Source organism: Mobula birostris, chromosome 14, assembly GCF_030028105.1.
Source record: "Mobula birostris isolate sMobBir1 chromosome 14, sMobBir1.hap1, whole genome shotgun sequence".
Classification (NCBI taxonomy): Eukaryota; Metazoa; Chordata; class Chondrichthyes; order Myliobatiformes; family Myliobatidae; genus Mobula; species Mobula birostris.
The window spans coordinates 60342826-60470954 of NC_092383.1; the positions used below are offsets into that span (position 1 = coordinate 60342826).

Here is a 128129-nt window from a genome sequence, read left to right on the forward strand (position 1 = left end):
ATAGTGTATCACGGATTTGCCTCACTTCTGTAGACTGTGTCTATACAGATGCAAAAAACCCATTGAAGATTTCTCCCATCTCTTTTGGCTCCATGCATAGACAGCCATTCTGATATTCCAGAGAATCAATTTTGTTAATTGATGTTCTCTTCCTCAGTATACCTACAGAAGCCCTTAGGATTCTCCATCACCTTATCTGCTAGAGAAATCTCATGCCTTTTTTAGCCCTCCTGATTTCTTTCTTTAATGTTCTCTTGCATTTCTTATACTCCTCAAGTACCTCATTTGTTCTTATCTGCCATACACCTCCTTTTTTTTTATCTTAACCAGGACCTCAATATCTCTTGAAAATCAAGGTTTCCTAAATCTGTTAGCCTTGCTTTTATTCCAGAAGGTACACACAAGCTTTGTACTCTCAAAATTTTACTTTTGAAGGTCTCCTACTGTCATAAGGTGGTGGCTGCGAACGGACCCAAGTGCAAGACACAGACACTGAAGTACTAGGAACAGGACTAGGATACAGGGCGATGGCAAGGACATGGACAGGAAAACCAGGAACCTGGAACAGGACTGAACAAGAGAGCTAGGAGCCTGGGCTTGGACTCCAAGCCAGAGACTGGACAAGGACCCAATACCTGGGTCTTGCCTCTGGCTCAGACCCCAGAACTAGGCAAGGACGAGGCTTGGCAAGCAGGCAGAATGAGGCTGGAGTCTTCAAGCTTGAGGTTAGAGGCGAGGCTTGGCAGGAGGCAGGAGGCTGGAGTCTTCAGGCTTGAGGCTAGAGGCGAGGCTTGGCAGGAGGCAGGAGGCTAGAGGCTAGAGACTTGGCTTGGCAAGAGGCTAGAGGCTAGAGACTCGGCTTGGCTTGGCAAGAGGCTAGTAGCTAGAGACTCGGCTTGGCTTGGCAAGAGGCTAGAAGCTAGAGACTCGGCTTGGCTTGGCAAGAGGCTAGAGGCTAGAGACTCGGCTTGGCTTGGCAAGAGGCTAGAAGCTAGAGACTCGGCTTGGCTTGGCAAGAGGCTAGAGGCTAGAGACTCGGCTTGGCTTGGCAAGAGGCTAGAAGCTAGAGACTCGGCTTGGCTTGGCAAGAGGCTAGAGGCTAGAGACTCGGCTTGGCTTGGCAAGAGGCTAGAGGCTAGAGACTCGGCTTGGCTTGGCAAGAGGCTAGAAGCTAGAGACTCGGCTTGGCTTGGCAAGAGGCTAGAGGCTAGAGACTCGGCTTGGCTTGGCAAGAGGCTAGAAGCTAGAGACTCGGCTTGGCTTGGCAAGAGGCTAGAAGCTAGAGACTCGGCTTGGCTTGGCAAGAGGCTAGAAGCTAGAGACTCGGCTTGGCTTGGCAAGAGGCTAGAGGCTAGAGACTCGGCTTGGCTTGGCAAGAGGCTAGAGGCTAGAGACTCGGCTTGGCTTGGCAAGAGGCTAGAGGCTAGAGACTCGGCTTGGCTTGGCAAGAGGCTAGAAGCTAGAGACTCGGCTTGGCTTGGCAAGAGGCTAGAAGCTAGAGACTCGGCTTGGCTTGGCAAGAGGCTAGAGGCTAGAGACTCGGCTTGGCTTGGCAAGAGGCTAGAGGCTAGAGACTCGGCTTGGCTTGGCAAGAGGCTAGAGGCTAGAGACTCGGCTTGGCTTGGCAAGAGGCTAGAGGCTAGAGACTCGGCTTGGCTTGGCAAGAGGCTAGAAGCTGGAGACTCGGCTTGGCTTGGCAAGAGGCTAGAAGCTGGAGACTCGGCTTGGCTTGGCAAGAGGCTAGAAGCTGGAGACTCGGCTTGGCTTGGCAAGAGGCTAGAAGCTGGAGACTCGGCTTGGCTTGGCAAGAGGCTAGAAGCTGGAGACTCGGCTTGGCTTGGCAAGAGGCTAGAAGCTGGAGACTCGGCTTGGCTTGGCAAGAGGCTAGAAGCTGGAGACTCGGCTTGGCTTGGCAAGAGGCTAGAAGCTGGAGACTCGGCTTGGCTTGGCAAGAGGCTAGAAGCTAGAGACTCGGCTTGGCTTGGCAAGAGGCTAGAAGCTAGAGACTCGGCTTGGCTTGGCAAGAGGCTAGAAGCTAGAGACTCGGCTTGGCTTGGCAAGAGGCTAGAAGCTAGAGACTCGGCTTGGCTTGGCAAGAGGCTAGAAGCTAGAGACTCGGCTTGGCTTGGCAAGAGGCTAGAAGCTAGAGACTCGGCTTGGCTTGGCAAGAGGCTAGAAGCTAGAGACTCGGCTTGGCTTGGCAAGAGGCTAGAAGCTAGAGACAGCTTGGCTTGGCAAGAGGCTAGAAGCTAGAGACAGCTTGGCTTGGCAAGAGGCTAAAGGCTAGAGGCTGGAGTCTTCAGGCTTGAGGCTATAGGCGAGGCTTGGCAGGAGGCTGAAGTCTTCAGGCTTGAGGCTAGAGGCGAGGCTTGGCAGAAGGCAGGATTTACTCCGAGCCAGAGACCGGAAAAGGACCCAGTACCTGGGTCTTGCCTCTGGCTTGGACCCCAGAACCAGGCAAGGACGAGGCTTGGCAGGCAGGCAGGACGAGACTGGAGTCTTCAGGCTTGAGGCCAGGCAAGAGACGAGGCAAAGCGAGGCTGGATGCTGGAGACTTGAGGCGAGGCTGGAGGCTGGAGGCTGGAGACTTGAGGCGAGGCTGGAGGCTGGAGGCAGGAGGCAGGAGACTTGAGGCAAGGTTGGAGGCTGGAGGCAGGAGGCAGGAGACTTGAGGCGAGGCTGGAGGCAGGAGCCAGGATACTTGAGGTGAGGCTTGGCAGGCTCCTCTTGGGCAGGGCGCAGTTCACCTGGGCAGGGTGCGATCACCACCTGACAGAGGTAAGGGACAGGAAGGGACACAACCAACCCCAGGTAACGGCAAGATGGCCAGGCTTACCTGGGCAGAGGCAAGGGACAGGAAGAGAGCTAGGTACAGGGTGGCTCCAGGACAAGACTGCAGGCGGGACAAGGCAAGAGTTACCAGCAAGCCAAGGCAAGGCTTCTGACAAAGCGAGGCAAGTCGAGAACTTCAGGCGAGGCGAGAGTTACCGGCAAGACAAGGCAAGGCAAGGCAAGGCAAGGCAAGGCAAGGCTAGGCAAGGCAAGGCTAGGCAAGGCAAGGCTAGGCAAGGCAAGGCAAGGCAAGGCAAGGCAAGGCAAGGCAAGGCAAGGCAAGGGTTCAGGCAAGGAAAAAGAAGGCGGAGTACGGACAAGAGCAATCCAGCAGCCACGCCTGGGTCTCTGAAGGTATTTATGCAGCCAGCCCTAACGAGCATCAGCTGCCTCAATTAGCTCAACAAGAACAGAAACAGGGTAGATAAGAAAACCTGGAGCAAAGCTCAATGGACCGGACCGTGAACCGGAATACGGACTTCAAGGACCAGACCATGACACCTACACCTTTGCTAGGAAACAGCCTATCTCAATCCACACTTGTCGGATCCTTTCTGATGCCATCAAAAATGGTCTTTCTACAATTTAGAATCTCAACACGAGGACCAGGCCTATCATTTTCCATAATTACCTTGAAATTAATGGCATTATGATTATTAGATGTGAAGTGTGCTCCTACACAAACTTCTGTCATCAGCCCTGTCTCATTCCCTAATAGGAGATAAAGTATTACCCACCCTCTTGTTGGGATTTCTATGTACTGATTACAGAAACTTCTCTGAACACATTTGACAAACTCTATCCCATCTAGTCCTTTTACAGTATGGGAATCCCAGTCAACAAGTGGAAAGTTAAAATCACCCACTGACACAACATTATGTTTCTTGTAACAGTCAGCGATCTGTCTATAAATTTGTTTCTCTAAATCCAGCAGACATTTGGGTAGTTTAAAATATAGCCCCACTAATATGGTCATAACTTCCTATTCCTCAATTACAGTCATAAAGCCTCAGTAGATGACTTCTCCAGTTTGTCCTGACTGAGCACTGCTGTGACATTTTCCTTGACTAGTAAAGCTACGCCTCCCCTTTTAATCCCTCCTGCTCTGTCATGTCTAAAACAGCTGAACCTCGGAATATTGAGCTGCCATTTCTGCCCCTCCTGCAACCAAGTCTCAGTAATGGCTGCAATATCATAATTCTATGTGTTGATCCATGCCCTGAGCTCATCTGCCTTTGCTGCAATACTTCTTGTATTGAAATCTGCTCAACTCAGTACATTAGCCCCACCATGCTCAACCTTTTTCATCCTGACTTTGTCTGAGATCTTAACAACATCTATCTCCACAACCACTCTACTATCTGGTCTGGCACTTTGGTTCCCACCCCACTGCAACTCTAGTTTAATCCCCACCCCGCCTCCCCCTGCCCTGTCCTCATGCAGTACTAGCAAAGCTTCCCACTACGATATTGGTCTCCCTCCAGTTTAGGTGCAAACCATCGCTTCTGTACAGGTCCTACATTCTGTGGAAGAGAGCCCAATGATCTAAAAATCTGAAGCCCACCCTCCTACATGAACGCCTTAGCCACATGTTAAATTGTATGATCTTCCTATGTCTGGCCTCACTAGAACATGGCACAGGTAGCATTCCTGAGAACACAACCCTGGAGGTCCTGTCCTTTAACTTAGCACCTAACTCACTGAACGCACTTTACAAAACCTCAACATTCTTCCTACCTATGTATTAGTACTGACAGGAGCCATGACCTCTGGCTGCTCACCCTCCCATTTGAGAATGCTGAAGACTTGATCAGAGATGTCCCAGACCTGGGCAACCGGGATGTAACATAGCATCTGGGAATCTCATTCTTGTCTACAGAACTTCCTTTCTGTTCTCCTGACTAATGAACTTCCATCACCACAGCTTGCCTCTTCTCCCCCCCACAACCCGCCCCCCCCCCCACCGCCGTTCTGAGGAACAGAGCCAGACTTAGTGCCAGATGCCTGACCGCTATGACTTTTCTCTCCTAGTCCATTCCTCCAACAGTCCCCAGAGTAACATACCTGTTGTTGAGGGGGAGGTCACGAGGGTAGTCTGCTCTAGTTGTTTAACCCCTCCTTCCCACCTGACTGTCATTCAGTTTTCTGTGTCCTGCACCTTGAGTGTAGTTACCTCTCAGTTTGTCTTGTCACCCCCTCATCATCCTGAATGATCCAGAGTTCATCCAGTTCCAGCTCCAACTCCTTAACATGGTCTGCTGGAAGTTGCAGCTGGATGCACTTCTTGCAGGTGAAGTCACCAAGGACACTGGAGGCCTCTGTGCCTTCCTACATCCTGCAAAACGAGCATTCAACTATCCTGACCGGCATCCCTACTGGTTAAGCTGCTATTATAAAGAAGGAAATTGGAAAAAAAAACAACTAGCTACAGTTTTTCACTTTCTCTCACTCAAGCCTGTCCTCGCTGAAGCCGCAAAGAGCTAAAACCTCAAAATTCCCAGTCTAGCACTGTCCGTTCCAACAAAGCTCCACCTGTTCCTCTACCTGCCCCTGCCTTATTTTAATTTGCACTTGCTAATGACTCCTGATCTCTGGCTGGTTGCTGTTCAAACGTCAAAACTCCCGCAAACCACTGCTTTTTAATGCTCTCTAGCTGAACTGAGTAAGCCACCTCTTTCAATAGGTACATTTAATGTCAGAGGAATGTAGACAATATACATCCTGAAATTCCTTTTCTTCACAAACATCCACAAAAACAGAGGAGTATCCCAAAGAATGAATAACGGTTAAATGTTAGAACGCTTAGCTCTTCCCCAACACAAAAGCAGCAAGGCAATGCCCCACCTCCCCCACCAGCAAAAAAAGCATCAGTGCCCCCCCCCACCAAGCACTCAAGCGTGCAGCAAAGCATCAGTAAAGACACAGGTTTGCAGTACCCCAAAGACTACTCGTTCACCCGGTATTTGACATACCACAGGCTCTCTCTCTCTCCCTAATAAGGGAAAAGGAGGTGTCCCCATTTCACAGTGAGAGGGGAGACATAACAAAACAAATTGCTGATTTATGGTATGAAAATTCTGTTGCATTGCCTTGACTGAGCTCTGCGCCTCTGGGCGCACAGCCAGCAACAAGTGCACTGCTTCCGATCTTTTTTGTTCTCCCACGACGCACCATTTGGCGGCGCCCGCCTCCAGAGCCATGAAAATGCAGCACCCTGAAGGCGCTCTAGTCTTCTAGGCTGCGTCCTTGGCATATTGAAAAGTGGCCGGTTCTGAGGCCCTGACAGCAGGTCCCATTCCCGCAAAGGACCAAAATCAGAGAGTAACTCCAGGTCAGGATCTTCAACGGAACCTTGAAAGGGCAAAGAAGAGGTATCAAAGATAGAAATAAAGCTGTTTCCAAAGATGCAAGATGTCGCCATGTAGTGCCATATCACTCAGCTCTGCCCTTCTCTCACTCTTGATCTCTGATTCACCATTGTTCAAACGCCATGTCTGCACGCTTTTATGCATTGACTGGCTGCCACTTGATAGGCTGATAAATAATTGCATTATTGAGCAGGTGTATATGTGTACATAATAAAGTGGCCACTGAGTGTTTAAAATGTAACTGACATTTAATTTCAACATAGTTATTTGCATGCCGGTTTGGATGGCTGTGGAAGGAAAATCGTGTTTTTGTAATCAGGAGTAAACAGTCTGTATACACTCTAATACTGCTGCATCTTTAACTCATAATTTCCATTTTGTGTAAGAATAGGTGTATTTAAGTGAGTTAAATTTTAAGAGACTCTTGTGAGTTTCTTCATAACCTTTAATGCAGGTGGATTTTCAAAACTAAACAAAGAAAACTTCATACTTCCTGCAGCCCATTATCATGAAAACAAAATTGTTTTCAATCATTTGTGACTTCCTTTATAAAACCTAACATTGTGGACTCAACTTAGCTCGGTGTCAGTTATTTTAATATATTGACAATTAACCCACTATTTTAATACAAAAGAAAGGATAGAGTTTTTACGGAGTTGAGGTCTTTGCAGTAGATGACATAGTTCAGTATGCTTAGTAATAAATAATAATGTTAGTGCTTCCATTTTTCTATGCCATTTCAAAATTATTTTAAGTATGATAATTTAAAAACAGGACAATAACAAGTGATCTAAATAGTTAACATCATCTAATAATTCATATTATTCAGTCAGCCTTTGTGGGTATTGGGTTTAGTTTAACACATTGGCAAATTCAGATTTTATAGGGTGCAGCTAATAGGTAAATTACAGTATGCAACACAACCAATAATAAAGCACGTGATTCCACAGCAGGGGAGTACTAACTAGTGAAGGTGAAGGTGCACTTCATTAACTGGGTAAATACTATGTAGCTGTTGAGAAACAGTGAAGAAGGTTTATTTACTCATTGTTTGTACATTTCTTAAACTATATGGAACAATATAAAAACCAGCGCTGGAGATTCTTTTGACACGAAATTAACAAACCTGAGGGTGTAAAATGTCACTTAGTAGGAAAAATTGGAGTGCTCTCTCCAGGTAGGTGTCTTTTAATATTTAACACTTTGACTACTTCCGTATTAGTGCTTACATTTACACTTGCACTTTATAGGACAACTTTTATGATAAGTAAAAAATGAAAAAAAACAAGTCTAGCAGCATGTAGTTTGATACATTGTAAAGGAAATGAAACCTGAATACTTTATATTAAGTCTCAACTGCCTTTTAAAATGCACCGATTGGTGGAATATCAGGCAGGTACGGTAAGAATGTAGAAACAATATTCACCAAGTAATCTAATGTCAAAATAAGCTTGAAGAGCTCACCTATATGATCTCTTTAGTACTTGAACCTATGAATTACTATCCACCTGAGTATTCTACAATAGCTACTCTGTATATGATGAGCACAAACACACCAATTCATCCACGGAATTATTTTTCATGGAATAATGGTGATCATCTGTAAAGTCTGTTTATTTAGTGGTGCTCATACTCAAGTAAATGTGAATTTAAAAACATACAGATTGTAAGTCCTGTATATAATTCTGCATTTCAGCTTGCAAGTATCTTTATTAGGTCATTGAATTGGTAGATCAGCTTTATAAATTTATTTTGTATATTTCCTTTGTAACAAATCAGAGGCCGATAAAGTTACTGTGAAATTTGGTCAGTAGGTGAGTGTAGACAACACAATTCTTCGTGGCAAATAGGATTGGCATTGTGTATGATTGATATGGCAAAAGGTATCTTGTTTCCAGGAAATGGGAGTTTTTCTTCCTCAATCAATGAAGTTGACTCCAGCAAGATCTATATGGAATCTCATTCAAGACTAATAGTCATTTTTTGGTTTTGTATTATACATGTTGCTTGCTTATCTTTATACATCCAAGTTCTGAGAGAAGGCATTGATGCAGATCTGTAGTGTGTTTAGAGTCGTACAACACAAAACAGGCCTTTTAAACCATCATGTCTGTGCTGATCATCAATCACCTATTCATAGTATTCCCTTTTACTAGTACTTTGTCTGTAGACTTCTATGCCTTGGTAAGACAAACACTCATCCAGTTTATAAATGTAGTCAGAATACCTGGCTCCACCACCTTTTCAGGCAGTGTATTCCAGATTGGAACCAGCTTCTGAGTGCAAGAAATGAGAGTGTATCTATTTAAAAATATTAAAATATGTTGAGTATACTGGGGCTTCTATGTGGCCGATATAAGGGAATCCAAATGTATATAAGAAGCTATGTGAATGGGGTCATGGAATGATGGGCTGAACTACTCAAGGTAGACAAATTTAGTTCAGATGTATCAAGGATCAGTTTTATTTGCCATGTACGTTTACAAGTATTAGGAATTTGCTGTGGTGTGTTGGCACAGCATGCAACAACAACAACATTCTACAACTATAAATAATAAAGAATTGTATAAAAAATGTTCAAGGTTAATCTAAGCTCTAAAGTCAGAGGTTATAGGTAAAGTTATGGAGATGGAATAATCTTTTTGTAATGAATCTCTCATTTAAAATCTAATCTCACCAGCAGGCATAGTGCCTATGGACTAGTTTTGCTAACTTGCAGTCACTAATAATAAACCAAATAGCTGATTACTAAAGCTAACAAAACTGAACTTAATTGATTTAACTATGTTAAATCAGGTAGAATCGATAATTGGCTTCATTTTTGTCCATTCATATTGCTGTTCAAAAAACCTATTAGAGTTAATAGAATTTTAACATAATAAAGGTAAATAAAGTAACAAATCCAAATCAAAGTAATAAAGTACATGGCAAATCATTCAAAATTATGTCAACATGATAGTCAATGGACATGAAAGACACTGCATGTCTATATTTAAGAGCTAGCCATGTATACACCAAGAGTTTACCATGTAAGCAGTCACCTCTTCTGGAAGAGGGCCAGAGGAGAGTGATACCATCCCTGTAGAATGCAAACAGAAAGTTAAAATAAAATAAGGCTGTTGTAGTATTGTTATCTGATGATTATTTGCAAAATGGGTGAAGAAGTTAACAGCCAAAAATCTTGCAGCCAAACTTAAGTTTTTAACTTGATATTATGACAAAGTACTATATTAAGTATACTGGAAGATGTATGTGCAGGTATAGCTGTGATTGTACTCTGCAATAACATGTGACTTCAGTGAGCAAAATGTTCGTTGACAACAGCTTTCATGGATTTTTTTTTTTAACTTTAAGAATTGACCAGGTAATTGCTGATATGATAACATGAGCCCTTTGAACAGGTACAGACAACCTCACCCTACACTATGACATGTTACCAAGTCAGAATGAAAAATAATGAGCATAAGGAGGTGGATAATTTTGTAACTTCTGAAAGATTGCTTTTGAGTTCAAATCTAAACTTATTTCTCCACAAATCAGAATGAAGCATCCTTATACAAAAATATCAAGTAGTTGTAGTTTGAGAAGAAACATTTTGGATCCTAAAGATCCAGGTAAATATAATCTTACAGCAGTTATGTAAATAGATGTTTGAAAATGTAATTTCCAGTTCCATTAGTAACATGAAGGATTTGATATATATTTCTCAATGGAAACGATGTTTTGAAAACACAGTCCTGTCACTGTGAAGTGAATGATTTGCATAATCTAAGAAGAAGCAGGTTTTGGATGTATAATCCCCAGAAAGCCAAGAGAAACCAATATTGAAAAAAAACATTAAATTTAATCTCTTAAATGCAGCAGTATTAGGCCAATTTTAAATTGGATTGAGCAGTTGAGCATCTTTATTTAACAAAAAACAACATATTCAAAGGCTAAAAGCAATTGAGTTACAAAATTCAGCTGTGTAACATGTGTGATTTGGGGCACTAGGAGTGCCAATCAATTCCAAGTACACCCATTGCATTTGGGAGTCTTGGGTCAGATGTGTTGATGTAGTCATTAGCAAATGCACAGCTAAACGAGGTCAGAATTGTGCAGAGGAGGAATGAATCATTAATTAGCATGCAGTGTTTCTCTTAAACTTGCATGACTGAATGCATGTTTGGCCACAGAAAGGACTCCCTGTTGGTGTAGTTTGAAAAATTAATCATGTACACAGTAGATGCTGGTTGATTGCTTCTGACTGCTACATAATTTTGTAAATAAATGCCAGAGTTCTTTAATATCATTCAAGTCGACAGAGAATGATATAAGAGGTGGTGAGTGGGTTTGGCCCCACCAAGGTTTCTAGACCAACCCGTTAGTTCTGGATATGATGTTCTAGAAAGGGTTCTCTTTGAGAATCAGATTAAGCAAAAATATGCAAGTAAGAGCAAGGTGCTAGAAGAGAGGAAGGGAAGAGTGAATGAAGGACTCTCAGCTGAAGGACATAGAGTATCTTTCAAAGAGTAATTCTACTTATGCTGAAGAGCATTTGGTGAGGTATCTGTATCTTAGCAAGGATATGCATGTTGAAAACAGCCGGATGTTCCAAATATATGTACAAACTAGGAGCAGGACAAGAATTGCCTTGTCATTAGCTGGGTCTTGGTATGATAGACCAATACTTGCAGCATCTTGCAGGTTTATACAGGGGGTCATTTATGATCAGTTCAACTAACTACGTCTCATGCTCGCCTGCCAGAGTGAAAACTTATTTTTGTAAGTATTGTGGGTGGGAAATAGAGTAAAATGTCATAGACTAGTAGCATGTTGTCTTGCAGTTAATTTAAGTCAAGGTTATGATTACCCTCTCTGGAAGGGCTGGAAGGGATCTCTGTCTCTCAGTTTCCAGGTCATGCAACATGCAAATCAGTCCCTGATAAGTTGGCAGCAAACATGGAAGTCCATTCTGTAGCAGGTCAACTGCCATTTGTACTTGAGAAGTATGACACACCAAAGAATTATTCCTGGTTGACAAAGTCAATGGGCTGATGAAATAGCCCATGTAAGCGTGGGCAGTATGTTTACAATAAAAACATGCTTTTATTGTATTATTAAAACTTCTAAATCACTGTTCTTCTGCCTGAGCTGCTCAGGTGAAGCCCTGTAGCACTCAATGAATGTTACAGTCAGGCTGTCCATCTATTAATGTAAATATATAAGACAACTCCAGTTTCTCATTCATGAATGGTTCCACACTCTGCCTGATTTTGTTTGCAAAACATAGGTTGGTCCAAATCAAAAATAAAAACATCACCAAATATACAATCCAATGATACTCAAAGGAATAGGTGTGCTGTATTCCATAGAAATGATCCCTATGGGGTTGTTTTAATAGTTTGCCTTCCATTTGCTTTTGTTTCTTTTGGTGCTCCTTCACCCTCTTTTACCCCTTTGGCTTCAACAGAGTTGGTGGATGAGTTCTGACTTTCAGAGGAAGTCTGCACAAGAGTTAGAGCATTTTGGGGCATAGCCCTGCATCACACTGCACCACCTTAAGGAGAGCATCAGGGAGTAAATCTGTGATTATTAGGCATGAGATCATATTCAGCAGAGAACATTGATAGGGGAACAATGGTGTTCTTGTGTAATAAATGCCTGAAGCTAGAGATACATTGGTGTTTGAGCTAAATGGATCTTTTGCCATCTCCCCTTCTACATTTATTATTTGCTGATGCAGCTTGCCATGGGAGTCCAATGATTTTTCTCACAAAAGTTTGGCTGGCCTTCTGAATTGTATTCTTTATGCCATTGACTTTCTGTCAATCCCCCTATCAGAGTACATTGTTAAGAATTAGTTCAATGATCAGTAAAAACTGATGCTATACTGTTTTCTTTTTATCTCTGGAGAATTGTTATATGACCATGAAAAAGATACGGTTACTCAGATCTCATCAGGAATGCACAACTTTCAGTTTTAGGTGTAGTACTGATGAGAAGACAAATAGCTCAATAAGGGTATGAAATATATGGTGCTAAATTAGGAGGATAGATTTTATAATATCTTCTCATATTCTCCTGATTCTAGAATAGTGAGGAGCGATGCAATGAATTGATAGAAAGGATTGGCTGGTGACAGTTTCAAGGGAAATGGAATGTAATTCTTGAACAGACTTCAGCCATGGCCATTAATATGTGCAGACTAATGTCTGCAAAAACAAGCAATAAGCCAATTGGACAGATGAAATACTTTTGATGCCATTAGCACAAACTTGTTGATCATGATATCTCTACATTCCTCCTTAAAATGTACTGTAGAATTACTTTTTTTAATACACAGTGGATTCCGATTAATTGAGGCAGTCACTTGTTCCGGACAACTCTTTATTTAAAAATAAATTGAGATAATAGCCAGGATTTCCTTCATGTATTTGGGACACTGCTGCTTAATTGGGGCAGGACACTTGTTAAACAGGTTCTAACTCATGTCAGTCACTTGCATTGTGTGGCTGTTAGACGCTTTTCCATGCTTAATGCAAACAGTTTTTAAACAGCTTTAGTTGTGTGTGTTTGCGTTCAAAAACAGTGATTTTTCTCACTGATAGTTGGTGAGAAATAAACAATCAGAGAAGTCAAAACTCTTGCTCGCTGCGGTTTCAAGCATTCAGGCTTGGAGATTGAAGGAATTGAAGGTACCTATTGAAATCATCTTGAAGGTTAAAAAGAAAATGAAGATTTGGTGGTTGCACTCATCAATACCATTGTATGACATCAGTCCATTATCTGCACTGATTTTGTTCATTGCGTACATTGGATGCATTCCTCTGTCGATAAATATTAGGAACTAATTCACAGTTTTATAGTATTAGTTTATTCTCTAATTTATTTGAATACATAATTGGTTATTCTGTTTGTTTACTTTACACCTTTTTACTTATTTTCATGAATCTTTGGCTAATTAGGGTAGCAGCTTAATTGGGCCAAAAGTGTACCATTCCTATGTATCCAAATTAACATGAATCCACTGTATATGACCATAGGAACCAGCATATAGGGCAATCATGCACCTTTTCAGCTGAAAGCTGATGAAAGAAACTTTGACAGGTGGGAGCATGTCAAAGTTCCATAATTTGACTTAACCCTCGGCCAGGGATATAGTTGAGCTAAACTAACACTTAGGTTGTTGTGACTTTCTCTCCTTGACATAAAATTCTTTAAAACCATGTTGGTCCTGAATTATTCTACAGAGCTGTTTTGAAAGTTATGACCTTTCAATCATTTATACACACTTATATATACATTAATCTCATGAGTAATTAGATTCCATTTTTCTTTTCTTTCTTCTCCTGATAGAATGCAACTATTCTGCAAAAAACTTACTTTACAGCATGACAGCTGTGCAGGCGTTCATTCCCTCCATTGTCAGCGTAGTGTGTTCCACCCACAAAATGCACTGCTGCAATTTACATTGGCTACTTTGACAGCACCTGCCAAACCCATGACCCTTATCTTGTCTTGTCTTGTCCATACCGCACCAACAGCCGCCGCTGGGTTATAAGCGTGCAGGAGCAATGTGTGCTTAAGTGTCTTGCTCAAGGACTCAACACGCTGCCTTAGCTGAGGCTCGAACTCGTGACCTTCAGATCACTCGTTCAACGCCTTAACCACTTGGCCACGCTTATTACCTATGAAGTCAGTATAGCAAAGAAGGGCACTCGGAAAGCCACCAGTGCAAGTTTCCCTGAAGGTCACACACCTCCAAGAAATACACAGGAACTAAGCCTTGAAACACAGGAACGCTGTGCAAATACATTTCCCAGAGGTATAACACTGATTTAAGCAAGAAGTTCCCCAGCACTATCTCATGTTCAGTTTAGATGAGATATGAGATGCTGGTGTTGCCAACAGTGTCTTGTCCCATGCATTCACTAGTGAATAGATCAGCCAATAGAAATTGACAGTCTATTTTCTAATTCAATTTCTGTCTTAGTTTTTATTTTGTTCTTCACTGTTATTTTCTACTTACTGTCATGAAACTTTAAAGATTTTTGCTGCTATTGAGTTCCAAATGTTCTCCACTCTTTAGTTTACCTAGAAACTGTTGGCATGCTATGTACACATACAGGCACACACAAGTCAATGTGTGGCAATGCAGAAACAGAATTTTTCTTACATTTCTGAAGGAGCTGAGGCCTCTATTTTCACTTTGTCAAGGATCAATAGTTAGAAATTTGGTCAAGATAGTGCCAGCGTACAGCACTCCCTCAGTTGATATCTGCCAGGTAGTTCACGAACATTTCTTCTTTACTTCTTTTACTTCTATTTTTCATCTTCAGTGTCTTTCTGGTGCTGTTAGAGCCTGCAGTTTACAGATTGGAGATCATTTGAGTGATCCATTACTTTGCTGTCTCCGAGAAAATTCCAGGAAGAGGGCATGTACTCAGATGACCTCAATACAAAGAAGCTTTGAGCCAGGGTGTGAGCCAAATGTTTAACTCCATTTCACTAGTTAAAGTTTCCATTAATCACCGATTAAAGTGTTAAGAAAGATTGAGACATTGAAGCAAATGTGGAAACCGAGCGAGGATTTAGCGCCGACTGCCTTCCATTTCATTGCTGCTGGAGAAGGAATCAATGATTGACCTATCAATGTGTGGCTTGCTGTGGTCAGGAGGTTAGGTCTCTCTGCCTCATGTGGTGTCCCTCTCTTTTGATGAATGTCGGTGATATCGTAGGATAGTACCATGGTTCTGTGTTTATGGATTGGACTATTGCGTCTATGGACTGTGGACTTCTTCAGATTTATGATTTTTATATTCTGTGTTTTTTATCGCCTATTCCTTTTCAGTTTTGTTGTGCGAGGGAAGATGTTTAGGGTTTGAAGTTTTGTTTGTTTTTTTGTGCAGGGAAGGGTTTGTTTTTGGGGCTGGTCGATGTTCTTGTTCCATTTTGTGTGGGAGGAGAGGGGTTTGGGGTTGATGATCGGGATGCCATTCTTTTTTGTGTAGGGGAGGGGTGTGTTTGTTGTTTCTACTTGAATGACTGTCATGCTGTTTGTTTTGTGGCTATCTGGAGAAGACAAATTTCAGAGTTGTATATCCTTTGATAACAAATGAACCTTTGAACCTTTGAATTTCTGGAAGATGTATGAAACAACATTGTGCCTTTCTTGAAAAGATTTGTTGGATATTATCAGTGTTGTAAGATACCATATTTCTACTTTTCTAACAAATTTGTGGCTGATGGTAATCATTTTTACCAGTATGGTTCATGATCTATAGATATCTGCACTGCTTGACATGACAGCAGGTCTTTCCTGCAGGAACAAAACATCTTAGTAGCTTCTCAATAGTGTTTTAAATGTTGAGAACAACTCAGTGATAAAATATGAATGGTAGGAGGGGATCTGATAAAGAGATTGATTCGCATTAAATTCAAGGTTTTGCTCGGTGGCATCATAGCCGCTGAGCCGAAGGACCGTGTTCAAATTCCTGATGCCTGCTCAGAAGGGGATTGGTAATGGAACCAAAGGATCCAAGCACCAACTACTGGTGACCAAGTAGTCACGCAAGTCTCCGAGATGAGGCAAGCCAACCTATCCACAGCCTGGTTACCAGAAAGCACATGACTCAATGCCCCACACATGGATCCTGGAATGCCTGACTCTGTACAAGATCAACAAGACACCCAGGACCTTCATTGATAACTCAATGACCCATTGAAGGACAATGCTACAAGTTAACCCAAAGCCAATAGCACAAGTGTGCATCAGATGTGGAATATCCCAGGGTGATGCACTATCCCCACTGCTGTTCTGCATAGGCTTGAAGCCCCTCAGCCCAATCATCTCAAAGAGTGGATATGGATACAGGTTCAAGAGTGGAGTGACCATCAGCCGCCTCCTATACATGGATGACATCAAGCTGCACGCCAGAAATGAAACAGACTTTGACTCACTAATCCACCTGACAAGGGTGTACATACAGGATGTCATTTGGACTGGAAAAGTGCAGCCCGATGGTAGTGAAAAGAGGCAAACTCATCAAGACTGAAAGAATCAAGTTACCTGAAGGCCACATACCAGATGTACAGGACAGCTACAAATACCTGGGGGTCTTACTGGCACATGGAAGCCACGATGTGGACACAAGGAAGTCTGCATTATCCAAGTACCTCCAAAGAGTCAGACAGGTTCTAAAAAGCCAGCTGAATGGGAAGAACAAGATCAGAGTCATCAACACATTCGACCTACCAGAGATCAGATACCCATCCGCAATACTGGGCTGGCCGGGGAACGAACTGGAAGCTGCTGACATCAAGACCTGGAAACTGCTAACAATACATGGATGATTCATGTTGAGTGACTGTACAACCTTTGGAACAAAGGGGGACGGGGACTTGGAAGTGTCAAGGCCACAGTACTGGAAGAAATGTGAAACATCCAGGAGTTGTCAGGAAGATGGGCCCTAAGGATGACTACTAGGAGAATACCACAGACAGCAGGCAAGGGGTAAAGTTGTGCCAGAAGATCAGATGCCATGGCATGACAAGCCACTGCAGGAGATTTACCATCACCAGATATCAGAGGAGGCTGACATAAGAAAGTCCTACCAATGGCTGGAAATGGCAAGGCTGGGGTACGGCACAGAGTTGCTGCTCATAGCTGCACAAGAACAGGTGCTGAACATAAGAAACAGGGGACTATCACACCAGACAAGACCGAAGATGCAGATTGTGCAAGGAATCCGCTGAAACCATCCAGCACGTAGAGGCAGGGTGCGAGATGGAGGCAGGGACAGCATACACTGAACAGCACTACCAAGTTGCAGGAATTGTGTACAGGAACATTTGTACGGAGTATGGATTGGACACTCCCAAGTCCAATTTGGAAACACCCGAGGAGGTAGTGGAGAACGACAGAGCTAAGATCCTGTGGGACTTCCAACTACAGACTGATAGGCAGGTACTGGCCAACCAAAACAGACATAATAATACTAGACAAAGAACAGAAGAAAGCAATAGTAATAGATGTGGCAATCCCAAATGACAGAAACATCAGGAAGAAAGAATATGAGAAGCGGGAGAGATTGGAGAACAGATAGAAAGGATGTGGAAGGATAAAGCCAGTGTAATCCCCATGGTGATAGGAACACTTGGAGCTGTGACAGCTGGACTGGGAGAGTGGCTCCAGCAAATCCTGGGGACAACTTTTGAGACCTCAGTCCAGAAGAGTGCACGACTAGGAATAGCAAGGATAATGCACCAAATCCTCAAGCTCCCAGGCTTCTGGTAGATGATCCAAGATTGAGGGAAAAATACATGTACACACTTCCCATAAGGGCTGAGAAAAAATATATATATACAGTGTGTGTATATATACATATATATATATATATATATATATATATACACACACAATACTGTGCAAGAGACTTAGGCACATATGTATATAGCTATGCTAACACACACAAAATGATGGAGGAACTCAGCAGGACAGGCAGCATCTATGGAAGGGTCTCCGCCCCAAGCCTCAAATATACTCTTCTCCATAGATGCTGCCTGGCCTGCTGTGTTCTTCCAGCATTTTGTTTGTGTTGCTTGGATTTCCAGCATCTGCTGGTTTTCTTTTGTTTGTATATAGCTATGGTGCCTAGACTTTGACACAGTACTTGAGTAAATTTATTACACTGTACTGCTGCCAAAAAAAAAACAAATTTTGTGATGTACGTATGTGAGTGATCCTGATATGGGTCTCCATTGTGGACTGAGAGTGGGAAGGGGTCAGGAAGGGGAGAATCATGGTTGGGAAAAGGGGAGGGAGCCGGAAGCACCAAGAAAGACATTTTGTAATGATCAGTAAATCAGTTGTTTGGAATCAAATGACCTTGCTTTGTGTCCCAGAGCTGGGTGTGACTACACCTGCTCCAACCCTCTACCCCTGGCACTCCTTCTCTGCCACCTGTCCCACACCCCTCCTGCGGAGCTCCACTCTGGCAATTCTGCCAGATTTACAAAATTGCTCTCCACTCCACATTGACAAATACGTACTTTGCAAAATTCTTAAGCACTCTAGCTATACATAAGTGCCTAAGAATTTTTGCACAGCACTGTATATATAATAGCTAGTGTTACAACAGTTGAGGCTAGCCCAATTTTGGAGCCTCCTAACCTTGTGTGGTGTGTGGCCAAGTGGTTAGGTTATTAGGATCACGATCTGAAGGTCGTGGGTTCGAGTCTTGGCCAAGGCAGCATGTTGTGTCTTTGAGCAAGGCACTTAACCACACACCCAGTCCACCCAGCTGAAAATGGGTACCGGCAAAATGCTGGGGGTTAACCTCGCGATAGACTGGCGTCCTATACGGGGGGGCGGGGGGTGTCTCGTACTCTCAGTCGCTTCACGCCACAGAAACCGGCATAAGCACCAGCCTGATGGGCCACAAGGCTCGAGACAGACTTTAACTTTAACCTTGTGAGAGCATCCATGGAAAGCTCTAGGGCAAATTAAATCAAATCTCTTGTTTTTTAGAAAAAATTTAAATACCAACTGCAGTGAGATTTTGTAACCTACATACCTTTTGTTCCCTGAAAATTCATGAAAGTTGTATGACCTGTTTTGTTTTTAAGCTTTCCCTATTCAATCTCGATGTTGTGATCATTTGAAAAAATAGATAGCATTTTGATGCATTTGCAGATAATATTATTTCATTTTTTCAGTGATTTTTGACTGAAACAAACAAAATCTTAAAATATGTATTGGGTAATAAAGACAACATAAAATTTCATGAAAAGGAAACTGAATGAAGTCAATATTGCTGAAATAAAAGTTTAGCTTCTATTACTAGGCTGCAGGGTGACAGTTCTTGTCGCTGTTGAAAAATATAAAAGTATCTCAATCATCATTCTGTTCATCTTATTGAATGCCCTGGCGTAGATTTTCTAGACTTTCTCCGCTCACCAAATATAGTCATCTTCTATTATGAATATTTCACCTATTGGTGTCAGGAGCTAATGTACCATATTTCCATTGTTGTTCTGATACAAATATATATAAAGGTTGAGGGGGGACTTGATAGAGGTACTTAAAATTATGAGGGGGATAGATAGAGTTGGCGTGGATCGGCTTTTTCCATTGAGAGTGGGGGAGATTCAAACAAGAGGACGTGAGTTGAGAGTTAAAGGTCAAAAGTTTAGGGGTAACATGAGGGGGAACTTCTTTACTCAGAAAGTGGTAGCTGTGTGGAACGAGCTTCCAGCAGAAGTGGTTGAGGCAGGTTTGATGTTGTCATTTAAAGTTAAATAGGACAGCTATATGGACAGGAAAGGAATGGAGGGTTATGGGCTGAGTGCGGGTCGGTGGGACTAGGTGAGAGTAAGAGTTCGGCACGGACTAGAAGGGCCGAGATGGCCTGTTTCCGTGCTGTAATTGTTATATGGTTATATGGTTATGTCAAATAGGCTTTCTGACATTTTTCAGTTGTTTGCTTAGTCTTGCAGAAGAACTAAGGCATATTAGATTTCAAGGAAAAGCGAATGAAGCTCAGATGCATTTTCATTTTAAAACTGATTGAGGTGCAGCGAATAAGGGGATTGAATCATTGGAAAAATTTAGCATAGTTTTATAGAGAAAAAAATACATCAGGTTCATTTGTGCAGAGATAACTTTGATATGTAAAAGATTGAACTTTGTGGAACTATTGATCCCCTTTTCGTATAACCATTTGACACAAAAGGAAACTATTTGACCAATTATTGACTGACCGTTGGGCAAGCCAGTCAGCCCTAATCCTACATTCAATCCCAAACTTGCTGCAGATTTATTTCCGCAAGCACGAGGAAATCTGCAGATGCTGGAAATTCAAGCAATACACATAAAAAATGCTGGTGAACGCAGCAGGCCAGGCACGATCTATAAGAAGAGGTACAGTCAATGTTTCGGGCTGAGGCCCTTCGTCATACCTCTTCCTATAGGTGCTGCCTGGCCTGCTGCATTCACCAGCATTTTTTATGTGTGTTGCAGATTTATTTCCCACAGATAGACATTCAATGGCCACTTTGTTAAGTACAGGAGTGGAACCTGTTCTAGACCTGCTGCTGTCGACCATCCACTGCAAGATTCAACGAGTTGTGCATTCAGAGATGATCTTCTGGATGCCACTGTTGTAAAGCATGGTTACTTAAGTTACTGTTGTCTTCCTGTCAGCTTAAACCAGTCTGGCTATTCTCCTCTGACCTCAGTCATTAATGAGGGGTTTTCCCCTGCAGAACTGCCGCTCACTGGATAATTTTTGGGGGTTTTTTTTGCAAATTCTGGTGATTGTTACATGTGAAAATCCCAGGTGACCAGGTGAGAGACTCAAACCACTCTGTCTGGCAGCAACAATAATTTTACAGCAAAAGCCACTTAGATCATGTTTCTTCCCCTTTCTGGTGTTTGGTCTGAACTACAACAGAATCTCTTGACCATGTCTGCATGCTTTTATGCATTGAGTTTCTACCACATGATTGGCTGATTAGGTCTTTGTATAAACAAGCAGGTGTACAGGGTTACCTAATAAAGTCACTACAGAGTGTATATCCTTTTACAATAATCGGTTGTTTCAGCCAGCAGCTGATTCCAATTCATTAACACTCACTCCAAAGCAGATTTCTTCTTCATATCCCATGTACCCAATGCACCAGAGTTAAATTTGTACCACCAGCTAATGGGAACAGCTTTTCTTTGTCTACCGTCTCCAAATCTGTCATTTTGAAGCGTGTCTTCACATGTTTAAAAACAGAGAGCCTCATGAATTTATTATGTCTCAGTTTCTTGTTGAGCTCTTCTCACAATCTTACTTTTTTTCATTTTTCACTGTTTGAAATGTAAACTGATTATCTTCCATTCAAAACACATACTCAATTTTCATTCTATAAATTTCAATAAAATCAGTATAAAGTGAATTCAATAACAGTCAAACAATTTACTTTGCCAGAATACTGTCCAAACAGAGAAAATGAAAATGTACACTTTTTTACTGAATGAGTTAGCAAAGGATCCTCTGAGATCCTCCACACTTATAAGAACTCGAGCCAAACTAATAGGGCAAAATTGCCGTCTTGAGCGTGTTTCTCATTTATAAATTGTGGTGAATAAATAACCATTTCGGATTTGAAAAAAAGTTGTCTTTAAATTGTCAATTTTACTGCCTTCACTCTTTCCGCAACAAGTATGATTTCCCAGTGGCCAACCATTTTATTTCAAATTCCCAATCCCATTCCGACATGTCTGTCCATGGCTGTCCCTACTGCCACAATGAGGCCACTCTCAAATTCGAGGAGCAGCATCTCATATTTCATCTAATCTGATGGTATGAACAACCATTCTTTAACTTTCAGTAATTTCTCCCTTATTTCTTTTTCCATTTTCCATTGTGGCCCCACTCTTACCTCTTCTCCTTCTCCTAACCTGCCTATCACCTCCCTCAGCTGCCTCCCTTCTTTCCTTTTCTCCCATGATCCTTTCTCCTCTACTATCAGATTGCTCCTTCTTCTGCCCATTACCTTTTCACCTATTGCCTCACAGCTTCTCACTTCACCCCTTCCCCCAACCACCTACCTTCCCCCTCACCTGGCTTCAGCTATCGCCTTCCAGCTTGTACTCCTTCCCCTCCTCCCAGCTTCTTATTTTGGCTTCTTACCCCTTTCCTTTCCAGTCACGATGAATGATTTCAGTCCAAAACAGCAACTCTTTATTCCTTTCCATAGATGCTGCCTGAGCTGCTGAGTTCCTCCTACGTCTTGTGTGTGTATTACTCTGGATTGCCAACATCTGCTGAATTTCTTGTGTTTAATATTATTAAGTTCTTTAATGGTAGTGGGAGAATGTTATGAATTAATTGGTATTCATGGAGCTTACTAAATCTGCATTTCAGTAACACAATTGATGATTGGAAGTTTTTGTGGAACCACACATAGGTCTATTGTGACAACCATGAGAGTAGATAGACATCTCCAGCCTGTTACTGATTCACAAGCAATGAAAAGTTACACATTACTGAATGTGGAGATTAACAGCATGACTTAATTACATCTAATGCTAAGAATGTAAAGCTGGTAACAACCTTCAACAGATGCACTACCTATAAATATATTTTCATTGATCTTCCTCTCTCCAGTTGTTTAGGAATTTTTGGGGGTATTTCTCGAAGGGGAGAACCCCTTCAATCATAGCATATTCTTCTTGCTTTATGCCCGACTGGAATTAGTAACAATAATGGAAAAATTAACCTTTATTCATCTTGGACATTACCATTGGATTGTCTGAAGTTTATAATTAGTGAGCCACTCTTTACTTGGGTGGCTTTTCTGAGACCCAGAACTTTTTTCAACCTTTCCCATCATGATAACCTTTTGCTACATGAATAATTCTTGTACCTAGTTCTTCACATTATAAGTTAATCAAGTATGAGGTCCATGATCCCTGTATAAATGAATTTCAGAAATGTCATTGGATTAATATGGTACAAAATTAAGGCTCCATGATGGCTTGCATGTAATAGGAGCATCCACAAGGACGGTAGACTACTCGGGTGCATAAATACGATGGTGACATGTAATAAGAATGACTTAACCTGAATGAATTCCTGTTGATTTATAAGCAAATCTAACTTCTCCAGCTGCATGAATTCCTTCCACTGTTGACTCATTCTACCTTTGATAATTATCTATAATCTAAACCATCCATACAGGCACCAGCTCATTACAGTTCAGACCTTACACTTCAAAACATCAGGTGTGACAAAGAACAATACAGCCATTGCCTGCTGATATTACTTAACCTGCAAAGCAGCTCACGATTTACAAGATACTGATATTCTGTAGCATTTAAAACGACTATCTTCCCAATTGATCTTAAAATGTATCAATTTGCATTTTAAACAAGTGAAATCTAGCTCAGTACATTAGAAGTAACATGCCACATGTCTACCAGAGGATACTGTATTTGCATAGTTGTTCTGGGATCTCTCTGCAACTACAGTGCGGGTATGTCAGGCAAGATTTAACCAATAAAGGACGGCATCTACTTCAAGTTAACTCGATCAACATCAAAGAGCACTTCTTACGTCATAGTCTGTATATAATGCCGAGAACATGCAGTTCCAGCATTTTTAACAGGGATGTAAAGTGAGACAAAGAGGACGAGTTACACGCCAACCCTGCATTATGGGGAGGTTACATTCCTAGAAAATGCTCCATATCACAATTTTCTGCAAGATGAAGCTCCATCACCTGTGCATGCATCAAAAAACTCCAGCTGATAAAAGACCTTATGCTTATTTACTTTTTTCACATAAATTAAGTAAGAATGAATTTTATCCAATACCTCAAATCTTTGGGTAGTTATTTGAGAATAGGGGCAAATTCCCATTTCCCAAACATCCACAAGCCAGTGCTCGTCTCTATTTTTACTTGTGTTTTCACTAATCATGAAATAATCTTCTTTCCTGAAAGAATTTGGTAGCAAGAGAAATAAAAGGTCACAGTGAAAGAGGACGCTTAACTTATTAAAACAATGCATATCAACCATTTCAGACCACTCACAACATGGAGAATACCTATTGTGTTTGCCATTTTTACCAAATTTTTAAAACTCAATTTTTCTGCTTTTCTGTATGCTTTCTGATTTCATGTATGAAACCATTCTTTGTCAGGGAACTTTACTGATTCATATTTAGAAAGATAGATAGGGACTTTATTTTATCTTTCAAATTTCTGTATGCTCTGAAATTATACAGATTGGAGGGTAGGAAGAGTATCTGTTTATGGTACAAGGGAGAAAGAAAGCAAATATCCTCAAATAACTAGAATTGAAAATTTTTGAAACCATAATGAAGGAAATGATAGCAGGGCACTTAAAAATCATTTGGATTGAGCAGGTTCAGCTTGGATTTATAAAGAATTTCACCATCAGTTGGAATATTTTGAGGTTGTAGTTAGGAGGACAGATGTGGGAGAAATAACAATTAACAAGAAATATTAAAAATATCAAATTAACTGGATTCCACTGCACTTGAATGTGAACGACTTGTAAATTTGCAGCAAGCACAACTTCACAAGAAAATGAAAAGGATATTTTGATGGAAATATTTGCTTCCCCGTAGGAAAATGCCCCCAGTTCAACTTCTGAAACCATAATGAAATATCACATGTCACAGCAGCAGTCAAATAGAACACATACACTAGTTCAACAACAAATATATAAAAGGAAAAAAATGCTGAACAAGTACATTCTTATGTAACCCTCCTGAGCAATTTATTTCCATAGCAACATTCTCTGGCAATACCGTTTGTTATGGTAGGTTTAGTTCCTAGGTTTTAATTGTGACAAGATTAACCTCACAATCAAAATTTACATCTCGAACCTGATTGAGCAGTAGTTTCCTCAAGTCACAATGTTACACTTGTGAAGTTGTGCTTGCTGCAAATGTACAAGTACGTTCAAATACAGTGGATTCCAGTTAATTGGGCCATTGGTTAACCGGGGCAGCCACTTATTTGGAACAGCTCTTAAAGAGCAAAAACAGGTTAAGAAAATAGCTGAGATTCGCTTTGTTTATTTGGGACAATATTGCACTTAATTGGAGCAGTAGACTGTTGCCGAACATTTTCTAACCAGCATCAGTCGCATGCACATCATCTGGCCATTAGCTTTGAGTGAACAGTTTTTAAATTGCATCAGTTGCATGTGTTTATGTTCAAAAGCAGTGATTTTGTCAGCGATAGTTGGTGAGAAAGAAAAGGGTAAGGCAATTCAGAACCATTTTGCTCACTGCACTTTCAATTATTCAGGCTTGAGGATGGCAGAAACAGCCGGGAGTGTATTCAAATGATTGTTCTACTTCAATAAGCTAGGAACTATGAATTGAAGGTATCTGTCGACAATCATCTTGAATGCTACAATGTCAATGAAGACTTGGAGGATGTAATTGTCATTAACAGTCCATTATTCGTACTAGGTGTCTGCATTGATTTTGTTCATTGAGTACACTGGATTTATTCCTTTGTCGATAACTATTGGGAACTAATACACAGTTTTGTAGTATTGTGGTACTACTGGTAGTGTTCTAGTTTGTTCTGTATTTTATTTAAATACATAAATGGTTATTCAGTTTGCTTATTTTATACCTTTTTAGCTATTTTCATGAAAGTTCAGTGAGTTGGGGCAGCCAATTAACTGGGCCAAAATGTACTGGTCCCGATGTGTCCCAAATTAACTGAGTTAAAGTGCTACAAGGAAGAGTTAGACTTGTGTCCTTGCAAAGAGTTCAAACCACTTGTCAGAATCAGATTTAATATCACCGGCATATGTTGTGAAATTTGTTAACTTTGCAGCTGCAGTAAAATGCAATACATGATAAATATTTTAAAAAACTGAATTACAGTAAGTTTATTATATGTGTATAATAAAAGATTCAGTTATATTAAGCAATGCAAAAACAGAAATTTAAAATAAAAGTAGTGAGGTAGTGTTCATACATTTAATGTCACCACTACCACCCCCCCACCCCCCACAAAATACCAGACAGTGATGCAGCCAGCCAGACTGCTCTCCACAGTACATTTGTGGAAGTTTTCAAGTGTTTTAGTTGACAACCAAATTTCCTCAAACTCCTAATGAAATATAGCCACTGTCTTGCCTTCCTTATAGCTGCATCAAAATGTTGTCATCACATTAGTTCCTCCGAGATATTGACACCCAGGAACTTGAAATTGCTCACTCTCTCCAGTTCTGATCCCTCTATAAGGATTGGTTTGTGTTCCCTCACCTTACCCTTCCTGAAGTCCACAATCAGCTCTTCGGTTTTGCTGATGTTGAATGCTAGGTTGTTGCTACAACACCACTCAACTAACTAGTCTATCTCTCTCCTGTACGCCCTTTCGTCAGCATCAGAAATTTTACCAACAATGGTTGTATCATCAGCAAACTTACAGATGGTCTTTGAATTATGCCTAGCCACACAGTCATGGCGTTAGAGAGAGTAGAGCAGTGGGCTAAGCACACGTCCCTGAGGTGCACCAGTGTTTATTGTCAGTGAGGTGGAGTTGTTATTTCCAATCTGCACAGATTTGGTATTCTGGTTAGGAAACCAAGGATCCAGTTGTAGAAGGATGTACAGAGGCCCAAGTTCTGCAGCTTTTTGATCAGGACTACAGGAATGATGGTGTTAAATGCTGAGCTATTGTCAATAAACAGCATCCTAGCATAGGTATTTGCACTGTCCAGGTGATCCAAGGCTGCGTGGAGAGCCATTGAGATCATGCCTGCTGTAGACTTATTGTGGCGATAGGCAAATTGCAGTGGGCCCAGGTCCTTCCTGAGACAGGTGTTGTTTCTAGCCATGACCAAACTCTCAACACATGCAAGCCACTTCTGACACTTCTCGTTCAAATTCTACCTCTGGAAATTAAAGCGGTAGTCTTAAATTGATGAAAACAGACAAGATCAATCTTTTGCAATGCGTAATTTGAAACAAACCTGATGCTGTAGAGCAAGGGGGAACATTTATAAATAAGGAAGATAGGGGGAGCTTAAATGTTGTAAATTATACTTAAGTTTGTTCAAATTGAATGAAGTTGTACATCCATAAAAGATTAGACATGATTTTGATGTTTTATCTTTTCCACTATCAAACTGCATTTTACCATTTGGTAAAGTTTCTTGTGTTAATTACTAATTTTAATATTGAGCTACAGACTCTTTTGACAGATAAACACTTGCTGGTGTTCCCTCTGTGGGTTTCTACAGTCCCATGAAAATCAACAATCTACAAAGTAAAACAAATGAATTTATTAATTGAATGTTGGCAATTTTTCTGGCCTATATGGAAGGGATCACTGTACTCCTAAGATATCCCCCAACAGAATCTCTAGGTTAACATTCTGTAGTATTAGTTGTAGAATGTTGATCAAAGATAGGAGCTTTAGATCATGTTTTTTCTTCCTTGACTAGAAATGGTAACAACACTTGTATTGTCTTCACTAGCAATGGGATTAAACCGGCTTTCAGTGACTCATAGCCACACCTTGTGCTGCATTTGCCAAATCTGGATGTTTTGGAACTGTTCTATGTTACATACTTTAAAATGGCAGCACAAGAACATGCTTATATTGCACTCCTAATGTGGTTTAAAAAAAAACAAGTGTTTCACAGGAACCATTTTGAACAGAATTTCCAGAGCTAAATAAGCACAAGTGACAGAGAAAAGTGATTAGTGAGAGGAAACATCATAAAGGAGGAAAGAGAAGCGGAGAGATTTACATGGAGGTTTACTGCATGGGGTCTTAGGCAGATGATGCGAGCACCATCAATAGTGAATGGATTGAAATCAAGGTAACTGAGAGAATAAAACTGGTGATGAGAAAGCATAGAGGACCGAGATAGTTCAGTTGGTTGAGTTGAGTCGTAGCAACAACTTTGCACTCAACATCAGTTAAACCAAAGAATTGATTTTTGACTTCAGAAAGGGTAAGATGAGGGCATACACACCAGTCCTCTTTGAGAGATCAGTCGTGGAAAGAGTGAGTAATTTCAAGTTCCTGAGTGTCAACATCTCTGAGGATCTATGCTGGGGTGACAAAGAAGGCGCGGGAGTGGCTATGTTCCATTAGGAGTTTGAGAAAATTTTGCATGTCATAAAAGGCACTTGCAAATTCCTACAGATATATCATGGAGAGCATTTGAACTGGCTGCATCATTGTCTGGTAAGGGGGGGAGCACTGCACAGGATCGAAATATGCTGCAGTAATTTGCAAACTCAGTCATCTCCATCATGGGCACTAGCCTCTCCAGCATCTAGGACATCTTTAAGTAGAGATGCTTCAAAAAGGTGGCATCTATCATTAAGGATCCCCATCACCCAGAACGTGCCCTCTTCTCATTGCTACCATTAGGGAAAAGGTACAGGAGCCTGAAGGCACACACTCAATGATTCAGAAATAGCTTCTTCTCCTCTGCCATCAGTTTTCTGAATGGATAGTGAACTCATGAACACTACCTCACAATTTTCTTTATCTCTCTTGGCACTGTTTATTTAATTTAACTAAATTTATATATGCATGTAGAGAGATAGAAAGAGAGAGAGAGAGAGAGAGAGAAAGAGAGAGAGAGCGCGTTAGACACACACACACACACACACACACACACACACACACACACACACATATGTATATATAGATGGATATGTATGATATACTTACTATAATTTACTGTTTTTATTATCTATTATGATGTACTGCTGCTGCATAACAACATTAAACCTGATTCTGATTCTGAAACCTTGAAGACTGTAGAGTTAGAAAGATAAACAAAGTAAGGGTTTGTGATCCTCTACTGCGAGTGTTTCCACAATGATGCATATTTGTTGTGATGAATAAAGAGCTATATACTAAGGTTACAATGGGTCTCTAGTAACCTCATTCACAATATCAGTCATAGAATTGGTTTGGATTTGCAGTCAGTGAAGTTATCAGGAAGACGCAGGAAATATGAAATGAAAAGAGAAAATACTAAAACACGAGGCAGGGCAGGTAGCATCTGCATGGCTGGATCCTGACTGCCTTGCCGGGCATTTCAGTATTTTCAGTTTTTGTTTCTGTTAATTGAAAGGAGTTGACTTCAATTTCATGAATCAAACTATTCTAAACATGCATTCTAAAAAGTGCTGTGAGGAATTAAATAAAGAAAGCTGCTGGTATTGTGATTCAGCATTAGTGAGTTGTCAACAGTTTTGAAAAAATTCAAAAAAGGATTTTTATAAAGGAAATATGTGTGTGCGTGATAGTTTATTTTTCCGCTCCTAGTGGAATGTGGGGGACCACTTCTCAAAGATGTTTCATGCCCTGATATAGAATGATGACTATTCTGACTAGTTTACAAATTTCATAATGCTCAACTGATTTTAAAGTGCCTCCTCACTCCAAAGGCTTAATTAGATAAAATGGTTATTGCATGTTTTCTAGTCTGGCAAGGCAAAGATCAATGGAGGATGATGAAGAATTTGAGAAAGCTCGTCGGCGCCGAACTCGAGTGACCAATTCATCACCAGATAATGAAGCTGTTCTTGAAGAGCAATATACATCCGAAAACAGGTACAAATATTTGTTCTCTAAAAGAATAGTCTCCAATAGACTGGGGAGTAATCTATTGTCAGAAAGGTGGTATTTAACAAATAACTACTCCAGCATTTAATAAAATAGACACAATCAAAAGTCACTTTCCAACACAGTTCAACAGATTTCAATAGGTACATTTAATGTCAGAGAAATGTATACAATATACATTCTGAAATTCTTTTTCTTCGCAAACATCCACGAAAACAGAGCAGCGTCCTAAAGAATGAATGACAGTTAAATGTCAGAACCCCAAAGCCCCTGCAGCTCCCCCCCGCGCATAAGCAGTAGCAAAGCAATGACGTCCCCACCAGCAAAAAAACATCTGCACCTTCCACCAAGCACTCAAGCGTGCAGCAAAACATCAATACAAACACAGACTTGCAGTACCCCAAAGACTACTTGTTCACCCGGTAATTTGACATACCACAGGCTCTCTCTCTCTCTCTCTCTCCCTAATAGGGAAAAATGGGTGTATCCATTTCACAGCGAAACGGGAGACATAAGAAAACAACTCTCTGATTTATGGTGTTATTCCCTCTTGAGAGTCCAAAAACAATTGTCTTGTTCTTGGTTCTGAATATTCTTAGCAGTTACACATTCATAGCCCACCATCTAGAGATACCCGAGACTACACCACACAGGGAGAAGAAATTGCTTATTATCTCAGTTCTAAATTGCCCACTGGTACTATTCAAAATTCTTAGAAAGGAAAATAATATATTCCCTAGCAACCAATCTCACAACCTCATGTTCCAGTAGAAATGCACTTCATTATGAACACTGAGAAGTTCTAGCTCATTCTACTTCACCAGACGAAAGTTAACACCAATGACCACATTCAAAGCCAGTAATCAGACTTGCCGTAGGGTAGCACAGTTGGTTTAATGGAATGGTGTGGAGGAATGTGAGAGAAGAGCAGGAAAGGGGGAAGGGGTTTTTGAAAATAAGATGCAAAAGCAAGAAAGGTAAAGGAGAAACCAAATCAAGTTATAATATTACTGGGAAAAAAGTAAAAGTTCTTGTTAGTAAAATTTTCAGGGGGAATGAAGGCATAATAAAAAAAATTGAACAAAGATGCTATTGCAGAAATGAAACAGAAGGAAGACATTGCTTAACTAATAACTAGAAGGCAGAACTATTGGTTGGAAGCCATAAGTTCAAATCCTATTGTAATAAATAGAGAATTTTAGTTCAGGTGATTATGCAAATCTGGAATAAAAAGCTGATACTGATATTTTTCATAAGAATCCAATTGGCTCATATTAACTTTCAAAGAAGGAATCAGCAATCCAACACCCTGTTTGGCCTTTACGTGATTGTAGTTGTTGACTCATAATTGTTCTCCAACATAGCTTGATGGACCTGTCAGTTAAGGGACAATTAGGAAGGGCAATAAACTTTGGCCCAGCAGCAAGGCTATCATAATGACAAATAATATACAGAACAATTCAATTAATATTGGATTTATAGGAAGTGCACATTCTGTCAGCAATATCTCCTCACAGATTTTCTTTATTTGACCAGCAGATTAGAAATAAATGTGCACACACAGCTTACATTAGGATTGATTGCAATGCCATGGAGGAGAGATTTATTCAGGATGCCAGGGGTTAAAAAGCTCTATGACTGAAACATACTCTGCCTGGAAATTGGTGCCAATTTAAGTGAGTTAATAAGACAGTGTGTAACAAGCCAATGAAAGTTTTGACCGAAGGACTGACACACCAATATTTGGCTGTGGTTGAGGTCCAAGATTCTGTGCTGTATTGAAATGTTCTTGTACTTTGGAAAGCTTTTCCTATATGTGCTTCATGATAACAAAGTCTTCAGCAGCATCATCATCATGTGCTGTGTCATATGACATGGGCAATCATGGTCTTTATGTCCATGATTGCTCTTGGCAAATTTTTCCACAGAATTGGTTTGCCATTGCCTTCATCTGGACAGTGACTTTACCATACAGGTGGTCCCTAGCCATTATCGATATTCTCAGAGACAGTCGGCCTGGCATCAGCAGTTGTATAACCAGGAAGTGTGACATGCCCCAGCTACTCATTCATCCATCCACCATCTGCTTTCATGGCTTCACATGACCCCAGTTGGGGGAGGGGGACGGAGCAGGTGCTACACATTACCCAAGGGTGACCTGCAGTCTAGCAGAGGGAAGGAGCACCTTACACCTCCTTTGATAAAGGTGTATCTCCAATCCTCCACCCAAGATGACAAAGTATATGAATGTAATCAAACCAGTGGCACTTGGGAAGGGAAGGGAAATTTGTCACAGGAATCAGAGGACTGTGAATGGAGAGGGATGGGAGTATCCTATTAGAAGATCTACTAGGGGCTGTGCTTAGAGGGGTCATTTGGCATTTGGTGGGGAGTGGGTGCAGGGCATTTCAGGCTGGGGACTGGTAGTTGGCATTGAACAAGGGAAAGCTGGTTGGAAGTAATGGATTAGAGTTTGGTAGGAGTGCATTTCAGACTCAAGGGTGATCCCTCATGATAGTTAACCTCATGATGAAAAAGAACTACCTGAAGGTTTCCCAGTACCAGTTAAAATCTTGGGGTCTGCTATCAACTGTACGAGCTTAGCTATTACCAAGTATTACATTATCCAAGGGATTAGGGGTTTGACACTTTTATGAGTTCCTAAAGAAATGACAGCGGCTGTAACTGTAATATAATAACAGCAAAGCCACACTTAATGGATGTGATGATTGATTGGCATTGGTTTCTTGATTTTATCCTTAATCAACTTGGAAAACTCCTCGTGCAGGCATTCGAGAAAAATTCTTTTACATTAGAACCCCAAGTACAGCACCCCATAGAGCAGGGCTTCTCAACCTGGGGTCCATGGACCCCTCAATTAATGGTAGGGTTCCATGGCATAAAATTGACTTGGAACCCCTGCTATAAAGGGACACAGCCATAAATTGATGGATAGGTACCCAGCCCAATCCTCCTCAATTAAGTCATGGTTTGTGATCTCCCTGATCTCTGGCCGACCTTTTGTGATATTTTCGTGCCTTGTTCAATCTTTCAATCCAGAAAAAAAATATACTCTGATGGCACCAATTCAGTTAGGTTGAGTTAGTACCCAAGTGAATCCAATATCCTTGTGGGCAAGTTCGCTAGAGTTGCTCAGGTGGGTTTAAACTAATTTGTCAGGAGGATGGGAACTGGAGTGATAGTGCTGAAGATGAGGTAGTTGGTTTACATGCATAGGCAGTGTGGTGAGACTCCTAGCAAGGAGAGGCTGATGATAGAGCAAAATTACAGTCAACAGGATGAGTTGTGATGTAAAAGGTGGACAATATTGAAAAGAGTGAATACAGGACTGAAAGTGTTATATTTGAATGTGCACAGTATACAGAATAAGGTCAATGAACTTGTAGCACAGTTACAGATTGGCATGTATGATGTTGTAGGTATCACTAAATCATGGATGAAAGAAAATTAAAGATGGGAGCTTAATGACCAAGAATACACATTGTATTGAAAGGACAGGCAGGAAGGCAGAGGGAGTGGTGTTGCTCTGTTGGTAAAGAATGAAATCAAATCATTAGAAAGAGATGATATAGTGTCAGACAGTGTTGAATCATTGTGGATAGACCAGTGGTGTGCCTCAGGGATCTGTTCTGGGACCCTTACTCATCGTGATTTTTATAAATGACCTGAATGAGGAAGTGGAGGGATGGGTTAGTAAATTTGCTGATGACACAAAGGTTGAGGGTGTTGTGGATAGTGTGGAGGGCTGTCAGAGGTTACAGCGGGACATTGATAGGTTGCAAAACTGGGCTGAGAAGTGGCAGATGGAGTTCAACCCAGATAAGAGTGAGGTGGTTCATTTTGGTAGGTCAAATATGATGGCAGAATATAGAATTAATGGTAAGACTCTTGGCAGTGTGGAGGAGCAGAGGGATCTTGGGGTCTGAGTCCATAGGATACTCAAAGCTGCTGCACAGCTTGACTCTGTGGTTAAAAAGGCATACGGTGCATTGGCCTTCATCAATCGTGGGATTGAGTTTAAGAGTCGAGAGGTAATGTTGCAGCTATATAGGACCCTGGTCAGACCCCACTTGGAGTACTATGCTCAGTTCTGGTCGCTTCACTGCAGGAAGGATGTGGAAACCGTAGAAACGGTGGAGAGGAGATCTACAAGGATGTTGCCTGAATTGGGGAGCATGTCTTATGAGAATAGGTTGAGTGAACTCATCCTTTTCTCCTTGGAGCAGCAGAGGATGAGAGGTGACCTGATAGAGGTGTATAAGATGATGAGGGGCATTGATCGTGTGGATAGTCAGACTCTTTTTCCCAGGGCTGAAATGGCTAGCACGAGAGGGCACAGTTTTAAACTGCTTAGAAGTAGGTACAGCGGAGATGCCAGTGATAAGCTTTTTACGTAGAGAGTGGTGAGAGCATGGAACAGGCTGCTGGCAACGGTGGTGGAAGTGGAAACGATAGGGTCTTTTAAGAGACTCCTGGATAGATACATGGAGCTTAGAAAAATAGAGGGCTATGAGTAACCCTAGATATTTTCTAAGGTAAAGACATGTTCAGCACAGCTTTGTGGGCCAAAGGGCCTGTATTGTGCTGTGGGTTTCCTATGTTTCTATGTTTCTAACAAACTGTATGGGTAAAAATACCCCGTTGGGAGTTATAAACAGACCATCTAACTGTAGTAAGGATGTGGTCTACATGTTACAATGGGAGATAAAAAATGCATGATAAATGCGTGCCAAAAGGGCATAATCATGGGGGTTTCAATATGCAGATAGATTGGGAAAATCAGGTTGGGGCTGGATTCCAAGAAGGAGATTTTCTAGAATGCCTACCAAATGGCTTTTTAGACCAGCTGATGGCTGAGCCCACTAGGGGTATCAGCTATTCTGGACTGGGTGTTGTGCAATGAACTGGAATTGATCAGAGAGCTTAAGGTAAAAGAAGCCTTAGAGGAACGTGATCATAATACAGTTGAATTCACCCTGAAATTTGAGCAGAAAAGGCTAAAGTCTGATGTATCAATATTACAGTGGAGTAAAGAGAATTACAGAGGCATGAGAGAGGAGTTGGCCAGAATTGATTGGAAAAGGTCACTGATGGCAGAGCAGCAATGGCTGGAATTTCTGGAAGCAATTCGGAAGACACAGGATATATACATCCCAAAGAGGAAGAAGTATTCTAAAGGCAATATGACACAAATGTGGCTAACAAGAGAAGTCAAAGCCAACATAAAAGCCAAAAAGAGGGCATATAATTGAGCAAAAAATAGTGGGAAGTTAGAGGATTTTGAAGTTTTTAAAAACTGACAGAAGACAACTAAAACACTCATTAAGAAGGTAATGATGGAATACGAAAGTAAACTAGCCAATAATATTAAAGAGGATACCAGAAGTTTCTTCTGATACATAAGGTGTAAAAGAGAGTTGAGAGAGGATCTCAGAATGCTGGAAAACAATGCTGGAATGGTAGTAATGGTGGACAAGGAAATGGATGAACTGAATATGCATTTTGCATCAGTCTTCACGGAGGAAGACATTAGCAGAATGTTGGAAGTTTCTGGTGTCAGGGGTCATGAGGTATGTGAAGTTACCATTAATAGAGAGATGTTTCTTGGGAAACTGAAAGGTCTGAAGGTAGATAAGTCGCATGGACTAGATGGTGTACACCTCAGGGTTCTGGAAAAGGTGCCTGAAGAGATTGTGGAGGCATCAATAATGATCCTTCAAGAATCACTAGATTTTGGAATGGTTCTGGAAGAACGGAAAATTTGAAAATGTCACTCCACTCTTCAAAAGGGAGAAAGGCAGAAGAAAGGAAATTATAGACCAGTAAGTCTGATCTCAGTGGTTGGGAAGATTTTGGAATTGATTGCTAAGGATGTGGTTTTGGGGTACTTGGAGGCACATGATAAATTAGATCATCGTCAGCATGGTTTATTCAAGGGAAAAGCTTGCCTGAAAAATCTGTTAGAATTATTTGAAGAAATAACAAGCAGAATAGACAAAGGAGAATCTGTTGATGTTGTGTACTTGGATTTTCAGATGTTCATTTACAAGGTGCGACACATGAGGCTGATTAACATGATATGGATAAAGCAGTGACTGATTGGCAGGAGGCAAAAAGTGGGTATAAAGGGAGACTTTTCTGGTTGGCTGCTGGTGACTAGTAGTGTTCCACCTGAGTCTGTATTGAGACCAATCCTTTTTATGTTATATGTTAATTATTTGGATGATAGAATTGATGGCTTTGTCATAACTGATATGAAGATAGGTGGATGGGCTGGAGTGTTTGAGGAATTAGAGAGGCTACAGAAGGACTGAGACAAATTTGGAGAATGGGCAAGGAAATGACAGATGGAATACTGTGTCGTGAAGGGTATGGTCATCGACTTTGGTAGAAGAAATGAAAGGGTTGACTATTTTCTAAATAGGGAGGAAATACAAAATTCTGAGGCATAAAGGGATTTGGGAGTCCCTGTTCAGGGTTCCCTAAAGGTTAATTTGCCGGTTGAGTATATGGTGGGAAAGGCAAATGCGATGTTAGCATTCATTTCAAGAGGTTTAGAGTTCAAAAGCAACGACGTAATGTTGAGTCATTATAAAGCACTAGTGAGGCCTCACTTGGAGTGTTGTGAGCAGTTTAGGCCCCTTGCCTCAGAAAGGATGTGCTGAAACTGGAGAGGATTCAAAGGAGATTCACATAAATGATTCCAGGATTTGGCTTGGGGCTGTATTCACTGGAGTTCAGAAGAATGAGGGGTGACCTCATTGAAGCCAATTGAATGGTAAAAGGCTTTCATAGAGTGGTTGTGGAGAGGATGTTTCCTATGATGGAAGTGTCTAAGACTGCAGGACACAGCCTCAGAATAGAGAGGCGTCCTTTTCACAACGGAGACGAGGAAGAATTTCTTTAGCCAGAGGGTGGCGAATCTATGGTATCTGTTGCCACAGGCAGCTGTGGGTGCCAAATCTTTTTGTATATTTAAGACATAGGTTGATAGGTTCTTGATTGGTCAGGGCATGAAGGGATACAGAAAGAAAGCAAGAGATTGGGGGCTAAGAGGAAAATTGAATCAGCCATGATGAAATGACAGAGCAGACTCAATGTGCCAAATGGTCTAATTCCTGGCCCTGTATCTTATGGTCTGATAGTCTTATAGTCTTACGGCTATTGTTAGACTGTATTATCTGTCTAATGTTCTTTGCACCTGGGTGTTTCTTTCCTATCCTTGCATTCCAGCTAATATTGTGTCTTCATGTTCTCCCCATAGAAAATGGCCAGGTCTTGACTAGTCTTGGTATCTCTAGATGCACAGAGTACTTTTCGAGCTATGATGAAGATCCACTTTTGAACTGTATAGTTGCAGAATACTGCCTCGTTTCCTTTTATTTCTTTTTTCCCCTGTCTTTTCTCCCCTTGGCCACAGAACCTTGACTCTGGAAATTAGACTCCCTCGTTAATCTTTTCCTGTACTGAATAGCTCAGCCTATTTACCAACCAACCCACACCTGTAACTTTTAGCATATTAATGATGCTACACCAAAATCTCTATAGAACCCAGCCAGGCCTTTTTAACTAACAATGAAGCGAATATTAGAAGCATTGTGAAGGCCTGTTTCTGCATGTGTGACCATCCACCCGTGTATAATCTAAAATTCAGGATATAATGCCTGCTGGCATCAGTGTGATTATCCTGACTCCTTCATGCATTGGTAGGTAGACAAATGAAAAGCCTGAAGGAAAATGGTTGACTTTTTAGAACTTAGCGTCCACAATGTTTTATCTTGACTCTTTGTCTGAGATTGAATCATATCACTCAAAAATGTGGCTTTAGACAGTCTTCTTTCTAGGCAGAGTTGCTTTCTTTGGAAAAGAAAAACTAGAATGTGAGTATTGAGTTTTTGAAAGTTAGTGAGTGGTTTTACTAAGGACAAAGATAAGAGAAATGTATTCATACTTTTGAAAGCAAAAACCAGAAATCATTGCAGAAAGATGGTGAAATGTTCAGCTTTGTGTAATACAACCAATTGTAAGGTGTTGATTGGCAACGAAAAATGGTACGAATGGAATCTTTCTGGAGCCAAAACCATTTAAGACCAAATGGTCTGATATTAATTCAAAAACCAAAATCCTATGCAAGTCTGAAATAAAAATAGAAAATACTGGAAATACTCAAGAGGTTAGCTAGTATCTGTAGGGCGAAAGATTTTTAATGCCTATTTCCCAAGAATACTTCATCAGGATCTGTCTCAGATAAACATGGTTTAACACTGTGCTTAAGGTGGAATATGCCAAAAGATGGTTGAATCTGAATAAGTAGTTAAGGCTCTTACTGAAACATTTTATTTTGTACCCTGAGTAGTAACATATGGGGCTTTTGAGCACCTTTCCAGGTTTGGACGTAGTTTCTAGATGTTGGGTAAACTCAGATTTTAAAGAATATTAAAGAATCCTTTTAAATATAATTTTTTGCTGGATGTTAACTTTTTCTATGCTTCCACTTCCAAAGCCAATCTAATATACTGTAGCACAAAAAAAGAAGTGTAAATTTAACAAAACCTCCAGAAATGACTACCTTAATCTTTGTAATAAAATTACACATGCAGGAAATGACTTGAATCTTTAATGGGTTCTGTGTTTTGCTGTACCTACAGCTTGTTAATTAGTTTCACAGTGGAGTTGTTAGAATGGCCTCCCACTGACTGAAGGCCAAAGCAGAGACACTAAAATACACCGTTCCTCCTTTGACGCAAGGTAAACATAAAAATCTGGCTCATCTCCAAATTTATACTTAGCTGCTAAAAGGATGATGTGAACTTTGGATTAGGCTGGGATTATCATACCCAATCACATAAAGCCTGGGCATTTACCCCTCCCTATTGGAAAAATGTATTTACCAAGGTTGCAGCTATTCTGTGGAACTGATGTGACAGCACCTGACACAGTCAACAGTTTGCACTTCACAGGTTTGATTGATAACCATGTGCCTCAAATCCTACCCTCTGAACTTTGCATTCATAAAGCAATAATCTGTGGTGCCAGCTGCTGAATTTTTCAAATATTCTGGGGGTACTTAATGAGGAATTTGCTCTTTGAAATGCGTTTTCAAACCCCTACTTTGTGTTATAACCTGCCAAATGTTCCCTGACGTAGAACCAACACTCTAGATCTGCAGGTCCCAGGCGCTAATCATTGCAAAATAATGGGAATACAACTATACCTTTATTAATTTTATATATCACTGCTAGGTTTCTCATCAATGTCAGAGGTTTCTGATTCTTTATTAAGATGCACATTTGTTCACTATTCTGGGGTTTAAAGATATTCCCTCTAGCTTGTGCATCAGCTCAGTAAATGCAGTTTTTAATGATTACTATAGATGGCATTTTGCAGAACAAGTTAAACAATGAACAATTGTAGAACAAAGTTATTACAAGGTACTGTGGGACAGGAAATAACTTTATTCTTGACTATATGAATTCCTTAAAGAATTATGGTCAAGTTGGGGATTGATTCACATAGTATGTTACAGCACATCATAAATATCTTTAAGCCAATAGAATTGTTTTAAACCATTTGCTTCTATCCATAATTAAGCTCTCAGCTAAATGAACAAGAAGTAACGACTACACATGTAGAAGATGAACCCGCTGAATTTGCTGAACTGCTAAAGAAGAGAGAAGAGGATAAAAGGCGCTACCAGCGTGAGACATTGCAAATTTTAAAATTAGCCAAGTTCGGCTCTGAATCAGAAATTGAAGGAGAAAGCAAGAGTGAGCAAGAGAATGAAAACAAGAAGCAAGAAATGAAGGAGGTGCCCACCAAAACACTGGAGAAACAAACAGAGGACCATTACAGTAGGAGACCTAGTGCAAGTAGTATGAAGGTGAGTGTCATGCTAACAATAAAAAATCAAAAGTTGTGTGAGGGTTGCTATTTGCTTAATATCACATCTAGTTATTTTGCAATAAGTTGGATAGCATGTTGCTATGGGATTGTATTGTTATATCATGCAATTAAAATGTTGTGTTCTGCTAAGTTTGACATATGTCTACAAGAGTGAGTTGGAATGCAGCAAAGAAGCAAAAGCCCTTAAGGACTTGAAGCTGAAAATGAACATCAAATAAAGGCAATTAGTTCTGAAATTGGGAAACACCCTTTTTACTCAAAAACCAGTGGAAAATTCTGAGCACTCTTTTGTAAAAGGCTATAGGTGCTGGCTGAATAAATACTTTGAACAAATAATATTTTACAAAGTAATCATTTTTAAAGTAATGATTTTTCACTTTTGTAACATGCATTCTGCATTGCTTCATCTTGTTCTACCTCAATGCACTGGGTGTTAATCCTATTTATATGGACAGTGTTCATGCAAGCTTTTCACTGTACCTCCATACATCTGACAATAATCCAATTCCAGTTCCAATTTTGGAAGACATGTATCAGGGGCTAGGTCTGGCAAAGGTTTGCATTAATCACAAACTGACTGATTAGTGTAACTGGATCAAGAAGTTGAGTTTTCAAAGTTCAAAAATTCAAAGTTCAAAGTACATATATTATCAAAGTATATATGCAGTATACAATCCTGAGATTTGTCTTCCCCACAGACAACCATGAAACAAAGAAAATCATGGAACCCATTCAAAGAATGAACTCTCTCCCATGCGCAAAAAAAACAAATTGCACAAATGGCAACCAAAAAACTGAGCAATATATACAAAACATAAAACACAACATTGAAAGATTCCAGGCATTTTCAAATTTGTTATCTGCAGGCCACCCCGATGCAAAATCACCCAAAATAGCAGCAAAAAAAGGAGCGACCAGAAAGCAGAAACACATCATAACGACAACTACAAAATCCAATTGACAAACCTCGTTGATTAAACCTTGCCTCAGACATAGGACTCTGGCAGCATCCCTCCGACAGCATCGGGAGAGAAAGATCATTCTTATTCAGGGACACTCCTGCAGGAGCAGCAAGCAAGAGGGAAAGAGGGACTGTCACATGCAGACACCTTCCCCTGGCGGTAGTGAGTGAGAAGCTGGTAGACAGTGCTGAACATTCACTTGCCTCCTGCACTCACCTTGATGATTCCAATCAACTTTGGCGCTTTAATTGGTGAGAACAGCGAGAAGTGGAGTCGATCATAGGCTCGTGCCCTGTCTCCAGGCTTCTTGGCCTCGAGGCAGTTTTCTTCATTTGAAACACCATCAGAGACAGCAAAGCGCCACATCACTCAATCAGTCTGAAAAGCACACCACCATAATGTAGATCACGGGCTCCAACAGTAGTAGAAGCACATTTGAAAGAGAAAGATGACATAAAAGAAGTGAAAGAAGTAGTTTCATGAAAAGTGTGGAGGGCGTTGCCCTTGGTCAGGTTGTTTCCAGGCCCAATATTTTTCTGGAGATTTTTCTACTGTTAATCATATGGAGCTAGGTTAGTCTTATTCATTGAATGAAAAATAATGGAATTTTCTGGAATAATGGAATTTTATCTGGAATAAAGTTATCTATATAATGAATAAACAGGAAGTTACACGGGTTTATTGGATTCTTGCTTGCCAGACCTTAGCATTATCAGGGACATCTGGGAAGTCTTACAGGCTCATGTATCTGAACTTCCAAAGGGAATAGGGGAAGGTTCTTTCCCCTTGAAAGGGTAAACACTCAGTGGACATGCTATTAGATACACCTGTACATCTGCACATTAATGCAAATATCTAATCAGCCAATCACGTTGCAGCAACTCAATGCAACAAAGCATGCTGACATGGTCAAGACGTTCAGTGGTTCAGACCAAACGTCAGAACGAGAAAGAAATTTGATCTAAGTGACTTTCTCCGTTGAATGATTGTTGGTGCAAGATTGGGTTGTTTGAGTATCTCAGAAACTGCCAGTCCCCAGTGATTTTCATGCACAACAATGATAGGAAAAATTGAAAAAACATCTGGGCAGGGGCAGTTCTGTGGCCTTCTTGATGAGAATGGCTAGACTGGTTCAAGTGACAGGAAGGTAACAGTATCTCAAATAACTACACATTACCTTAGTGAAGTGCAGAAGAGCACCTCTGAATGCACAACACGTGAAACCTTGAAGTGAATAGACTACAGCAGCAGAAATCCATGAATATACACTTCAGCAAAATCAACCTCGTTATCCAGTTCCACAATCAGTCAGTTTGTGATCAATCCAATCCTTTTCCATATACACAGACCATGAATGCCTCCTGTACCTAAGAAAGTGGCCACTAAGTGCATGCATTTCCACATCTGGGGCTAAAAATTAGATGCAGGGCTGTTAGGAATGTATAGTATATCATGGTAATAGCTATGAAGATGGGAAAGTTCAAAGTTCAAAGCAAATTTATTGTCAAAGCACATATATGTCACCATATACAACCCTGAGATTCATTTTCTTGTGAGCATACTCAGTAAATCCACAACAGTATAATAACTGTAACAGAATCAATGAAAGACGGCACCAGCTTGGGTGTTCACCCAATGTGCAAAAGACAACAACTGTGCAACCAAAAAAAGAAAGAAAGAATAATAATAAATAAATAAGCAACAAATATCGAGAACATGAGATGAAGAGTCCTTGAAAGTGAATCCATAAGTTGTGGGAGCATTTCAATAATGGGGCAAGTGAAGTTGCCACATTGGTTCAAGAACATGATGGTTGAGGGGTATTAACTGTTCCTGATCCTGGTGATGTGAGTCCTGAGGCTACTGTACCTTCTTCCCTATGACAGCAGCAAGAAGAGATCATGACCTGGGTGGTGGGGTTCCGTGATGATGGATGCTGCTTTCCTGCAACAGTGTTTCATGTAGATGTGCTCAGTACTGTGGAAGGCTTTACCCATGATGGACTGGGACATTTCCGCTACTTTCTGTAGGATTTTCCATTCAAGGGCATTGGTGTTTCCATACCAGGCTGTGATGCAGCCAGTTAATATACTCTCTCCAAAACAGCATACAAACTTTATAAGTCAGACTGAGGAATGATGATGATTGTTGCAGAAGAATGTTGTAACAATGCAGATTTCCAGCGACTGTTGCTAGAACTTCATTCCCTTTACTTTGCATAAGCAATGTGAACTAATAAACTCAAAGTGGCCAAATCTGCGGATGATCAAAAGTGGTGATTTAGTAGAAACAGCACAGAAGAGGGGAAGAACAAAAGCATCTTTGCACTTGTTTAAAAGTAACATTTCCATCGCTTGCAGGGCCTAGGTTATTAATTGCAAGTCCTGATGAAGGGTCTCAGGCTAAAGTGTCAACTGTTCATTTCCCTCCATAGATTCTGCCTGACCTGCTAATTTTCTACAGCATTTTGGGTGTGCTTTTCTATTAATTGCAAGAGAGTGATTCATAGAGTGAAATTGACTTTACAGCCCATAAAAAAAAGGCCATTTATTCCAGTTTGTCTGTGCTGGCAAGTTCATTCCTAATGAGTCTCCTCCCATCACTTTATTTGATGTAAGCTCAATGTTCTCTATCCTTTGAACTAATGCAAACATCTAGTTTATCCATAAATGTATCATTGTTATTTAATCATCCTAAGATGTTTCACATGTTAGATGAAAGAAGTAATTGTACAAGAATTGATTCAGAGGAGATTTACAAGCATGTTGGAAGGAATAGAGAATTAAATTTATTAGGTCATGGTGTCCAGGCGAGTGGGAGATTTAGAAGAGATGTTTAAAATTAATGGAGACTTGGAGAGGGTAATGAAAAAGGAGATATTTCCCTAAACAGAGACATCATTATTAAGGCTGAGGTTTCAGGGTAATTGGAGGCACAAGATAAAATAGGCTGCAGTTAGCATGGTTTCCTGAAGGGGATATCTTGCCTGACAAATCTGTTCAAATTCTTTGAGGAAGTAACAGACATGCAGTTCAAAGGAAAATCAGTGCATGTTGTCTACTTGGATTTTCAGAAGGCCTTTGTCAAGGAGCAGCACATAAGGCAGCTAAACAAGATAAAAGTCCATGGTATTACAGGAAATATACTAGCATGGATAGAAAATTGGCTGACTGACAGGAGGCAAAGAGTGGGAATAAAGGGGGCTTTTCTGGTTGGCTGCCCAGAAATTGGATTGGGCATTCCCAAGTATGTTTAGCAATGTTACAGGAACATGCAAAAATGTGGAATAAAAGGACAAAATGATATCTGGAAAAGAATAAATATGTTTTCCATCTGAAATTTGCAATGAAACAAGGCTTGAATATTTCCTGTTGGCATTTGAACAGGAATCTCATCATTTAACTGTGTGCCATTTCATAAAAAATATATGTCCAACTTCAAGTCCTCTATTCTACCATGAGCTCTTGGCATTTTGTATACCCTACTTTCCAATTTAACATGTTATGGATTGGATAAACTTGGGTTGTATTCTATGGAGTGGCAGAAGGTGAGCAGAGACCAGATAGAATTTAAGAGATTATGGGAGGCAGAGTGGAGAGCCAGTATCTTTTTCCCACAGTTGATCTGTCTAATACTAGAGGCTATGCATTTAAAGTGAGGCAATATAGTATGTTCAAAGGAGATGAGCTGGGTAAGCTTTTCAAGTAGAGATTGGTGGATGCCTAGAAAGTAATGCAGGCAAGTAAGTTAGACATGTTTAAGAGGTTCTTAGGCACATGAATGTGCAGTGGATAGAGAGATATGGAGTTGAAGGGCCTGTTCTAATATTATCCTTTGCCTTCTTTGTTAACCATGGATTGTGCTTCTTTCTAATGGAATCTCTCTTTTTGAGTAGGATAAACTGTTGGTGAGCACTATAAACCCACTAGCAACTTGAATATCTGCCACTATTCATTTATCAACCTGTCTCAAGGATTGTTTATCCAGTGCACCTTAGACAATGCCTCTCTATTCCATTATAATTCAATTTCTTCACATTAAAGATACTGATCATGAACATGACATTCATCCTCAAATTGCCTCTATCATATTGTGTTAACCACCCCTAGGTCTAGAGGATTATTAATCAGATCCTTCATTAATCTTGTTGCATTAGACCAATGGTCCCCAACCACCAGGCCACAAAGCATGTGCTACTGGGCTGCGAGGAAACAATATGATTTGGCGATATGAAATAATATGAGTCAGCTGCACCTTTCCTCATTCCCTGTCACGCACTGTTGAACTTGAACACCTCCCCCACCATTGGCCAGTCCACAAGAATATTGTCAATATTAAACCAGTTCGCGGTGCAAAAAAGGTTGGGGACCCCTGTATTAGACTAAATAAATTACCTGGGTTGTTAAATGGAATATATTATGGACATTGATGTCAAATGCCAATAATGCAGGCTTCTAATATCCAAGATATCACCTGTTGTCTCTGAAATCAAAGTGAAAGAAATCATCCTTTCACTAGTGCTGTGTGTAGGTGATCCAATATCAAGCAGCATTTGAGAACGATCGTTCCGGCAACTTGGCAAAATTTGCAGCAAGGGAGCTCAGTGTCACTGTGACTTTGATTTCCATACAGAAAGCAACCTAGCCATGACAGCGCCAACAATTCATGTATCTCAGTGTTGATAGGCTTGGGAGACTGGGAAACCTGAAACTGCAAATAAAATGTTTATCAAAGTGATCCAGTGAAGTATCTCTGAAGACTTACTTTATTAATGGGCACGTCATTGCCTTTTGACCAAGATACCTATCCCACCTTGATTGGCTTTAAATGGTGAGCTACCATTGATAGACCTGTTACAAGGATGCCTCAGCAGTGAAACTGGGGAATTAGTTGTTAAGCACTGTGGATTTTATAATAGACTGGGGTGTCCTTCAGTCTATTCCAACGTATATGACCTTTCAATATTTGCACTGTATCCCTGAGAAATCATGAGAAGCGACATATGAGCAAGGTGTGTTCCAAGTTAAGGCAGACTATTCCACAATATCTCTGTTCTGAGCTCCTATTTATGGAATGAAGTTGGTGATATGCAGATAGTAGTGACATTGGTGCATGTCTGATGCCAAGAAATTTTAAATGTGCTTGCATGGTTTTCCACATGAAGTGCCCAGTCCAGTTTCTCAGTAGGCATAATTTTCACACAGACAAGATCCCAAGTACAAGCTGGATCACAAGGCACTGATCTTTTTTTTCTGCTCGATACAAGTCAATTTCTATATGCTCACTTGAAGTGTTATGAGTTGCACATTAAATTGAGAATCATTGAATTGTACAGTACAGAGAAGGGCAGTTTTGGCCCATGTCATCCCTGCTAACTCTACTGTCTCTCTACACTAATCCAATTTGCCTTCATTAGGCCTGTGTCTCTCTCTGCCTTTCCTATCTAAGCACCTGTCCAAATGCATTTTAAATGTTGTACCCTATCTGCCTCAGGTGGCTGCTCATTCCAGGCAGCTACCACACTCCGTACTGTATAGGGAAAATCTTATCCTTTAAGTTTCTCCTTCCTTAACTGAAACCTATACCTTCCAGCTCAAGACTCCCCTGCCCTGAGGAGCAATTCTGAATACAGATCCTGTTCATGCGTCTTATAATTAAATAAACCCCTTTATGATCACTAGAGTATGAATCAGAATCAGGATTATTACCACCGGCATGTGACGTGAAATTTGTTATCTTAGCAGCAGCAGTTCAATGCAATACATAATCTAGCAGAGACAGAAAAAAACAAAATAATAATAATAAAATAAAACATAATAATAAATAAACAAGTAAATCAATTACGTATATTGAATAGATCATTTAAAAATGTGCAAAAACAGAAATACTGTATGTAGTGTTCTCGTGCAGTGTGTTGAAACTCTGACTAAACACCAAGTTAAACCAGAACCAATGAAGACAGAGTAGTAGTAAGGTTAACCATTTACTGTTCACTCTTCCACATTGACATCATATGGTGAAAACTGTTGATAAAAATATACAAACATATACAGCATCTGTTTCATTCTGGAGACCACGCACGCTCTCTTCTTTTAGCGAGTGTCTCCAGCCGCCCTAAGTAACGGGCGGGGGGGTTCCGTCAAACCACCGCCAGGCTTGAGCCAACCCCGCGTTTGAAGTTGAAAAGCCAGCACGCGCGCCGCCCAACCGCCGCTTCCTTAACAGAAACCGTGTTAATATTTTTACTTCAAATACATTCTTATGAACTTACGGCGTTGCTTCTATAATGTTTCTTTGTGGGTAGAAACGGAACTCTTCACGATCATGCTGCACGCATGGCACCTGCCTCTACACCTTCCTGAACCGGAGGTTACACATAAGACGTGGCGAAACCGGAGGTGATGTCATCTCATGCCGCGATATACCGTAGACAATGAATTTACCTTTGTTAAACTGTAACATAATTATCAACCTTTAACTTTAACTAGAAAATAGTTACAAACAAATCACTTAAAGCGTAGACCTAACAAAGTCAAATAAATGTCTTAAGGGCAACACACTGTATATTAAAAAATTGAGGTAGTGTCCAAAGCTTCAAAGTCCATTCAGGAATCGGATGGCAGAGGTGAAGAAGCTGTTCCTGAATCGCTGAGTGTGTGCCTTCAGGTTTCTGTATTTCCTATCCGATGGTAACAGTGAGAAAAGGGCATGCCCTGGGTGCTGGAGGTTATCAGATTATCCAAAATCTCCTCAACAGAAGATTTGAGTTGCTACTGTACAGTGATCTTTTAGCAAATTGTCCTCACGGTGCTTCGCTGGGCTGCTTATAGGACAGCATCTGGTAGTAACTTCTGCCTTCGTCATATGTTTAAACCAAAAATCACATGAATCTAAATGCTTAATCCTCAGATTAATCAGGAACTTGAGTACCTCTTTGAAGTCTGCAGCGTTAACATTTCTGGTTTATTAGCCTATTCATTTCTTATTACAGTATGTAGATGAGTCACTTGAGGCCCTTCTGCATTTCTGGAGTTTCTCACTTAACGGATTCCAGTATCAAAGCATGAAAGCCCTGCGGAAGCTATGTGAAAATTGAAAACTGGAACATTTCCTGATGCACATTGTATTAAACATGACAGAACTGTTCGGAATTAATCTGCTGGTGAATAGTGATAGAGTCATAATTGCTCCAGTTGTACGAAATACTGGTAAGGCCACACCTACAGATAGCTTTGGTCTTCTGGTGTAAAAAGCGAGGTACTTGCGTTGGATGCAGTTCAGAGAAGGTTTGCTCAGAAGTTCCCTGGGATGAAAGCTTGAGCTATGAGGAAGAAGTGAGAGGACTGAGCTTCTCTATCAGAGTTCAGAAGAGTGGGATGCAATCTGATTGAAACCAATATGATCCTGGGGATATTCACAGGATAGGTGCTTAGAGGATGCTCGTCCCTTGAGGAATATCTAGAAGTAGAGGGCAGAGTTTGAGAATATGAGGTATTTGTTTAGAATTCCTAAGGTTTAGTTATTGAATATATTTGAGACTGAAGCAGCCAGTTTATCTGGGTATGTTGGGGAGTGAAAGGTAAACCGGAAAACACAGGATAGTGGAGAATGAGATTCACCATGAACTTCTCGAATGGTGGGTTAGGCTCAAATGACCTGGTAGCATTTTACTGTTCCTATTCTAAGTGTTCTTATGAAAGAGTAGGAAATAGGACTAATTGGAAATCTTTATTACAGAACTGGTACAAGCACAATGGAGTTGCATGGCTTTTATGCTATCCCTGGTTACTCACTGACAGAGTTAAACTCAAAATCATCAACTAACTTCAGAATAACTATTTGTAGACATTTCAATCAATCCATTCTTATAATACAGAGATAAAACTACTACTTTATTGACTCGCAGGGGAAATAAAATGATTACCAGACAAATGAGATACCTATTGTATCTCAATCACACTGCATATATTTCCACTGAGATTTTGTAACATGCGTGATAATGTAGTCCCACAATTCTTCTCTGAACTTTAGAGCAGGGTTTCCCAACTTGGGGTCCATGGACCACTTGGTTCATGGTCGGGGTCCATGGCATAAAAATGGTTCGGAGCCCCTGCTCTAGAGGAATATTCTTGTTAGCTATGTGTGCAACATTTCTCCTTTTAATCATCCTGCAGAAATTATTTCAGTTACCTGGAAATCCAGTTGGGGTTTGGTTCCTGCCACTGTCTGGAGGAGTTTGTACGTTCTCCCCGTGACTGCATGGGTTTCCTCTGGGTGCTCCAGTTTCCTCCCATATTCCAAAGACCTTTGGGTTAGGAGGTTAATTGGTCCCGTGTGTAGTTGGTCCCATGTGTAATTGGTCACGTGTGTAATTGGTCCCGTGTGTAATTGGTCACATGTGTAATTGGTGACATGTGTAATTGGTCATGTGTGTAATTGGGCAATTAGGCTGGAAGGGCCTGTTACCATGCTGTATCAATAAAGTTTTTCAAAATGTTGCTTCTACCACTTCTTCAGGCTGCACATTATAAACATCTGCCAATTAAAAATTTCCCTTGTGAATCTCCTTTAAATGTCGCCCTTTCACTTAAAAGCTGTCTCCTTTGGTATTTGACATTTTTACACTGGAAAAAGACTATCTACCAGATCCATGCCTTTCATAATTTTATACGTTTCTGCTAGACCAACTTTCAACCGCCAATGCTCCAAGGAAAACAATCCATGTTTGCTAATCTTTGTTTTTATTTATTACTGAGGCTACGTCTTGGTGACCATCTTCTGCACCCTCTTCGATTCCTCCACATCCTTACTGTAATTCAGCAACCAGAACTGCACATGGTACTCCAAATATGGCCAAACCAATTTACAGTTACAGCTGCAATGTAACTTTCAGGCTTTTGTATTCAATATGCCACTAACAAAGGCAAATGTGCTGCATGCATATCACAACCGTGTCTAGTAGTGATGGCACTTTCAAAGAGCAGATGGCTTGTACTACAATGTCCCCCTGTATGCCAATGCTCCCAAGGGTCCAGCACATACTGTATATTTTCCTCTGACATTTGACCTCAAACATGCAACACCCTTCGCTTGTCTGGAATTAAGCTCAATCTGCCATTTTTCTGCAGATGCAAATTAGCTTAATATCATATACACAAGGGTGCAATGAAAATTAGCCTGTGTGAATCTAACAGAAAGAAAGTGTATATTGTAATGAAAAATACAGCAATAAATATACGAAGGGTGATTGATAAGTTTGTGGCCTAAGGTAGAAGGAGCTGTATGATGTATGGCGGTAGTGTAACTGTAGTTTGCAGCTGTCCCCATTTGTTCATGTTTATTGCAGCTATAAATCATCTTAAGTAAAGTACATCTGTATGCAATGATGAATGATCACTTCCTTTACCAGTTAAACTGGATATTTAAATTGACCATGAAATCAAAGGCTGTGTCACCATACCACAGAGAATGCTGTGTAATATGGCTATGAATCTGCATATCACAATAATATCTTTGAGGCCATGCAACTACATCTCTGTTAATTGTATTTAAGGTTCCAGTCCAAAGGTATAAGTTCAGAATACCTTACATCTTCAATTACCTGAAGTGTAATCTCAAAGATGGTAACTACATCTCTGTTAATTGTATTTAAGGTTCCAGTCCAAAGGTGTAAGTTCAGAATACCTTACATCTTCAATTACCTGAAGTGTAATCTCAAAGATGATTCCTGTATATTTAATAATAATAATAACTTATTTATGGAGAACTTTTCATACAGGCGATGTAGTTCTAAGTGTTTTACAATGGGATAAAGTGCAAACATAAATATAAAATAAAAAATGAAGATAAACATGAAAATAAAAAGAAAAGATATTAGTTAAAACCAAAGTTAAATAAATAGGTTTTGAGCTGGCATTTAAAAGTGTCAACTGAGTCTGCATCCCTTATAGTTTTAGGTACTGAGTTCCATAGTTTCAGAGCATATTTCAAAAAAGCTGACCTGCCAATTACCTTCTGATTGTTTAAATTTCAGTGACAAGTGGAAGAAGATCTGAGAGCTTGAGCAGGATTATAAAACAAAATCAATTTTGTGATGTATTCTAGACCCAGACTTTGAAGTGCAATTCCAAACAATACAGGAAGACAGTGTAGAGTAGTTAAGATGGGGATGATATGTTCCCTCATCCTGATTTTTGTTAGAAGTCTAGCAGCAGTGTTCTGAATGCATTGGAATGTGTCAATAAATTGCTTTGGAAGGCCTGTAAAAAGTGCATAGCAGTATTAAGACCATAAGACATAGGAGCAGAATTAGGCCATTCAGGCCATCAAGTCTGCTCCGCCATTCCATCATGGCTGATCTCAGATCCCACCCAAATCCATACACCTGCCTTATCACCATATCCTTTGACGCCATGACCGACCAGGAAATGATCAACTTCTGCCTTAAGTGTACGCAAGGACTTGGCCTCCACAGCAGTCTGTGGCAGAGCATTCCACAGATTTACTACTCTCTGGCTAAAACAATTCCTTCATACCTCTGTTCTAAAGGGTCGCTCCTCAATTTTGAGGCTGTGCCCTCTAGTTCTGGATACGCCCAACATAGGAAACATCCTCTTCACATCCACCCTATCTAGTCCTTTTAACATTCGGTAGGTTTCAATGAGAACCCCCTGCATTCTTCTAATCTAATCTATTCGACATAAAACAGCAAATTGGTTTTTCGGCAGCGTTTCATGACAGAAATGACATACCTTTCAAATATTTCTTAAGTTTAGAAATACTGTTCTGGTCATTTTCTTTAAGTGGTATATAAAATTTGAATATGTGTCAAGGATAACACCCAAGTTTGTTACTTCTGATTTTCACGTTTATCAAGAAGTTTATCTCTTTTGTCTTTGGGACCAACCAAAAGTATTTCAATTTTATCTTCATTTATTTTCAGGACATTATTGCTCATCCACTTGTTTATTGCAGCCAAACCAGAAATGAGAGAAGACAGGGTGTTATCATCATAAGGCTCACCCGAGTTATACAATGGCATGTTATCTGCATAACTGTGGAAACCCCAGTTTGCACTGTGTTACGGTGTCTCCTAAGGGATGCATGCATAAGAAGAGTAAAGGTTAACAAAATAGCTGATAATTCATTAAAGCAATAGCTTTTAACAACAATTCAACAGTTAAAGCCTACTGTTATGGTGACACTAAGGTCAAGTACAGCAAGCAGAGGGAGTTACAGAGGCCCAGGATTTTGAGCTTGTTGGTTAGTACTGAGGGTATGAAGGTGTTGAATATGGAGCTGTAGTCAATAAACAGCAACCTAGCATATTGCAGGTATTGCTGCTGCCCAGCTGATCTTAGGACAGGTGAATAGCCAGCAAGGTAGTATCTACTGTCGACCTATTGTGATAGACAAATTGCAGCGTGCCCAGGTTCTTGCTTGGGCAGGAGTTGATCCTAACCAACTTCTCAAAGCACTTCATCACAGTACGTGTGAGTGCCACTGAGTGGGAGTCATTGAGACAGACCACCCTGCTCTTCTCAGGTACAAGTATGATTATCGCCCTGGGAACCTCTGAACGTGGCAGTGAAAGCTTGAAAGTGTCCTTGAACACTCCAGCCAATTGGTTGGCAGAGCTTTTCAGAGCTACACCATCAGGGCCTGACGCCTTGCGAGGGTTCATCCCCTTGAAAGATGTTCTGACGCAGCCTCTGTGACAGGGATCACAGGGTCACCAGATGCTGCAGGGATTCATACAAGTGTAGTTTTATTCTCTCTTTCAAAGCACGCATAAAAGGCATTGAGCTGATCCGGGAGTAAAACTTCATAACCATTCTTTTTGTAGGTTTTGCTTTGTAGGAAGTAATTCCTACAAACCCTGTCAGAGCTGATGTGTATCTGATTCCAACTATAATCTCAATCGGAGTTGTTTTCTCTTCAATATAGCCTTCTGACTTGTATACTTCTGGATCAATGATCTTGAATGCCACAGATCTATTCCTCGGCAGATTATGAATCTCCTGATTCATCCACAACTTTCATCTGAGTATGTCGGTAATAAACTGGAAGGCACACAGTCATCAGAATAGGTCTTGATGAAGGGTGACGATGGTGGCATATTCATTCCGATTCGAAGACGAATCCCTGAATATCGTCCAATCCACTGACTCAAAGTGGTCCTGTGATCGCTCCTTTGTCTTCCTTGATCATACCCTCTTGGTCCTCACTACAGATGCTGCAATGTTTAGTCTCTGCCTCTGCCTATACGCTGGGAAATATGGCTTGCAGCTTAAGCAGGAAACGTGAAAGTGAAAACCAGCTAACTATGATACAAAAATTTCAGTTGTTTGTACAAGAGTTCTTTTGGGATTGACACAGCAGTTCGAGCTGCTGCCTGGACGCTACTGGGAACTGGGTTCAGTGCTTACCTCAGTGGATGTCTGTGTGAAGCTTACACTTTCTCCCTCGGACTGTATGGGTTTCAGCCAGGTGCTCTGGTTTATTCCCACAGCAAAAAGGCATTTTTGTATGTTAAATGTCTACTGTAAATCATCCTGTAATGTAGGTATGTAGCAAAATAATCAAAAGTGAAGTTAATAGGCATGTGAGAGAGAATACTTTCCATTGAAGGAAATAAGAGAATATGACTGATGGGAGTGCATTTTAAATACTTGTAAGGAACAAATGGTCTCATCTGTGTTGTAATAAGTAAGTGGCAGAAGGAAAATAAGTTAGATACTTCAAATAATTACAAAGTAAACTTGTTTAAAATTGTGGGACTGGGTTGTGATGTCAAAGCCTGAATGAAATAAAATAAATCATTATAACTCTGAAATACTCGTAATGAGGCAAAAACTTTTCCTGTGAAAACAGGTGTAATGTCCCTGCTATCTTTAATTAGTTTTAGCTCTATGATGCACGAGGGTGTTTGTTTTAATTAGCGACAAATTGGAATTTTGAACAAAACATCATTAATAGTCCGATTGGGTTTTCATAATTTAATAAATCAGGAGAAATATGTCAGCATGCATTTTAATTAAAAATAATTAAGTGTCAGGGTTCTGTGAAAGAGCACACTGCTCCATTCGTTCTGAAGTGAGATACAAAAACAAGCTTGAAGATCTAATCTTAACATAAGGAGCCTGGTTACTGATAATGGAAACACAAAGAGGAAGTCATTGGTGCTGCACTTTTAGCAACCTATATTGAAAAGTGGAAGGAGAGACACACAACTAGTTTACCTGTCCACTCAACCTATTGGACGAAGAATATTTAAGCTTAACAAGAATCTCAGCCTCTTGCACAAAACTATGTTTGCACTGTACAAAATAAAATACAATACCTAAGACTTGTTAAATGAGGTATAACTATTTTTAAGAGTAGACCAGGTAATTGTTATTTCTGAACAACCTCTTTAGTCTTGATAAAGTTACCTAATGCATATTAATTTTATAGAGTCCTCATTCAATAATATTTATAATAATAAATTATCGTTTCTGTGACATTTCATCTTTCACTAGAAATCTGGGTGTATTTTCCAATAATGTTAATCCAAATGCCCATCATCCAACCATAGGCAACATTCACGGATGCTGCAGATGATGCCAACGTAAAAGTTAGGTCATAAAGGGAATTGGTGGGAAAGGAAGAAGTGGGAAATTGGCTGGCCATTGACAACAATTTATTGTGGACAATTTTCCAGCTGGGTTTATTGTCTGTGCACAAGTAAATGGATACAAGGGATGTTATAAAAACTTACTTGAGCAGCTTCAGAGACACATGGCATCATATAGGCAGCACTCAGAAGAAAAACAAATCACTTGTGCATAATTTTTCTGAGAACAGGAAAACGCAATAAAAACAGAAAGCTAATTTTATTGCAGAGGGATCAGAGTGGTCACAGTGTTGCTTATCTGTAGTGGAGGTTAGGCTTTTACCAGTTGGTTTGAGAAACTACTGTTTGAAGGGAAGTAGCTGTTCTTGAACCTGGTGCTGTGGGACTTCAGGCTCTTGTACCTCCAGCCTAATGGTGACTATGAAAATATGGCATCGCCTGCATTGGCTGATCACCATGTTCTTCATGGGCACAGGTGTATTTGATGACTTCTTGTAGCAGATTTGTCTATGTTGTGTTACGTACCCCGTAACTGGGTTGCCAAACCAGCAGAAATGGATCACTCAGTTGGAGTCTGGATTACTAGAACTAAGAAAGTTTTATTAAAGAAACAAGCAACACAGTAATCGAAAGGATAATAAATGCAACAGTTCAGCAATGATAAACAAACATGTGCACAGAATTAAGATAACAGCATCAATCAAGCTCTATCGTTGTCTAGGGGTAAATGACCAATTTCAAAGTGACACAAAAGTCCAGTTCGATTTAATAGTTCAGTTCGCAGTAATCGTTGCCATGGCGATGGACAACGTGGGTGGGGAGAGAGAGAGAGAGAGAGAACGGGAACGACTGATCATTCAAAACGGCTTCCACTCACAGACCGGCGATATTGCTCACAAGCAGCTTTCGGTCGGGTCCTTTGTGATGTCACCTGAGGTCACCGACTGTGACCCCTCCTCCAGATGCGGTCGATCTTCTGCAGTGAACCCGGCACCCAAGTGAGGGTGGACACACACTGGGTTCCCGCTGATCGTACCTTTCCACCCTGTACGTTTATGGCCCGGTACTTCCCACCGACTTGTGAGAGGCGCACCGCTTCCAGGGTCTCGTTACCTCGGGTGTCTTGTGTGTGTCCTGCCTTAGCGAGCCTGTCCCTTTTTATCCCCCTGCTGGGGTATCGCCTGTCCATCACTTCAAACAGTTCAGGGTTCAAAGAGGGGGCCGCTCCAGACAGCTCTCTCTCCCGTCCCTTCATTACACATCTCCAGATGCTGTTTCATTGTGTTCCTTATCTCTCTCTTCTTTCTTTTTAAATCTTTTTATTGAATAAGTATACAAAAAGGTAAGCCATGTAGGCACTAATACACTGTTAGAATATAATAAAATTACAGAAGATATTAATACAAAAAAATTATACAAACAATGTAATTTAAACATAACATACCAAGGTAACATAATAGTATACTAATTTTTATATATATATCAATAGAGAAAAGGAAAAAAAACCCCCAAAAAAACCCACCGTGCAACTAACTAAAAGCAAAGCAAAGCAGTGGGCTAACTTGAAACCAAACAGAGTTAAAAAAACTTAAAATCACGTCCTCAATCCCGACCTCCATTAAAAACAGTAAAAAAAAACAAGAAGGGTATATATTACATTAAATGAAAATATTGAATAAAAGATCTCCAGGTCTGTTCAAATTTAAATGAGGAGTCATAAAGATTGCTTCTAATTTTCTCCAAATTCAAGCATAATATCGTCTGAGAAAACTGAAAAAAGGTAGTTGGAGCATTAAGCTCTTTCCAATGTTGTAAAATACATCTTTTCGCCATTAAAGTGAGAAATGCAATTATTCTACGGGCTGAAGGAGAAAGATTACTAGAAATTTTAGGTAGTCCAAAGATAGCAGTAATAGGGTGAGGAGAGATATCTATATTCAATACCTTGGAGATAATATTAAAAATGTCTCTCCAAAAAGTTTCCAGAGTAGGGCAAGACCAAAACATATGAGTTAAAGAGGCTATCTGCCCCGGACATCTATCACAAAAAGGATTAATATGAGAATAAAAGCGAGCTAATTTATCTTTGGACATATGTGCTCTATGAACAACTTTAAATTGAATTAGGGAATGTTTAGCACAGATAGAGGAAGTATTGACTAATTGTAAAATCTACCCCCAGTCATCCACGGAAATGATAAACCCCAATCCCTGTTCCCAATCTACCCTAATCTTATCAAATGGAGCTTTCCTAAGTTTCATAATAATATTATAAATCATAACCGATGCACCTTTCTGACATGGATTAAGGTTAATTATAGTATCTAAAATGTATGTAGGAGGAAGCATTGGAAAGGAAGAAAGTATAGTACTTAGGAAATTTCTAACTTGTAGATATCTAAAAAAATGTATTCTTGATAAATTTTATTTATTAGATAATTGTTCAAAAGACATAAGGGAACCATCTAAAAATAAATCCAAAAACCGTGAAATACCCTTAGTCTTCCAAATTTGAAAAGCACGATCCGTAAAAGAGGGAGGAAAAAATATGCTACCTAAAATAGGAATCGCTAACCCAAATTGATTAAGATCAAAAAATTTTCTGAATTGAAACCAAATACGTAAGGTATATTTAACTATCGGGTTAGACACCTGTTTAAGGCATTTCAAATCAAAAGGAAGAGAGGAACCTAAAATAGAGCCAAGTGTATAGCCCTGAACAGATTGTAATTCCAATGCTACCCATTTAGGAATGGATAGTATATCCTGGTCAAGTAACCAAAATTTCATATGTCGAATATTAATTGCCCAATAATAAAATCTAAAGTTAGGTAATGCTAAGCCTCCATCTCTCTTAGCTTTCTGTAAATGTATTTCACCCAGTCTCGGGTTTTTATTTTGCCAAATAAATGAAGAAATTTTGGAGTCAACTTTATCAAAAAAAGATTTTGGAACAAAGATTGGTAATACCTGAAATATATATAAAAATTTTGGCAAAAAAAACATCTTAACTGCATTAATACGACCAATCAAAGTTAAATATAAAGGAAACCATTTAGATGAAAGTTGAATAATATGGTCAATTAATGGTAAAAAGTTAATCTTAAATAAATCTTTGTATTTACAAGTAATTTTAATCCCAGGATATGAAAAATAATTATTAATCAATTTAAATGGATAGTTATGATATAAGGGAAGTTGTTTATTAATCGGGAAAAGTTCACTCTTACTAAGATTTAATTTATAACCTGAAAAAAGACCAAATTGTGCTAATAGCTCTAAAACAGCCGGGATGGATTTTTGGGGATTAGAAATATATAAAAGTAAGTCATCAGCATAGAGTGATATTTTATGGGACTTTAAGCCCCGAGTTATCCCAGTAATATTTGGAGATTCTCGAATGGCAATTGCAAGAGGTTCTAATGAAATATCAAATAATAAAGGACTAAGAGGACAACCTTGTCGAGTACCTCGAAAAAGAGGGAAAAAAGGTGAACTTAAAGAGTTAGTACGGACCGAGGCCACAGGAGAATGATATAACAGTTTAATCCAGGATATAAATTTCGAGCTAAAATTAAACATTTCAAGCACCTTAAATAAATAAGGCCATTCTACTCTATCAAAAGCTTTCTCAGCATCTAAAGAGATAACACACTCAGGAACATTTTGTGAGGGAGTATAAACAATATTTAACAGTGTGCGAATATTATAAAAAGAGCAACGACCTTTAATAAAACCCGTTTGGTCTTCCGAAATAATAGAAGGAAGTACTTTTTCTAATCTATTTGCTAATAACTTAGAAAAAACTTTAGAATCAACATTTAATAAAGATATTGGTCTATAAGATGCACATTGAGCAGGATCTTTATCCTTCTTTAATATTAGAGAGATTGACACTCTATTGAAAGATTCAGGAAATTTACCAAGTTTTAATGAAGCCTCAAAAACCCTACAGAACCAAGGGATTAATGAAGGTGCGAAACATTTATAAAATTCTACGGTAAACCCATCAGGGCCAGGAGCTTTCCCCAAATTCATAGAGAAAATAACATTCTTAATCTCATCAGTGGTAATGGGAGTATCTAACATAGAAGGCATATCCTGTGAAATCTCAGGGAAGTCTAGATTATCTAAAAAATCATTCATATATTTAGAATCTCGAGGAGACTCTGATTGATATAAGGAAGAATAAAAATCACAGAAGGTTTGATTAATCCCCACATGATCAAGTATCAGTTGGTCATTTTGGTTATAAATCTGATTAATTTGAGATTTAGCATAATTAGACTTCAATTGATTACCCAACAGTTTGCTAACTTTGTCACTGTGTACATAAAATTCACTTCTTGTTTTCTTTAATTGGTTTACAATCGAGGACAAAAGTAATAAACTGTGTTCCATTTGAAGTTCAGTTCTTTGTTTATATAACTCCTCAGAAGGAGCTATAACATATTTCTTATCAATTTCCTTAATCTTGTCCACAATTACCAACTCCTCCTGCTTCAGCTTCTTTCTCAAAGCAGCAGAATACGAGATAATCTGACCACGAATATAAGCTTTAAAAGTATCCCAAAGAATGTTCACAGAAATATCCTCTGTATAGTTAATTGTAAAAAAAAGATCAATCTGTTCATTCATAAAGTTAACAAAGTCCGAGTCCTGAAGCAACAGCGAATTAAAACGCCATTGTCTATTATTTTGTATATTGGCCAGAATTTTAATAGAAAGCTTAAGTGGAGCATGATCCGAAATGGTTGTAGAGTCATAATCACATTTAATCACTGAAGGAATAAGACGAGAATCAATAAAGGAATAATCAATTCTTGAATAGGAATGGTGAACATGTGAAAAAAAAGAAAAATCTTTTTCCTGAGGATGCAAAAAACGCCAAATGTCCGTCGACCCAGAATCAGAAAGGAATGAATTAATCAAAGTTGCAGATTTATTAGGTAAGGTCCGTAGAGGAGCCAAACGGTCCAAAGCTGGAGACAAACAGGTATTAAGATCTCTGCCCCAGATCAATGAAAACTCATTCAAATTCGGGAACTGATTGAATAATGATTTATAAAATTCCGGACAGTCCATATTAGGAGCATAAACATTAACCAAAACTACCTTTTTATTAAATAGTAGACCACTAACCAATAGAAATCTACCATTCGGATCAGAAATAATATCATGTTGTATAAAAGTAACTGAGGAGTCTATAAAAATAGAGACACCTCAAATCTTAGCATTGGAGTTCGAATGAAACTGTTAATCCTTCCAGAATTTAAAAAAAACGTAGTCTGTCCCCCCTCCGCACATGGGTCTCTTGTAAAAATAAAATTTGTGCTTTAAGTCTCCGGAATACTTTAAAAACTTCTTTCCTTTTAATAGGATGATTAAGACCATTAGTATTCCAGGAGACAAAATTAATAATAGACTCCATAAACCCTAAAGTCAACCTGCAACAAGGAGGATTGACGATAGGCTCGACCCACGAACCCGGAAAGGGAACAGAACATACAAGAGATACCAGGAAAAAGAACGCAACCAATACTTCAATAATGTACAAGAAGAAAGAAACTAAAACATGAAGCCCCTCCCACCACCCCCACCCCATGGCCCCAAAGGCTAAATCTAACGCAGACCAGCCCGAAAGAAGCAAGCACTAAAACTACCCCCATGACTTCCGGTATATGCTCCCTAAAAAAAGTGTAAATATAAAAAAGATCAGCTAATTATAAAACAGTAAAAGAATAAAAAAAAGATAACTCAATTAAAACAAACACATAATATAACAGATTAAAAGCCAGAAAATATAAAAAAAACGCAACAAACCCCAGACCCATGAGTAAACAAAACAAAAAAAATGAGATTATTAACATAAACTAGTTATGAAAACCTACAAAACAAAATAGATTTAAAAACTACAAAATTTAAGGCCACAAAGGAAATACGTAAAATGACGGTGAGGAAATAACCACCCAGAATCCCCTGGGAAAAAGAAAGAAATGATGCAGTTAAAAAGAAAGTTTAGCAACCATATTAAATAATCAAAAATAAACTCTTCTGCCCATATAGGGCAAAAAAAATTAAGACTGACAAATTCACAACCTCCGATCAACGGAGATCGTTAAAAATTACAATTAAGATGTGAAGGTGAAAATTGATCCAGATAACTCTGGGCATCCGATGGAGATTCAAAAAAACGGAGGGCTCCATTCAACGTACGAATCCTTAGACGTGCAGGGTAAAGCAGCGCTGGTTTTAAATCCATCTTGTAGAGTTCCGACATCACAGATCTGTAACGAACCCGTTGATCCCGGATTGGTTTAGTGAAATCCTCCACGAATCGGAACTTAAGATCCAGAAAATCAATGTAACCTTTAGATCGAACAAAACAAAACAGTTTCTCCTTGTCTTGAAAGTAATGAAAACGTAAAATGACATGTCGAGGTTTATCTGACTTAGGCGAGTATGATGGAACTCTGTGAACACGATCCAATAACGGTGGTTGGTCAGGAAATACAGTAGGAAATGCATCTTTTAAAAGTTGAGAAAAATACTTCCTAGGGTTATCAGATTCAACAGCTTCATGCACCCCAATCATTCGGAGATTCTGCCGTTGCATTCTGGATTCTAAGTCAGAGTTTTTAAAGGTCAGAAAGTCGAGTTTCTTCTTCATTACATTAATTGTTTCTTCGATTTTCTCCATCTTGAGCTCACTTTGTTGCGTGGATTTTTGAAGGTCAGATATAGCCGACTGATGTTCCGTCATAGATATTTGTCTCTTCTCGATTGAATCGGCAGTTTTCTGGAAACTAGTTGAAATTTTCTCACGAATTAAGTCCGATATAGCTTTCAAAGTCACCGGTGGTTCAGTCGGAGGGAAATCGGTACCTTTCGGTCTACCCGGAGGTTTGCCGTCCTTCCCGTTTTTTCCATTCTTAGACATAGCAGACCTTAAAAACATCCGATTATCAAAGAGCCCAATTTGTTTCAAAGTATTGTAAAAGTTGATGCCTTAATGGTTAATTAAAATATAGCTGATCATAAGAAGAAAAACTCAGAGGTAATGGAGCGAGTCAAGAATGCGACTTCACTCCATGAGTGCTACCGGAAGTCCCCCATCTCTCTCTTGAAGACAGGTGGCAGACCAACTGCTGATCACACAGGACAGCTAACATCTTATCTATGTGTATTTTTGTCACAGTTGTTGTAGGATTCAGCGGTCCCCAACCACCGGGCCACAAAGCATGTGCTACCGGGCCGCGAGGAGACGATATGAGTCAGCTGCACCTTTCCTCATTCCCTGGTTTGTCCCATACGGGACCGCCCTTGTCCCGTATTTCCCCCGCTAAGGTAGAGCAATCCTATGAAACCCTTCATGCCAAAATGGCATAAAGCGAAGAAGCAATTACTATTAATTTATGTGGGAAAAATTTTTGAGCATCTCCAGACCCAAAAAATAACCTACCAAATCATACCATATAACACATAAAACCTAAAATAACACTAACATGTGGTAAAAGCAGGAATGATATGATAAATACACAGCCTATATAAAGTAGAAATAATGTATGTACAGTGTAGTTGGGAAGATTAAGCCAAAACCGATATGTGGAAAAAAATCGGCACGTACCGATTTTACACGCAAGCGCACGTCACATATGCGCATGTCACACATGCGCACACAGGTGCCCACACAAGGCTTCATGGTCATGGTAGTCTTTCTCGGGGTAAACACAAGTGTCCTGTATTTGACGGCTACTTTTGTCCCTTATTTGGGAGTGAGGAAGTTGGCAACCCTGACTGTAAAAGACATGTTGAAGTGAGTTTAACCCTACTGGAGCACCCCCCCCCCCCCCCCCCCCCCCCCCGGTTGACCAGTCGGCAAGATTGGCCATTGTCAATATTAAACAGGTCCGTGGTGCAAAAATGATTGGGGACCCCTGTTGTAGATTGTTGCATTGCTGCAAGCTAAATAATCTAGACCAATATTCTCATGTAAAAGCATGTAAGTAAGTCTCTTAATTAGACTTAAACTAGCCTCAGAATTACAGAATTTGATCTGTTGACTCCATAAGCACCAGTCTTTCTCTATAGGCCTGCCAATTGCCTTCAACCACAGGTCAAACTTTGCAACAGTTTCCATGGACTTCCCAGAGGTTGTGAGGATGGGTAGTGACAAATGCTTGTAATCTGTCAATCTCTGGAAAACAAGTAAAATGTTTTTGCCATCAGCCCTTTATCCGACTTCTTCAGAATTCCTACTATCTCATTTCAAAAACATGGCACAGATTTCCCTCTCTCTCCCTGAACTCTCGTCCATGGCTTGTATCCTTCCTTTTCTCTTCTCGTGTCCTTTTTCCTTCCTCTTAGAGTGGTGTTTAAAGGACAGCATTTGACACCTTTGGCAGCCAGGAAACTGAGGGTGTGACAGCAGCTGTTGATGGATTTTATTGATGGGGCTTGTTCTGCTGCGAACAGAATTGTTTCTATGGGAGAATCATTGGGAGAAGAATTTGCATTCATTTTAGAAATCAGGAGCCAGCTGCTTCTGAATGGAAGAATTTGACTAAATGTCTCCAGCAGAAATACTGTCCCAAATTCTTTTATTCCTGGTCCAGCTCAAATCATGGTCTTTCTGTTCAAGTCAGGAAACTAGAACATAAGAACATTAAAAAAAATAGGAACAGAAGTAGGCCATTTGGTCCATTGAGCCTGCTCCACCCTCCAATAAGATCATGGCTGGTCTGACTGTGGACTCAGATCTACCTACCAGCTTTTTTATCCCCCATAACCCTTCATTCCATGGCAATGCAAAAACATGGTTAAATGGCATCTCAGTGATTTGGTACAGTACAGCCAATTGTACATTTAAATATGGAGTTGATAGCATCCCTTTCACAAACCCACCCACTCCTATCCTCTCCAACTTCTCACTGATATCTTCAGCTTCACTATTCCTCCTCTCCCTCACCATCACCAATCTTCACTGCACCTCCTTGTTATGATGGACTCTCCTCAACCACAATCCATCTACGGCCTCCAATCTCTGGTTGATTTTTACACAGACCATTGGCAAATCATCACCTTGGCAGACCACCAGCTATAAAACTAAATTGTTTTAAGATTGAGATCCTGTGTTACCAGGTTCTTTGGTTGATTCCAACCTCTCTCACTACACCCCTGTTAAAATTGAGACTGAAGACTTTAATGAATTTTACTTCTATATTGGTTTAGCTGCCCAACATGCAGGCAGAAGACCTACAGTTTCTTTGAGCTTTCCAAGGGATGAGAAGATGGGGAGTGCAAAATATTTGGAACCTTCCAGCTCTAGAAAGCAAGTAGTGTGAAGTAGCGTTTTGTGATTTTGTGATTTGAAGCCAGTATAAAAATAGTCCTATGGAAGAATAATGTTCTTATCAATTTAAAAACTACATCCAATGAAATTGTTTGGAAAATAAATAAAACCAGACAGAGTTGTGTGCAGGAGCAGTATATTTACTGTGCCACACCATGTTAAATCATTATTATCTGTTAATCAAGTTGCTGGACTTTGGCACCTGAAAATTCTATATTCATGTATATTTTGCCACACCAGTTACCACCTTCCTCATACTTTAACACAATGCATTCTCCTGTGGAAAGAATTTTTGCATTCCGATGAATGATCCATTCTTCTCAACGATTTAACTTCCTCGGGAGATGTATAACTATAGTCAATCAAAGAAAACATTTATCACTCGTCCATCATAAAAAATTCTCTTACACCGTCTGACGTTGCATCATTTCCCATTGAACATCCAAGGACTGAAATTTGCTGACTGATCCAATTCAACCATCAGCTTTTTACCCCTCCATACACCTTGGACTTTGGCGTGTGAGGGGTTAATGGCTGATGTCAACTCCAGTGCTGCATTCACTGCTAACCCTGATGGTGGAACACTAACTTGCTGAATAGAAGAGTCTAGAGGCACTTTGCATCTGGCTCCCAACTTTGCATCAGGGAGGAGAGGCATTTGAATGGGATATCAAGCTGGGAAAAAAGGCATTTGAGTCTTTTAGTTTAGTGTTTTGAAATTTTTTTGTTAAGGGTTGAATATGCCCTAATTTTATTAAAACATTTTTCAAATTATTTAAATCAACTAGAATATTTCATAAAGATCTTTGCCCCTATGTGGCATTGTGAAGTAATTAAGAGGCATTTGACAATGTGTGAACTGTCAGATGCTCTCAGGGCATCCTATCAGCACTCACTTCTTTGTCTTCGGAATGCCTGTAAAGTGTAGAGGGAGGATCAGTTTATATAATCCTCCCTTCTGGGACCATTGATGGGCAGTGGGCTAAGAAGGACAAATATTGCTGATAACTTAGTGTCACTTTGAACTGTAATATTAAAAAATTATGGAAAATACAAAGGAATAAAGGGATGTTCGTATTAGGAAAATGCCCTTTATGGAAGAAATCTGCCACCTTCATCCAGATTGGCCTGTACATGACTCAAAAGTCAACAGCATCTTATGTGTTTGAAGTGCCGAAATGGCTTAGCAGCTCATTCAGTTAAAATCAGAGATTGTGTCATTGGGGAGGATGTACTGTAAATTGGAATAGATAGGTGACAGATTTGGGATAAATAGTTCATTTTTGGGTTGGTAATCTGAAACAAATTGGGAGCAGGTTCGAGGAGATAATGAGCCTCCTCCTAGTGGTTTTTTATGTTCAGCTGCACCATAAATACTCTGTCAAAAAGAAAGAAGAGAATGGGTGAACCACCTGGCATTGTCCTCAGCAGCAATTTGCTCATGGTGTGGTCACTCTCAGCCAAGTCAGTCTTTTAGTGTGACTGCTGTACAAATTGATATAAGTGTCCCATAGATCAATACCTAAGTAGATCACTCTGACAGAATTTCTCAACTCTACCATCAGGAAAAATAAGCACAGTAGGTGCATGAGACTTACAGCAATAGCACCTATGAGTTCCCCTCCCAGTCTTATGATAATTCTCCTGATTTAAAACTACAGCAAACTTCCTTCATCACCAAGTCTAAATCCAGAATACTCCTCTTCCCAAAAGCACTGTGGGCGTATCGCCATTAGAAGGTGTATAGTGGTACAAGAAAGCAGCTTACCATCTCCTTCAATTAAGGATGTGCTGGCTTTGTCAATGATACCTAGATTCTGAATAATGAATAGCTAAAAGTACTCAGGTCTTAGAAATACTTTGAAAAATAATTTAATAGGTGCCATTGTCATAGATATTCACTGTCCAGGGCCAGGGGGTCTTTTTGCCAAGATCAGTCTTCTAACACAGCAGATGACACTTCTAGAGATCAAAGAGATGATTTTGAGCATGTTAAACTTCAAACCAATATTCTTTGTTCAGCTTCTTTCAAACACAAGCCATTCTTCATTTCTTAATGCAATTGGCAAGCAATCAGCAGTCTGACTTTTAAAGGACAAGTTTCCAAACAAATAACATTGTCAATAGAGCACAGACTGCTGGCCCAGAGCACAGGGCTGACTGCACAGGAGATGCACTGTGAGGTTATGCTAACTGGCCTGCATTGAATCAGACAACACAGGCTAAGTTATTTAGTTCAAGGAGATCTGCAGACTAAATCGATAGTATCATTTTGCACATCAAATAGATCATCTATCAATGTTGGAAGATTTGTTCAAAAATCAAATTACGAAGTAAATTTATTATCAAAGTACGTACAATATTGCATCATGATATACAACCCTGAGATTCATTTTCTTGCAGGCAATCACAGTAAATACAAGAAACACAACAAAACCAATGAAAGACCACAGTCAAAATGTGCAAAAACAAAATAAAACAAACTGTGCAAATACAAAAAGAAAGAGAAAAAATAATAAGAAGAAGAACTAAATAAGTAATGAATATCAAGAACATGAAATGACGAGACCTTGAAAGTGAGTGCATGGGTTGTGGAAAGAGTTCAGTGATGGGGTGAGTGAAGCTGAGTTATCCCTTTTGGTTCAAGAGCCATATGGTTGAGGGATTAAGACTGTTTCTGAACCTGGAGGTGTAGGTCCTGAGGTTCCCATAGGCAGCAGTGAGAAGAGATCATGTTCTGGATGATGGGGTTCGTGATGATGGATGTAGATTTCCTGTGACAGAGCTCAAAGGTGGGGAGTGCTATACCTGTGATGGACTAGGCCATATCCATTACTTTTTTAGGCCTTTATATACAAGGACATTGTCATTGCCATAACAGGCCATGATGCAACTAGTCAATATACTCTCCACCTGACTTTGATAGAAGTTTCAGAGATATAGATCAGGGGTGGGCAACCCTAAGCACAAATGATTTTCTAGCATGTGTTATTGACTAATTTAAGGCCAAACATAACTAGATGTATTTAATTAGATAATTCCCATATTTCGAGTTTCTTATGGCATTTATCTGGCCCACCGTCCGCTCATTAATATGTGATCCGGCCCGCAGAAGCAAAACGGTTGCCGACCCCTGATATAGATGATTGCCAAATCTTCGCAAATTTCTAGGAAAGTAGGGTGCTGCTGTGCTTTCTTCATAATGGCACTGTCTTGGTGGATCCAGGACAGATCCACTGAAATGATAACACTGAGGATTTTAAAGTTGCTGGTCGTCTTCCACTCTGATCCCCCATGAGCAATGGCTCATGGACCTCTAGTTTCCTCTTCTTGAAGTCAATAATCATCTCCTTGATCTTGCTGACTTTCAGTGCAAAGTTGTTGTGGATCCACTGAGCCAAATTTTCAATCTCCCTCCTGTATGCTGATTCATCACCCCCCTTGATTCAGCCAATAGCAGAAGTGTTGTCGGTACTCTTAAATATGGCATTGGAGCTACACTTAGCCCGGCAGTCATAACTATAAAACAAGTAGGGCAGGGGGCTAAGCATACAGTCTTATGCTGAGGGAGATTGTGGAGGAAATGCTTTTTCCATTCCGAACTGACTGAGGTCTGCAAATGAGGAAATCGAAAATCCAGTTCAGTGAGTCAATATCCACAGCATTAACCGTGGATATATGGGATCTCTCTTGCCAGAAGCTTTTAGCTGTGTGGAAAGGTATTTTAAAAATCTCACATGTATGTGAAGTCACCCATGTGGCATAAAAACAGTATAAATGTGAGCGAGCAGTCGGCTTCTTAGGAATGGTCAAGGAGCAATCAGAAGACTGACAGGAAGTCTGGGTGACTGGAATCCATTCCTCTGCCTTTAATTTCTGCGATGGACGCTCGTTCATCTGCAACTCCTTGGTACTGTATGTCTTTTTAGTTTATAGGACTTGTACCGCTGTTTTGGAAATCCTTTGTATTTTAAAAATAGTTTGTAATTTGGAAATGTTTTGTAAGATAGAAAACCTCTGTGAGTTTTAAATATATTTTAAGAATCATATCTAAATTTAAATGTGCATCACTAAAAATAATTGAACTGTGTTTAAACTACGTTGTTAACTGAAGTATCTGCTCCATGGTGGGGATGGGGAGGAGGGACCTGCCACTCAAATAGTAGGTATTAGCAGCTAAACTCACCATGGAGGACATAGCCTTTAAAGAGTTAGTGGCTACAGTATAACCTCCCTTTCGTGAGGGTAGCCATAGCTATCTGTATTGGATGGGGCTTAAGATCTTCATGTGAGTTTAGAGCATTGCAGTCAGCAAACCTAATACCAGTACACCATCTTTTATGAAAATCCATCTTGGTCCACAATACTTCAGGCTGTAGTGCTGTTCTCATTTCAATTGATGTCTTATTAGTGTGTCAAGTTGGAGCCTATTTATCGATAAATAGCAAATAGCATAATAACACACTCAAAACGCTGGAGGGACTCAGCAAGTCAGAGAGGATCTCTGGAGAGGAATAAGGACCTGATGTAGGATATTGGCCCGAAAAGTTGACCATCTATTCATTTCCATAGATGCCGCCTGACCTGCTGAGTTCCTCCAGCACTTTGTGCATGTTACTCTGGATTCCCAGCACCTGCAGACTCTCTTGTTTTTATTATTTTAGAATAGTTATGGAAATGTCTTTTTAATAATACAAGTCCACCCAATGTCACACTTTATGCATATAGAACACTGTCAAAGTGATCAGTGAACGTGCCATTATTTTTACTGATCGCTAAATGCGTGTTCTCTTCCCACTGTTCACACTGATGTTGAATTGCTTATCAACAAGAAACTGTGAGTTCTCAATCCCTGTTATTAGTCAGCATCTTTAGTTTGTAGATTGTAAGGCGTGACAAAGGTGAGCAAGATTCCTACATGAAGTAGGGACCCAGTGAATTTGGGCATTTCCTGGGCCACCGTGATGGAGTCCTTATCAGCTAGTCAGAAATTGAGAGCAATATCATTGAAAACTTTACCAGTGTTTATTTGTCAACTTTACTTAATGGGCATTGAGATATAATGGATTCCTGTAGCAACAGCTTTTATCAGATGATTAAAAATATTCAGTATTCTCTTTAGTCAGTCAATATATTTCTTACTTCTGAGCAGGAAAAGGAGACCAACAATGGAGCAGCCAGCATGCAGAATAATTCTAATATAGACAATACTGGCCATCAATCACCTCTCAGTCCTTTGCATACTACACGGGCCTTTATCAGGTAAGAATGCCTTTTCAATATAAATTATGCAGTGCTTTTTTTTCCCTCCTAATTTTATACTGCAGGCCTCCTATCATTTGCATCTGAATGGAAAAAATAAGATCCTTTGACTTCAATGAGAAAACTCTCATCCATTTCTTTAAAGATCAAAATATCCAAAATGACTTATTTTAATGTAATTCATCATATTAAATAAAAAATGATTCATGCCTATAAACCTCCCCTGAACAGTTTACAGGTACATCATATAAAGCATAAAAGTCAGTTTCATCAGTGTTGTCTGGAAATGTAATTGCTTGATGCTTTATTTTTTTTAAAAAATGAAGGTTTTTTTTTAATTCTCCAAGACTAAAGCAGAATTATAAACACTTCTGGTTTGTTTTGGGCACTTCCTGTTGTGACCCACGAGTCAATTTCTTCTGCAAAGGCGCACTGGATGATGCCATTCCTCATGCATTCCTTCTTTGAAACAGAACATGGAATGTGTGCGAGATGGAGGGTGTGAGAGAGTAGCAGCCAAATGGGGGAAGTTGTAGTCGTGTTCATCAATGGGTCCTCCCAGGATGACGTCACCTGACTGATGCAATGTAGGTTGGGATATCTGAAAGCAAATAAAATACATACTTGAATCCTTAGAGAAGAGCCCTATAAAATCACAAACCACATTGCAACACTCCAATGTCCTTCAGACAGATTCCCACATTCCCACCCAATAACAACCCACATTCCAAACTCCTTACTGCTGATACTCCAGACCTTCTCCATTTCTCTCTCTGCTCTCCCCCTTTGTACAACATTGACAGTATAATTCTTGACATTCACTCCTACCCACTGCATTGTGGTTGAGACTCTGTATATGCCTGCTATTCCCTGCAATACCAGTGCCCCAGTACCCCTGATCCCTCTGTTGTGATAGATGGAGACCAATGCTAGATCTAGATGGCCCTTATTCAGTACTAGCAGACATTCAGAGGAACCCTGGTGGAGGGACCTTCCTGAACTAGATAGCACAAGTAGCTTAGCTGTTAGTGCACCACTTTACACTGCCAGTGATGTCTGACAGAGGTTCATTTCCTGCTGCTGCCTGCATGGCATTTGTACATTCTCCCAATGACCATATGGGTATCCTCCCACGTGACAACGATGTACGGTTAGCGTCAATGAGTTGTGGGCATGTTACTGTTAGCGCTGGAAGCACAGCCCAGCACAATCTTTACTGATTCGATTTCATTTGACACAAGCGAAGTATTTCACTGTATGTTTTGAAATACATGTGATAAATAAAAGTTAATCTTTTTTGAACAATCCTTTGAAAACAAATATAACAGTTGGAGATTAAATCTAATTTCAAAGTTTGCAGTTGATGAGTTCACTCCAATAATGGGTCATAGACAAATGATTTCTTAGAATTACATATTTACAATGCAAGCATATCTTAATTCTTAAGACAACTCTGAACACTTAACCGCAATTTTTGGGAGAGGATGGTACATATAATCTATAAGTTTTGAGTACAAAGTCCCCAGGAAGCTAACTATCCTCCTTTATCACAATGTTATACGGTATTGTTTTTTGGATACACAAACACCCTTACTGTAAATATAATTACGACAATGTTTGATTGTGCAAAGTGACAAGGAGTAGCCAGTGTGGAACCTCCCTTGCTCTCACTTTGGGGTTTTTGATTTGAGACAACCTAACCTACAGTTTGTATGTTTGGCGAGTGCATATGAGAATGTTTTAGGGGTCGTGTCAGTTTACAAATCATCCGTACTATCCTTCCCTTTCCCCTACATATATGGGCCAATAGTCTGCACCCTTCACAAAAAACAATGATTATTCATGCTGACGTGGTAATTTCAAAGACCATTACTACCTATAGCTTGCCATTGAAAGCAGTTGAAGGCTGCCTCTTGTTCCCTGATTATGGCTGCTATCCTCTAATGACCCCCCTATCTAATGCAATCAAAGCTGCACCATCTCTAATTCATGTCCATTCCCATCCACCATAACCTCGTAACATAAATGGACTGTCCCATTTCCTCACCGCAGACCAGTGCCAGAGAATGCCAAATCTACTCCCCATCTCCAAAACCCCACCACATGACCAGCACCAGATGGTCCGCCGAACGCTTCGCCACATCCACGTACCACTGGCAATCTCTCCTGTCCTTGCCCTATGGTTTATTTCTCCTCCACCCACACTCCCTTCTCCATCCCTGTCAGCACACAAGTCATACCTGCATCACACCCATATTTCTTCTCTGCAATCACATCTACCCCAATGGAGCAAGGAGGTGCTTTGACACCTAAGCATGCCAAAGATGAATGGCAGAAAATCCCCAGTCATTACATGAAATTACCAACGACAGGTTAAATGGTGGGATTGGGTGGGACATACATGTGTGAACAGCCTGTGTATTACACACGGCCTGAGGTAGTCATTACAACATAGTCTTCACACCCTTCTAGGCAATCAGAATATGGGTCAGTACAGACCAAGCACAGGCCCTTTGACCCACAGTGTGAATATCAAACACAATTATGTAACAACGATCAATAGATTAGCATTCCACAGGAGTCCACATTGTTGGATTGATGTACAATGTTGAATAGTCGCTAGGGTTTTCCACCTGATGGTGTTTATCTTTAAAACTGCCTTAAGGAGTTTTGTCTCAACCAGTGGAACTGTGCACGGTGGCTTGACCCTTTACCAATGGACAGCACTTTCTACGCACAGTGTCACTGGTATAAAACAGCTGTATCTCATGTTCTTCACCTTACCACTACTTTAGTAGTAGAGGACTGTAATTCTGTACTTTATCTCCTTAAATTCTTACCTCACCCTGCTGTCTATAAAATGTATGGTAATGCTGTACAACACAAAGCTTTGGTTTAAATTATATATTTATTTATTTAGCGAGCACGATAACAAGATTTTAGCAAAAAAATTCAGAATTGGTTTCATTGTACATCATTTAAAAATTGTTAAGGCATCACATTCCTCACTGTTGCTCTGTCAAAACCATTAACCTGTAGTTTATCCAGCACAAAGCTGTAAGTCACTCATTTTTGGGGCCCAAGTTGGACATTGCATTTTGATTTAATACCAAACTGAGCATCAACAAAAAAAGAATTACTTAACTGGCACAGCTTTCTTTTTTTTTTAAATTGCTGTTGTGGGTTTAAGTGAAATTAAATCTGGTGTTACATGCAGTTCCCAACTTGTGAGATTCCATCCATGTTTTCATTAACTGAGTGCACAACCAAAGTAATTGATAACAACCGTTTGGTCTTATTTCTTTATATGAAAATCTGCATACCATTTTCCTTTTTTACAGCAGTTTCCCATGCAATCACATGAGATGCAACACCTGTCCTTTTACATCTTCCCTTCCCATGATTCAGAGATTCGAGCAAAAGTATTTGTTCTGTGTACTCCCTCCGCCCTTGACTCATTCTTGTTACCTGTTTTGCAGATTCTTAATCCCTTCACGGCAACTCTTCTAGCTGAGGGTGTACTCTGCTCAGTCGTCATAACATGTCCTCCTTTACAGAGGAGAAACCAAATGCAGATAGGGTGATTGCTTTGTGGACCATCAGTATTCAGTCCGCAGGAATAGCCTTGGGGTTGAGGATGCCTGTCACTGTAATTACCATCTCACTCCCACGCTGCCTGATCCCTTTCACCGTTACAATGAGGCACACTGGAAACTGCAGAAGTGACAATTTCATCTCACTCTCATGATGAAGGTTACATCTATGGTCTCCTTTACTGTTACAATGAGACACAATGGAAACAAAGCTTTTCTGTGTGTGCACATCGCAGCCTGAAGGATTGAATAACTAATTCATGAACTGTAGAAGACTCTTCCTTTATGTTGCCTTGGAACCTCTGCTTGCCATCATTTTAGCTCATTATTTCTCTTTTTTTTTCTTTTGTTTGTTTTGTCCAGCCTCAGGCTATGTCTTAACATTAGCAAAGACAGCCTTTCACAAAGATCCTACGCCCTGTCCGCCAGAGAAAGCAGGATCTCCCAGTGGCCACACATTTTAATTCCATGTCCCATTCCCATTCTGATATGTCTATCCACAGCCTCCTCTACTGTCAAGATGAAGTCACACTCAGGTTGGAGGAACAACACCTTATATTCTGTCTGGGTCACCTCCAACCTGATGGCATGAACATTGATCTCTCTAACTTCCGTTAATGGCCTTCCTCCCCTTCTTAACCCATCCCTTATTTATTTTTATTCCTCTGGGCTCCACTACCCCTTTCTTTCTCCCTAGGCCTCCCATCCCATGATCTTCTCCCTTCTCCAGCTCTGTATCCCTTTTGCCAATCAATTTTCCAGCTCTTAGCTTCATCCCTCACCCTCCTGTCTTCTCTTATCATTTCGGATCTCCCCCTCCCCCTCCCATTTTCAAATCTCTTACTATCTCTTCTTTCAGTTAGTCCTGACGAAGGGTCTTGACCCGAAACGTCGACTGTACTTCTTCCTATAGATGTTGCCTGGCCTGCTGCATTCCACCAGCATTTTGTGTGTGTTGCTTGAATTTCCGGCATCTGCAGATTTTCTCGTGTTTCACAAAGACGTCTATTCTGATTTTAACCACCTCTCATTTCTTATCAATTACATTCTTTTTGTTCTATCACTTCCCCTCTCCACCTTCTAACTCATTTCTCTCTTTCCCCCCTGTCCTTGTGAAGGCCCAAGACCAGAAACATTAACTGTTCCTCTTTCCACAAATGCTCTGATCTGCAGAGAGTATTTGCTGTCCATGAAAAAGTCCATGGAAATGGAATGATTACGTGCAGAAAATATATTGTATTGACAGGTCTGGAAGAATGAATCATGACTGTCCTGTGGAAACCATTAGCCCACTGTCCTGACAGTAGATCAAATACTTCAAAAGAAGCACAGTATTCTATTTTCCCACTTGACTTACGCATTCGGAAAATATCTTAAATATTTTAATTCAGTATTTAATTCAAGATGTAAACTTTCCATTATTCAAGACATTTACAAAGACAGGTGTTTAAAAAGAGCTCAAAGGATCACTGGGGACCCGAGTCACCCCAACCACAATCTACTCCAGCTGCTACCATCTGGGAAATGGTACCGCAGCATAAAAGCCAGGACCAACAGGCTCCGGGACAGTTTCTTTCACCAGGCCATTAGACTGATTAATTCACACTGATACAATTGTATATCTATGCCATATTGACTGTCCTGTTGTACATACTATTTATTACAAATTACTATAAAAGGCACATTGCACATTTAGACAGCGACGTAACATAAATATTTTTATTCCTCATGTATGTGAAGAACGCAAGTAATAAAGTGTATTCAATCCAATTTAATTTAGGCTTCCTTTCCCCATTCACTATCAATGTGGAACTCCATCTTGTGGTCACTTTAAGAATGGCTGAAGCTTCTCCCTGTCTGTGATGGACAAGGTGTCGGAGTGGATTTTCCTGGGGAAAAGCATAGCAATAGCCAGTGCTATGAAGCGTTACTCTCTGCTAATCTTGCTTTGTAATTAAAATGTTTTCTTCAATTGCCCACACACAGTTTAGGAAAGGCCAAAGGAGAAAAAAGCCCAACAAAGCTGAAAAAGCAGCCCAGCCTGGAAAGTGATGCATGCCCTCGGGTAGAGTGTAACAGTACAAAGGCTGAAAGTGATTGCCACAAATCTCAGACAAAGTCAACAAACATTAAAGGAAAAGAAGGAGAAGGACATGCGAAATTGCAGGAAGATGCATTCAATCAAGAAACCAAGAGTAATGCAAGGCCACAGGTATGACAACAAAGTAGTACCCTTCTGCACAATCACGAACAAAGAGATTCTGCAGATGCTGCATCAGAGAAGCACACACAAAATGTTGGAGGTCAGGTGGCATCTATGGAAATGAATAAAAAGTCCACATCAATGGGGTGTTGAATACTGACCTTGGGATTTGTGTTTTGTCAGTGACCACAAGTTTCCCTCTGTATCCCCAAAACATCAGGGTTTTATAGGTTATAGGCTGCTGTAAATTGCCTGTAATGTCCAGGTGAGTAGCAGAATCTGGAGGGAGCTGAAGGGAGCTTGGTGAAAATAAACTAAAGGTTCATCAGAGTGAAAGTAGGAGACTTTTTAGAGGTATATAAAATCACAAGTGTCATAGATATGGTGAATGAACTCAGTCTTATACACAAAGATTGGGTATCAAGAAATGGATCCAGAAGTCTAAGGTGAGGGGAAAGATTAAAGGGGTGGTTGGGGGCAACTTTTTTTAATCTACAAGAAGGGTGGTAGCTATATGTGGAATCAGCCCCCAAAGGAAGTAGTGGAGGCAGGTACAGGAACAACTTTTAGAGGACATTTGGTCAGGTGCATAGGTTGGAAAGGTTTCGAAGTTTATGGGTCAAATCCTGGCAAATGGGACCATTTTGGATAGAGCATGGTCCATTCGGGCCAAAGGACCTTTTCCCATGCTCTTTGACTCTAAAGGCAGGCTCTTTGAATTTTTGACTTTTCAATGTCCAGACGTGATCTATTTCTTCATTTAGACATGTGCCCAAGGCTCCACTCCCATCAGAAACAGAACTAATTTTATTTTGTCAATTCTTAAATACAAATTCTACTAACTAAGAACTGTACTGAATGGCAGTGGACTTTGTGTAGAGACAGGGGAGCAGAGTGGCACATTTCAGGCCAACATGTTAGCATAATGGTTAATGGAATTGCATTCCAGCCCACCAGCGATCATTAATTGGGGTTCAGTTCTTGCCGTTGTCTGTAAAGAGTTTGTATGTTCTGCTGAAGACTTTGTATGTTTCCTTTGGGTTCTCCACTTTCCTTTCATACAAACAAACAACAAAGGTTCATTTATTATCAGAATATACAACTCTGAAATTCTTCTTCTCCAGATAGCCACAAAACCAAGAAATAAAAGAACAGTAGCATAATCTTCAAACCTCAAATCACTCCTCCTTGCACAAAAAAATGAACAAAAATGGAACAGGCATATCAACCCCCAAATCCCCCCCCCGTCCCCACACAAAAAATGAGAGAGATTGAGCAAAAAAGACAGAATATAAAAAACTATGAGACTGAAAAAATAGTCCACAGTCCAAGCCCAGATTGAAAACACAGAAAACCTGGGTAACATTCTCCAGGCACAGCAGCAGCCCTTTCCCTCTCTGGTAGCAGAGCGATCCTCCAGTGATCAAAAGGCAGTCTCCCCTCTCCTGCAGCAGAGCCATCACCACTTGCGATCAAAAAGCAGGCAGCCAGCGCTCACTTTTGGCATTCATCTCTCTTTTTTCAATCTCCCTCGTCACTTTAATCAGCAAACAATAGAAGGTTTAATTGGCGAAATGGAGTCAAACATCAGCTCGTGTCCCATCCCGCAGCCTTATCACCACTAGTTTCACGCATGCTCTGCACCTGGAATCCTCTTGGCCTGCAAATTACAGGTTCCAATAGTTCCACAATCACGTTCAAGACGAAATACAAATGTAAAAAAAAATAAAAGATGTTGACCGAAGATGTCAACTGAAGGAGCGTTGTACACAGCCACCATCTTGACCAACATATTCCAAAGATGTGCAGTACTGTGCAAAAGTCATAGGTTCATGTAAAAAAAATCTGTAAAGCAAAGATGCTTTCAAAAATAAAGAAATAAAACATTTCTAAATATCAAATTATTTACTATAAAGAGCATTAAACAATAAAAATCAAAATCAAATCAACTTGTTGTGACTACCCTTTGTCTTTTAAGCTGCTTCAATTATCTTAAGTACATTGTCAAGCAGTCTTATAAGAAAACCTCCTGGTAGGTTTTACCAAGCATCTTGGAGAACTTGCCACAGTTCTTCTCCAGTCTTTGTCATGGTTCCGTTTGGCTGTTCCCCTTTAATGCTCCTTTCTCCCTGATTATGCCCTAATTTCAGTCATTAGATTTCCATTTGCTGCTAGTTTAATTAATTACAGTACACCTGGTTTTCATCGGAGACTGTGAATTAAGTACGATGGTGTCACTATCACAGGTTGCCAGTTTGTTGGTCTATTCTCGTGTGATACTTCATTCTCTTGTCCAATTAGAACTGTTAGTTCTAAGTTTAGTTCCAAGTTCAGCACTAGTTTCAAGATAGTCCCTGTAAATCCCAAACAACAGGAATTCTGCAGATGCTGGAAATTCAAGCAACACACATCAAAGTTGCTGGTGAATGCAGCAGGACAGGCAGCATCTCTAGGAAGAGGTGTAGTCGACGTTCCAGGCCGAGACCCTTTGTCAGGACTAACGTCGACTGCACCTCTTCCTAGAGATGCTGCCTGGCCTGCTGCGTTCACCAGCAACTTTGATGTGTGTTCTCTGTAAATCCCGTCTCCTTGTCAAGATTCCTCCAGTTTGCTGTTCTACGTTCACGTCTACGCCAGCATTCCCAACTCAGTCGATGTGCCGGTGTCCTGAACTTGGGTTCTCCTCAGTCTTTGGCTGTCTAGCATGCCTCTGTCCCTCCAGGTAATCCCAGAAAGCCTCGATGGAGTGGCACATTAGCATCACACTTAGCACAATGGTTTACAGTACAGATGACTGGGGTTCAATTTCCTCCGCTACCTGTTCTCCCCATGACCGCATGGGTTTTCTTCTGTTGCTACAGTTTTCTTCCACAATCCAAAGACTTACAAGGTTAATTGGTCATTGTAAATTGTCAGTGATTAGGCTAGGATTAAACCAGGAATTGTTGGGCAACAAGGGTCAAAGGTCTGGAAAGGCCTATTCTGCAGTGCAACTCAATAAATAAAAAAAAAATAACAAATGATATTGAGATCAGGGCTCTGTGGAGGTCATAGCATTCAGAACCATATAACAAATCCAGGGTACCCAAGGCTTTTGCACAGTGCTGTATGGTTAGGGCTAGTGAGTTGTGGGCCTGCTATACTGGTGCCTGAAGAGTAGTGATACTTGCAGGCTGTCATTGATGGATGCAAAAAAACAATACATTTCACAGACACAAGAAATTCTGCAGATGCTGGTAAAACAAAGCAACGCACAGAAAATGCTGGAGGAACTCAGCAGGCCAGGCAGCATCTGTGGAAAAGAGAAAACAGTCAATGATTCTGGTTGACTGTTTAGTCTTTTCCATAGATGCTGCCTGGCCTGTTGAGTTCCTCTACCATTTGTGTGTGTGTGTGTGTTGAGATGCGTTTCACTCTACATGTGACAAATATCAACTCTTTCCACTCTCTTTCTCTTCTATCCAAGTCAACAATTTATTGGAAGGCGACTATTGACACAGAGCACGGAGCTAGTTCAGCCTCTTCTGGTTCTTGCTAAATTGAATTACATTATTTTCACTTGGGACGTGCCTAGCTGCAATAGGATGATTTATTGAATAAATAGGAAAGAACATGATAATTTAAATAGTTGTTAAATATCATTTCAGGATGAGAAATCGAGAGTACAACAGGAGAAAAAGGAAAATATCCCTGATTGTTCCAGCACAAACAGCAGCCCTTTCCGTCGTTTCTCTCCGAGAGCTGCATCATTCAGAGTGAGTGTGATTTACACTGATGCTTTTATAGTGATATGATCAGCTAGGATTTCATGCTACTGATTACAGCTTTGTTAAAGTCCTGCTTCCCTGATTCCATAATCTCAAAAAATTTCTTACATGAGTGGAATAAATCTATCATCATAGTTATTTAATCTGCCATAAATAAACGTAAGAAGATCAAGGACCTATTGTAAAAGGTTTATGTTTTTGAAGTATATCAACAAAGCAAAGCAATTAAAATTTAAGGCATTGTACACATTTGGTCAATAAATCTAATATTAGGAAATAAGGCGCATTACAGTAGTCACTGTAATGCTAAGCGTTGGAAAATATGTATTAAATGTTTGTTCTTTTTATGATTTAACAGTAAGAGATAATTTAGTGTAGTTCGGAGTTCAAAGTAAAGTTTACTATCAGAGTACACACATGTCACCACATACAACCCTGAGACTTTTTTTCTGTGGATATACTGAGCAAATCTATAGAATGGTAACAGTAAACAGAATCAATGAACAACAAACTGTGCCAATGCAAATGTAAATACTTAGCAACAGATAACGAGAGCATGAAATAATAAGATAAAGAGTCCTTAAAGTGAGATCTTTAGTTGTGGGAACACCAGAAATAGAATAATCATATAACCATATAACAACTACAGCACGGAAACAGGCCATCTCGGCCCTTCTAGTCCGTGCCGAACTCTTATTCTCACCTAGTCCCACCGACCTGCACCCAGCCCATAACCTTCCATTCCTTTCCTGTCCATGTATCTATCCAATGTAACTTTAAATGACAACATCGAACCTGCCTCAACCACTTCTGCTGGAAGCTCGTTCCACACAGCTACCACTCTCTGAGTAAAGAAGTTCCCCCTCATGTTACCCCTAAACTTTTGTCCTTTAACTCTCAACTCATGTCCTCTTGTTTGAATCTCCCCCACTCTCAATGGAAAAAGCCTATCCACGTCAACTCTATCAATCCCCCTCATAATTTTAAACACCTCTATCAAGTCCCCCCTCAACCTTCTACGCTCCAAAGAATAAAGACCTAACTTGTTCAACCTTTCTCTGTAATTTAGGAGATGAAACCCAGGCAACATTTTAGTAAACCTCCTCTGTACTCTCAATTTTATTGACATCTTCCCTATAATTCGGCGACCAGAACTGTACACAATACTCCAAATTTGGCCATACCAATGCCTTATATAATTTCAACATTACATCCCAACTCCCATACTCAATGCTCTGATTAATAAAGGCCAGGTTACCAAAAGCTTTCTTCACCACCCTATCCACATGAGATTCTACCTTCAAGGAACTATGCACCATTATTCCTAGATCCCTCTGTTCTACAGCATTCTTCAATGCCCTACCATTTACCATGTATGTCCTATTTTGATTAGTCCTACCAAAATGTAGCACCTCACATTTTTCAGCATTAAACTCCATCTGCCATCTTTCAGCCCACTCTTCTAACTGTCCTAAATCTCTCCGCAAGCTTTGAAAACCTACTTCATTATCCACAGCACCACCTATCTTAGTATCATCTGCATATTTACTAATCCAATTTACCACCCCATCATCCAGATCATTAATATATATGACAAACAACATTGGACCCCATCCTGTATTCCTGGGGATTTATGACTAATTTTGACAAGAAATGCAGAGAATCAATTTCTTTAATGAATTCAAAGTGTTACAGAGCGTTACAGAAAAAAATATTACATAGGTTCTTAAAAGCAAGAGGTATGCATTGTCAGTTCTTGCTTCCAATTTCCTTCATGTAGTCATCTGTTCTTTCTCTGTCTATTGGCCATGGTGTATCTCCCATCTTCAGATGAGCTGATGATGTCTTGTAGCCCTTCTTTTATCCTCAGGAGAGTAGCTCTTCGCCATTGAGTGTCATGGATTGTCTTGGATGAAAGTGATTAGCTTATGGGCATCTTTTGCTCATCCATATGCTACTGATGACTCAGTGAGGAGACTTCTTTGAGGTGATTTCTGCATCTGATCTTAAAAGTGCATCAGAATTAACACTTGCTTTGTCATGACTTACTTGTGACACGTCTGCAGTTTCCCAAATGTTTACTTTGACCTTCTTCCCTCGTATCTTGCACAGGCATCACCAATTAAAACAGGTATCATCAGTCTCAAGCTTATCATATATTGATAACATTTCCTATCATGCTTTGTGATTTGCAGCTTACCAAAATGACTAAAAGTGATACCAAATTCAGATTTAAATACATTGTTTATTAATCTAACACATTTGATTCTGTCATACTGCTGGTCAAAATGAGAGGAGAAGAGAATGGGGGAAAATCATATAGAAAGTGTATAATTGATGCATTGATTTTTTTTTTAGGTAACAAATCCCGAGGTGAAAAGCCAATCATTGCAAAGAAGGTTAGTAATTTAGATATTTTTATTTGTATTCTGTCATGGAATGGGAACTCCGCCACAAAACGTGCATTTAATGCCAATCACTAACTGCTTCCGTGAAGTTGCAGGTCAGTAGCCTTCTTGGACAAGAGAGTCCCTATGGTAACTGTATGCTCATGGTGTCCTTGAATAAGGAATTCCAGGATTTTGTTTCAACAACTTATTTTCAATTCAATTCAGTGGTGTTTGATGTGGAGGGATTCTGCTGGCAGTAGTCTTCTTAGGTGCTTGGTTGCTCTTGTCTTGCCATAAGATAGAAATAAAGGATTCGGGTGACACTTAGGATGAAGCTGTAAAATTTAATTTGGAGATACAGGAAGGAAACAGGTCCTTTACGGCTCAATGAGCCTGCTCTGACCATTTGCACCTACATGACCAATTAACCTACTAACCCGTACGTTTTTGGAAAGTGGGAGGAAACCAGAGCACCGGTTGGAAACCTACCCAGTCAAGAGGAGAATGTTAAGTTCCTTACTGACAGTGGCAGGAATTGACCTTGGGTTGCTGACTCTGTGATGGCATTATGCTAGCCATTCACTACTGTGCTGCCCTAAATATCTCCTGAAGGACACAGACCGATACTGGTGGAGGGCTTGACTGTTCACTGAGGTAGACTGTTTGCCAATCAAGTAGCAAAAAGGGCTGCAGGAACTTAATAGGTCAGGCAGCAACTATGGAGGGAAATGTTTCAGGTAGAGATCCTTCATCTGGAATAGTGATCTGTTAACAAAGTATTTTGTCATAAGCACAAGAGATTCTGCAGATGCTGGGAATCCAAAATAACACATAAAACATGCTGGAGGAACTCAGCAGGTCAGGCAGCATCTATAGAAAGGAATAAAGAGTCGATCTTTCAGGCAGAGACCCATTTGCCAGAACTCATAAATCTGATGAAGTATTTCATCAGATGGGGTAATAAAGCAGATTTCTTTATCTTGGACTGGGTTGACTGTTGGAGCTTAGTGTGTACTTCACGACAAAACTCCTCCAGGCAAGTTCAGGGTTGCGATCAGAATTTGACATACCTTGTAAATGACAGAAAGGCTTTAATGAGTAAGTAGATGAGTCACTTATCACAAAATACCCAACTACTGACCTCCTTTATTAGTCTGATGTTTCACATTACAGGGCTTGGTGATATTATTAGATGATACTACTATTAAAGGCCAATGTTTTTCTTTCTTCAACATTGATGCTACCCTCACCCGTAACTCGACCATTTCCCAGATATCCACACTCACCCATTCCCCTGCAGCTTTAATGGGGATGGAGTTCCTCTACCAACCCATCAGTCTCCACTTCCAACACATCAATCTCTGCAACTTCTGTCATCCTCAACAGGATTCTACCACCAAACATATCTTTCCCTTCCATCCCACTCTCCACTTATTCAGGGATCCCTCGCTCTGTGATTCCCTTGTCAATTCGACCCTCCCTGCTAATGTCCCTCCTGCCACATATCCCTACAAATGAGAGAAATGCTACATGTGCCCACTCACCTCTTTCCTCACCTCGATCCTCCATTCCACTCTCCCCACTAAACTCTTTCCTGGCACACACCCCAGCAAGTAAGAGAAATGCTACAACTGCCCATTCCCGCGCCTCCATTCATGGCCCCAAACAGTCCTTTCAATGTTCAAAGAGAATTTATTATCAAAGTATACATATGTCACCTTCTACAACCCTGCGATCCCTTTTCTTGCAGGCAATAAAAAGGCCACACCCATCAGGACGGAAAAACAACCAATGTGGAAAGAAACAACAAACTGTACAATTACAAAAAGAAAGAGAGAAAAATAAATAATAATGATAAATGAATTAGCAATAAGTGTTGAGAACACAGGATGAAAACTTCTTGAAAGTGCACCCAGTTCAGTGGGAAAAGTACAGTGATAGGGTGTGTGAAATTATCAGGTTCAAGAGCCTGATGGTTGAAGAGTAATACCTGTTCCTGAAACTGGTGGTGTGAGTCCTGAGGCTTCTGTAGCTTCTTCCTGATGGCCGCTGTGGTAAAACTGCATGTCCTGGGTGTGGTGGTGGTCCCTGGCGATGGATGCTGCTTTCCTGTGACAACGCTCCATGTAGATGTGCTCAATGGTAGGGACGGCTTTACCTGTGATGTACTGGGTTGTATCCACTACTTTTTATAGGATTTTCCATTCAAAAGGCATTGGTGTTTCCATACCAGACCATGGTGCAATCAGTCAATATACTCTCCACCACACATCAATAGAAGTTTGTCACCATTTTAGATGACATGCTGAATCCACACAAACTTCTAAGAAATTAGAGGCACTGCCATGCTTTCTTTATAATGGCACTTATTGTTGTACCCAGAACAGAAACTCGCAAGAGATAACAAAGAATTTAAAGTTGCTGATCCTCTCCACCTCTGATTTCCCCAATGAGGACTGGCTCATGGACCTACGGTTTCCTCCTTCTGAAGTCAATAATCAGCTCTTTGGTCCTGCTGACACTCAGTGAGAAGTTGTTGTGGCACCACTCAGCCAGGTTTTCAATCTTCATCTTATACGCGAATTTATCATTACATTTGATTCAACCAATGACAGTGGTGTCATCAGCAAAGTTAAATGTGGCATTGGAGCTGATGTTAGCCACATAGTCAGAAGTGTAAAGCGAGTAGAGAAGGGACTAAGCACTCACCCTTATGGTGCTCCTGTGCTAATGGAGATTGTGGAGGATGTTGTTGCCAATCTGAAATGATTGGAATCTGCAAGTGAGGAAATTAAAGATCCAGTTGCACAGGGAGGTATTGAGGGCAAGGACCTGAAGCTTATTTAGTTTTGAGGGGATGATAGTATTGAATGTTGAGCTGTAGTCAATGGAGATCATTGCTATCTATGCATATTCGAGCGTCCAGATGTTCCAAGATTGATTGAAGAGCCAATGAAATGGCATCTGCAGTTGACCCGCTGTGATGGTAGACAATTTGGAGTGGATGTAAGTCACTTCTCAGGCAGGAGTTCATTAGTGTCATCACCAACTTGTCAAAGCACTGCATCCCAGTGAATGTAAGTGCTTCTGGATGATAGTCATTGAGGAAGTTCTTCTTAGGCACCGGTATAATTTAAGCCTGCTTGAAGCAGGCTGATAAAGTAAAAGGTTAAAGATATCAGGTGAGGCCACAATTCACCTGTGAATCTATTGGGGTTGTCTATTGTATCCAGTGCTCCCGATGCGGCCTCTTCTACATTGGTCGACCCGATATAAACTGGGGTCACTTTGTTGAGAACCTCCATTCCATCTGCCAGAAGTGGAATTTCCCAACAACCAATCATTTTAATTCCTATCCCAATTCCCATTCCAATATGTTGGGCCATATGACCATAAGACATTGGAGCAGAATTAGGCTATTTGAACCATCAAGTCTGCTCTCCTATTCCAACATGGCTGATTTTTTTATCCCTCTCAATCACACTCTTCTATAGACCATAAGGCAGTCCATGGCCTCCTCTTCTGCCATGATGAGACCACTCTTACGTGGTCGAGCAACATTTCATATTCTGTCTAGGTAGCCTCCAACCTGATAGTATGAACATTGATTCATCTTTCTGGTATTTTTTCCCCACTCCCCCTTACCTTTTCTTCTATTCTCCACTGTGGCCTCTGACCTCTGCTGCCTATCATTTTCCCCAGTGCCCCTTATCCTTCCCTTTCTTCCATGGCCCACTCTCTTCTCCCATTAGATTCCTTCTTCTCTGGCCCTTGACCTTTTCCACCCACCTGGCTTCACCTATTACCTTCCATCTTCTCCTTCCCCTCCCCCCCCACCTTTTTATTCTCACATCTGTCCCCTTCCTTTCCAGTCCTGATGAAGCGTCTCAGCCTGAAATGTCCACTGTTTATTCATTTCCATAGATGCTATCTGACCTACTGAGTTTCTCCAGCATTTTGTGTATGTTGCTCTGGATTTCCAGCATCTGCAGAATCTTGTGTGTTTAAAACTTAAAGTACACTTGTTGGTGATTACATCTTATGCCTTTGCTGCATTCAAGTGTATCTTGCTGGTGGTGTTTGACATGGAAGAGTAACGATTCTGAGGGAGCTGCTGAAAGAAGTTGGATGCCAGCCCATCTGTATTCGTAGATTCACTCCAATGCAATTGACTCTCAAATGGTCCTCTTTATTGATCCCACAATTGTGCTGATCCATGGTAGTAATGTAATGCAAGAATACATTCAGAAAGAACATTTGGCATTGGTTCTCTATTTGGTCATGGTACAGACTGTCAACTGGCTCTGCATAAGTTCCTTATGAAAGTCAAAGAACTAACTAAAAGGGAAGGTATATCAGAACAGAAGCATGCAACATTAAAGAAAGATCATATGCACAGATTCGTGCCTTTCAGACTCCTGAATCATCATTCTTGGTTACTTCCTGAATAAATGCCAGGTTAGTTTCAACTAAGATGTATGTTCTGTGGTAGACAATCAAGAGCATGTCTCTGTGGTATTCTCACCATGTGTTCCACACTCCAAGATGTCTCATGGCATCAGGTCGTACCACGTGGGAATTATATTAATGAATTATAATTGGCTCTTTATGCTTACTAATGAATGGGTGTTAATTTAGTGACTGATCTCTCTGAACAGTGCCAGTTTAAGGATTCCAGCCCGATCTTCACCAGGAAAAATTGATGGCATACTTGAGAAGTATGCAAAGGCAATTGAGGTGAGCAATTGAGCAATCTGTGTAGTCGGATAAATTGCATAACATGTGTGAGAATATGGTACCTGCTGCTGGCATTGTTTTGTGGAACATCGAAGACCAACTTTTGTTTTTCACTACATGTCATTTTCCTTTGGGTTCACAGAAATACTGCCTCACGAGCAGAATGTGTCCAACAGTGTGTAGTGAATACCAGGAAGGCAGTTCTGTGATTTTGTTTACTCTTAATATAATCACAAGCCTCCACCAGTGAGCCCCTCCCTGCGTTGGTCTTCCAGCCCAGCTAGACTCAATCCACTCCTGACTTGGACCATTTGGCTCAAACCACGTCCCCCGCTATTAATTTGTGTAATAGTCCATTCTTCTCCAATTCCTGTTAGCAGACCCTTAGCAAACCCCTCAATTAATCTCCAGACCAACCTCTACACTTCCAAGGACAGGGCCTGAAGTTGTCCCAATAATCTTAAACCTACAAGCACCTTTCTGATCTGCAACCCTCCCCTCTTAAATTGGGCCACAGATTTTTCCTACCAGGAAGTCTTCAGATAAAATGCTATCATCATATACCAACAGTTCAGTATGTGTAAAAGTTGATACTAGATTTCTAGTCAGGAATGTTCCATGTTGCATTTAAAATATAAGGCATGTTAATGGATTTCATTTAATATTTCATACAGAGAAGTGACAGCGTCAAATCAAAGTCATCCCCTTCAGATTACCTGTCCTGGCCACTGGAAGGTGTTGCAAGCAAGCGCTGTGTGTTTGAAAAAGAAGACACGCAAAATAGCAGTTCTCGATTTCTAATGACCAGAAAGGTACAGTGCGAATTTTGTGAGTTAAGGTTTACATGGAATGACTCATGTTTACACACTATGTACAGTAGGAATGGCTATTGTAGCACTGAAAATGCAATGAATTGACACAGAATTACTAATTACCTCGAAGTAGATACAATTGCATATTAAATATGCTTGAATATAAGCATCCTATTTCTCTTTCACACTAGGAAACAGCATAGGGCGAAGCAGACTATGAGAGGGAAAGAAAAGTTAGCAAGCAATATTTTGGACTTCCAGCCATGTTTCTTTTTAGGATTCTTCCACTAAGCTTTGTTGTAACCCTGCAACTGCTCAGAAATAGTCTACCTCCTACAGTCACCATCAGTAAAATTATCAAGTAATAGTACGAACTTTCAGTCTCAAAAGTGAACTGGGCTAATTTATGGAATTGATTCTATTTCCCTTTGAGGTTTTGACCCTTTTAGTCTGTGTGTAATATTTATGAACTGGTGCTTGAAATGTTTTTAACATAATTAAACATCCAAAACTACTCAATAGAAAATGGCACTTTCCTCAATAGAAAAAGTGTTATGAGCAAACTGAAGATATTAGAACTGAGTAAAGATTTAGTCAGAATTTGTCTTCAGGATTTTAAAGATTGAGCATTAACATGAAAAAGCCATTCATTCACTCAGACCTACACTGATACTCATTTTGATTGTAGTTTATCGATATCTTGTCTGTTTTTCCTATCTTTTCCTAATGAAACTTGATAGCTTCTAAAATATCTAACATTTATCCACCTCAGTTTTCAAGGCTTTTTTTGTGCCATTGTTCAGTGCATGTCAAGGGAGGAGGCTACAAAGGTTTATCAGCTTTTACGTCAATATAGTGCTTCCAAGATGCACAACACTACATTTAAGATTATATTCCCTTGCCCTTGAGCTTTTCATCAAAAAGTAGTTGCTTCTCCATGTCTAACCCCTTAAAATGTTAACATTTTAATTACCTCAATCAGGACATCTAGCACCCTCTACTGAAGAAAATACAGGCCAAGTCAAAGAACCCTTTGCTAGAATCTAACCATTCACTTGCTGACAGCATTCTGATGAGTGTATGTTGAAGTCCAATACCACATGTCCGTCTTTTGGTAATAGTGTCCAAATGGAGTACAGAGTTATTCCAGATGGGATTTGATTAAGGCTGGATATAATTGAAGCTTATTCCTCTCTCTCCCCCAGTATGATCCCAATTCTTACCTTCTCTTATAGTTCTGTTTCTTATGCCTGAATTCTGTCTGTCATATCTCCTTTATTAGTCAATGTCCCTTTTCAATCCTTTGTTCCAATCCAGACCATTTGTTTCTCTACACGCAGCGCCAGTCAGACATGTTGCAGGGCTAGAAGAGGAATTCAGAGGTTATGGAAGTATTGAACATCAGAAATTACTGTGAAATCACAGCACTGAAACTTGCCATTCAGTCAAACAAATTGATGACATATAATGCTTTCTGGAATTTTATTTTATCCAACCTAGTAATACTATTCACTTCAATTATATGTACTTATTTAGAATGTGAAACATTCATTTAAATTTATGTATCATTGCATTTGTGGAATAAGCGACCCAGATGGAGCAGTAAAACCTTAATAAAGTCTGCATAATAAAAAGGGAATAGGTTAACATAGTCTGTGAATAAGTTGATATATTTATGGTTGTTTTTGCAGATCACACACCTGCCTGCCTCATGCTTCTTGCAAGTTACTTAACACGTATTATTGTTTTGGGAAATATGACTGCCTTAATTGGCTTTCCACTTGATTGGGCTGCCACTTGATAACAAGCCATTTGGGGGAGAGTTGTAAAGTTTGTTTAGGTAACAAGCTGTATTGTAGTTGGCAGGTCACATGTGTGGGGTGAAATCAGGTCCAGATGTAAAATGCATTTGGGGCATTTGCTCATAGCATTGACTACTTATGCTCAATTTTAAAAAAAACCCAAAATGATTGTAGCTCATGGGATAGCTGGCGTAATAAGCTTTCATGTAGGAAACAGAGATGTTGAGGGCACCTTCACAAGCATACCAAGAGGACCTGACATTTCAGCCTATTACATGGAGTGTGAAGGTGACAGCATTGATTTACAATTGGATTTTGGTTTGATGCTGTCAAAGAAATCGAAGACTTGCAATTCTCTCTTATTGTTTGTGTGCAATTGGGAAATCCACGACCACGAAACTGGCAATTACACACTCTTGAGGAGTTCTCACAGTTTGAGTTGTAAGCCAGGGACTTCCAATGGTATTTAAGAAGTCTCCTACATTGGGGGTGACCTACACTTTCAATGATTTTTGTAAGGTCTATTTCTACATACATGACAAAAAGGAACTTTGCAGGTAAGGCCATTTGGTACTGCAAACATAAAAGAGTACAGGACCTGAGCAGACCCTTCTGCCCTCCATGTCAGCACCATTTATGATTCTAGTCCAAATAAACCCATCTGCCCTCTCATGACCTGTATCCCTCTATTCCCTGCATTTCATGTTTCCGTATAAATACCTCTTAAATATTGCTTTGTTTCTGCTTTTATCACTTACCCTGGCAGAATGTTCTAGACACTCTATGTGGGGAAAAAAAACAAACTTGTCTTGCACATTTCTGTAGTGCCAGTACACCGATGGGCTTGATGATGCACGGAGAGATTGTTTAGCTTGTGGAATCTTACATAGAGCATTCAAAAAGGGCTCCAAACTGAAGCACAACTCACATTTAAAAGAGCAGTTGAAATCACTGTATCAGTGGAAACGGCAGCCATAGAAGCAATTGAGTTGCAGTCAGGAATTAATGTGAGCATGAACAAAATTTCAACATCTAAGCAGAAACCTGCTTGGTTGAACAAATTGTGTTACCATTGTGACAGGGGCTCACATACAGCAGGCCAATGCAAACTTAAAGGTGAAACTTGCAGAAAATGCAATAAAGTTGGACATATACTAAGAGCATGTTTGCCAGACATAAATTACTGCATAGGGAAGAGGAAAAAGATAGAAGTCAAGTTGCAGTTTCAATAAGAACATTAATCTGCATGCTGAGGATGAAAAATCTGATAATGATAAGATATATTTTGTGAAAACTAACAGGAGACAAGCAATATGGCTTACACCAGAAGTGAAAATCTAATTAATTAAAAAGGAATTTGACACTGACTTGGTTGTTTTAGTCATTCCACAAAATAAGTGTGAACGTCATTTCAAAGATGCCTGCAGAGATCCAACTAAGAAGTTAAACTGGAGAAAGGATAACTCTTGTGAGAATGACATTCTTAATAGTGAAATGACCAACAAGCCACATTGAGCTTGCATGTGTCAAAATCAGGAGGACCAGCATTGTGGAGCAATGATTGGCTGAGACAATTATAAATTCATTGGAAGTCCATCTACCAATTACATGCCATATCTCCTGCAAAAGAGTACACTGAAACCAAATTAAGAAAGGTACAAGATAGTGCCTCAGTGATGTTCAAGAATGGCACTGGAAAACTCAAACATATCAAAGGTAGTGTTAATTGAAAGTGTTACACCCAAGTTGGGTGGATCCCATGGGCAACATAAGTGGACCCAGTCGCCAAGAAAGATGGGTCCGTCAGCATCTGTGGTGACTTTAAGGTCACCATAAACCCAGTGAAAGTAGATCAATATCTTCTGCCCAGGACAAAGGATATCTTTGTAAACCATTCTGGGGAGACTTAGTTGAAGCTTACAGATGGAGTTGAAAGAAGAGTAAAAGTGTTTCTCACCATAAATACTCACAAAGGGCTTTATCGCTATAATACGCTTATTGTTGGAATAGCATCTACACCTGCACTCTGGGAAAAAGCTATGGACCGGGTGCTGCAAGGCTGCCTGGGCACTCACTGTTACCTAGATGACATGATTGTTGCCAGCAAGGCTGACAAGGAACATCTCCAAAATCTCAATATAGTGTTAAAAATATTAGAAGGCTATATGGCCAGAGAATGACGCACCATGTGTGAATTCTTTAAACCAAGTATCACTTGCTTGGTCACACCATTGACGCACAAGGTTGACACAAGTGTGCTGAGAAAGTCAAGCAGTTGTGGATGCCCCGAGACCAAAGGATGTGTCACAGTTGTGGTCTTTTTTTAGGATTTGTCAATTACTATAGCAGGTTCCTGCCAAACCTGGCTACTGTGCTCCACCCCTTGAACTCATCACTACAGATCAGGAAGAAATGGCAATGGAAGTGGTTTTCCAAAAGGCAAATGAAATGGTGATATCAGACACTGTACTCACACAGTATAATCCATACAGTCCAGTGAATCTTGCCTATGACAGCTCACCTTATGTTATTGGTGTAGACATGTCATATTAGATCAAGAAATGAAAAGGTTACCATCCAGAAATGAAAGGGTTACCGTACGAGGAATGTCTGGCAGCTCTTGGATTGTATTCCCTTGAGTTCAGGAAAATGAAGGGGGATCACATAGAAACATTCCGAATGTTAAAAGGCTTGAACAGATTAGATATGGCAAAGTTATTTCCCATGGTAGGGGATTCTAGGACAAGAGGGCATGACTTCAGGATTAGAGGATGTCCTTTTGGAACTGAGAGGTGGAAAAATTACATTAGTCAGAGGGTGATAAATTTGCAGAATTTGTTGCCACGAGTGGCTGTGGAGGCCAAGTCGCTGTGTGTATTTAAGGCAGAGATAGATAGGTTGTTGATTAGCCAGGGCATCAAAGGGTTTGGGGTGAAAGCAGGGGAGTGGGGATGACAGAAAGAATTGGATCAGCCCATGATTGAATAGCAGAGCAGACTCGATGGGCCAAATGGAGGGAGTACAAAGAAGGTTCACCAGATTGATTCCTGGGATGGCAGGACTTTCATAGGAAGAAAGACTGGATGAACTGGGCTTGTACTCGTTGGAATTTAGAAGATTGAGGGGGGATTTGATTGAAACGTATAAAATCCTAAAGGGATTGGACAGGCTAAATGCAGGAAGATTGATCCCGATGTTGGGGAAGTCCAGAACGAGGGGTCACAGTTTGAGGATAAAGGGGAAGCCTTTTAGGACCGAGATTAGGAAAAACTTCTTCACACAGAGAGTGGTGAATCTATGGAATTCTCTGCCACAGGAAACAGTTGAGGCCAGTTCATTGGCTATATTTAAGAGGGAGTTAGATATGGCCCTTGTGGCTAAAGGGATCAGGGGGTATGGAGGGAAGGCTGGGGCGGGGTTCTGAGTTGGATGATCAGCCATGATCATAATAAATGGCGGTGCAGGCTCGAAGGGCCGAATGGCCTACTCCTGCACCTATTTTCTATGTTTCTGTTTCTATGTTTCTGCTCCTATATCTTATGGTCTTATGTTATGAATGGTAGAAGTGGCATTGCATCACGTTCCCTTACTGCTGCCGAGAAAAATTACACACAGATTGACAGAGAGACCATGATTCTTGTTTGGAGTATAAAACATTTCAATCAGTATTTGTATGTGAGAGAGTTTACCCTCATTATTGAATAGCAGCCACTGATGTCCATTTTCAATCCACAGAAGGGTGTTATACCAACAGCAGTGGCACAAATGCACAGATGGGCTCTGTTTCTTAGAGGATACAATTTTATGATTGTATTCAAGAGGATAACTTCAAGAGGGTAACTAAGCACAGAAATGCTAATGGATTGTTCTGTTTAGCCCTGGAAAAAGAAATGCCTGAAACATTCACAAAAGATAACACTCATTTTGACATATTCTCCCAAATTCAAATTGAAAGTTTCCCTATTACAGCAGAAATAAGAGCATAAGACATAGGAGCAGAATTAGTTCTTTTGACCCATCGAGTCCGCTGCACCATTTCATCATGGCTGATCCACTTCGCTCTCAAGTCCATTCTCCTGCTTTCTCTCTGTAACCTTTCACACCCTAGCTAATCAAGAACCTTTGAACCTCTGCCTTAAGCGCACCCAGTGACCAGGCCTCCACAGACAACTGTGGCAACAAAATTTTGCAGATTCACCAGCCTCTGACTAAAGAAATTTCTTCTCATCTCCACTCTAAATCAATGTCCCTCTATTCTGTGCCCTCCAATCCTAGACTCACCCATTACAGGAAACCTTCTTTCCACATCCTCTCTATCTAGACCTTTCAACATTTGACAGGTTTCAATGAGACTTCCCCTCAGTTTTCTATAAGTTCCAATGAATAAAGACCCAGAGCCATCAATTGCTTCTCATACCATAAACCTTTCATTCCTGGAATCATTCTCGTGAGCCTCCTCTGAACCTGCTCCAACGTCAGTGCATTCTTTCTTAAATAAGGGGCCCAGAACTGCTCACAATACTCCATCTGAGGCCTCACTAATGTTGTATAAAGCCTCAGCATTACCACCTTGCTTTTATATTCTAGACATTTCAAAATGAATGCAAATATTGCATTTACCTTCCTTACCACCGACTCAGTCTGCAAATTAACCTTTAAGGAATCCTACACATGAACTCCCAAGTCCCTTTGCAGCTCAGAATCTTGAATTTTCTCCCCATTTAGAAAAGAGTCTATGCTTTTATTTCTTCTACCAAAGTGCATGACTTATACACCTCCTTATACCGTGTACCATCTGAAACTTTTTTTCCGACCCTCCCAATCTCTCTTAGTCCCTCTCTGCTTCCTCAACACGACCTGCCCCTCCACTATCTTGGTATCATCTACAAACCTGGCCATAAAACCATTAATTTCTTTATCCAAATCAGTGATATACTGTGTAAAAGAAGAGGTCCAAACACTGATCTCTGTGGAACACCACTAGTCACTAGTCACTAGCAGTCACTAATTTTGTGTGACATTCCAAATGTAGCACTGAGATGTGGAAGAGATCAGCAGCAGCCTGAATGAACTTAGTTTCAAAACTGAGATAACTATAAGCTTGAGTTCAGCATATAATACTACAGTCTAGCCACATGAAAGATTTTCTTTGAGATTGTAGGGAGTCACAGAAAGAAGTGAGGAGAAAGACAGCAGATTGAGTGATGGCCCTCAACATAACATGGTTCAATGGGAATAGATTTAGCACAATCTGGTTGTTCTTGAGTGAATTGAAGCTATTGTTTTTCAGCCTGGTTAGGCTAATCTCACTGTGATTAATTTTTGCAAATTCTACTAATATTTGCCTTCACTCTTAGAGAATTATGACGGAAAAACAAAGCCAGGTGTCAAATTCCCTGACAGGCAGTAGCTACTCAAATATAGGAAGTGTATCACCCTAGCTTTTTAACCACAGAGCCTTATTTACTTTTGGATCTATATCAAGGAATTTTGAGGTTAGTGCTGATACTCACATGAGTGAGAGTGAGTGACATCACCACCTTAAGTGATCTTAGATCAGCTTAACTGTTCTGAGGACAGCAACGGCAAGACATTGACAACGAACGAATAAGCAGAAGTGTAGAGTGGATCTGACAGAGTTTATAACTTTATTGCTGCGTGGGTGCTATGGTAATTGGGGGCACTGTTTCAGTAGATCAACTGGAGAAACAAGCTGTATTCAAAACTATACAGAGAAAGTAAAGCAGCTGCAATTTGTATGTGAAATTTCAGTAAATTTCTTGGTGGTGCTACGCTGGGACTATAGCACCAGCTAGCACCACCTTAGCGCCGCTGTTGGATAGGACTGCGGAAGAGGAGAACAGAAATAAATCAAAAATAGTATACAACAGAGATAATAGAAAAGATAGGCAGGAGATGAGGCATAACCATAGCCAGTGGGATGCGTTACATGGCAATAGACGTGTGGTGCATTTAAAACAGAAAGCAGGAAATACTGGACTGAAAGTGTTATATTTCAATGCACGCAGCATAAGAAATAAAATGGACGACCTTGAATTTCAGCTACAGATTAGCAAGTATGACATTGTCGCCATCTCTGAAACTTGGCTAAAGGATGGCTGCCATTGGGAGCTGAATGTCCAAGGATATACGGTGTATTGGAAAGATAAGTTAGTCAGCAGAGGGGGTGGTGTGGCCATGTGTATAAGAAATAATATTAAATCATTAGAAGGAATGACATAGAATCAGAAGGTGTAGAGTCTCTATGGGTTGAGTTAAGAAATGGCAAGGGTAAAAGGAACCTAATGGCAGTTGTATACAGGCCTCCAAGCAGCAGCTGGGATGTGGATTACAAATTATAGCAGGAGATAGAAAAGGCATGTCAGAAGGGCAATGTCATGATAATCGTTGGGGATTTTAACATGGAAGTGGATTGGGAAAACCAGGCCAGTACTGGACCTCAAGAGAGAGAATTTGTCTCATAGAAACATTCCGAATGTTAAACGTCCTGAACGGATTAGATATGGTAAAGTTACTTCCCATGGTTGGGTGGGTCTAGGACAAGAGTGCAGGACTTCAGGATTGAAGAACGTTCATTTGGAACAGAAATGCGGAGAAATTACTTTAGTCAGAGGGTGATAAATCTGTGGAATTTGTTGCCATGAGTGGCTGTGGAGGCCAAATCATTGGGTGCACTTAAGGCAGTGATAGATAGGTTATTGATTAGCCATGGCATTAAAGGGTATGGGGAGAAAGCAGAGGAGTGGAGATGACTGGAAGAATTGGATCAGCCCACGACTGAATGGTGGAGCAGACTCAATGGGCCAAATGGCACATTTCTGCTCCTGTATCTTATGGTCTAGGATTCCCTCAAGGTTAACTTGCAAGCTGAGTCGAGGGTAAGGGAGGCAAATACAACGTTAGCATTCACTTTGAGAGGACTAGAATATAAAAGCAAGGATATAATGTGGAGTCCTTAGAAGGTATTGGTCAGACCGCACTTGGAGTAATGTGAGTAATTTTCCGTCCCTTATCTAAGAAAGAATGTGCTGGCATTGGAGACTGTCAAGAGGAGGTTCATGCAAATGATCCCAGAAATGAAAGGTTAAAGTATGAGGAGTGTTTGATGGCTCTGGACCTGTACTTGCTGGAGTTCAGTAGATTGAGGGGGGATCTACTTGAAATCTGTTGAATATTGAAAGGCCTAGATTGTGTGGTTGTCGAGAGCATGTTTCCTGTAGTGAGGGAGTCTAGGACCAGAGAACACTACCTCAAGATAGAAGGACATCCCTTTAGAACAGAGATGAGGAGGAATTTTTTTTTAGCAAGAGGGTAGTGAAGCTGTGAAATTCATTGCCACAGATGTTTGTGAAGGTCGAGTCACTGGGTGTGCTTACCATGGAAGATGATAGCTTCCTGGATAGTCAGGAGGTCAAAGGTTTTAGGGAAAATGCAGGAGAATGGGGCTTAGAGGGATAATAAATTGGCCATGATGGAATGGTGGAGCAGACTTGATAGGCTGAGTGGCCTAATTCTGCTCCTATGTCTATGATCTATGTGGTTGTAGTTTTGCTCCCCATTGGGTCAGGACAAGTGACTTTCTCCACAACATTATGGGCAACAATGAATTTCCTTTGACTGGGTGTCCTTTAAAACAGAAAGTATTCTATTTCTCGAATGTTTGCTAATGCCCAGGATAATCTTTTCCCCATGAGTTTTTTTTTAAAGAATATTTAGAATGGCACAAGAATAGTGCCTCTGTCTGTGTGGAGAGTCCCCCTCCTCCCTGTGACTACACCGCTTCTTCAGAATGCTCTGATTTCTCTACCTGTGCTCACTGGTAGGTTATAGCCACCCACCCTCACCAGGTGTAGGTGAATATAGGGTAGTTTATAGGGTGCAAGACTTATGCAAGAGAATCCAGGGTAGTTTATGGGGTGGTGTGGCAAATGGGATTATTGTAGATAGTTTATATGGACCTGGTGGCCTGAAGGTCCTGTTCCCATATTGTGATAAGGAATGAAAGAGTTAAACATATGCAATATATGATTACTGGAAGCTTCACTGCTGACATAACGCAAGGGAAACTGTGTTCAAGCAGTCCTGAATTGTTCATCTTTACTGTGGTGGAGATTTTGATCCAGCAACAATGATAAACTAAACTAAATAGATATTATGACACCTCTGCATATTTTTTCTCACACAGCATTCAGCAAACGCACAAAAATTACTGCTTACTCCTTGAAATAAAGCATATCACAGCATGTTGTACTTTACGTTGCACAACCTGTCATAGATCTATATCAATGGAATAGGATTTCATACAAATCAAAGAGCATAAAGATTAACTGAAGTACAGTTTCAGAAATGGAATGATAGTTAAAGCCATTTGGCGTGATGACCCATAAGAAAGTTCTTCCTTCCCTCACTACCGAACCAAATTAACAGCTCCATATAGCACCATTTTATTTCATTACATTCCAAAAACTATTTCGATTGGGACCACAATATGGAAGTTTATTTACAAGTCTAGTTTTCCAGTAATTCTATGTTGGTGACTGAATTGTTCCATGTTGACTTCCATTTCTTGCAAGAAGGCAGTGAACATTATTTGTATTCAACTTTCTTATACAATTACATACGCTACAGACAGCTGCAACTCCTGCATTTTGATGGCGTTATACTTTAAGATTCATTATGAATGGGATGGTGAAGTTTATATAGCTGATTTACATTTATTTATCTCACGTACATTGAAACAGACAGTGAAATACATTGTTTGCATTAACAGCCAGCACACTAATGATGTTCTAGGGGCAACTCACAAGTGTTACCACACTTTCTGGAGCCAATGAAGCATGCCCATAATGTTCCACAGAACAACAACAAATAACATCAACAATAACAGCAAAACAAGCAAGCCCTTTTCCCATCCCTCCCACACATACGCAGAGCTGGGCCTCAAACCCGAGGACAGTCTGCCTCCAGGCCTCCAGTTCTCATCCCCGGATTCTCAGACTCGCAGACGTCAGGCCTCCAAATTTGGACTTCACCCCAGGACTTTGACCTTTTCCCCTCGATTTCTAGACTGACCAGACCACTGACACCGGTGACCTAGATCCTCATGGCTCTTTTGGGCCACGGTGTCATCCATGCAGAACACAACACACCATGATCCGCGTCCGGCCTGGGAAGAGAAAGACGTAGCCCTGGACCGAGATGGTGGGACGTGTGCTGAAAAGAGAAATAGGCATTGAGTTTTTCAAGTGCCAAATTTGCTTCAGTGAGAAAAAAGCTAATTAGAATCTGAAGCTATGAAACAAAACATCTGCCTGTAACCACAAATTTTCACATGCTAAATCTCCTGGAAAAGTTTAAAAGGCAGCTTAATACATAAGGAAAGATTTAAAAAAATAAAACTGCAGATGAGGGATATGTAAAACAAATGCTGGAAACACTCAGCAGGTCAGGCCAATATTGATGAGAGAAAGAGTCAGTGTTTCAGGTCAGGGACATATTGGCAAAACTGAAAATGAAATGAAATCAGCGTGTGAGGCTTGCAACCCCACAGATTGACAAACTTCTGCTGCCTTCTGTTCAGCTGTAGTGGAAGGTCTTGGACCTTGAAAAGATAAGTCTGCTTCACTATCCACAGATGCAGTAGAACATCAAATATGAATTCTACTGAGGCTTTATAAGGCATTGGTTGGACTACACTTGGAATATTGTGATTGTTTTTGGGCCCCTTATCTAAGAAAGGATTGGAGAGGGTCCAGAGGAGGTTCACGAGAATTATCCCAGGTATTAAAGGGTTAATGTATAAGGAACATTTGATGGTTCTGGGCCTGTACTTGCTGTAACTCAGAAGAATTGTGGCGGAGGGGGGGTGCGGTTCTCATTGAAATCTATTGAATAATGAAAGGTCTAGAAGAAGTGAATGTGGCAGGATGTTCCCTATAGTGGAGGACCCCTAGAATCAGAGGGCACAGAATAGAAAAACATCCTCCTAGAAAAGAGATGAGAATGAATTTCTTTAGCCAGAGATCGGTGAATATGTGGAATTCATTGCTACGGATAGCTGTGGAGGCCATGTCATTGAAGTGTCACTTAAAGTGGAGGTTGATAGTTTGTTGCTTAGTAAGGGCATTGAAGGTTGCAGGGAGAAGGCAAGAGAACAAGATTGAGAGGGATAATATCCAACCATGATGGAACTGTGGAGAAGATTCAATGGGCTGAATGACCTAATTTTGTTCCTATAACTTATGGTTTTAATTCATTGATAATGATTAATTTTGTTCTCCCAATAATAATAAAGGGAAGTCTTTGTGCACTGGTACCACAAGATAAAAAAGGTATTATTTTTGTTTTTAGGATATTCGACCGGGTGATGTAGCTAGTAAACGGAGCCTCTGGGAGAACAAAGCTGATTCTGTGGAAAAGGTAATGAAATTGAAATTCCATTGAAGTACCACATGTATCTATGTTTCAGATATCCATTGTTGTTGAAATAATAGTGAACACTTCTCCAGTAGATAATTACACCTTGATATTTAAAACCTCAGTCAATATTCTTTGGCCTGCAGTCATTGACAAGGTAAATTGGTTTCACAAATTTATTCCCAGAAAATGTATTTCATAATATCCATTGTATGTTATAATCCAAATGAAGGATTATTAATGAGAAGCATGATAAAAAGCAACTTGGGAAATACAGGAGCAAGTTTAATTGTGTGTAATTAAGATACAGGGAAAATAGAATAAATGCTTTGCATGTGCAAATACGAGGAAATCTGCAGATGCTGGAAGTTCAAACAACACACAGAAAATGCTGGTGGAACGCAACAGGCCAGGCAGCATCTATAGGAAGAAGTACAGTCGACGTTTCAGGCCGAAACCCTTCCTCAGGAATCGTCAACTGCACTTCTTCTATAGATGTTGCCTGGCCTGCTGCGTTCCACCAGCACTTTTTGTGAAATGCTTTGCATGCTTTGTTTATGAAAGTTTGTGGAAGTGAAATGTGTAGAACAGAATATATAAGAGAAAAGCGTAAAAAAGGAATTATTCTAAAAAAAATCCGGAAAATGTACAGAATGATATAAAGAAATAAATAAGGGAGAGAATATAACTGGGTGCCACATCAATGTTCTTTCCTATTCTTTTATAATATGCAGAATTTCTAACTGGCGTTGGATAATTGATGTTCTAAAACTTTCATTCATGCAATATATTTATAGTGAAGTTAAACTTGATTATAATAATGAAATAAACTTAAAAATCATTTAAATTGCATCATCATTGATTATTGCAATATTGTCAGAGATTTTAGTGGTGGTATTTGGAATAAGCCATGATTGCCTGAAAAGATGACAGTATTATGCAGATATTTTGTAAATAGATTTTCTGAAAAATGTTTGATGAGAAAGGCTCATTTAAGGCTTGTTGGAGAAGTACGCATAGCACAGCAGAAGGGATAGAAAACAAGTTTGTCCAATAAGATCATGGCTAAAACACATGGAAACTATATAGACTCCTGGACAGGTATATGGAGCTCAGAAAAATAGAGGACTATGGGTAACCCTGGGTAATTTCTCAAGTAAGGACATGTTTGGCACAGCTTTGTGGGCCAAAGGGCCTGTATTCTGCTGTAGGTTTTCTATGTTTCTATCTTTCTATCTGCAGAATCTCTTATGTTTATAACTAGTCAATGTTTCAGGTCAGGTACCAGGACCCTAGTAAAGAGTCATTGACCCAAGCTTTTGATTAATTTTCTCTTTACATGAACACTTCTGGATCAGGAGAGATCTTCTATTATTTGGTTTTGTTAAAGAAATTCTTTGCCAATGTCACCTACCTTGGTGGTGGAGCTATATTATTGAATGTGCTATATTCTGCATCTGAACTTTCACATGCAGATCACAGTCATTCCATATGGATTGTGTGAATGTCCATCTACAGATTTTAGATACTACAAATTGAGTTAATGTACAGTAATGGTAGGTCATCTAATTGAGCTTCCCAAGTACTGTATATTGAAATTATTTTCTCATTGTGTCTGGATTCTAGTGGAAAATGACATTCAGATTGTATACTGTATATATTCTCTGATATTAAATTGAACTATTGAACACTGAATGGGACTCTGGCCCCAGCTCCTGAACTACGATTCCTGGAGCTCTTGTTAATCTGATATTGTCTATTCAGGTAGAGTGGCTTTGTCAAGCACTCTACCTGAGCGGTGACTCCCATATAACCATATAACTATTTAACAATTACAGCACGGAAACAGGTCACCTCGGCCCTTCTAGTCCATGCCGAACTCTTACTCTCACTTAGTCCCACCGACCTGCACTCAGCCCATAACCCTCCATTCCTTTCCTGTTCATATAGTTATCTAATTTAACTTTAAATGACAACACCGAACCTGCCTCAACCACTTCTGCCAGAAGCTCGTTCCACACAGCTACCACTTTCTGAGTAAAGAAGTTCCCCCCTCATGTTACCCCTAAACTTTTGCCCTTTAACTCTCAACTCATGTCCTCTTGTTTGAATCTCCCCCACTCTCGATGGAAAAAGCCTATCCATGTCAACTCTATCTATCCCCCTCATAATTTCAAACACCTCGATCAAGTCCCCCCTCAACCTTCTAAGCTCCAAAGAATAAAGACCCAGCTTGTTCAACCTTTCTCTGTAACTTAGGAGATGAAACCCAGGCAACATTCTAGATTCTGTACCCTCAAAATTTCTCCTTTAAATGACCTCTATTTCTCTATTACGTCCTTCCCATAAAATAAATTGTCCCAATCCACTCCTTCTAAATCTTTTCGCATCTCCTCAAAGTTAGCCTTTCTCCAATCAAAAATCTCAACCCTGGGTCCAGTCCTATCCTTCTCCATAATTATATTGAAACTAATGGCATTGTGATCACTGGACCCGAAGTGCTCCCCAACACATAACTCTGTCACCTGACCTAACTCATTCCCTAACAGGAGATCCAACACTGCCCCTTCTCTAGTTGGTACCTCTATGTATTGCTGCAAAAATCTATCTTGCACACACTTTACAAACTCCAAACCATCCAGCCCTTTTACAGAATGGGTTTCCCAGTCTATGTGTGGAAAATTAAAATCTCCCACAATCACAACCCTGTGCTTAGTACAAATATCTGCTACCTCCTTAGAAATTTGCTCCTCCAATTCTCGCTTCCCATTAGGTGGTCTATAATACACTCCTATAAGTGTTACTACACCTTTCCCATTCCTCAATTCCACCCAAATAGCCTCCCTAGACGAGTCCTCTAATCTATCCTGCCAAAGCACCGCTGTAATATTTTCTCTGACAAGCAATGCAACACCTCCCCCTCTTGCCCCTCTGATTCTATCACACCTGAAGCAATGAAATCCAGGAATATTTAATTGCCAATCATACCCCTCCTGCAACCATGTTTCACTAATAGATACAACATCGTATTTCCAGGTATCAATCCATGCCCTAAGCTCATCCACCTTTCTTACAGTGCTCCTAGCATTAAAATAGATGCATTTAAGAAACTCTCCATCTCTTACTCTCTGTTTATCCCTAATGGTGCAAACAGCTTTGTTATCTTTTTCTTCCTTCTTCCCTACATCTTCGGTCCGAGTGCTCCTGTTCTCTGTCCCCTGCCCATCCTCCCTCACACACTGTCTACCAGCTCTCTCTACCTGTGAACCAACCTCCCCTCTCCTCATCTCTTCAATTTGATTCCCACTCCCCAAACCATTCTAGTTTAAAGTCCCCCTGGTAGCCAGTATATTTGTCCCCCTAGGATTCAAGTGCAACCCATCCTTTTTGTACAAGTCACACCTGCGCCAAAAGAGGTCCCAATGATCAAGAAACTTGAATCCCTGCTCCAATCCCTCAGCCACGCATTTATCCTCCACCTCATTCCATTCTCACTGTCCCATGGCACAGACAGTAATCGTGAGATTACTACCTTTACGGTCCTTCTTCTCAACTCCCTTCTTAACTCCCTATATTCTCCTTTCAGGACCTCTTCCCTTTTCTTACCTATGTCATTGGTACCTATATGTACCATGACCTCTGGCTCCTCACCCTCCCACTTCAGGATATTTTGGACGCAATCAGAAACATCCCAGACCCTGGCACCAGGGAGGCAAACTACCATCTGGGTCTCCTGACTGCGTCCACAGAATCGCTTATCTGACCCCCTAGCTATCGAGTCCCCTATTATTACTGCCCTCCTCTTCCTTTCCCTACCCTTCTGAGCTACAGGGCTGGACTCTGTGCCAGAGGCACGGGCACTGTTACTTCCCCCAGGTAAGCTGTCACCACCCCCACCTTATTGTCAAGGCGCACAGCCACTGGGTTACTCTCTAGTACCTGACACTTCCCCTTCCCCCTCCTAACCATGATCCAGTTGTCCGCCTTCCGTGTCCCCGGTGTGACCACCTGCCTGTAACTCCTCTCTATCAGCTCCTCACTCTCCCTGACCAAACGAAGGTCATCGAGCTGCAGCTCCAGTTCCCTAACACGGTCCCTTAGAAACATAGAAACATAGAAAATAGGTGCAGGAGTAGGCCATTCGGCCCTTCGAGCCTGCACCGCCATTTATTATGATCATGGCTGATCGTCCAACTCAGAACCCCGCCCCAGCCTTCCCGCCATACCCCCTGACCCCCGTAGCCACAAGGGCCATATCTAACTCCCTCTTAAATATAGCCAATGAACTGGCCTCAACTGTTTCCTGTGGCAGAGAATTCCACAGATTCACCACTCTCTGTGTGAAGAAGTTTTTCCTAATCTCGGTCCTAAAAGGCTTCCCCTTTATCCTCAAACTGTGATCCCTCGTTCTGGACTTCCCCAACATCGGGAACAATCTTCCTGCATCTAGCCTGTCCAATCCCTTTAGGATCTTATACATTTCAATCAGATCCCCCCTCAATCTTCTAAATTCCAACGAGTACAAGCCCAGTTCATCCAGTCTTTCTTCATATGAAAGTCCTGCCATCCCAGGAATCAATCTGGTGAACCTTCTCTGTACTCCCTCTATGGCAAGGATGTCTTTCCTCAGATTAGGGGACCAAAACTGCACACAATACTCCAGGTGTGGTCTCAGCAAGGCCTTGTACAACTGCAGTTGTACCTCCCTGCTCCTGTACTCGAATCCTCTCGCTATAAATGCCAGCATACCATTCGCCTTTTTCACCGCCTGCTGTACCTGCATGCCCACTTTCAATGACTGGTGTATAATGACACCCAGGTCTCGTTGCACCTCCCCTTTTCCTAATCGGCCACCATTCAGATAATAATCTGTTTTCCTGTTTAGGAGCTGCAGCTCAGCGCACCTGGTGCAGATGTGGACGTCCGGGAGGCTTGGAGACTCCAGGATCTCCCACATCTGACACCGAGAACAACAAGCTGCCCTCACACTCATACTTCCCTCTTTCCTCAAATAACAGGAAAAATTGAAAACCGAACCTACTTTGCCTCGCCCGTTTCTGCCTAGGTCCGTTGTGCCAAAGCTCCCTCCAGATGATTTTGATAAACACTTGTTAGATACCTCGTAAAGTTGAAGCTAATTGCTCTTATGATCCATAACGTACTTTCCAATTATGTTTGAGCGGAAAATTGTCTGCTTATTTACGTATTTTATATATTATGTATTCTTTGTACATTATGGACAACTTTTCTACAGCAACACAGCATGTATTCCAAGGCTTGGGTGGACCTTAACCTGATTGGCTATTGCTAAAATCTGATCCCATGGGAATGCATAATGCTTGGCTCAACCTCAAGGGAACATGACGTTACACAGGTGGATGCCAAAAGTGTGATTAGACAATAACAAGTAGTAACAGTGCAAGTTATTTCCAAAAAACAAGGTTCTTTTTCCCCCAGTGACTCATTATTATAAATAGTATGTAATGTGAAGGTTTTCATGTGAATATTATTAATATTTACTCTTTGCTAGTTAAGCACAAATCTGTTATGCCAATGCATGGTTGATTGAGCGTTATTTCAAAACATTACAAAATAACAAAATTAATACCAACAGTAGACTTTACGGATGGCTTTTAATTTATTACCACCTTGTCTGATCCTGGGTCTTAAATCCACCTTCCTAAAGAGGGCGTTAAAGAAAGAAAATATAGAAATGCACATTATTGTCAGTAAAGCAGAGGTTAAGTGCGTAATCTGGGAAGAAAATCAACCAAACATGGCAGGAAAGATGGGACAGGGAGGGGAAAGGAAGGCATTTATATCAAATACAAAAGGGTGTTGCAGGTACTAGGGTAGGTAGTGGATACAGGAGGGTGTGAGGACACCCAGCAGGACTAAAAAAAACAAAACCTGACAAAGGGTGGATGAGCTCCTTGTGAGCCAAAGGCCATCTTCCATGGAAGAGGTTAAAGCCTCACCACGTATCTACGAATCGTATGCTATGCACTTAGTCAGAAGAGACACGATGAACTTGGGCGCTGCACCGTGTGCCTGGACCTGCCCAAGGACTCTGCCTGAGGAAGGGCCGAGCTCAAAGAAGTGGATGCGGCTGGGGGCCGACCCGGCCTCAGGCTCAAATTTGGCGGGGGCGGCGGCCAGCGAGGACAAACTGGAGGAGAGGCTGTACTCGGTGCTATTGCAAGATCAAAGAAGATGGAGGTGCATAGCTGCCAACCCTGGATTCGGGACGGCACCCACTGACTGACAGACTGAGCGGATACAAAAGAGAGGAAACTGTGTGGACTAGGTTAAGGCTGGGGCACTGTGCATTAAACAAAACACTGAAAATGATAGGGAAACACCAGACAGGATTGTGTGAGGAACGTCAGGAAGGGGAGTCAGTAGAACATGCAGTTCTGAGTTGCAGGAAGTATGGGATACAGATGTAGATGATGATAATCAATCTAAGGGAATTGGGGGTGCAGGAATTCACACTAATAGGGTTGTTGGGCATGGGTGAGAGAGCACAGGTCAGGGTATTTTTAGCTTTCTTAAGGGATACAGGGATTTTTTTTATTGGATATGATGGATAAGCAGGAATAGGGTACTAGGATGGCCAAAGATGGGAGGATAAAGTGTAGGTTAGGGTATGTGTGTGTGTGTGTGTGTGTGTGTGTGTGTGTGTGTGTGTGTGTGCGTGTGTATGATTGGGTGAAGGGATTTAGACTGTAAGTCTAATGCACACTCCAGAGCAGAAGGTGGCAGTAATGCAACATTAAACTGGGTGCCAACCACCGTAAAACAAGAGAAGAAGAAGAAGTCCACCTTCCCACCAATTCTTCAACATTCTGACTTGACTATTGATGAGTTTTACTAACGAAACTTGAACAAAAGCATGCATATCATAGTTTAATTCACTCTTATCACTTCACTTGCTAAAGGTTACCGTAAAAGTGTATCCCAAGAAAACAGACAACCAACAAGATTTCTAACCTTTAGGCAAGTTGATGCACTCACCTAGATTTGGGCTCAGTGGTGAAGTCACAATGCTAATCACTAATTGTGGAAAAAAAGCTATCCATCATGATCTAGCAACCTTTATCTATGGACGTATTTTTCTGATGTAATTTGCCGTCAGGTGTCAACCTGTCTGGCAGTCGTAGCATGAGCCGCCATATACATCTTAGTGGAGCAGAGTTACAAAAAGAATCATGAAAGATTTTTAAAGATAGCTTTCTTCTCATTGGCTTTCGTAAAACAAACTGTTGAGTACAGGAGTTGAGATTTATGTATAAGTTGTATAAAACATTGCTGAGGCCTGATTTGGAGTGTTGTGTGCAGTGCTAATCATCTACCTACACAACAGATATCAATAAGATTGAAAAGGTACAGAGAAAATTTGCAAGGATGTTGGCAGGACTTGACAACCTACCGACCTAAATTAAAGGGAAATATTGAATAGATTAGCACTTTATTCCCTGGAGGGTAGGAGAATGACGGGAGATTTGACAAAAGTAAACAAATTTTGAGGTGTATATGCAAGCAGCTGGCTGGTGGAGCAGTGACATCAGTGCTGGACTCCGGAACGAAGGGTTCCGAGTTCGAACCTAGTTGGGCCACTCCCTGGCACGCTTTCCATTCACGCCGGGTTGAGTGTCGAGCTCGCAACTCAGCCTCGTAAAAAAAAACTGCGCTTTGAGAAGGGCATGGGGGACCACTCACAGAATCTTTCCTCCAAGACAATCAATTGAAAAAGTATTCGCCAAGGCTCTGGCAGAGTATGGCATACAAAAAAAATGCAAGCAAACCTTTCCACTGGGGTTGGATGAGACTAGAACAAGAGGTCATGGATTAAAGGTGAAAATGGAAATGTTTAAGGAGAACATAAAGGGAAACTTCTTCACTCAGAGTGTTGCGACAGTGTGGAATGGGCTGTCAGCAAAACTGGTGGATGAGGGTTTGATTTTTACAATAAAGAAATTTGGATAGATACTTTGATGGGAAGGGTATAGAAGGTTGTTGTCTAGGTTCAGATCAATGGAACTATACAGAATAATAATTTGGAATGTACTAGATGGGCTGAAGGGCTTGATTCTGTGCTGTAGTGCTCTAAGACTCTGTGAAATGCAACTGACAAACAAGAGAAAATCTGCAGACGCTGGAAATCCGAGCGACACACTCAAAATGCTGCAGGAACTCAGCAGGCCAGGCAGCATCTATGGAAAAAAAGTACAGTTGACATTTTGGCCCAGCATTTTGTGTGATCTGCTTACTTGCAAATTTATTAAACCTATTGTATTTCAAAATGGTGATTAGAATAAAGGTACAGATTGTGGAGGAAGCCAAGCTATTGAAACAAAAAGTTTAACCCCAAGTACAAAATTCTTTAAAATCTTATGATTTCCAAAGTAATAATTCGAATCAAGTTTTTTATCATTGTAAAACTTCATACAACATGAAGTTTATTGTTTTGCAGCAGTACAGTGCAAAGACAAAATACTATAAATTACAAAATAACTAGTACAAATAGTACAAAAGGAATAATGAGACTATTAATGGGTTTGTCAGATCATTCAGAAACCTGATGGTGGTGAAAGAGGAAGAAGATATTTCTGAATCATTGAGTGTGAGTCTTCAGGCTCCTGTGCTTCCTCCCTGATGAAAGTAATGAAAAAAGGGCATGTACTGTGTGATTGGGTTCTTAATGATGGATACCACATCTTGAGGTGTTGCCTCTTGAAGGTATCCTCTGGTGGGGAGGGCTGTACCTATGATGGTGCTGACTGAACCTAGAACCCTCAGTATCCTCTTACGATTCAGTGTGTTGACACCTCCATATCAGACTGTAACAAACCAGTTCAAATGCCCTCTATTGTACACCTATAGAAGTGTGTTAAAGTTTTTGGTGACATACTAAATCTTTTCAAACTCCTAACATGAGTAGTTTTGGGTCCCTTAGCTAGGAAAGGATATGTTGGCACTGGAGAGGGTCAAAAGGAAGTTCATAAGAATTATCTTGAGAATGAAAGGGTTAATGGGTGAGGACCATTTGATGGCTCTGGGCCTATACTTGCTGGAGTTTAGAAGGAGGGTGCCAGAGGGTGGTGGATCTGTGGAATCTATTGCCACAGATGGCTGTGAAGAGGTGAAAGAGCTGCAAAATCGATAGGTGAAAGAGATAAAGGGCTGGAGAAGAGACTATCTGCCCTGTATCTTTTTCATCCAGATCCTTCCTTCTCCAGCCCTTCATCTCTTTCACCTATCAACTTCCTAGATCTTTACTTCATCCCTCCCCCTCTCAGTTTTACCTATCACCTGCCACATTGTATTTCTTCCCGAACCCACCCCCCCCACCTTCTTGCTTTAACTTGATGAAGGATCTCAGCCTGAAATGTCAACCGTTTACTCTTTTCCATAGTTGTTGCCCAGCCTGTGGAGTTCCTCCAGCATTTAGTATTGCTTAGATCTGCAGCATCTGCAGATTTTCTTGTCTCTCTCATTAGCAAGCCATTTTTGCCCACAGAGCTGGCACTCACTGGATCTTGCTTTTTGTTTCCCGCACCATTCCCCATAAACTCCAGAGGCTGTTACGTGTGAAAATCCTAGGAGGTTAGCAGTTTCTGAGATACCCAAATCACCGCCCTCTCCCATCAACAATAATTCCACACTCAAAGTCACTTAGATCACATTTCTTCCCCATTCTGATTTTTGGTCTGAACACAACTGAACCTCTTCAACAAGTCAGCATGCTTTTATGCATTGAGCTACTACCACATGATTGGCTGACTAGAATTTTGCATTAATGAGCAGGTTTATAGGTGTACCTAATAAAGAAGCCGCTGAGTGCAACCAAGGGGGTCCATGAGAAAACAACTGAATATTGATAGCTTTATGATAAGCGGCTACTGCAATTTGCATGTGTGCGTGTCCTGATCAGCAGGATACTTGGCCCAAGTCATACAAGAGCAGCTTTAAGAACTGTGCCAGAATTAGAGCTGCTGCCTTATAGCTCCACTGACCCAGACTTGCAACAGATCTCTCATACCATCTGGATGGTGTCTTCACATTCTCCTGTGATCAAAGTGGTTTCCTCCCCCATTCCAAAGCAAATGCACACATCAAACCAGGTCTTTGTATGAGCGTTATGTAAATGTCTAAATGTAAATATCTAACACTTATAACGTGGCACTGATTTCAATTAAATGTGCATCAATATCATTGTGTATGATATGTTAAACACACAGCACTTTACCCATGTTTTAATTTTGTGTCCATTGATCAATTATTTATTAGCTGCCTAAAGCAATAAACTTTAATGAAGTGAAAAAAAGATGTATTCCAATAATGAAAGGGGCACATGCAAAGCACAGAATATTGAATTCAATTGACTTTATTTCTTGATTTACGTCCTTCACATACATGAGGAGTGAAAATGTTTACATTACATCTCCGTCCCATCTAAATGTGTAATCATAGTAATTTATAACAAATAGAACAGTCAATGTAACAGAAATACACTCAGATCAGTGTGAGTTATTCAGTCTGATGGCTTGGTGGGAGAAACTATTCTGGAGCCTGTTGGCCTGTTTCCGGGCAATAGCAGCTGGAACAGTTTGTGGTTGGGGTGACTCGGGTCCCCAGTGACTCTTCAGGCCCTTTTTTTCACACATGTCTTTGTAAGTGTCCTGAATCATGGGAAGTTCACAACTACAGATGTGCTGGAGGAACTCAGCAGGTCGGGCAGCATCCGTGGAAATGATGAGTCGACATTTCAGGCCGGAACCCTTCGTCAGGACTGAAGAGGGAAGGGGCAGAGGCCCTATAAAGAAGGTGGGGGGAGGGTGGGAAGGAGAAGGCTGGTAGGTTCCAGGTGAAAAACCAGTAAGGGGAAGATAAAGGGGTGGGGGAGGGGAAGCAGGGAGGTGATAGGCAGGAAAGGTGAAGAAAGAATAGGGGAAAACACAATGGGTAGTAGAAGGAGGCGGAACCATGAGGGAGGTGATAGGCAGCTGGGGGAGGGGCAGAGTGAAATAGGAATAGAGGAAGGGAGGGAGAGGGAATTACCAGAAGTTGGAGAATTCTATGTTCATACCAAGAGGCTGGAGACTACCTAGACAGTATATGAGGTGCTGCTCCTCCAATCTGAGTTTAGCCTCATCATGGCAGTAGAGGAGGTCATGTATGGACATATATGAATGGGAATGGGAAGCAGAGTTGAAGTGGATGGCTACTGGGAGATCCTGTCTGTTGTGGCGGATGGAGTGGAGGTGCTCGACGAAGCGGTCCCCCAATCTGCGTCGGGTTTCACCGATGTAGAGGAGGCCGCACCGGGAGCACCGGATGCAATAGATGACCCCAACAGACTCACAAGTGAAGTGTTGCCTCACCTGGAAGTTGTTTGGGGTCCTGAATGGTGGCAAGAGAGGAGGTGTAGGGACAGGTGTAGCACTTATGCTTACAGGGATAAGTGCCGGGTGGGAGATCCGTGGGGAGCGACGTGTGGACCAGGGAGTTGCAGAGGGATCGATCCCTGCGGAAAGCGGAAGGGGGTGGAGAGGGAAAGATGTGCTTCGTGGTGGGGTCCTGTTGAAGGTGGCGGAAGATGCGGAGGATAATGTGCTGGATCCGGAGGCTAGTTGGGTGATAGGTGAGGACAAGGGGAACTGTGTCCCTGTTGTGGTGGCGGGAGGATGGGGTGAGGGCCAAAGTGCGGGAAATGGAGGAGATGCGAGTGAGGGCATCGTTGATGACAGTAGAAGGGAAACCACGATCCTTAAAGAAAGAGGACATTTGAGATGTCCTTGAATGGAGCAGATGCGGCAGAGATGGAGGAACTGGGAATAGGGAATGGCATTTTTGCATGTGGCGGGGTGGGAAGAGGTATATTTGAGGTAGTTATGAGAGTCAGTGGGCTTGTAGAAGCCATTCAGATATGTCCATACATGGCCTCCTCTACTGCCATGATGAGGCTAAAGTCAGGTTGGAGGTGCAACACCTCATATACCGTCTAAGTAGTCTCCAGCCCCTTGGTATGATCATAGAATTCTCCAACTTCCGGTAATTCCCTCCCCCTCCCTTCCTCTATCCATATTTCACTCTGCCCCCTCCCCCAGCTCCCTATCACCTCCTCATGGTCCCGCCTCCTTCTACTATCCATTGTGTTTTCTCCTTTCTTCACCTTTCCTGCCTATCACCTCCCTGCTTCCCCTCCCCCACCCCTTTATCTTCCCCTTACTGGTTTTCCACCTGGAACCTACCAGCCTTCTCCTCCCACCCTCCCCCACCTTCTTTATAGGGCCTCTGCCCCTTCCCTCTACAGTCCTGACGAAGGGTTCCGGCCCGAAACGTCGGCTCATCGTTTCCACGGATACTGCCCGACCTGCTGAATTCCTCCAGCGTGTTGTGAGTGTTGCTTTGATCCCAGCATCTGCAGAGTATTTTGTGTTTACAGATGTGTTGGGCTGTCCGAACCACTCTCTGCAGAATCCTGCGATTAAGGGAGGTACAGTTCCCATATTAGGCAATGATTCAGCCAGTCAGGATAATCTCAATTGGACTCCTGTAGTGAGGTCTTTGGATTTGGGGGTCTATACCAAACTTCCTCAACCGTCTGAGGTGAAAGAGGCGCTGTTGTGCTTTTTTCACCGCACAGCTGGTGTGTACAGACCACGTGACGTCCTCGGTGATGTGGATGCCGAGGAACTTAAAGCTGTTTACCCTCTTAACCCCAGATCCATTGATGTCAATAGGAGTTAGCCTGTCTCCATTGTGATATGGTATCATAAGTAAGCTGAACTGCGCTTCCCAAATTCTGTTCTGTTCTGCAAACATTTCCTCCACTGTAATTGAAAGCTGATTATTTAGACAGAGATTTGACACTCATAGGGCTATGACCTTGTCTCAAAGTTTTTGATTTTGAGCAGAGAGAACTTCAACATCTTTGGATGTTCTGGAACATTGAAGTTAAAAGGCTAGTTGAACAAAATCTCTTCTTTATGTTGTAGTGTTTATTCCTAAAGACAATATTGCAATCAAATACAGTAATGAACAAAAATGCATGGTAAAGTTTTTTTTTATTATTTTTCTGCAAAAGACTGAGCCACACCCAAGTTCAAGCATTCATTTCAAAAGGACTAGAATACAAAAGCTTGGATGTAATGCTGAGGCACAACTTCATAATTGAAGGATGTCCATTTAGAACAGAGATGAGGAAACATTTCTTTAGCCAGATGGTGGTGAATCTGTGGAATTCATTGCCACTGACAGCTCTGAAGGCCTAAGCATTGGGTATATTTAAAGTGCAGTTCTATAGATTCTTGATTAATCTAGGTGTCAAAGGAAATGGGGAGAAGATAAGAGAATGGGGTTAAGGGGGATAACAACTCAGCCATGATGGAATGGTGGAGAAGACTCATTGGGCTGAATGGATTAATTCTGCTCCTATGCCTTGTGACATTCTGGTTAATGCATTGGCTGAACGTCAGGAGTTAGAAATAACGTGAGGGCATGGAAGTGTTCATGGCCTTTTCTTATTTTAGGCAATGACACTCCATAATTATGGCTACACTACTGTGCACATTGGCAATGCATGTTGTAGTCAATTGGCTGATTTGTTATGAGTCATTGTCCTCAGCCATCATGTGCAACTTTGATGTTTAATAATATATAACCTGTGCATTAAGGAGCCATGAAGAATGCCAACAGCACCTATGTTACATCTGTCAATAACTATGAAGTGAATATTAAAACCTTTGATACCTGTGGTCATTCCAAAGACCACATCAAAAAACACATAACAAATTGTATACAAGGATACAAACCTTTTCTATAATATGAAAAATAACAACAAAATTTGCATTATTATGTTGATAACTTTTGAACAAGTGTTTAATGCACTTACTTTCTGTTCCTTCATCTGCTCCCTTAAGACAAGCGCTAACACATTTAATTTAACTTTAGATTCTGATGAAGGGTCTCAGCCTGAAACACTCACTGTTTAATCCTTTCTATAGCTTGACCTGCTGAGTTCCTCTAGCATTTTGTATGTGTCATTTTAACTTGTCTAGAAACCTGTATAGTAATTTAAAGGTTATACTATATCTCTAATTTTTCCAGAAGACATCAAGTTTTGATGAAAGGAAGAACAGTTTATAATTTAACAGCCATTTTGGATTGAAATAATTGCTTGCATATTAAATTCTGGCATTCTAGAGACTAGTAAAACATGAACCTCCAAGGAGCTCAATCTTTAGCAGTACAATTTCAATATCGGTCTAATCTAGGTACTCAATCAAACTAAATTTCCGAATTGAGTACAACAGACAGTCACTGTTACATTGCAGTGATAATTTTGTACCTCGGGTATCCCCTGCGTTGAAGCTCCACCTGCTTAAACCATCAACATTTAGCACTGGATACTATTCCCATGAATTCCTAATGCTTGTTTCTGAAAGCACAGCTTGAACAGTTGGAAAGCTGCCTGCTCATGTTTTTGTAACAATTTTAACCTGAAGGTCAGTGAACAGGAGGCAGCGGTTAGAAAAATAACATCTACCTTCTGTCAGTTTGGATAAGCATAATGTTATCTCTGCAGCTCTCATTAGTAGGTAAAATTGGTAGCCAAGGTTTTTGCTTACCATCCGTAGCTGTTGAACAAAAAATGACTGAGCATGTATAAATGCAGAACAAATATTAACCCATTGCCTGTTTTAAAGTAACTACCTCAGATATCTTTTAATATGCACTTTCTAGAATGTTTTGTAGCTAACTCATGTCATTTCAACCCATCTTCTTAGGCAAATAAAATGATTAAATACACACCCAGTCAGTCTGATGTACTGCTAGAACCATACAAAATGATGAGATGTAATTGGACACAGTGTCGATGGTTCTATATATGTTGCTGATTAGACCACACAGTGAGACATTGGCAGGCAATTCCTGTCTGCCATAGTTCAGTTTCCAGACTAGGATTCTTGTCACCAACTTTTAACCTGTCACTGTAGCACAATACCTAATAAGGAGGCATCTCTTCAAAGCCCCTAAGTTGATAGATAGGAACCGAGAAGGGTTAGAATCAAAACAGATGCAAAAATACTTCCACCATTGTCCCAAAAGCCACTGTCACAGGTTTCTAAGTTGCTTTTCTCTCATGTTACAGTACTCTTTATATAATATATCAATATTATATTATTATATTATAAATTATATAATATTGAACAACCTCATTGATCTGCTGGTTCCCAATCAAACATTAAATGGCTGCTTTAAAACATTGAGGGCAATCCCAAAATGCAGTTCAGTTAATACCACATATTGTTCTCGGTCCAGTATGGTTGTTAGAAAAACAGAAGCTTTGGTTATAAGGATTTTATCCCTTTAAATATCCCTTGTGCATTGCAGTATCATAAGATGCTAGTTTTGCCTTACACCCCACAAAACACCATCCATCTTAAATGTAGAGAATGTGGCTGAATCATTTCAGACTTCTTCCAAAAATATTAGGCAGTATGATCATTCATTTTCAAATTAAAGTAAAAATAATCTTTGGACTAACAATCTTGTTTTAAGGATTATTTTCTCTTGAATTTGTCATCTGAAGAAACATAGTAATATGCATTTCATCATAAAACAATATCAGTTAGCAATTCTAAAGATAATAGCTTGTTTTACTCATTCTTTCAAACTGAAACAAGGTACGTAGTTGAATTTCTGTGCTTTGTTTTGTGGAGTAGAATATCTACTGTTTGCAACATAACTGACATAAGAATGAAAATGGTAAGTATTCCACCAAAAAGTTAACTTAATCCTTTTTCTTGCGAATTAGAAAAAGTTGCAGGATCACCAGTTTTTCAGCAAGAACGACAATCAAAGTAAGACAAAGGCCTCTTTCATTTGTACTGTTTATGGCCCGCCTTACCATCCAGCTGTCTAGAGCTTTGTGACTAACATGTCTGGCCTGGGGATTTCTTGTGGCTGCATGCAATATCACGACATGTGCTTAATATGAAGAACTTAATATTTGTGCGTGACCTGTTGTACTCAATGTTTTGGCTCCTCTTCATTGCAAATTCTCAATCAAAAAAGCTGGAAAATAACAAAACAAGCAGTCCTGTACAGAGATAAACAATGGCCTTTCATCATAACCAGGAAAGATTAAATGAAGACATAGGGGAGGAATCTGACCTTTCGTCTCATTGAGCCTGCTCCACCATTCTATCATGGCTAATTTATTATTCCCACAACCCCTTCTCTTGCCTTCTTCCTGTAACTTTTGATACCCTTGCCAAGTTTCAAGTCACGTCTCTGTTCCCAGTTCTGATGAATAGATATTGATCAAAGGCCATACATTTTTTCTCTATTGCCGAAGTTGCTGCTAGGTCTGCTAATTATTTCCAGTATTTCTGATTTGTAGAATGTGCAGGGTTTCTTTTTTAGGTGATGCGAAATTCTCTGGTGGCACATCAGTTTATCAAACTGAACATTAACCAGACATCATTTCTTCAATTAGTGGAGGCTAATAAAATGAAAAAGGAAGAATCTCTCTGCTGGTAAAGAATCTTATGTGAAATATTCGTGCAATCCCATCTCAGTTCTTTGAGGACTTACAACATGAAATTCTAGTATATCAAGCAGTCTCACTGGATGAAGCTGCTGTAACTACTGACCAGTGAAGCAGGTGCTCTTTTCAATAAATATTTTGTTGATGCATTTGAACTTTCTATAAACATATGCCAAAAATTGCTCGATAAACTTGTCCAAAGTGCAATGGAAATAAGAAAATGGTCCCTCTCTCATCTCTGATGAGCACCAAAACTTGCTTTGTTCAATGTTTAATGCAATCCAAGAAGCAATAGCAAATATAAATAAAACAGGGATTTATTTTTTTCTTTTCTACAGCAGTACAATACCAAATTTAAGATTTCAAACTTCACCAACTTCACCAATTTTCAGTGAATTACAAGCTCCAAAATTGTGCACCAGAGTTTTACATAAGACCATTTACCAGAGTGGTGTAAATTGCATAAAGTGGGATTGCAGTACTTTTAAACTGCTGTTTGAGTTTACTTTGGCATCAGGATTTAGTCCTATAAGATAACCGTACAGTTGTTGAGTGTTCAGTGTGTATATTAGGCTATTTTCTTGGTCGCTTTTGGAATTAACAATTAAAAGCACAGATAAAAGTTTGAAAGCCTTCAGAAGCAATCTGTTAAAGAATTCATGCCTAGAGTCCACTAAATTCTCAGGGCATTTTTGTATCCTGGGAGGAAGCAGTTTATTATTTTTCTTCCTCTTCCTCCACCCCTCCCGCCCCTCCCCCTGAGTTATCTTTACCTCATTAGGGGAAAATTGAGGTCTCTCTTGTGAAGAAATCAAAGCTATTTCCAGCTGGGATAAATTGTGAAGGCTTCTGACTGGCATCTAGAAATGCTGATGTTTTTCAAATGTGAGATGCAAGCATTCTCCTTTGAAGACTTGGTTGTTGAAAAACAAGAAAGCATGTGCCTGAAATTAAAGCAACCTTAGGAAAAGCAACCCAATAGCAAAATATATTTCCTTACAGCTCCCACTAAAATTGTGTGTTACTGTCTGATGTTCTCAAGCTATGGGAGAGTGTTCAAATTTATATGAAACAGGAAGCCTCTTCGTAATATGGTCATTATACATCCTACCCACATTTCCAAGAACCCATACATAAGTACGCATGATAAAGCCATGATTTATCTTATGAATATGGAGCTTTCATATACATTTCCTGTTTCCATTACATGGTGTGCTGTTGTACAACAGTACAGTCATCAGCAATACGGGACTCTCATAATTAAAATATGCTAAAGTTCATCGCAGTAGCTTTAAGAGGAGTACATTGCAAACAGATTGCTTCTGGTTGGCTGAGGTATTTAATTATGTTTCTTTAGAATACGTTTTCATTTTAAGTACAAATTGCTAGGAATCTTTCCATATTTGTCCATGTATAAAGAATGGAAGAGAACAAATCCATTAATAAGAGATGTAATTTCACAACAAATTGAAGATTTCACCATTTTAAAATAGACTTTATTTCCATATTTACACATTTATCAGCTGTAGAAAATTATCATTAAAGGCACTTGTTTCAATGTTTTGACCTTTTTAATTTTTTTATTTAAATTTTTACTAGGAGTAACACACCAAACTGAAAAAAGTTACAGAAGTGGAGTCAAGCTAAAGCAGCAAATATAATTCTCTTGAAGATGATAAACGTCTTAACACAAGCTTGATTAATTGAGCTAACTTCAATAGGAATGATTTCCCAGTAAATAATAATGTTTTAATAAAGGGTATTCAGCCACTTTTAAAACAGTTGTGTCAAAGAAAAAATGCAATTTGTTAATTAATTAAAATCAAGTCCTGTTTAAACCATTAAGGGAGTAAATTAGGTTCAACCTTTGTAAAGTAAGATGCTTTAAATTTTGCAATTTTTATGGTTGAGAATACAATATTATGTTCACTCCATTTCAATATTTTCCTTGAAAATAAATGTTTAAGTGGTAATATGTTTGTTGGATTGTGGTTATTTGTTTTGCACTTAGTATGCCAGAATCATGATTTAGCAATAAATTATATCTCAGGAACAAAATTCCTAAGTTAATTTTGCAGCACAAATTACTTCCAAACTGTTAACAACTGAATGCTCATGATTCACACTATCCATTACATAGTGGGGTATAATTGGATTTATGTAGTCCCTCTGGAATGTTACAAAATGTAGTGCAGTAAGAAACAAGTGTTCCTTTCGGACTGACATAACCATCACAAAACAACAACCTAAATAAATTCATCCATTGCCTGAGACATGCTGCTTTATGTTAGCATCACAGAAAACCAACAGAAGAACATTGAGGTTAAGTCTTATTAGTTGGAGAAGGGGAGGCATGTGCCTCCTTCTATGTTAAACCTGCCAAAGTATGTCTCATTTATGCCACATAGTAGAATGTAGAAGGTTTTGAAATATGTTTTAAGATTTCAGCCTCATCCAAGGCTATATAGTGCAAGGTAATGCAGAAGGAGTATTATGTTGTTAGAGGTATCAAAGATAAGCTGGGACTCTGTTTCATTTGCAGCCCACGTGCCACTATCTAGTTTCATTTCCCAGTAATGACATTCCACATTATGATAAGCACAAAAAGAAACAAAAGGATTTGTATAAAAGATTCAGTTCCCTTAGTTAATTTTAAGCTCTGGCATCAATGGTTGTTATTAATTCAATGAACATGGCTCAGTACAGAATCTACTGCTTCCTCTCCAGTAATAGAAGAATGCTATTTTTGCCTTTTCAAGACACAAAACTGAGTTCTTTTGAAAGGTGAAACAAAAGGAATAGGAGCTTCTGATAAAAATAAAGGCAGCTGTTCCGCTTTTGACAATGCCTGCTTTCCAGTTAGTTATAGCATTCCCCTTATACTCACTCTACTTCTTGACAAACTAAATTTAGCCCTGTCTTGCCAAATGCACATTTTAATTATGCAGTAATTACCTTCTGCTAAAAATGTAGTTAATTATTAAGTACACAATTATCTTATTTAGATTGGAGATACAGTAAGGTGTGCAAAAGGACGTGCATTTGGACTTGAGCGTAGCCTAATTCAATTAACATGGAAGTGAAGAGCTAAAATAATACAGTAAGCTATCACCCTGGAATCTTAACCATTACATTTCAAAGCTATGAGGCATTAAGAAGAGCCATCAATTATTCCCCATCTATCCATGGATCCAGTAAAATGGCATCTTGAGATTATCTCTAGCTAATGATATATGCTTTGGCAGAACACCTGATTCATTACAAACTCCTCCATCTTTCCCAGTGTGGTAAGATATTTCGGCTACTACAGTCGGACCCCAATAGCAGGACTTCTCCAGATTCTTGGCAGTCCTGTAATTATATTTATAATGCCACAGTGGCACTGTCAAAAGTCCAGATAAAGGAGACAGACACTTTAAACACCACTTTCAATTTGGTTCCATAACAAAATAAATTAGTTGCAGACAATTGACAACAATATTCCACAAACTGCTGTTTCCAGACAATAGCCTCAACTGATGTTAATTGAGAAAGTTAATAATGGTCAGAGCCTGCGAGGAATTCAAACTGGTACAGCCTGGAGACCGCAGTTAATCTACTGTGAGGGACTACCTTTGCAACGTCAGACATTATCTGTTCTTTGTCAAGGTAGTATACGTACTTGTTCAGATGCCCCACTCACCTTCACATTCTTGCTAAAAGGATAGCCCAAACAATGAAGAATCTTGCCAGCATCCAAAACAAAGTTGCTCACTTGATTAAAACAATATTGATCATCCAAAGCATTTAATTTCTCCACTACTAGCATGTCCTAGCTACAGCTTGTACAATCTACAAAATGCTCAAGAGTGTTTGGCTAGGTGCTCCAAATGGCCCCTCCCAAATGTTTGACCATTTCTCACTAATAAAGAGAACAGTAGCCACATAGGAAATTGCAGTGTAGACACAATAAGGTGCAAGGCCATAACAAGGTCAAGAGTCCATCTTATCCTACTAGGATCCAATTCAGTAGTTTCATAACAGCAGAATAGAAGCTGTCCTTAAGTATATACTTTTGGGCTTTTGTATCTTCTTCCTAATGGAAGAAGGGAGAAGAGAGAATGTCTGGGGAGCTTGAATATGCATTCCCAAGACAGTAAGAAGTGTAGATAGACTCCAAGGAGGGGAGGCTGGTTTCTGTGATTTAAGGTGGAAGTGTATCATACAGCACCAAAAATATTTTGTAACATAATAGAATTTCTAGCCTTTTCCCTCATCAAATATAGTAAAAAGTGTACAAGATTTTGCATTGGAATTTTTCTGCAATTAGAAAAGCATTTTAACTAATGTTCTCAACCGGCTGGCTGGGGAACACATCCATTTTACAATCATCAGTGGTGCATTGCTGCATGAAAGAAACACAAGCTAGAAACGTTTGATGGCTCTGGGTCTATACTCACTGGAATTTAGAAGGATGAGGGGGATCTCATTGAAATCTTTCGAACGATGAAAGGCCTAGACAGAGTAGATGTGAAAAAGATGTTTCTCATGGTGGGGGAGTCTAGGATAAGAGGGCACAGCCTCAAAATAGAGGGGCATCCATTTAAAACAGAGATGTGGAGAAATTTCTTTAGCCAGAGGGTGGTGAATTTGTGGAATTTATTACCACAGGCAGCTGTGGAGGCCAGGTCATTGGGTTTAAAGCATACCTAAAGCAAAACTTGATGGGTTCTTGATTGTACATGGCATCAAAGGTTACAGAGAGAAGGCCAGGGAGTCGGGCTGAGGAGGGAAAAGGAGGATCAACCATGATTGAATGTCAGAGCAGACTCAATGGCCCAAATGGTCTAATTCTGCTCCTATGTCCTATGGCTTTATGGTCTTATCAAAATGGATCTATCTTTCAATTTATGTTAACAGCCTCATGACCAGATAATTTTAAAAAGAAGACATTTCAGAAGGCTATTTTGAGAAAGGAAATAAATACAAAATACTTGAGAAAGCTTTTTCATTAACATATTGGTATGATTAATTGGACTTTTTCAGCCTTCTGTAAAAAATGTGCACATTCTGATCATGTAAAAAATGGAACACGATCCATTTAATTGTGATCAAACTGATGTGCGCCAAGCATTATTTAAAAGGTTAAATACTAGATTGACTTATTTGTTTATTTAGTGACACTATCCCTCATTTGGTCTTGTTTCAAATTTCAAAGAAATACCATTTATTTTTGGCACTAATAGTCTCAGAGACTCATTTTAGTGGGAATATCTCCAGTCATATTCTCATGTCACCAGTTATTTCCACCTGATCTGAATAAATTATAAGTAGAAAGTTCCTTTCAAATTTCATAGCTGTAAATGCAAAGTGATTGTACTATAGGTATAATTTTGTAATGTATGCCTGTTTTATTCCATTTTGATGTAGCCAAATTTCAAAAATCAATATACAAACATACAACAAAGCATAGTGCACATAGTACATTTGGTAAATATGATCTCAAATGATGCCAATTAATTGAGAAAGACCATCTGGTCAGAGAAACATTTATTCCAGCATACACTAAATACACTTACAATTTGGTGAAAGAAGTAAACCACCAAGATCTCTCTGATATATGCCTGTGTCTATATTTGCCAAGATTTGTACATTTGTTGGACTTCAAAAGGAGCGCAAATTGTAGGAAAATTCAACTGACCAGATAATGGGCATGTACTGTAATCACAGTTAATCATCTTCTAATGTTTTGATGTACTGTGTGTTATGTTTTGCAACTCTGGGCACTAATTGAAAGAAAAGCATAGGAGCTGTGACACTTGTTTACTTAGTTTTCTTTTGCTCCTTTTAATGAGGCACTCACATATGATATGATGGTTTACTGTAATGACTTCTGCTATTCACATACTTTCTGAATTGTGTAAACAAATAAAGGAATCTTAATCAAACAATATATATTACTCAAATATTATTACAATATTAAATAGACTACACTGGGCATGCAAGTTTTGTCCACTCTTAAACGCCTTGCTCATTTCAACAGGAGTCCAGCATCTTGAGATGGTAACAACCTGGAATATCCAATGCTAGCATGCATCTCGAAAGTTGAGACAACTTGATGGCAGCAGATGTTGGCAGTCATTCTACCATTTATATCAATCTAAGAACATGTCACAGGTAGCTCAGAATGGAATGAAGTGAGCTCTTTTGTTTTTGCATGCCATGTGAAACCTCTGGGGCAGAAAATTTTAAGAAGATAAACATTTTCTTTCAGTAGTGGGCAAGATTCCAAACAGGTCCTTCAAAGGCAGCTAACCAGATATCAGCAGTGAGTATCTGGCACAGACCTTCAAAATTTTCAAATAGCTTCACATGTCATCGAATGAATCTTTGAATGATTTATCACACCAACTGCAGCAGAAGCCTCTGACTCTGATTTGTGCACCACACAGCTATTAATTAGCTACCAACAATACCCAACTTTCAAGAGATTATATACCTGCCCACCTGATGCAAACCCCCTCACCTATCTCACAGCTTTTCTGGGCTACTGTCTCTTCAGCTCTATTTGGCAAATCATCTAAACCCATTGCACAACATTCATTGGTTCACATCACTCGGACTTGCAGAACAGTGGGATAATGCTTGGAAGCACACATTGACTGAATGGAAGTTACAGTGCTCATCATTATCGGTTTAGTGACTCTTAGTGAAGTGATAGAAGATGCAAATACAAATACAAAATGCTTTGAATATTGGAAGTTGGAATGAAAACCAAAAATCCAGCAAATCAATAGAAACAACATCAATGCCTCAGGTTAATCATCTTTCATCAGAACCATCAGGGGATTGCTTCCCACTGTGTCCTCAATCATTAAGCACATTAACAAGATGCATGCAAGTGATGGACAACTTCCGCACCCTTGAAAACAGTGCTGTAGTGCACTATCAAAGACCAAGGTCTCTGTTTCATGGTATACCAAGAGGAGACCACCCTATATCTACAATGGAAGTTCAGGTTGCCAATCTATAGAGAGTATCTCAGATTTCTTCCAGAAATATTTCCTCTAACATTTACCGTTCAATAGGGTGGTTAATAAGGTGTATGGAATGCTTGTTTTCATTAGTCAAGGCATTGAGTTCAAAAGTCAAAAGGTTATGTTGCAACTTTATAAAACTCTAGTTAGGCCACATCTGAAGTATTGCATACAGTTCTGGTCACCCCACTATAAGATGGATGTTGAGGCTTTGAAGAGGGTGCAGAAGAGGTTTACCAAGATACTGCCTACTTTAGAGGGCATGTGCTAACATGAGAGGCTGGACAAACATAGGTTGTTTAGAAATAAACAGAAATAAATCTAAGATAGTGAGCAGTAAAGATGTCAGGAAAGACAGGCAGGTGATAGGGCAAATTTGTAGCCATTGGGATGAGTTGCAGTGCAATAAAGTTGCAGTGAAATCAAAGCGAAAAGTACCAAATACTGGTTCTAAAGTGTTATACTTAAATGCATGCAGCATAAGGAATAAGGTGGTTGATCTTGTCGTACAGCTACAGATTGGCAGGTATGATATTGTGTCCATCACCGAGACGTGGCCAAAGGATGCATGTCTCTGGGAGCTGAACGCCCAAGGATACATGGTGTATCAGAAGGATAGGAAGGCAGGCAGAGGGGGAGGCGTGGCTTTATTGGTAAGAAATGATATTAGGTCATTAGAAAGAGGTGATATAGGATCGGAAGGTGCAGAACCTTTATGGGTTGAGCTAAAAAATTGCAGGGGTAAAAGGACCCTGATGGCAGTTATTTATAGGCCTCCAAACGGCTATAGTGATGTGGACTACAGATTACAACAGGAAATAGAAAAGGCTTGTCAAAAGGGCAGTGTTATCATAATTGTGGGGGATTTTAACATGCGAGTGGATTGGGAAAATTAGGTCGGCACTGGATCTCAAGAGAGAGAATTTGTAGAATGTCTGCGAGATGGCTTTTTAGAACAGCTTGTTGTTGGGCCCACTAGGGGATCAGCTGTACTGGATTGGGTATTGTGTAATGAACCGGAGGTGATTAGAGAGATTGAGGTGAAGGAACCCTTAGGAGACAGTGATCATAACATGATTGAATTCACTGTGAAATTTGAAAAAGAGAAGCCGAAATCTGATGTGTCGGTATTTCAGTGGAGTAAAGGAAATTACAGTGGCATGAGAGAGGAACTGGCCAAATTTGACTGGAAAGGGACACTGGCAGGAAGGACGGCAGAGCAGCAGTGGCTGGAGTTTATGTGAGAAGTGAGGAAGGTGCAAGACAGGTATATTCCAAAAAATGAAGAAATTTTCGAATAGAAAAAGGATGCAACCATGGTTGACAAGAGAAGTCAAAGCCAAAGTTAAAGCAAAGGAGAGGGCATACAAGGAAGCAAAAATTAGTGGGAAGACAGAGGATTGGGAAGTTTTTAAAACCTTACAAAAGGAAACTAAGAAGGTCATTAAGAGGGAAAAGATTAACTATGTGAAAAGAAGTTAGCAAATAATATCAAAGAGGATACTAAAAGCTTTTTCAAGTATATAAAGAGTAAAAGACAGGTGAGAGTAGATATAGGACTGATAGAAAATGATGCTGGAGAAATTGTAATGGGAGATAAGGAGATGGCAGAGGAACTGAGCAAATATTTTGCATCAGTCTTCACTGAGGAAGACATCAGCAGTATACTGGACACTCAAGGATGGCAGGGAAGAGAAGAGTGCGCAGTCACAGTTACGACAGAGGAAGTACTCAGGAAGCTGAATAGTCTAAAGGTAGATAAATCTCCCAGACCAGGTGGAAAGCACCCTCGTGTTCTGAAGGAAGTAGCTGTGGAGATTGCGGAGGCATTAGCAATGATCTTTCAAAAGTCGATAGATTCTGGCATGGTTCTGGAGGACTGGAAGATTGCAAATGTCACTCCGCTATTTAAGAAGGGGGCAAGGAAGCAAAAAGGAAATTATAGACCTGTTAGCTTGACATCGGTGGTTGGGAAGTTGTTGGAGTCGATTTTCAAAGATGAGGTTACAGAGTACCTGGAGGCATCTGACAAGATAGGCAGAACTCAGCATGGATTCCTTAAAGGAAAATCTTGCCTGACAAACCTATTACAATTTTTTGAGGAAATTACCAGTAGGCTAGACAAGGGAGATGCAGTGGATGTTGTATATTTGGATTTTCAGAAGGCCTTAGACAAGGTGCCACACATGAGGCTACTTAACAAGATAAGAGCCCATGGAATTACGGGAAAGTTACATACGTGGATAGAGCGTTGGCTGATTGGCAGGAAACAGAGAGTGGGAATAAAGGGATCCTATACTGGTTGGCTGCCAGTTACCAGTGGTGTTCCACAGGGGTCCGTGTTGGGGCCGCTTCTTTTTACTTTGTACATCAACGATTTGGAATATGGAATAAATGGCTTTGTGGCTAAGCTTGCAGACAATACGAAGATAGGTGGAGAGGCCGGTAGTGCTGAGGAAACAGAGAGTCTGCAGAGAGACTTGGATAGATTGGAAGAATGGGCAAAGAAGTGGCAAATGAAATACAATTTTGGAAAGTGTATGGTTATGCACTTTGGCAGAAGAAATAAATGGGCAGACTATTATTTAAATGGGGAAAGAATTCAAAGTTCTGAGATGCCACGGGACTTGGGAGTCCTCGTACAGGACACCCTTAAGGTTAATCTCCAGGTTGAGTCACTGGTGAAGAAGGCGAATGCAATGTTCCATTCATTTCTAGAGGAATAGAGTATAGGAGCAGGAATGTGATGTTGAGGCTCTATAAGGCGCTGGTGAGACCTCACTTGGAGTACTGTGGGCAGTTTTGGTCTCCTTATTTAAGAAAGGATGTGCTGACGTTGGAGAGGGTACAGAGAAGGTTCACTAGAATGATTCCGGGAATGAGAGGGTTAACATATGAGGAACGTTTGTCCACTCTTGGCCTGTGTTCCTTGGAGTTTAGAAGAATGAGGGGAGACCTCATAGAAACATTTCGAATGTTGAAAGGCATGGACAGAGTGGATGTGGCAAAGTTGTTTCTCATGATGGGGGAGTCTAGTACGAGAGGGCATGACTTAAGGATTGAAGGGCGCCCATTCAGAACAGAAATGCGAGAAATTCTTTTAGTCAGAGGGCGGTGAATCTATGGAGTTTGTTGCCACGGGCAGCAGTGGAGGCTGAGTCATTGGGTTTATTTAAGGCAGAGATTGATAGGTATCTGAGTAGCCAGGGCATCAAAGGTTATGGTGAGAAGGCAGGGGAGTGGGACTAAATGGGAGAATGGATCAGCTCATGATAAAATGGTGGAGCAGACTCGATGGGCCGAATGGCTGACTTCTGCTCCTTTGTCTTATGGTCTTGAGGTCTTATGGTTTTCTCTAGAGCACAGAGGTTCAGGATAGATCTGATAGAGTGATGCACTATCAATTACTCCAAAAGACTAGAAGTACAGTAAATACTGAAACTCTTTTATTAACAGTAAAATGGGTCCTCGTCCATGCTGTGGCTGTCCTGGACTGTGGGAGGAGCAGCAACACAATCACCTTTATTCAGGGGTGGGTGGGAGGAGCCACAGGAGCAGTCAGCAGAGGGGTGTGTGCAGACAGGTAACCCAGTTGCAAACTATATACATGGTTTACCACATAGAGGTTTATAAGATTATGAGAGGTACAGATAGAGTAGACAGGGAGTATCTTTTTCCCAGGGTAGAAAGGCCTTATACCAGAAAGCAGGCATTGAAGGTGAGAGGGGGTAGGTTCAAAGGGAATGTGAGGGCTAAGTTTTTTACTCATAGAATTGTGGATGCCTGGAAAACATTACCTGGTAATGATGGTAGATGAAAAATACATTAGAGGCCTTTAAGAAATGTTAAATAGGCTCACGAATATGAAGAAAATGGAGGGTATGAACATAGGAGGGATTAGTTTTTGGGGGTTGTTAGATTTACTCTTTAGCTGGTTCGGCACAATACTGAGGGCTGAAGGGCTTGCTCCTGTGCTGTTCTGGTCTGTGTTCTACGTTTGTTGAGATGCTGCTCTTGTGGAGTGATGGTGGGTCCGTGGACATAGATTGGTTGTTCCATCTCAGTACAGCAGTATTCATGACACCACCAGTGCTGGTGTTGCTGCCTGACAGACTGTACAAAGAAAAGACTAGTGCTCCTTACGTTGAGATGGTGTATCCAAAACCAGCTCTAGGCTCAGATATTTTAAATTAATCAGAAAACTTAAAATATTAAAATGCAACCCCCCAATCACTTTAAAAAGTACCTGAGCAAAATCAATTGGAAACATTATAAGTTATCTCAGATGTCTCCGTATGAGCTCACAACAGCACTTTCTCTCCATTCACAAGAGTAGATTCATTGTTTCTGCATGTGTTTAGCTAGGCACAGGATTGCTGGGCAGGTGCTCCAAAATATTTACTAGCGAAATGCAGCACGCCCTACATCAGAACACACATGAAGAATCACATACAAAGCCAACAAGCACAAGACTTCCAGAGTCAGGTAGATCTCAAGTTTGGTGGCACTAACGCAGAGAAAAATCTGCAGTTTCACATTTCTTCCGTCTCCATGCCCTGAGTTTCAAGCATTTTCGACTTCTGCTTAGTTCTAATGCTTTTCTTGCCTTCTCCTCAAATTCTTCAGTCATTGATGTTTAATCAGAGTAGTTGCTTTGTTGCTATAATCAAAAATAAGCAAGTTATATTTGGATGTATTCGGGCAGGTGGGGCTCGTCAGCCTTGGACGGCAGCCTGCCTAGAAGGCAAACTCTGATTATAAACCTTTGCTGCCTTGCGGCAATGGGAAAGGTTTCAGGAGTAAACCCCAAGGAAGAAATCTGGAGCCAGGATCCCTAAGGCAGTTTGATGTTGTTTACAACTTCACTCTGGCAACCTGTACGATGACACTGGTGCCAAGCTGTATCGGCACTTGCCCCTCCCTTGGACTACATCAGTGATGTGGAGAGAGGGAACCTGCTGATTGGGCAACAGCCGGTTCTTCAAATCTTCCTGCCCAAGCTTGCGCCCCAGAGAGGACACAGTCCACCAGAGGCGCAAACCCATGATCCCCTGGGATCAACAGCTGCCAACTGTTTTTGTATGTAGTAAAACTTGTTACAAGATCATTTATTTTGGTTCACAGATGTTTGAAGAAAGCTCTAAAATGACAATGGAAGATAAAAGATACGCTTTATGTGTCACATGTACATCAATGCATCAAAACACATTGAAATGCAAAGTTTGCATTAAAGCGGAGCGAGCATTGCGCTGGGCAGTTCAAAAGTGTCACCACGCTTCAGGCACCAACATAGCATTGGAATAGTGAGCTAACATATTACTTCTAAGCACTGCCTTACTTCCCTCTTGGGAACAAGTGATACACATTTCAGAAATGATGTCCCTTTAAAAACTAACATTGACCATTGCAGAGATAAGGATAGGTAGGGATAATAACAAAAAAATAGTTGTTATGATACATTTAAGAATAGAACAATTATAAAGATTACACCAATATACTTATTGTTTCAATCATTTTTTTCTTGGCTTTTGCATTCAACTCTCTCCTCTCTAACCCTCACCCTGTAAAATCCACTTGTGCCTTTGTAGTGACACTCACCAAAGTGACTTCTAAGAATAGCCAGATGCACCAACGATGATGGACTTTTATGGATTAGTGAATGGTAATTCTGTCAAGAGCAGACAAGATAACACCCTTCCAAAATAGTGTAACATTTTATGCACATTATCAGCTGCGTCTCACCAATCAGGAAATCCACCGGTAATTGGGGCTGGACTTTGTTTTAAGCACAAAACTTTTAAAATAACCTTACCAATCTTTAGACAGTAGCTGGGTCAAGCCTTGCTCTCTTTTTCTTCTACGTGTTTTTTTTTCCATTCTAGGTAAGAAAATTGAATTTTTCAATTGTACTTTATTATAGAATATTTCTCTTTTTGGATTATTAATCGTTATCTATATGGAATGTTAAAAGACATTTTACTGAATAAGGCAGTTTAAATAATTCTACAGAAAAAATTACTATTTATCTTGTTGGACTGAACATCAAATAAGTTAGCAGCAATTTAGTAACATTTGTAGTTAAAACTATATTAAGGGAAAATATATTGTGCGTAATGTATAATTGTTCTTTTTATTGCAGGCATCACAATAATACTGGTTTTATAACTCACCAGCTGATATTGCTTTATTCTTTATTTGGAATTTTGTAGTGCAAATACGGAGTAAAATTTTGCATGTTGCAAAAAATGAGAAACTCAGTACTTTTCTTCAGAACAAACTGACTAATGAAAAACGAAAAGTATGTGAATTAAATACTTGTGGGAATAGGGAATTGAGGGAGAGATGGGAATGTGGAGTGGAGGAGGAATGAAA

General features: G+C 40.4%; 1 protein-coding gene across 2 annotated transcripts; it reads left to right on the forward strand.

Annotated features, from left to right (window-relative positions):
* The first annotated feature begins 7153 nt into the window (after nucleotides 1–7153).
* Nucleotides 7154–116651, forward strand: LOC140209502 (uncharacterized). Of its 2 annotated transcripts, XM_072277745.1 has the most exons (12): nucleotides 7154–7377; nucleotides 29184–29312; nucleotides 38937–39225; nucleotides 68330–68439; nucleotides 74019–74244; nucleotides 77883–77990; nucleotides 80361–80401; nucleotides 85051–85129; nucleotides 85804–85941; nucleotides 98115–98183; nucleotides 114007–114052; nucleotides 116341–116651. In XM_072277745.1, exons 1-12 carry the CDS (start codon nucleotides 7340–7342, stop codon nucleotides 116400–116402), a joined length of 1335 nt encoding a protein of 444 aa, XP_072133846.1. In that variant the 5' UTR covers nucleotides 7154–7339; the 3' UTR covers nucleotides 116403–116651. The 2 variants fall into 2 exon arrangements, with proteins under 2 accessions (XP_072133846.1, XP_072133847.1); XM_072277746.1 differs by lacking the exon at nucleotides 114007–114052 and having other exon boundaries at nucleotides 116341–116426.
* The last annotated feature ends 11478 nt before the right edge of the window (nucleotides 116652–128129 follow it).

Bases quoted from the DNA above. Each gene is read 5' to 3' on its own strand.
- LOC140209502 (XM_072277745.1), top strand. From the start codon at position 7,340: ATGTCACTTAGTAGGAAAAATTGGAGTGCTCTCTCCAG. The intron at 68,440-74,018 runs GTAAGAATGCCT...GCCCACACACAG, and splicing joins ACTACACGGGCCTTTATCAG to TTTAGGAAAGGCCAAAGGAG. The intron at 114,053-116,340 runs GTAAGACAAAGG...AATTTTTACTAG, and splicing joins CAGCAAGAACGACAATCAAA to GAGTAACACACCAAACTGAA.